At 36.3% G+C, this 144,179-nt stretch overlaps 1 protein-coding gene and 2 pseudogenes across 1 annotated transcript; all 3 read right to left on the bottom strand.

The window, feature by feature from the left end:
• Nucleotides 1–4,853: 4,853 nt before the first annotated feature.
• LOC149575723 (glutamate receptor 3.1-like) lies at nt 4,854–6,566 on the bottom strand (annotated as a pseudogene).
• Nucleotides 6,567–36,021: 29,455 nt separating this feature from the next.
• On the bottom strand, nt 36,022–134,866 carry LOC149575721 (TLR4 regulator/MIR-interacting MSAP protein). Its single transcript, XM_089815497.1, has 9 exons — nt 134,609–134,866; nt 110,152–110,178; nt 103,855–103,934; nt 100,141–100,213; nt 99,724–99,787; nt 97,530–97,581; nt 75,849–75,873; nt 37,435–37,526; nt 36,022–36,320 (listed from the first exon to the last, which is right to left on the bottom strand). The coding sequence occupies exons 1-9, from the start codon at nt 134,798–134,800 to the stop codon at nt 36,257–36,259; spliced, it is 669 nt and encodes a 222-aa protein (XP_089671623.1). The 5' UTR covers nt 134,801–134,866; the 3' UTR covers nt 36,022–36,256.
• On the bottom strand, nt 72,212–73,066 carry LOC149575722 (uncharacterized; annotated as a pseudogene).
• Nucleotides 134,867–144,179: the final 9,313 nt, after the last annotated feature.

The following is a 144,179-nucleotide window of genomic DNA, read 5'->3' as shown; positions in this document are numbered from 1 at the left end:
TAACTAGTCTAGTTGGTTTCTTTATAGTTGGTCATGAGTGGGATGCAATACATTTGTATATTGAAAACAATCTTGACTAGATGACAGTATGGATTTATTAATGTTTGCTAGCTTCTATTGGATAAATTTATGGTTATTCATATAATTATATATGAGATATAATATTATGTGAGATATAAGCTTATAATTTGAGATGTATATATATATATATATATATATATATATATATATATATATATATATATATATATATATATATATAACATAATTAAGTTTTTATTATTAATTATATGGTTATTGAATAGACATGTCTATTCATTTTTACCCATGCTCAATATAAATGAGAGGATGTTGCATATGGAAAACATATACCTAATTACAAGGCAATGCCATTACATTTGCAGCAGATCCTGAAACTTAACATGGTATCAGAGCCATGGTTGAACAGTAAAACCGCACCAGTCCATACAATGTGAAGAATATCAATCTCTGTTCTAATTAACAAGTCAACAAACTCCCTTTCAAAAGATTGTTTCTACCTCGTGTAAGTCTGGAATGCCTGGAAAAAGAATGTGATCTTCCATTCAAGAGTAGAGAACTGACTACCATATTCACCCCCTAAAATAGCCTTTTCATGAATCAGGGTTGGGAAGTACTCATGCCATTATTATTATGAATCATCTAGAGTGTGTAAGGAATTGCTTATAGCCTGCTCAAAAGATGAGACCTGTGTTTCTTAATGCTCTTATATGGCATTGCACAGGGTTGAAGGCTCATCTATTTTTCTTACAAGACCCTAGTCAAATCCGCCTTACACTAGTTTCATTGCCCAATGATAATGTCACCTTTTCCAAAAGCATTGATTTCCAAATTAAAATGTGATGCCAAGCTTTCAAGAATCCTCTTTAGTATTCTATTTATTGGTCAATTCCTGAGTATCCAATAAGGTAATCACTGGAATATTTTCCATGCCCCTAGAGAATGATGAATAATGTGCGATAACAAAATGCCTAGACAAAAATGGGGGAAAGGTCTAATTCTCCCACCAAAACTACAATTGTCGTCCTGCATATTAGATATTTGATAATTGGATCTCGGTGGTCAATATCCCTTTTCACACTATCAACTCCAATGAGATGAACTTGCCTAATGATATTTCATTATTGAACATATTTGCTAGAATGTTAAACTTGCACACCAAATGTATGACAAAGTTTCCAAACTCTATTAAACCAGCATAGTCTTCAATGGTTGTGAAATAAATGTTAGAATTCCTAAATTTGTTCCATGTCCATCAATTTGTGCCATCCTCTAGCAATATGCCCAAATCATATAATGCAATCCCCTGCCCATTTGGTGCTTTTACAACATTTTGACAACATAAAGATGTTTTAAATCTTGATCCCATGTTTCCAAGGCACAACTCATAATACAAAGAGGAGATTTCTGCTCATACAGAGAAGATAGATGTTACAAGGTTGATAATTCCAATGTTGCTAAGAGTGAAGAGTTGGGTTGATATATATATTTTTATCGGCTCATATAAGCTAGCATCTTCAACATAATATTGGGTGGTACTCTACTATAGTTGCAAACAATATGAATGGACACTATGGCATGAGAAATTTTAGAAATTGTGTATTATGATGCCCATTGAGATGATTTGCAAAATCCAACTACCATAATCATTGGCTTGACCATGGAAGGATTATTGAGAGCAGAGTAAGTAATAAATATATTAAGAAAGTATTCATTAAAAGGGTGACATGGAGATAAGTATTTATCTCTTTATTTCTTATGTGAAAATTGACTACTAAATATGGATGGGTTATTGATTAAATGAATAATAACTTCATAATCTTAGTTATTTATTTAAAATGAAATAATATGTTAAAATATAGATAAAAGTATATATATATATATATATATATAGAAGTTTGAATAAATGCATATATATTCAAAATATATTTTTGTCTATGTTTTATTGAAATGATCTTATTATGAAAGATTATTTTTTATTCTTGAGTATAATAGTAGTCTCCTTCTTATGAGCTATATACCTTGATCTTTTCCTCTGAGAATGTTATTTCAGGAAAAGGGAGATTGAAATTTAGAGGGAGAATAACATTTCATTCGAGGAAATCTTGAAAGAGAAGGAGAAAGACTGAGGATGCTATTTGGTTAACCTTCAGTGAACCCGATCTTATTGATTGAGAGGGAGGAAACCATGTTGCGTTGGTTTTTCTAATGTTCAATAAGTGTTCATAGTTATGAGGACTGTGACTATGTATGGGCCTATCCCCTGTGTGCATCATGAGGAAGTGATGACTTCCAAATGATAATCACTTGTATTTGGAGAAGTTGTTGTAAGGTGACGATCTTACAATAACTTGTATTATGAGATAAAAGAAATTGAGTAAATGGTGAATGTCTTGTATCTCAATATTCTGGGAGGCCAATACTTTTGATATCAAATGTGATATCTAAACATTTTGAGTAAGTGGTGAATATCATTGATATTTTGGGAGGCCAATACTCTTGATATCAAATGTGGTATCTAAATGTTTTGAGTAAGTGATGAATATCATTAATATTCTGGGAGGCCAATACTCTTGATATCAAATGTGATATCTAAATGATTTTGAGTACTTGGTGAGTATCGAATGTCAATATTCTACCAATACTCTTGATATCAAATGTGATATCAAACCTTGTTTTTTGAGTACATGATGAATATCAGATGTCGATACTTTGGGAGATCAAGAATCTTGATATCGTATGCAATATTAATGTTGGAAAACTTCTAAGATATTACCAATGGTGTAATATTTGTCTTGTGTTTATCCTCCTTGTCTAAGAGGGAGTGTTAATGTTTGGTAGCTTTTTTCGAATAACTTTATAGTTATTCATATAATTATATATGAGATATAATATTATGTGAGATATAAGCTTATATATAAATATATATATATAACATAATTAAGCTTTTATTATTAATTATATGTTTATTGAATAGACATGTGTATTCATTTTTACCCGTGCTCAATATAAATGAGAGGATATTGCATATAGAAAACATATACTTGATTACAAGGAAATGCCATTACATTTGCAGTAGATCCTGAAACTTAATAGGATTCAATTGTCTCAAGAAAATGGTCGCTCACTAACATGGGACGATGTTGCATCATTGGTTAAAGAAGCTCATCGTAATAGAGGTCCCAATGTTATGCCAATGGTACTTGATCTAGCATATGGCAAAACAAATAGAAAGGTATGTAAAAGATTACTAATCATGAACCATAAGTTTAATATCAACTTATAGATCGATGCAAATAATCTTGACATGTTTGAATAATTGCAGATCAAACACCAAAAAGCTATGTACTACCATGGCCATAAATTTTGCATAAAAAATTTAGATGAAATGAAGAAAACTTGTGATTCTAGGATAAGTGGGTCTTTGAGGTCACCAATATTTCGTCTAGAAATGACATACATCCTCAACAATCTAAAAATTGTTATTATGGCATTTAAGATGATATACTTGAGTGTGACTTTAATTCATTCAGATTAGTTCTATTTGTCATCAAATGGTACAAGCTATGGCTGAATCAAAATGATCCTGATAGGACTATTATTGAAAATGGTAGTGGATTTACAATAATTAATACAAGGTCATTTGAGCCAATTGGAGATGAGCCCTATGTTCTTTCAAGCCAATGTGAGCAAGTGTTTTACTTTGGCGTTCCACATAAATCGGGTTGGTCATTTGTTGTTGGATATGATCCAAGAGGAAGGTCATTAAAGTATAATGTGATGGAAGAAGATATTGAAGAATCAAAAGATGAAGTAAATGATGATCACAAATAACTATTACACAATGATAAATAAGAAGAATATGATGATGATTCTGGTGATATTGACGATGATGACGATCATGATCATGCTGATGAAGATGATGATGATCAAGGCGATGATGGTCATGATAATGGTGATGAAGATGGCGATGAAGATGGTGGTGGTGACAATGATGATCAAAGTGAAAAGTACGATGATGGTGATGATGATGATGACATGGATGAAGATGATGATCAATGACATGATGAATGAAATGTATGTCAACATATGATTAATGTCAAGTATGATGGGGTCATGATTTATTAATTTTTTTTGGCAAGTCTATTACTTTCATTTCACTATTGATTGCTAAGAATTACTAATCTTTTTCACAAGGTGACATGGATACACCATAAGGCACAGGCGAGGATGTACCAGCTCACACACCTTCTTCATCAAAGGTAAACCTTAATCAGTGCAATTGTACAAATTATATAGAAACAAATGTCATATTATTACGTTCTTTTCTTTATGGCTTTGGAGTTATGTTGATGGAATTTTATTGATATTGATGTCACAAATAGATACTTATTGATAGGGAAAAGTGAAAATGATAGTAGATCAAATACAATCTAAAACTTAGGCATCATTTGAAGATGACATTGTGTATAGCACTTACCCCGTATTCATGGCCCATAAACTTATAAAAAAATATATTGATGAAATTCTTAACCTTTTCCTTAACCAAAACATAACCGAGGAGACAGAGGCATTGAAAGAAGAATTGATACTTAGAATCAATTCTTTGAAGGTAAGTAGTAATTAATCTTAAGCAATAATAAAGTTCAATAGATGTTTATATTTTATAGTATCTTATGGATCATGATATATAATATTATGTGTTCTTCTTATAGGATTTTGTGCCACCTGTGAGACCGCATGGTCAATATGGCGAGGGTTGTAGTGCACAACCTTCATGCAAATAACACTTTCTCTTTACAATGTTATAACACTCAAATTTGATCTTTATCCATTGCAAATGAAAACAATGTGGCAAATGTCTTTGCTAACAATGTGGCTTTCTCCTTTGGACATCCTTGAAAATCACGATTTGATTTATGCTCAAAAGTCCATAAAACAAATCCTATGAGAAGAAAGAATGCATCACTTGTACACCATATTCATGCATCAAATTTCTACACTACTATTGTTATACAAAGATAACATAGTATGCATATGCAAATTAACTCTAGTGCACCAAAAAATGCAATGTGAGAGATATATGAGAGCTATAACATGTAGATGATTATCTTAAAGTATAGTAGCAGATATAAGAACAGTTCTACATAGCAACCTTTGAGGCAACCTGTTGCACAAGTTCATCATAATTGGGGTTTGATTTCCCATTTCCAAAAGGTTCAAATTTGTATGGAAGGGCATAAGGTAACAAGGTCACTACATCAACAAACACATCAATAACGAAGCCCTTCATCATCTTGGTGTTACCTTCCACTATATGCTCAAGCTCTTGAAATCAAACCTTTCTGGGCACAACAATCAAAAGATGCTTTCCATTATTAGGTAATATCCACCCACGTAGTATTAGTTTATCTTGACTTGACCATGCTATATCAATCATTTTCTAACCCACAATTTTTTGGATGTGTGACTTGGCAACTATGGTTTCTAGAGGAATGAAAGACAAGCCAGATTGACTTGCCCAATAACTTACCTTGTGAAATCCTATTCTAACTATATTGATGATCTAAACAATAGAACCAAGCAAATTTCTAGTTTTATCAAATTTTACAGGACTAATTAAGCTAATGAAATTTTTTGTAGCAATATATTCTGCAATTGTGATCCTCCTACAAACACCTTTAACTCTACTAATTTTGTTTCATTTCCACTTAAATTGGAGAGTTGAGGATAACCTATAAAATCAAAATTTCCTCATTTCCTCAAGAAATTATCAATTGAATGGGTAAGTGTCCAGGTTGCATCATAAGCATATAGTCCAAATGCATTCAAGTGAAATCAATTATCTTATTTTTGTAAAGATTGTTCCACCTTACTCTAAAAATATGCTCCTGGTCTAAAAATGGAATATGTCTGCACATAGTAAGGACTCCTTGGAGTGAATTCATGGCTTCATAATCAAGTCCATCAGAGTCCAGAAGGGAAGAGAGCCAATCTGTGGCTATCCAAACATAGGTATTGTTCAACATTCCAAGGTACAATACCTTAGAGAATAGATCAATACTTGTGTCTGGATTCATATGCACAAAAAATACCCTTGACTCCATCAAAGCTAACTACACCAACGTACTTCCAATATCATTTTTATTGAATCTAGGAGGAAATGGTATTTTTTTAACAATTTTATCATTGACATCTTCTAGTGCATCATTCAAAGAAGCTACTCCATTTCTCCCATAATCATCATCTGTATATGCAACCATAATATTTTTCCAGCCATAGAAACTAATCATAGCTGCAACTGCCATCATTCCATACATATCATATGTATATGCAACCACAATACGAAGCTATCCATTTCTCCCATAGAAACCAATCATTTTGTACTTATATGATGAGAGAGTTGGATATATTTCTCCAAATGAAAGAATCGGTACATGAAGTTCACTGACTACATGTGAGACAATATGAGCAATAATAGAAGATTGTGGCTACAATAGTGCAACATTGTTTATTTTAATCAACATTATAACACTTATCTTTGATTTTTTGATACTTCTAGCTAGTATCCCATTTGATCTTTATCCATTGCAAGTTTCTTTGTTGACAATGTATTACTCAACTCATGATGAAGTGCAGACACCTCCTTCGATCACTGCTTTGATATTGTCGACTGCATTGTCAGCAACAAAGAGCTTGTACACATCTTCGAGTATACCAAGTACAACTAGTAAAACCTTGTTTTGCTATATTTTGGTATGTGCTAATCATGCATTATTATTTTTGTTCGGTGGATTTTATACTCATGGACCTATTTTGTGCACTAATAGATACACCTATAGTTGATAGAATAATAGAGACCACTTCTAGTGAAGTTGAACCATTTCCTAGAGTAGCCTGTGTGACTAGACCTGGTTCATTTGCAGAGACATTTTTGCTGAACAAGAAAACTATATTTTTGTTAAAATTACCAAAGCTTCCAAGTTCTTTAAAATTGTTATTATTTATAGTGTAATTGTAGTTTACTAATACATAACTCATTTTGGACTAATGATCCCATGATATTTTTGTAGGAAATGATGTTTTTTTATGATCATCTTATTGAAATGGCATTGAAGCTATTTGGATCAACCATATGTAAAAGGTACGTAGTTTCATATCATTGCTACAACATTTTTCTTTACTTCCATTTATTGTACTATATTAAATTTATTGATATAACAATTTTTTTTTAAAGGTGGAATGAACTAGGTCCTGAATTTAAAAATCAGCTCATTACATTTTTTGAGGTTCTCTTTGGAAAATCTATCTTTGATAGTTCTTTACTTCTCAAAAGAGCATCCAAACATATAAAGATTGTGAGGGACCAATATAGAAGGGATCTAAAGGATAACCCAAAGTATGAGCATCATCCTATGATTTCACCAATGGAGTGGAATGAAATAATAGAAGATGCAAAAGAGAAAATGCTACATGGTAAAGGAATTGAACTAGAAAAGGAGAAAATAAGGTATTTAATGATAGTATTAAGTAGAATGTAATTATATACTAATTAGTGATCTTTGTAAATATATGATCTAACATGTTTCAAACTTTTCATAGACTGCAAGACACATCAAAAGCTACAGAAGCGAGACTACAAAAGGTTGGCCGACACAAACTTGGCTCTGGTGGCTATATGAATCTTCACTCTCAATTTCATATTTAAAAAAATTTATATAATGTTACAAAAATAATTGTTTAATCAAATCATACATGTATAACTAACGATATTAAGCAAAAAATATAGGGTGTAGAATTCAATGTAGAGCCCACGGATGAAGATAAAACAATTGCCTTGAAGGAATGCTATAAACGTGGCTACACGCCTACACCAAAAATCTAAAAGTCATACCCAAGAATCTAGTGCACCAAATGAGACATAGGTAAATTGGTCAAAGAAAAAGTAAATCAAATTGAATAGTTGAGAATTTTCTTTTTTGGTGTTAGTTTCCAACATACATTGACTACATAACAATGCACATAACATTTCACTGCAGCCTTCAAATCCTATCACAAAATCTACGCATGATGAAGACCATGATGTGCATCATAATGGTGGAGATATTAATTTTCTATTGGAAATTAGTTTTGCAATTATAAATAGAATTTAAAATCTTCAATTGAAATTTGACTTGTGACCTTTTTTTGAATATTTTAGAGCATTTTAAACATCATGGTGAATGAGTGAAGCATGTTCGAAGTGTGCAACATGTTGAAGTAGCAGCGGATCAAAATGTTATTGTACATGATGTGGAATTTTCAGGTAAGAAAAATATATGTTATGATCTATTGTTTAATGAAATACTTGTAACAGTGAAAAAAAGAAAAAGAGTATGCCAATTTAACCCATTTACTTGTTATTGCAAAGAGCCCCTTTAGTGTAGCAATCTTGTGCTCCTCAAAACAAGAGGAGGCATCATAATTTGACATTACATATGCCACAAGAGGAGGAGAATGAGGAAGATATTGATGCTCTTATCAACCTTTACCTTAAGAAAGCTAAGAAAAGCAAGAAGAAGAAATGATTTTTTTAAATTGCTCTTTGATAAACCTTGTTTGATAAACTTTGTTGGATAATGAAAGGATGTTGTTTTAAGTAATTATCTATGAATGTTGTGTATTAATATTGATTTTTATGTCATGTTAATGAATATTTTTATGTGTTAATGAAGTCTTGATTAATATTGTGTATTAATGAATTTTATATCATATTAATGAATGTTATGTGATTGTATTGATTAAATGTTATAGTTCATAAATGGATGAATGAATGAATGAAGTATATAATTAGATGTTAATGGGGAATTTATATTTATATTAGGTTGGGGGGGTGAGGCCAGATGAGCTTCCACCTTCATGTGTTTGCCCTTGTTAAGTAGAGAATATTAAAGTATTCTCAAAACCAAGTGAAGCTTCAACAACTTTATCACTTGCCTCATTTTGGGTCTTGCAACTGGATCTGAATGAGAGCACCACAACCCTATCCATACCAATTGTTCCATTTTAGCCTTCTCAAAATCCACATTTAACTTTATATCTACAGCATCCAAAAGTTTTCCTTGACCATAGACATCTACTGCTCTCTTTCCAAATTCTTAAGTGGATTAGAATTATATCTATAACTTCCTAGCTTTCCTTCTTTACGATAGTCTAAGTATTTTCCAAAAGAAAACTAGAACTCAAAATGAAACCTATTCCAGTGATCCCATATTTACCTCTTGCAAATTTTGAAATGAAACTTTGCTAAATCTAGAAAACCAATGAATTCTACGATATAACATACCCAGTTTTTCATTTTTATCTTGTAGATATAGTGGAGAATATGTTTCCAAGCTTCCTATTGTGGATGTTATCATCACTACAACAAATCCTTTCAAGGAGCCTGCATTGATAACTCCCAATATAGTTCTTTTTGTTCTTGCACTTGATTATCCAGTAGAGAAAATTGATTGTTAATCTCAGATGATGGTGCATTTCACATCATTTTTTACTCTCTTGTAGAAACTTTGAGCTTTTCCAAAAAATGGGTACCATTCTACAGAAAGTTCAAAATAAAGAACAAGGCACCCTTAATGTATTTGTCCAAAGAAAATGAGTCATTTGATCTTGATTTTTTTTGAGAATATCAAGATATGAAAGTGATGATGATGTGATTAAAATAAAAAACCAATAGTTCTAGTGTTATTAAATTATCATGCCTCCTTAACATTTTTAAATGATATTTTGTAGGATGAGTATGAAGATTTCAAGAAAAGGATAATTAGGACATAGTTTTTAGGTACATGAAAAATATAGTGTCTAGTAGATGTTTGATGCAATTATGATAAGGACTCCTAGTCTGGCTCTTCACAAAATAGTATCCTGGTCTAATTTCATCAGCAATGCAATCATCATCGAGAATTGCATCTCTAATCACCTAGAATACAATTTCACATTGTCTTCTTTGTAGTTTGCATAGTTGTTGTCCCTATGGGTCACACAAATGAAACCACATTACATATCATCCTGCTTTGATTCCCCTACAATAAATCTGTCAAGTTTGTGTAGTGAAATAGCTACATGCAACTCTGTTATCGCATCTTCGTCAGACTGAAATGGAGTCCGCTGAAAAAGGCTTCATTCCATCACCTCCGTCTTGAACTTTAATATTGACAAGCAAGTGCCACTTATAGTCTCCCCCATCACAAGAGACTGCAATTGTAAAGGGGAAGTATAAAATATGGAAAGCCACATAAAAACACACTCAGACATATAGAACTTCATGATCACTGCCTTCCTACCAAGATTGGCTACAACCAAGTCTGTTGATGTTTGTTGCAACATTTGTTTAGCCATTTTCACGGTAATAGTCATTTTATAAGCATTCTTTGAAACTCATGTGTTAATCTATTAAATGCATCTCGTGTCAACCCTCGAAAGATTTTGTCATTGTAACCATTTCCTTATGCTTTTCTCATATATCGTTATAGCTTATAGGGAGAAATCTTCATGAATCGATATACACTATAGCAATGACATCATGGTCATAAGAAAACTTGGGTGTTATATCTCTATGACATGTAGCGATCTCTTTTATCGTTATGCATAGAAAGCATAAAATTGACATAGTGATAAGCGATAAGGAAGATATATCGCTATAACACTTAGCGATTATCGGCAAGCAAAAATGAAAAATAGTCATCTTGGCGATGAGCGATAAAGATATTATATCACTATGTGTCTCAGTGATAAGTATTTTTGATGTTCGAAAAGGGGAGGATTGTGCTATGGCGATCAGCAATAGAAAATACATGATCATGCATCGTGTTTTGAGTAAACTTGACACAGTGATAAGTGATGAAGCCATGTATATCACTGTGTTATGACAACAAAGCAATATAGGTCACTATATATTATAGCGATAGGTCAAAAGGATCGTGCATCACATTTGGTGTAAATATGACATAGTGATAAGCGATGAAGAGATGTATATCGCTATGTGTTATAATGACAAAGCAATATGGCTATAAGGAGGATTGTTATAGATTATAGTGATAAGGCAATTTTATCGATGAGGAAAGTCTATCACTATGACATATAGCGATCCCTTTTATCACTATGCAAAGAAATTGCAAAAATAATATAGCGATGAGCAATAAAGGAGGCTTATCACTATAACATATAACGATCATCAGAAAATGGAAAACAAATATAATCATTACAATGATGAGAGATAGAGATGTTATAACATATAGTGATCTCTTATATCGAAAAGGAGGAGATAGCGCTATAAGATATAGCAATCTCTTCTATTGAAAAGGAGGAGATATTGCTATAAGTCATGGGGATGAGTGTTTTTGGTGATCGAAAAGGAGGAGATATCACTATAAGATATAGTGATCTCTTCTATCGAAAAGGAGGACATGTCTCTATAAGTCATGGCGATGAGTGTTTTCGATGATCAAAAAGAAGTAGATATCAATATAACATATAGCAATCTCTTCTATTGAAAAGGACATATTGCTATAAGTCATAGCGATGAGTGTTTTCAATGACCGAAAAGGAGATATCACTATAACATATAGCAATCTCTTCTATCAAAAAGGAGGACATATTGCTATAAGTCATGGAGATGAGTGTTTTTCGATGATTAAAATAGAGGAGATATCGCTATAACATATATCGAATGAGATCACGCTATAACATATATTGATATCTTCCATCGAAAAGGCGGAGATATCACTATAAGTCATGGTGATGAGTGTTTTTGGTGATTGAAAAGGAGGAGATATTGCTATAACATATAGCAATCTCTTCTATCAAAAAGGAGGACATGTTGCTATAAGTCACGGCAGTGAGTATTTTCGATAATAAAAAAGGAGATAACGCTATGACATATAATGATCTCTTTTATCGAAAATGGAGGACATATCGCTATAAGTCATGCTGATGAGTGTTTTCGATGATCGAAAAGGAGGAGATATCGCTATAACATATAGCAATCTCTTTTATCAAAAAGGATGACATATTGCTATAAGTCATGGCGATGAGTGTTTTCAAGTGACTAAAAAGGAAGATATATCGCTATAACGTTTAGCTATCATCGGTAATTTGGTCAAAATTTTGACCAAAGCATAAATTGATTGAATTTTCGATGATAAAAATAGCGACAAAATATTTTCTCAAAAATTTGACCAACATAAGTGTAAAATTTGACCAATTTTTGTCAAAAAATGAGTCTAAATGTACTAGTTTATAAGACTCCATAACCATTTATCATGCTCCCAATCCATCTCACCCAACCATCACAAAACCAAAACTTCCTTACGACCTCAAAAAAACCTCTATCAACTATGTCGTATGTCTTCCTTATATCCAACTCCAGTATCCTGTACCTTCTATGAGAGTGCACTGAGTGGATAACCTCATGAGAAACTATAATTATGTCCACTATATTTCTGTTGGGGGTAAATCCATCCTGCTCAAGAGAGATGAGTTTATAAAGGATAATTTCTAGCCTGTTGGAAGCTACCTTCAAAATTATCTTGTAGATCGTATTGCACAGAGAGATGGGCGTGAACTCATCCAAAGAAGAAAGTTTCTCTTTTAACAAAACGAGGGCTATCAAAGTATTATTGAAGTCCTTCAAAATAAAACCACACTTCTGAGATTCCTCCACGACTACCAAGATCTCTTGACATAAAATGTCCCAAATAATTTGATAGAAGGAGGCCACAAAGTCGAAAGGCCCGGGTGGCTTATCCCCTCCAAGTCCAAAAACTGCTTTCCTTAATTTCTCCATAGTTACATATTTCATTAGCATATCGTTATCTGCCCTCGACACCAAGTTTTGCATAACATCCATGATTTCTTCTTGTTCTACATTCCTATCTCCTTCCTCCAAACTCCAGATTCTGTTAAAAAAGGATAGTGCTTCTTGGTTAAGTATTGTCAGATCCTCTATTTTTCGTTCCATATCGACAAGTAATGGATAAAATTCTATTAATAGATCTGTGTATTTCAAACGAGCAATAGAAGTATTTACTATTGCGGTTCCCCACTTTAAGATGACTTTCTTTGGATTTTCAGTAGCTTTCTTCTCTTTTCATAATTTACCCATAGCGACCGAGCATGTCCTTTTCTATGGCATAATTCAAACCTTCAACTAGTACTTTACATTTTAAAGCCTCTAGATTGTATTCAAGAGAATGTTTCTCCTTAAAACTATTGCCAAAATGCTCCTTGTTCTAGGCTTTAAGATTTGCTTAATAGATTTCACTTTTTCAAAGAACTTGAAAGCCAAATAACCATTACTGATTGGAGCCAAAGACCACCATCCATACAGTCTTCTTCCCTTAACCACATCTATTTGAATTTGAAAGGGCATCTAGCTGGAATGTCATCCTTTTGAACTAAGAGTGATATCAGGAAGTGGTCGGATCAAGAGATTCCTACAAGCTTTGAACATCAAGAACATATAACTCCAATTGCCTACCAAGAAGAAACGGTCAGGTTTCTCAGAGATATTAGAAAACCCAGACCACCTATTTATCCAAGTGAAGTAACCTCCTCTAGCCTCAACCTCCTGCAAGATATTGAAGGCAAAAAAATCTTGGAAGTCCTTTTGAACCTGACTAATCACCTCACTCCCTCCCCTATTCTCAGCAAAAGACAATGTCACATCAAAATCACCAACCATCACAATTGGCTTTGCAGTGTGATTACAGATGAAGGCGGAAATCTCCTTCCACGCTAATTTTTCCTCCACCATTTTCATAGGCCCACAAATGTTGATAAGTAGGCCTGGAAAGTTGAATACCAAAGCATTGAACTTTGCTACTTGCCAAAACTTTGATTTCATGACAGTTTCGAACTTGATATTTTAATCATTCTTGTCCAAAAAGAACCATGATCTAGATTATGGAATAATTGACTCATGTAAGCATTTAATATTGGACTTGAACAAGTTGATGTAATAAAAGCATTTGACAATGCATTAAAAAACAAAATTTTAATCAAAATGACCCAACCAATCCCTAATAATTTTGAAAACAAAATTAGAATTATCATCTTTTCACTTTTAGATCATATATTACAATCATAAAATTTACATCTTATGATTTGGTTTGATATATTTTAATATAATAGTATACATAAGATTTTAATTTGTTAATTAACAATAAATGTAAATATTACATAATATTATAATTTGTAATATTATTTTTTATGTTTACTATAAAATTATAATATTCAATGTATTTTGAATATGTTTTTAAATTTTTTTTATCAATAATAAAGATGGTTATATTAATATAAAAATGATCTAGTACATATAATGGGTCTCATCATGGACACATTACTATGCCAACCCCAAGTCCAAAGACCACCATCAACTACCCTCCCACAAAAAAAGTGATACAAAATTATCACAATACCTCAAAATATCACATGGAGTTTTTCAAAAATATGACAGCCCCTACAGACGAGACTACCAGTTGCATCGATTTTCTACCCTCTGTAGAGACATCTGCCCTTTCCAAGGGCAATGAGTTCCCAATCAAGGACTTAGGAGGAGATGGCTCAACAGGGAAAGAGATGGCCAATCTTATCCGAATTCTCAGCCATCACATTTGTGGAAGCACCAACTATCATCTGGTTCCCCAATGCTTCCATGCCAACCAACTTGTCTTACAAGGCTCTGTCTTCCTTTCCTTTCCCCTTTTTTGAGGCAATGCAATCTTGATCCGACTGTCCCTAGTCCTTGCAGAGTTTACTTTTTTCCAACACTTCTTCCACTTGACCATATGCCCTCAGGTGAGCTGATCTCCATGGCTTTCAGGGCTTGGCTAGGATTGAACCCACTATCACTTGCGCCAGATCTTTCCTTCCAAAGGTTGAAAACCTTCCTTGGTACTGGTAATGATCCTCAAGTATCCCATTTGGTTCGATCAGGGCTACTAGGTTGGGATGCCTGAATCCTGGCCAAATTTGTTGAGAAACATGTGTCTCAACCTTGCAATCTTTTCTTGGAAAATTCCAGAATTAGTTTGTGGGAGTTTTCCACTTGTTTATGCATTGGAAAGTGGTTAGTGAGTTGTTAAATGAGTCTTGTCCTTAGTAGAATATAGGTAGGCTATTTTTAGAGCCTTGATGACTCATTTTGTGACTTTTATGAGGGTCTAGACTAAGAGACAAAATTGTGGACGGGATTACTATTTTTAACCTGATTTTGGCCTGGTCATGGGTTCAAATCTCCCCGGTGCCTTCCTGACCCACATAAGCACCTGGTATACGTGTCGAGGGGGAGATTGTTGGGTGATGTGATGCACTTCCCTACCCACAGGTGGTTAATTATGTGGTGTTCCATGTTCACTAACAGTCATGCCTTTTGGTGCAATGGTAAATGGGCCTTACAAGTGAGATCAAAGCCTGGCCAGTTTTCGTTCTATTTGTTGGGTACAGGGTTTTTTGAGCTAATCAAGGTTTGAGTGGGAGCTTGTGCAGAGCATTTCATTTCTGTGTTGCAGGATTAAAAGATGGCAAGCATGTCAAGGAGAATTGATGTTGAAAAATTTTCTGGCACAAATTTTGAGATGTGGAAGCTGAAGATGGAAGATCTGTTGATTGATCGAGATCTATGGGATGCGATTGATGAGAACAAGCTGAGGCCCACAGATCCAACATTAGCCGCACAATATGATGTGAATGATAGAAAATTTAAAGGTCTCATTAGATTGTGTCTTGCAGACTCGATTCTGATTAATGTCCATGAAGAAACTATCGCGAAGAAGCTTTGGAAAAAGCTTAGTGAGATCTATCAAGCGAAATCACTTGTGAATAAGATTTTCTTGAGGAAGAAGTTGTATTCTTTGAGAATGGAAGAAGGTGGACAAATTTCTGAGCATCTGGAAAAGTTTAATATGTTGGTGACTCAGTTGACCTCAGTAGGGGTGCCAATGGATGAAGAAGAAAGGTGTCAAATCTTGTTATGTTCATTGCCAAACTCATGGGATAGTCTTGTGATGGCTATAGGGAGCACTTCAGTTGTCTTGAAGATGGAGGACGTTGTTGGTTCTCTACTTTCTGAGGAGATGAGAAGGAAGGTCTCTCTGAATGCCAAAGAGGCTTTGAGTGTTCGCAGAAGACCAAAAGAAAGAGGCAAGAACGAAAAGCAGCATGGCCATTCTAAGTCCAAAAATAAGGGGAGATCGAAATCCCCTAGTAAGCCCAAGGCAATCTGCTGGAATTGCGGCAAACCTGGACACTTCCAAAAGGACTGCAAAGAGGAGAAGAAAAAGAAGAAGAAGCAAGATTCTGATTCTGAGTCTGAGAAGGAAGATGGAGATGCTTTCATTGCAGCCTTGGCCACTCATGCAGGTGAAAATGCATGGTTAATAGATTCAGGTGCATCTTTCCACATGACTCCTAATAGGAATTGGTTTAGTAAGTATGAAAATTTTGATGGTGGTAAGGTGTATCTGGGTGATAATTCAGTACTTGATATTGTTGGTTGTGGAAGTATTCGTGTGAAATTTTCTGATGGTAGAATTAGAAGATTTGATGGTGTCTTGCATATCCCTGGACTAGCAAGAAATTTTTTATTTGTTAGTAAGCTAATAGATGCGGGTGTGCATGTACAATTTTCTGAAATAGGTGTAAAAATGGTGAGAGGCGCTATGGTAATAGCAAGAGGAAGTAGATTGGGTACATTGTACCAACTTGATGCACGCACAGTCAAGTGCAATAGTACTTCTGATAAGATTGTGGAAAAGACTACTCAGTTGGAGAAGGAGAGAGTTTCTCTCTCAACAGATGGTCATGGTTTTTGGGTACCCAAGGGTGCTCTATCTACCGAATCAAAGTTGCCTGCAGAGAAGACTATGTTATGGCACCAGAGACTTGGCCACATAGGTGAGAAGGGCCTACGGACCTTGAAAAATAAGAACCTTGTTGATGGGTTGAATGACTGCAATCTTGAGTTTGATTTTTGTGAGCATTGTATCTATGGTAAACAAAATCGCATTCAGTTTTACTCGAGTTCTCATAAGTCTTCATGTATTTTGGATCTAATTCATTCAGATGTATTTGGTCCAGTTGATGTTCCTTCTATTGGTAGATCAGTTTATTATGTTTCTTTCATTGATGATTTTAGTAGAAGAACATGGGTTTATTTCCTTAGGAGTAAAACTGAAGTTTTCAGTCATTTCAAAGAATTTAAAGCAATGGTTGAATTGCAGACTGGAAAGAAAATAAAATGCTTGAGAACTGATAATGGTGGTGAATTTTGCTCCAATATTTTTGACACATTTTGTAAAGATTGTGGTATTAAAAGAGAGAAGACAACTCCATAATCTCCATAGCATAATGGAGTTGCAGAAAGAATGAACAGGACCTTGATGGAGAAGGCTAGGAGTATGCCGAGTGGTGCTGGACTAGAACAAAAGTTCTGGGCTGAAGCTGTAGCCACTGCCTGCTACCTGATAAACAGGTCTCCTACATCATCTCTTGTTGATAAGATGCCAATGGAAGCGTGGTCAGGCCACAAGCCTTCACTTAGACATCTGAGAGTGTTTGGTTGTGAGGCATATGCTCATGTGCCAAAGGAGAAGCAAACAAAATTGGACAACAAAGCTGTCAAATGTGAAAGGATAGAAGCTTTGGGATCCTGTTACACAAAAGGTATTTTATTCCAAAAGTGTTATTTATAGAGAAACTAAGCCTTCTTCTGTTACAGTGCAGCCAGAACAAATTAAAGAAAAGAAAGATGTGATTCAACTTCCTGCTACACCTGAGAAAGTTGAATCAAGGCCCTTAGAAAGACAAGATGTTGAAGAGAGCTCTACGAGTTCTAAATCATTAGAGGAAGAGGGAGAACCTAATCACGAACCTGAACCTCCTGAACCTGAACTAGATCTTGTTCGAAGATCTACTAGACAAAGGAAACCACCTGAAAGATATGGGTATTCTCCTGATGATTGGAGGTGCATATTTGCATTGAATGCTAACATTGATGAACCGAGATCTATAGAAGAGGCTCTTGGTATGAATGATTCAGAGTCCTGGAAAATAGCCATGGATGAAGAAATGGCAGCTCTTAAGAGGAATCGAACATGGGACCTTGTACCATTGCCTGAAGGACGGAAGCCTGTTGGTTGTAAATGGGTGTTCAAAAAGAAGATGGATTCAGATGGAAGCATTGAGAAGTATAAAGCACGTTTGGTTGCAAAAGGTTACTCTCAGGTTGAGGGAGTAGATTATGGTGAGATTTTTTCTCCAGTAGCCAAAATGACATCCATTAGATTTTTGCTTTCTATTGTAGCAGCTTATGACCTAGAAATCGAGCAAATGGATGTGAAAACTGCTTTCCTTCATGGAGACTTGGAGGAAGAAATTTACATGTCATAGCCAAAGTGCTATGTGGTGAAAGGTAAAACTCATTTGGTCTGTAAATTGAAGAAATCCTTGTATGGTTTAAAACAGAGTCCTAGGATGTGGTACCAGAAGTTTGATACATATGTGTTGAGTTTGGGATTTGTGCGATCTAAATCTGATCATTGTATATATTTCAAATCTGATGGTGATGGTTTTCTAGTTATTGCCTTGTATGTCGATGACATGTTGTTTATTGGCAAAGGAAAAGGTTTGATTGCAGGGTTAAAATCTCAACTCTCAATAAAATTTGAAATGAAAGATCTTGGTGCAGCTAGGGACATTCTGGGAATGGAGATTATAAGAGGTAGACGGAATAGAAAGCTTTGGCTAGGCCAAAGTAAGTATGTTGGTACTATTTTGAAAAGATTCAATATGCAAGATGCAAGACCATTGAGTGTTCCTATTACTATGGGAACAAAGCTTTCTAGCTCACAGTGTCCTACATCCCCATTGGAGATGGAAGAGATAAGTCGAGTACCATATCAGAGTGCTGTTGGAAGTTTGATGTATGTTATGGTTTGTACAAGACCAGACATTGCCCAAGCAGTGGGAGTACTTTCCTGTTATATGTCTAATCCAGGAAGAGCACATTGGGATGCAGTAAAAAGAGTTTTCAGATACTTGCAAGGTACCTCAAAATACTCAATATGTTTTCATGGAACAAGAAGTGAGAATTCCTTGGATATTCGAGGCTATGTGGATTAAGACTGGGCTGGTGATGTTGATAGAAGAAGATCCACCAGTGCATATGTGTTTACATTATTTGGTGGTGCAATCAGTTGGATGAGTAAGCGACAAGTTGTGGTCGCTTTGTCCACTACTGAGGCAGAGTATATGGCAGCTACTCATGCCTGCAAAGAAGCCATCTGGCTAAAGAGACTGTGTTCAGATATAGAGTTCAAACAAGGTGCAGTGACAATTTATAGTGACAGCCAGAGTGCAATTTGCCTAGCGAAGAACCCGACTTTTCATGCGAGGACCAAGCACATTGATGTACAATATCATTTTGTGAGAGATATGGTCGAGGATGGCAAGGTGAAGCTGGAAAAGGTAGAGACTTTGGTGAATGTTGCTAATGCATTAACTAAGCCCATGAGCACAGAGAAATTTAGATGGTGTTCAGAGTCTATGGGCCTCTCGGCCCCTAGCAATTAAGTCCATGATATTTCAGATCCCCTGACTCTTGCAAGGTGTTCGACAAGTGGAAGAATGTTGACAAACATGTGTCTCAACCTTGCAATCTTTTCTTGGAAAATTCCAGAATTAGTTTGTGGGAGTTTTCCACTTGTTTATGCATTGGAAAGTGGTTAGTGATTTGTTAAATGAGTCTTGTCCTTAGTAGAATATAGGTAGGCTATTTTTAGAGCCTTGATGACTCATTTTGTGACTTTTATGGGGGTCTAGACTAAGAGACAAAATTGTGGACGAGATTACTATTTTTAACCTGGTTTTGGCCTGGTCATGGGTTCAAATCACCCCGGTGCCTTCTTGACCCGCATAGAAACCTGGTATGCGCGTCAAGGGGGAGATTGTTTGGTGATGTGATGTGCTTCCCTGCCCACAGGTGGTTAATTATGTGGTGTTCCATGTTCACTAACAGTCATGCCTTTTGGTGCAACGGTAAATGGGCCCTACAAAATTTCCCTAATCTCTGAAACCCTTTCTAATGGGCTGGTTCAATGGGAGATTCTCTACTCAAGGAGTTTTTTTCACAAATCACAAACGCAAGGTTGATGTTGTTGATGTTATGATCGAATGCCTTCAATCCAACATATACAAGATATATGATTGTGATAATATAATTATTAGTAAGATGACATAATAATTATATCATATTGTTATTATATTATATAATAATCTAATTATTATATTATATAATATATAATAATATTATTAGTAGACTGTTGACCTTGGTGAAGGGGTGTCACCCATAAATATAAAGGGAGAAATATTTTCCCTCTCAAATATTCAATAGAAATTAAAAATAAAATATTTAGACTTGCAAAAAAAAAAAAAATCCTAATGTGATATAAATGTTTTAAACTATTCTCTTGCTCAATATAAAGATACTATTAAGCAGTTGATAGCACTACCAATTAAGAAGAAACTTTTAGGTAATTGGAATATCATTTTTAATGAAATTGAACATCTTGCTCTCATTGTTTTTTTTTTTTTTTTTTGACAACAATGAGTTTCAAATAGAAAAGTCTCTTAATCTTCCTAAAAGAAGTCATTAAATAAGTTTGACATTGAAAAATGAATGCTTTTCACGACAAAATTTTGAATTCAAATCTAGAAGAATATGGAACAATTTATAGAGTTAAGCCCTTCCATGAGGAATGTTTATATAATAATATAAATGAGTCTATAAATTTATAATGTTTTTAAAGAACTAACAAAACTGATAAAAGAAATAAGCATGTGATATTATTGAAGAATATTTGGTTTGATCTCTTGATTATTATAAAAGAGAGATCTCCAAGATTAAAACTTGCAAAAATTAGGACTCCAAAATGAAATGTACAATATTGATTAACAAACAAAAATAATAATAGATGCAACAAGAGTTGATGAACAACTCTCCAACATCTCTAAATTTAGGGGTAAAGTGTTAAGTTTGTAGCTTCAACCAAATTGATTCGATCATGAGATACATTGTTGATGGTAAATCATCACACACACACGCATGCACGCGCACACGCACACACACACACGGTTATTTTTATTTTTTATATATTAACTAATGATGATTAACCATAGATACATGTATTCTCTCATATTTATGAATCTTCAAATCTGCATTTGGAACACATCAATAATTATGACAATGTTATTACATTTGTAGAAAACAATCTTTAATACCACAACATGGTATCAAAGCAGGTTGCATGTGTAATAAAATAAATATATAAGAGAAAAGCAATCTATGCAGGAAAAATGTAGAACTTAAGTGCTTCAAGTTTTAACAAGAACTTGAGAAGGGAAGGATAATACCAGTGGAGGTAGAAATGTAGTAGAAATACTAGTGTGGAGAGTACTTTCAAACTTCAGATATCTTGGTCAGAGGAGAGCAATTGCAAACAAATATAGAACAAGAATATATGGAAGTTTAATGATAAACATATACCTTAGACTTTCTTACATTTTTAATCTGAAAGAACCCAAGTTACATTGCATCAGTTGTAAATATGCATCTGCATATTTCACCATATAAACTTATCAAATAGGGAGAATCCAAGGGAGTAAGCGTCTAGGTCTAAAGTTAGTAAAACAAAAACAAATCATTTCAATCGATTAACGAAGACAATGGTTAAATATTAATGTTGACTATCTAAGTGGCATGATTAATATGGAAATGCTCCAACATGGGGGATTTGATCATCGTATTAAAGAGGAGGAGAATCCAATCAAATTCTCTTCCATACACCGACTCCTCCTTTATAGCTGACAAGAAAAGGACTTAAAAAGGAGTAATAGAAGTTACACTAGCATGACAGTTGATTTGCAATATTTGAGACTAGCAATGTAATTGAATATCATTAATTTGATTCAATATTTAGGCAGCCATAAAGAACAAGGTTCAATACTTTAATGGATTAGAATAAAATCAATGAATGGGAATTGATATTAATATCGGTTTCATCAATGGAATATTTCTTGGCTATAAATAATTGTAAGGAAGCAAAGGTGCACGGAATCACTTCCTACACTAATCTTGAGAGGACGATTATGCAAATTCAACTAACTATTGCAGAGATCTCAAGAAATGCATAATAACATAATCAAAATCAAAATGAATGCACAACATAATGATTACCATGGGGAAACCCTTTTGGGAGAAAAATCCCACCCTCCAAAACTCGCACAATGTATTATCAAATCAAGAAGATTACAATACACTTGTAATGCAAGTTCTTACACGACTGCATCACCACAACTCGAACTCAGACTCAGACTCAAAGAGACTCCTTCTAGCACCCAGTCTTGCAAAGAGAACTCGACAATACAAACACCTTCCCAAGCCCTCCTTTTATAGTGATTTACAACTTGGAAACCATTTTTTATTTTAAAAAACCGTGGGCCAAAACTATGGGCAAAATAATCATTCCACATGTTACCCACTTGTCATTTGTAACTCCAAGAATAACATTTTCGTCCATAGTTTTGTCCTCTTGTTTAGACCCCCATAAAATTCATATAATGAGTTGTTTATACTCTAAAAATAGCCTTCCTATATTGTACTAGGGACAAGACTCATTTTAAACAACTCATACACCTTTTTCGAGCTCATAAATATGTGAAAAACTACCACAAACAAATTCTAGAATTTTCCTAAAAAAGCTTGCAAGGTTGAGACACAATTCTCAACATTCTCCTACTTGTCAAATACCTTGCAAGAGTCATGGGATCCAAAGTGTCATGGACTTAATTGCTCGGCACATAGACTCTGAACACCCTCCAAATTTCTCCATGTTCATGGGCTTAGTTAATGCATCAACAACATTCGCCAAAGTCTTCACCTTCTCTAGCTTCACCTTGTTGTCCTTGACCATATCTCTCACAAAATGATATTGCACATTAATGTGCTTGGCCCTAGCATGAAATGTCAGGTTCTTCGCTAGGTAGATTGCACTCTGACTGTCATTGCACCCTATTTGAACTCTATATCTGAACACAGTCTCTTAAGCTAGATAGCTTCCTTGTAGGCATGAGTAGCTGGCATATACTTTGCCTCTATAGTGGACAAAGCAACCACAGCTTGTCGCTTGCTCATCCAATTGATTGCACCACCGAATAATATAAATACATATGCACGAGTGGATCTTCTTCTATCAAGATCACCAGCCTAGTCTGAATCTACGTAACCTTTAATATCCAAAGAATGCTCATTTCATGTTCCATGGAAATATATGGAGTACTCTGAGGTACTCCGCAAGTATCTGAAAACTCTTTTTATTGCATCCCAATGTGCTCTTCCTTGACTCATCTATTCCATCTCCAATGGGAATGAAGGACATTGTGAGCTAGAAAGCTTTGTTCCCATAGTAACAAGAACACTCAATGGTCTGAAATACTGCATATTGAATCTTCTAAGAATATTACCAACATACTTACTCTAGCCTAGCCAAAGATTTATGTTTTCCCTATCTCTTATAATCTCTATTCCTAGAATGTACCTTGTTGCACCAAGATCTTTCATTTCAAGCTTTTTTGAGAGTTGAGATTTCAATTTTGCAATCAAACATTTTCCTTTGCCAATAAACATATAAGGCAATAACTAGGAAATAATCACCATCAGACTTGTAGTATATACAGTGATTAGATTTAGATCGCACAAACCTCAAACTCAATACATATGTATCAAACTTCTGGTACCACATCCTAGGACTTTGTTTTAAACCATACAAGGATTCCTTCAATTTACAGACCAAATGACTTTTACCTTTCACCCCAAAGTTCTCTAGTTGTGTCATATAGATTTCTTCCTCCAAATCTCCATGAAGGAAAGTTGTCTTCACATCCATCTACTCAACTTCTAGATCATAAGTTGCTACAACAAAAAGTAAAACTCGAATGGATGTCATTTTCTCTACAGGAGCAAAAATTTCACCATAATCAATTCCTGCAACCTAGGAGTAACCTTTTGCAACCAATCATGCTTTATACTTCTCAATGCTTCCATTTGAACCCATCTTCCTTTTGAACGCTCATTTACAACCAACAGGTTTCTGTCCTTCAAGCAATGGTACAAGGTCCCATGTATCTTTCCTCTGCAGAGTTGTCACCTCTTCTTCCATGGCTATTTTCTAGGACTTTGAATCATTCATACCAAGAGCCTCTTCTATAGATTTTGGTTCATCAATATTAGCATTCAAAGAAAATATACACCTCCAATAATCAGGAGAATATCCATACCTTTTTGGTGCTTTCCTATGTCTACTAGACCTTTGAACAAGATCTGGTTCAAATTCAACCTCCTCTAATGATTTAGAACTCGTAGAGCTCTCTTCAATATCTCATCTTTCTAAGGGCCTTGATTCAACTTTCTCAGGTGTAGCTAGCAGTTGAATCACATCTTTCTTTTCTTCCATCTGTTCTGGTTTTATTGTAACAGAAGAAGGCTCTGTTTCTCTAAAAATAATGTTTTTGAAATAAAATACCTTTTGTGCAACAGGATCCCAAAGATTGTATCCTTTCATACCATAACTATATCCGATGAAGATACATTTGATAGCTTCGTTGTCCAATTTTGTTTGCTTCTCCTTTGGCACATGAGCATATGCCTCACAACCAAAAACTCTCAGATGTCTAAGTGTAGGCTTGTAGCCGGACCATGCTTCCATTGGTGTCTTATCAACAAGAGTTGATGTGGGAGACTTATTTATCAAGTAGCAGGCAGTGGCTACAGCTTCAGCCCAAAAATTTTGTTCCCGTCCAGCTCCACTCAGCATAGTCCTAGCCTTCTCCATCAAGGTCCTATTCATTCTTTCTGCAACTCCATTTTATTGTGGAGAATACGGAGTTGTCTTCTCTCTCTTAATACCACAATCTTTGCAAAATATGTAGAAATCATCAGAGTAAAATTCACCACCATTATTAGTTTTGAAACACTTTATCTTCTTTCCATTCTGCAACTCAACCATTGCTTTAAATTCTTTGAAATGACTAAAAACTTTAGCTTTACTCCCAAGGAAATAAACTCACGTTCTTCTACTAAAATCATCAATGAAAAAAACATAATAAACTAATCTACCAATAGAAGGAACATCAACTGGACCAAATACATCCGAATGGATTAGATCCAAAATACATGAGGACTTATGAGAACTTGAGTAAAACTGAATGCAATTTTTTTTACCATAGATACAATGCTCACAAAAATCAAACTCAAGATTGCAGTCATTCAACCCATCAACAAGGTTTTTATTTTTTAAGTTTTGTAGACCCTTCTCACCTATGTGGTCTAATGTCTAGAGCCATAACATTTTCTTCTCTACAGGCAACTTTGATTTAGTAGATAGAGCACCCTTGGGTACCCAAAAACCCGCATCATCTGTTGAAAGAGAAAGCCTCTCCTCCAACAAAGTAATCCTCTTCACAATCTTATCAAAAGTACTATTGCACTCAATTGTGCACAATTGTGCATGCATCAAGATGGTACAATGTACCCAGTCTACTTTCTCTTGCTATTACCATAACACCTCTCACCATTTTCACACTTGCTTCAGAAAATTATACATGCACACTAGCATCTATTAGTTTGCTACCAGATAAAAAATTCCTCACTAGTTCCAAGATATGCAAGACACCATCAAATTTTCTAATTCTTCTATTAGAAAATTTCACACGAATACTTCCATGACCAACAATATCAAGAACTAAGTTATCACCCAACACACCTTACCACCATCAAACTTTTCATACTTACCAAACCAATTTCTATTAGGAGTCATGTGGAAAGATGCATCTAAGTCTATCAACCATGTATTGTTACCCGCATGAGTGGCCAAGGCTGTAATGAAGACATCTCCATCTTCCTTCTTAGACTTAGAATTAGAATCTTGCTTCATTTTCTTCTTTTTCTTTTCCTCTTTGCAGTCCTTTTGGAAGTGTCCAGGTTTTCCACAATTCCAAAAGATCGCCTTGGACTTACCAGGAGATTTTGATATCCCCTTATTCTTGCACGTAGAATGGTCATGTTTATTTTCATTCTTGCCTCTTTCTTTTAGTCTTCCTCGAACACTCAAAGCCTCTTTGGCATTTAGAGAGACCTTCCTTCTCACCTCCTCAAAAAGTAGAGAACCAATAACATCCTCCACCTTCAAGACAACTAAAGTGCTCCCTATGGCCATAACAAGGTTGTCCCATGAGTCTGGCAACAAACATAACAGGATTTGGCACCTTTCTTCTTCATCCATCGACACCCCAACTGAGGTCAACTGAGTCACCAAAATATTAAAACTTTCAAGATGCTCAAAAATCCGTCCACCTTCTATTCTCAAGGAATACAAATTCTTCCTCAAGCAAATCTTATTCACAAGTGACTTCGCTTGATAGATCTCACTTAGCTTCTTCCAAAGCTTCTTCGCGATAGATTCTTCATGTAAATTAATCATAATCAAGTTTGCAAGACACAATCTAATGAGACCTTTTGCTTTTATGTCTGTCACATCATACTGTGCAGCTAAAGTCAGATCTGTGGACCTCAACTTATTCTCATCAATCGAAATAGATCCCAATCAATCAATAGATCTTCCATCTTCAGCTTCCACATTTCAAAGTTTGTGCCAGATTACTTCTCTACATCAATCTTCCTTGATATGCTTGCCATCTCTGCAATCCTGCAACACCAAAATGAAAACCTCTATGCAAGCTCCCACTCAAACCTTGATTAGCTCAAAAAACCCTATACTCGACAAGTAGAACCAAAATTGGTCAAGCTCTGATACCACTTGTAAGGAAGCAAAGGTGCGCGAAATCACTTCCTACACTAATCTTGAGAGGATGATTATGCAAATTCAACTAATTATTGCAAAGATTTCAAGAAATGCATAATAACATAATCAAAATAACAATGAATACATAACACAATATTACCATGGGGAAACCCTTTCAAGAGAAAAACCCCACCCTCCAAAACTAGCAAAATGTATTATCAAATCAAGAAGATTACAATACGCTTGCAATGCAAGTTCTTACAAGAGTGCATTGCCACAACTCGAACTTGAACTCAGAATTAGAGAGACTCTTAGCACCCAATCTTGCACACAAAACTCAATAATACAAACACCTCTCCAAGCCCTCCTTTAATAGTGATTTACAACTTGGAAACCATTTTTGGTTTTACAAAACCATGGGCCAAAACCATGGGCAAAATAACCATGCCATATGTTACCCACTTGTCATTTGTAACTCCATGAATAGCATTTTCGTCCATAATTTTCTCCTCTAGTTTAGACCCTCATAAAAGTCATATAATGAGTTGTTTATACTCTAAAAATAGCCCTCCTATATTGTACCAGGGATAAGACTCATTTTTAACAACTCATACACCTTTTTCCAACTCATAAACATGTGGAAAACTACCACAAACAAATTCTAGAATTTTTTGGAAAAAGCTTGCAAGGTTGAGGCACAATTCTCGACAAGAATGGCACTAATTGTCGCTACGAATATACATCTGGGCATCGTGGATTTTATTTAATATTAATCTTGATAGTTCATGGTCATATCATTTTTTTTTCAGTTAAATTATTTATAGATGTCAAGAAAATAAAGAATGTGTCATTACTTGTAGTGGTTGGTGTTTTTACTTGTTATGATTCATATAGCCCAGCAGACATTCTGTATTTTCTGAATCACATATTTTTATATTATATCTCTAGGAGATTATTGTGATTTTATTATTTCATTTGCTCGACTGTTGAAGTCATCAATCTCTAAATGGTGTTATGTAAGTGTTATGAATAAGTATTCTTTCAAATCAGAATGACTATTTATTCAAATGGATATATACTCAAAGAAATTGGAAGAGGAAGATGTCAACATCACTATGTGGTCATGAAGAAGGGATAGTGCTTAGAGCTTAGATGGAGTCACAACTTCAGTAATCTCTGTGAAATTATTTATGGTACAGTGCATCTACGAGAGAAAATTGTAAGAACAACCTTTGCTTTGGACATGTCCTTATATTTAACAACTAACATACATAAGTTATGTTTTATAAATCACCTAAATGCAACATCAATAAAAATCATGATGATTGGAGGCCTGTAGAATCAATTTGAGTTAGTCAAAAGATTAATCATTTGAAGGATCCAATATATGCATACTCATAAATTAAATTGATAGCAAGCATTTGAAAGACATTTAATCAACAATTGGTGATTCATATGAAGAATGTTCACCACATTTTGGTTATTAAGAGAGATAGTGACTGCAAACTCTATATGGAATAAGTGGGAAATTTACATTGTGGGGGGAACAATAGCCAATGCTCCATTCCCATTGTTTCACAAATGCTTATGTGGAGATTTTTTATTTGATGCATATAAGCCTTCATTGGCGGAGATAAGTATTTATAGCTTTGAGTATTATATTTATCTACTTATTGTAGTCTCTCTCTTATTTATAACTCTATACATATTAAACAAATCTATTTGTCTTGATCTTTTCCTTTATGTGTAGTGATGATCTTGTAGGAAAAACAAGCTGGTACTTTACACATGCTACCAAATATTGTGCAGACTCAATCTTATGGTAGTAGCTCAAAATTTGTGATCTAGAATTCATTAGTCATTTGATGATCTGGCTGGTTAAAATGAGGCTCAAGAAGTGAATATCTTTAATGATTGAGATTGTGACTATCCTTTCATATCAAGAGGGAATTCAATATTCATCATAAACAACCTTATACAAGGAGCTCAAAAGATTGATATTAGACGAAGTTTGACATACATGTGTATGACTACATGATTGTGATGAGTCTACTCATGTGTACATGATGAAGGGTGGTCCCCTTTGTTGGCCTGGTTTTTCACCTAGTAAATAAACCTTCAAAATTTGTTGTGAAAAATCCAGTTATCTTTTTTTGATTAGGGTTTGTATGTCTCTTGATTAATCATGCCCTAAAAAACCCATAATTGTTTTGCCCCAATATCAGTTGTGCCCTAGGTTCCTTTTGAAGATTGTTAACATTGATCAAATTCTCGAATTTATGTAGGAGATTTTAAATAGAGCCTTAATACCCTTTAGAAAAAAATTATTATAAGGTCTTCATGCAATCTTTTTAAAAAATTGCAAAATTCTATTTTACCCTAGCGCATAACTCTTTTCTAACCCAAGGTCTCATCGTGGTTAGCCGACGATTTGTTTTTCTTTGTTCAAAACCCATCTGGTAAGTTACTTTTGGAGCCATTGATCAAATGAAGATCAACGATTGTCGCATTCTCACATTTTCAAGATGCAAGGAGTATACCCAAAGTGAGAAAGCGACGACATCACATCTATCCCCATGGGCCCTTTTGGTTTCAAACAACATAAAAATGAGCATTTTCCCAACTGTGGATGCAGATGAAGATCAATGATTGTCACTTTCTCGCAAAATGAAAGTACTCAAACTTTAGCCAAAGCGAGAAAGCAACATGCTAACACATGGAACTTGTGGGACTAGACTAAGTTATGAGCCGCAAAAGAATGTTGTTAGCGTAATTTTCCAGGTGGTGTATTTTGGTTGGTCTTAGGTGCTGACTATGACAAAAAAACTTTGATTTCTCAATACCATCAAATCTTGAGTTGATCAATGGTTGTCGCATTCTCGCATTTTGAAGTTGTGTGAAGTTTAACCAAAGCGAGAATGCAAGAAGTTGCCACGTTTCCATGGGGGCCACACAGTGCATAAGCTGTAAGCAAAGATCTTAACTGTCTATTAGGTGAAGATCAAGAAATGTTGCTTTCTCGAATTTTGAAGATGCATGGATTTTAACTAAAGTGAGAAAATGACATGTTGATACGTGTCTCAGTGGGCCCAAAGTCTTAAACAAAATGTAGTGATAGCTAGGATCTTTCGTGATCATAGGATCTAAAATGATCAACGATTGTTGCTTTCTCGCATTTTGAAAGAAAGCGAACTTTAGCCAAAGTGAGAAAGTGAGGTCTTGACACGTTTCCAACTTGCCAAAAAAGGTAATACAATTTCAACAGCCAAATTTCAAAATTTCAGCGTAACATTCATAATTTGACTGTTGGAGCATTGATGGTGAATCAAGGCAAATTCGTGCAAAATAAATCAGCATAAAACTTATAATTTAATGCATAATCAGTTACAAAGCGAAAGAGAATTCAAGTGCAGAGAACTAGAGCTCGGAGTGTGATTTTCTTGAACAATAATTTGTTGCGAACTGGATTTTCAGTTGAAGGAAGAAATTTGTGGGTAGGTACAAAAAACTTCTAATTAACTAAGAAATTGTAGTATGAATTTTATTAGATTGATAAGATGCCTCCACGTAGATATTTCTCTGGGAAGGTGGACTACCAGCATAGGAATGTGCATGATGATTTTCTGAAACAATTGCCCTTTTCCACAAACAAAATAGCCAAAGGAAAAGAATTATTCCCCAAAAACCCTAGATTGCTAGTTAGTGAGGGTTTCTATGATAAAGCTAATTGGTTAAGAGATGTTGAGACATCTACTAGTGATTTGGAGTTGTTTAGAAAATGGTTTTCAGAAAGGAAACATGACACTCCATTAAGAAATGTTTGGCAATTTGATATTGGGAAGTTGGTTGTCCCAAAAAATATCTTCGATGATGATTTGTTGATGATGATAGCTAAGAGGTATGATCCAGTGCTGACAGTGGTGAAGAATCATGCAAGGAAACACCTCTTTAGGGTCAAACCTGAGGTAATTAGGGAGGTCTTCATGTTAAACCCTAACCACACATTGCATAAGAAGATTGACATGGATGATCTACAGGCATGGTATGATGCTCATTGGGTGTACCTTTGAGAAGGGCCACTGTAAGAACATTTTGTGAAGATAGGGCATCTACCACTGGTGACAACTCACACCCCTTAACCACTATTAAGGAAATATTTCAACCCTAGGGCACAGGCACTTTAATTCTCCCTTTGCAAACTCTTTGGGATGGATGAGCAAGATCACATCTAAGAATCCCTAGCTTTTATTATTGCCCAAACACTGCAATATGGTATGAGTTCCATATTTGATTTTGCCTCATATATTGCAGAAGAAATTCATAATGGGCTAATTGGCACCAGTAAAGACAAGGTTGAAAATCCCTTCTGTTGGTATTCAATGTTGATGTATATATGTCTATATAAAAGGGTTTATGTTTTCTCTAAGGAGATGAAGCTAGAATTGGAGAAGGATGTGGAAAAGCTACATGTTCAGTTATGGAGTGTTGATATGACCTAGGAGGTTACAAATGCCAGCTTTGTTCGGTTTGATAGGTATTTTTCTTCAAGGCTGAGAATTTTGTTGACAAGAAACAACCCCAGAATACCTCAGCCCATACAGGAGCTAATCAGACCTAAAGATCATGCCAAGTGATTGAAAGTGAGCCACAATTGGGGAGATATTATCCCATACTTTGTATTTATTATCTTCATAATGTAGGGTTCCAGGGGCAGCCTCATGTTCTTCCCTATCAAGTGCCTTTGAAGGTTGGGATTGCAAAATTTTCATGGCAGATAGGAGGACTGGAAGAAAAGGAGCTAGTGGGCAGGTCCAAAGGCACAATTTTTTGTTACTTCACAGTCATCCACAATTTTGTGTTTACTAAGGGAGGATGGAGACATCTAGAGAAGCTTTTAGATAGATATCAAATGGCTCATTCCCATCCTCATTTTATTGATCCAAAGGGGTTTTATGAAATGTTTCAAGATAGGACTAAAAAAAATCATATGAGCATATTCTTTACTTTCCTAAGGACAATATTAGAAATGAATTCTCATTACAAGAACAAGAAGTAAAAATGGAAAAATGGAAAGTATATAGTAGAATTTTAGAGTTTATTAATGCATTAGATAAGAAATATGATCCCCTTACTGATATCAAATATTGGGGAGATAAAATTAATAAACTTATGAACAATTTTGTTGGTTCATGCAAACCCTTAATGAGAAAAAAGGAATTTTGATACAAGCCTACCTAGACCAGGCCATAGAAATTGAGAAGAGGTTGGCAAGCAAAGCAATCATAAGCCCAGGTCAGTACACCATGCAGAGGAAGGCAGGATATGTTGTGGCCAAAAACGTAAACATATAGCCTGTGCCTTTATACAAGAGGTAGCTTTCACAAAGCCCTCCCTTAGCACCAATTGCTAAAAGACAGAAGTTAGAATAAGGATCATCATCTAGAGCTAAGGATTATTCCCCCTCACAGACTCCCCTCCATTTTGATAATGAAGAGTCCCTAAGGGAACAATTAAAATAGATGGGAGGTCAAGGTGACATTTTGATAACTGCAATAGTAGTGGAGGAAGGAGCACCTAAAGATCCCCAAATGTCACTCCTAGCCCCCACTATAGAAGACTTCAAAGGGAAGGAGATTGATCATGTTGTGGAGCAAGCAACAAAGAAGTTTTTGGATGATGAGAGATTCGTTAAATCTAGGGCCTTCATCCATTTTTTATGGAGGAGTAATATTGAAAATTTTGAGGCCAAGTGCAAGAGAATAAAAGAAGAGCAACCTACTAGACAAGACTCTGACATTGAGGAGGAGGTTAAGGCTGGCCTAATGCAAGAATTTATCCTAATAACCCCTGCAGGGGGAAGACAATTACTAAAAGATTTGAGAGTCATGATACTGCCAAAATGGGACATTGCTAATGCAATGATCTTTGATGCAGTGAGGGACGAGAATAAAACAAAATTTAAAACTGAGGAAGAGGTAAAGCAAGCCCATAAAGGGGTGAAGTACAGTGATGACCACAAAGCTTTGGTCATGTGGTCCATTCAAAAGAAATATATGTCAAGGACCCAAGAAATTACAAATTCTAAGCATATAGGGAGCCTCATGGTCCTCAGAGTTGAAGAGGTGGATAGTGAAAAAGTAGCCCAAATGAATAAGGAAATGGTTGATTTTGGGGTAGTAGTAACTACCAAAGATTTTTAAAAATAAACTCTAGTGTCTTGTACCAAAAATTTATACCAAAATTCCATAATAGCTTCAATGATACTTATGATATGGCATTGAGCCTCAAATGGCAGGCTTGAGATGAACCTTCACTGTTCAAATTAGGACATTTTGAACTCATATGAAGGACTTACTAAGTAGCAAGCCTCCACAAATAGCAACCCTGCATTAAGACAACCCTTATTCAAACAACTGAAATGAAATATTTTTGGGTGATGCAAGATTGCTCTTACACCCAAGATCCTCATGCATCAGTACATCACAAGGAAGTAATAACTTGTCACCTGAAGGTTGAAATATTAATATCAAATTCACAGGGAATCCAACAAGCATCCTTGGGTGAAGAGAGTCTCTAAGAGAGTAACTTCAGGACTTGACTTCCCAAGATCATTGTTTAGAGGGAGAATTTTTTAGGTGCAATCCTTTGTGAATGATATCTATGAGGGAGAAATTCTAAGTGAAATTCATTATAATGCATTCTTCTTTGTGAGAGAGAAGTTGAGGTGAAAGCCCTTGTTCCACATTCTGACTTGGTTCTTGGTGGTTACTATTTTGCATATGTGAATTATGTCATGAAATGTGACAATCTTTCATTGATATTTTTTCAAATGATTGATATTGTAAAGTGAGGATACTATCAATAGCTTAACCTGTTATCATGACAGACTACATTAAGTTGTTGTATCAGAGTGTCAATAGTCATGATAACACACGTATCATGATCATACTACATTAACTTGTTGTCCCAAAGTGCTCTAAGATCATGATACTTGTCATGATAGATTCATGACATGTTGATTACTAGTTATTTGATCAACTTTATTAAGTTGTTGTCCCAGAGTGCCAAAAATTGAATAACTCATATCCTACTAGAATATAACATATTCTTTTGGTAGGCATCAAGGATTTGATGCCAATCCACATACCAAAAAAATAGAAGTATGATGAATATCATATGATTGATATTTCTTGTTGAAACATACTTTAGATTATATTGAAAGATAACATCTAAGTTGATGGGTATATGTTAATATTCGTAAGTATGTCATTCCAAGAATATCTTACCAAGATCTCTTTATATACTTGAGAGCATAATGTGTTCGATAAAAATCCTCCCTAACTAAGAGGGAGTGTTAAATTTGTAGCTTCAGTCAAATTGACTCAATCATGAGATACAAATCATCATATATATATAAACTAATGATGATTAACCATAGAGACTTGTCTCCTCTCATATTTATGAGTCTTCAAATATGCATTTCGAACACACCAATAACAATGACAGTGTTATTACATTTGCAAAAAATAATCTTTAATACCACAACATAAAGTACCAAATGAACAGCCATACTTTACTATTAAAGCTTACCAAATCTAAAAGGATAGTTAGGGTCTCAATCAAAGTAGTGGGTTTTAATTATTCATTGCTAATGTTAGGTTGGTGAAACAAACATATATAAAGAAATCACCTTCTGTAAAATGTTCATGCAAAAAAGAATAATATATTTGCATTGAAGCTATTAAGTCAAAATATCTAGTCACTACTTAAGAAGACAATTCAAGTCAACTATTGCTGAAATAAGCAGACATATTTTAGGCTTTCAATAATGGTTCATGGCTGGTCTGAGGTCCTCGTACACAAATTGTCAATTCAACAGAACTATTGAATTGATCCACTATCTAAAGGATAATAACCACTAATGTTTTTGAAATAGTTGATAATAATATTTAATAAAAAACATTTCAAATTAAGATCAATATATTATATTAAAACTATCTAGATAAATTGATCTTGCTTTACTTTTTATTTAGTTAATAATAATATTTAACAGCAATAAAGTCTTTTTATATCATTTTTATTTTATTTTGCAAATAAGTCTATAACTAACAATAACATAGTAATAATTATATAAATATAATTGTCTTGTTTTCACTCTGATAGATTAGATATGATCTAATGTTGATTTAAAATCTTTCACATAACTATCATTTTAAAATGTATTCCCTTGTTTCATGGACAATCCAAATTTCACACTTAATAAATACAATGTACATGATAACCATTCTAACAATTATTGCATAACCTTGCTTACAAACATATAAACCATGACTTAAATTCTATCATATTGGTGAGCAGACTATCAACTCTAGCTCTCAAAACAAAACCCTTTCCCACCTTCAGGCACATTTGTATTCCTTTTGATCAGCAACCCTAAATATTGATCTACATAGTGCTTGAAGCAAAGTTGCATATTATTTTCACATCTATAAAACTGTATTTCCAAGTCACCTATGATTCCTAGTAGATTTGTTCATTCACAAGTTCCATTCTTATTCTTGAATTCTAAATCCTTTCTATAAAAAAAATTGTTATCCATGTAACTCTACATCATTGCCATTGCCATTGTTTCCATGTTAAGAGGGCAATGAAAATTATTGTAAGGGAAATAATAGAGAGTTTTATCAAGTTGTTGAGGGATGATGAGCCACGTTATGTACATATAAACTTTGATGTATGGAAGCAGTGTTGAGAAGGATAGTGTGGCAGTCAATCCACGTCTCTAGTAAATTAGATCACTTTCTGTTGAAGAGAAATAAAAACATCCATGGAAAATTCCATTCAAAATGATCAGAAAAAACATTTCAAAACATGTGACTCATCGTCAAGATGCCTAAATAAGGCTCTTAACTTTGTTAAGAGAAACACATTTTTGAAGACAGATCAATGCAAAGGCATTAAAAGATAGTTCCACTAAAGAAATTACCCTATTCCATACAAGTCATTGCTAGGAAAGAAGAAAAATCTATGAAACTTAAAATAGTAGAATCTAATTAGAAAAAGTCACTTCACAAACAGTAAATATCTTCAATTTTCAATTAAGGCAAAAGAACTTTTTATTAGAATATGAGGGATTTTAAATGTATCAATGAAACATGTATCTCTACACAGCTCTGTGTAAATATCTGAAGCCATGCTGTCACTTCATTGTTCAAGCAGTGGACTTTTGAATTGTTGCTCCAGGTTTCTGTGCTTCACATTGGCAATTGACTTTCAAGATCAAAAGATAGTGGAGTAATGCAGATGATGCACTATTTGCATAAACTTTAGAGCTCGTCATCATCAATGCTCAGATCTACTGACACCTTTGGTTTATGCATGTTAGTATACCTACACATAAATTCCAAATGAGATAAGTGGTCCAGCAAATTTCAATGTAAAGTGCAATAGCAGAGAGCAAATCTCCATTTGAAAATTAATTTAAAATGAGCACATATTACATTCCTGAATGAAATTACTGATAAGGTTCTATGGGTTTGCGGTAGTTAGAGAGAAGATTATATTATATAACCTGAAAATCAAGGTTCAAAATCTAATAATAATTCAAAATATGTAACAAACATCATGGTATGTGATGATTTTGTATCTGGAATTTCTATTTCCAAATATATGTATATCATTACACCTAATTATCACTACTTAAATCTTATGCGTCTTTATTATTTAAGTAATTATTTTAATAACATTAGATATATGAAACTTATTATTGTGCTAAATAGAGAAATGAACAACTTTATGGAACTAAGACACTATGAAACAATAGGCACAGACAAAAAAAAAGTGCTAAGAGACATTGTGTACTCCAAGATCCTTGAAAATCGTATTTCAAGAGTAAATTATAATTCTACAAATCAGAAATTACAATTTACAATATTAAATCCGTTCAATTATACACTCGATTGCTAAATCTTAACTGCTAGTATACAAATCCAACTTGAGAAACAGCCTGCAATTTATGAACTGCCATTTAATTCCCCAACAGTCAATGTCACAAAAATAAAAATATCATCAAGTTGTCACCTACCTAAACCCTCATTTTCACTTTAAGCATATTGATGCAACAGCAAAAGCTCATTAAAACCATGTGATGCAAAATCAGGTTACCAGCGTTGAGGATTGTTTGTTCCTAGTTATTGAATCAAGTGCTCTATTCAAGGATAAATGATAAGTGATCACATTGCTTGGAAGTCATATTCTTCTTTAACCATCTTGATAGTCATGATCTAACATTAACTTGCTTATTTTGTGGCCTAACTCAACCAGCTGTAGCTTGGTTAATGCTAACAGAACAATTAGGCATGTTTAGTGATGTATTACATGCAACTGAATGCTTAAATCCCTCTTGGTATCTACAATCTACTCAATGCTTAATTTTTCAAATACAAAACCTGTTTTATAAAAAATATCAGTGAAGCAAGAGATTGCAAGAAAAGTGGAAACATACTTTATAGGATCACAATTCTTGGTAAGATCTCGACATAGTATGTCTTCAACAGCATCCACACTCATAGTTCCACTCCTGATTTTCTCTGCCAGCTGCCCATACAAATCAAGTTAACCGTACATGCCTTCGAAGAAATACTATTTTTGAAGTAATGAACATGAGATCCACCTTGTTTGTGTGTGTGTGTGTGTAACTTAGATCAGCAGTGACAAACATTCCTGATTTTCTCTGTCCAGTGACTTAAGTGAAATCCAGCAGAGTCATTATAATGAGACTCGTGATTTATTTAGTGTCTGAATAAATTGCAGCCACTGCTCCAAATAAAGTAACAACAAAATTCTGGAAACATATGAGAAAATATTAAAATGAAAAAATCAATTCCTTTGCAGAAAATCAAATCAGGTTAGCCTTTTCTGTAAATAATTGCTTTACAATGAGAGAATCGTGCAATTTCAATCTAAATGTTATACTGAATATCTAAAAGAAATCTGCTTGGGGCATGTTATTGTTAATTCTGTAACTTTTTATCATACTGATCATATCGATTTAATCTGATATAGCATGATAAATATAGGACAAAGTCTTTGCCATGTTCCCTTTATAAGATCGGTATCTATCCTTGCACTTTGGTTTAAGACTAATCTAAACTGCATTGTTTATGTTAGTAATTAAACTTAATTATTCTTGGAAAGTCACCAAATTTTAGAGGTTAGGCAAATAACTTTGGAAGAAACATGTCCTTTCCAAGGACATGTCCCTTGATTCCTATACATATAGAGGGTAAGGATGAAGTCTAAGAGCACACAAGAACAAAGACAAGTCTGCTCCTTAGTCATTACTGCCCTCATACGGATTGCAGAATTAAAAAACAGAATTCTGAATTACATTTCTAATTCATTTGAAGGCAATACTTTGAAGTTATTCTCAGCAAATCCAAAGTAGAAGAAGAGGATCGAATCTAGTCTATATTCAGTCATAGAAATTGCAGAGACTTTACATGGTATCAGAGCCTGGTTCCTTTGTGGGAAACTTAACCACTTGAAGGTAGATTCATTCAGATTCATTGGTGACGTTTATGAGGTTCTGAATCTAAATACCGCTGCTGAGGTAAGAAATAAGAGACCCCTCTGTAGATCAAAGAGCAGAAGCAAGGCAGCAGAAGCAGAGAGCAACAGATGTGGCATCCATTTCCAGGATCGGCCTGGCCGGATTGGCAGTCATGGGTCAGAATCTGGCACTCAATATTGCTGAGAAGGGATTCCCAATTTCTGTATACAACAGCACGGGGCCGCTGGATCGACAGCACAAAGTCCTTGGGGTTGTAGAAACCCTTGAGAGGCAACTGTCCTTCCTCCTTTGCATGCTCAACTGCTTGGACTGAGAAGCGTATTTAAATCCAGAGATGAGGTATTGCTGATTTGGGTGCTGAGAATTTTTGTAGTCTTTCAGTGGCCGTATTTATTGTGGTTGGAAGACACTGTGGCTGGTTATTTGTTCATCTGCAAATTGTGAGAAGTTACAATTGGATAAATGTATTGGTGGGCATCTGAAATTTATTGTCAAACGTTGAGGCTCACTGCTCACGAACTGTCCATATTCATTGTTTCTTCCTTGGCGGTTTTTTCCTCTACATATTCGAGCCAACGTGGCTAAGTTTTGGGTGTCACTATTGACCGTTCAACGTGGGATTATAGCCCACCAACTTGCTGCTGTCGGCCCTGTGATTTGGGCGCTATCAAGCCCTGTGTGTGGTTTTTAATGGATGCCAAAAGCAGCATTGGCGGGCATCCTGGTCCTAGCATGAGCATTATCTAATATCGGCGTCAGTATTATTGAGGCACATGGGTGGAGTTCTTTGGAACTGTGGCTGCGTTGGGAATGCAGATCCATCACCAGAAACTGTGTAATGATGATATATTTGAGAATCCTCTTATCTAGTGGGGCGAGGGATTAAAGATTCAATCATTTATTTGAGAAGGTGCATCGACGGAGCTCACATAGAGGGTATTATTGAAGATGATTCATATATATTATATTACTGTCATCTTGAACCGGACAGTTCTCTCTTGAGCATGGGTGATTACAGTTATCGAGTTTATACTGGAAGTTAATTGTATTTGGTTGTGTTTATTTTTATTTTTATAAGCCACTCTCCCATTAAGAGTGATACAACTGAGGTTTAAAGAAGATGTATATGACTGTGGATACGGACAAGAATGATTTGTGGGACAACAGTTCAGACCATTGTTCTGGCTATTACTGTCTGTTGACGTGACTGGGACATGGAGGCTGCCCAAGCCATAATTTGAGTTAGTCAATAACATAGGATATCATGTGTCCTAAACCAAAGCAACATCATGGTTTTATTCAAATAAGTTGAATCAGCATCTCAAAATAATTTTTCGATTAGCTGCCATGGTTTGTTATGGAATTTCTAAATCAAAGTGCACAGAGGGAATCGCCAAATGTCAAAGGGAATTATTTCCAAGAGCATTCGAACATTCCAGGTGCATTCTAAACATTGTAGAATTTTTTAAAGGTTGAATGTCAATAGGGATATTACATTATATTCATTTCTAAGTATGTGTTAAAAAATTAAACCCCTTGAGGAGTTATCTGTAAACTTTGGCTAGATAATGGGAGGGGATCTTACAGTGTACACATTAAGAGGGAGACCTACCAAAAGTAGTTAAACCTAAACTTCAAAGGAAGCAGATAGGAAACTTGTAAACTCTTCACTAAGAGAGTAGATAACATTAAGTGCCATGGACTTCAGTTACTTCAATTTGGTTTAAATACAATCATGGATAAATCGAGAACTTGCATACATGGATTGAATCCACCTTAGAGATGATCGAACCTAAGAGAGAGTTTATATATGGGCCTACTTTCACCTAATTTTTCATTATAAACTCTTCCTTTGGGGATTCATATGTATTAACATTTCTTTTCAAGACTATATTTAGCCTAGGCTACATTATTGGTTGTGTTTGTTATAATTATTAGCTATGTTATAGCAAAGACTAACCTCTTTTATATAGTTGAGTCTATAATTGAGATATTTGGATATTTTGCATGATCATTTCTTTGATATGTGAATATAGCATAGACTATATTATTTGTATGCATATGTGGCTAAATTCATCTATGTGATTATACTTTTATGATTTGTGGATAATCCATGGTTTGAGTCTTCTCAACTCAAGGATTGAGTACTTGGTGTGCTTAATGTCTAGATACTAGTACAAGAAGCACTTGGTGAATATCATGTATTTGATATTCGGATACCAGTACGGGTGACATCATAAACTTGATGTCAATTGAGTCCTTGTGACTCCTGGATCTTGGATCCACAGGTTAAGTACATGATGGACTTGATGTCAGGAAGTCATTACTCGTAGCATTTAGTGAATATCATGGACTTGATATTCGGCCAATGTTTTTGATATCGTGGATTTGATATCTACTGAGTCAATTAGACTCAAGAAACTAATACTTAAGAGCATATGCTGATAACTTTGAGATCTATATGAGTTTTACATCATGAGATGATGTTTGGAAATTGTTCCAAGGCCTAAAGGAAAATCTGTTGTTTCTTCTAAATGGATATTTAAAATCAAGCATGTTGTTGTCGATAGCATTGAAAAGTATAAAGCCAGATTCATAGCCAGAGGATTCTCAGATTCATATGTAAACGGGAGTTATAAGTGCGAAAATAAATTTGGGCAAAAAACTATTCAAGTAAAAAGGAGTTTGGTGAAAACGAGTTACGGTAGTTATGAACTACCTGAAGGGGTTCCCTTTTGAAGGGAAAATGCTGGAGAAAGTTCAGGAGGGACTTTTAATTTACATTATGCATAATTTACATTATGCACAAAGTGTTTTTGAATGTGTATATCTACAAGGAAAAGATCAAGAATGCATTTTTGCTGTATGTCTGAAAAAGTGAAATATTTTCATGAGTTATAATTTCTAGTTTTTCGTATGTTAAATCAGTGATCTCTTCGTGTATTGATGGAATACAATAGTCTCTCTGAACTATGTAATTGATATGACAAAGTGCATTCCTTTTATGGTATCTTGATCTGAATGTATTGGAATAGTATATCTTTTCATATGCCAGGGTTTTCTATTCTTCTCTGCTCATCATTTCATCTATACCGATATCCCTTTGTAATCAGTTATCCATTGTGGAGTCTCATTCGGTATGCATAGGTCTATCAGTGGAGTTTCTGCTATTCCCCTTGTTTAGTTTTATAGTTTATCCTTTTGTACTTAATAGGTGAAAAGTATGCAAAATTTCTAAATACCCACATCATATGAGGGAGATTGCAATCTGATAGTGATCAGATTCAATCTCTCCAACTGTTGAAACATTTGTCACTGCCCATAGGGCAAACAGAGTCATATGCGAAGAAGCATTCGCAATGACAAATCTGTTTACCAACAGGGCATTATTTTCAAAGCTAAGTTAAAATATGTCAGGAAACACAAACGAGAAGATAAAAACGAATCTATGAGTCTAATTCTTCACTATAAGGAAAGGCTTCAAAAATTTATGGTCCAAGATGCAACCAGAAAAGCTAAACCAGAAAAGCTACAACTTCACTTATTGAAATTCCTTAGTTACCCAGCTTTGTTGGTTTCCTCCAGAACCACGTCTGGTTCGGACTAGTTCAAAATACTGGTCCAGTTTGACCCAAATTCGAGTAGGGTTCCATTTGGAAGGGGGTGGTTTGAACCCACTGGTTGGAAATTCGAACCCGGGCATATTTGATGTACCCAAATCAAATTTGCATCGAACTCAGCCAAATTTCCAACTATGAACGGCTTATAAGTCATTTTTTATAACATTTTGATATTGTTTTGAGTTCCGCAATCCTAAAAAGTGAATGTAAATAGGTTATTTTGGCTTCTAACATCATTTGTGGTGTGCAAATAGGTGATTTTGTGAGAAAATAAATGATTGAGTGAACAATGATACTTGAACTTGTTATGATTCATGGATCATGATTTAATTTTAATGTTTTGAATCTTTGATGTTGAACTTGAAAATTGAAATATATGATGGTATGATCTTGATTCATGATGCTATGATTACAACTTACATGTTTTCTTGTTAAAACGATTAAATAATATGGTTTTATAATATTCTAAGCTTCTAGGCTTCATAAATATGTAGACATAATTTTTTTTATAATTTACACATGTTTTTGTATCAACGAACCCAAAAGAACCGAGAACCCTTTCCAAAATTTTGTCATACCGACAAACCAGTTCTTCGAACCTGTATTTTGAATCGAACTCGAACCGATAACTAAGGAAAATTCTATAAATATTCATTATAAAAGGAATCTATCAAGGAGTGAAAGGTGAAAGTAATAAAAGAGGTGAAAGTGAGAGTCGTACATGAAATGGAGGATATTAACATTATAATGCCTTAAAGTGGGACTACATTTTAAAGAATGACTTGATAAGGCTACTGCAACTATATTCTTCCCCCCTTTGATATATACAATGTCAAAATTATATGCCTGCAATCAGTTCACCCACTTTTGTTGCCTAACACTGAGATCCTTTTGGTTCATTAAGTACTTGATGATGTTATGGTCATGATGATAAACTTACCCCCAACTATGCATGGTTTAGATTTGGCCAGGGCATGCATAATGACCATCTCTCTAACATAAACATAGTAGCTTCTCTACACACCTCTTGAATTTCTTCTCTCAAATGCAATTAGGTGCTCCTCTTGCCTCAAAAATGTTCCTATGCCCTCTCTTAAAGCATCACATTACATCTCAAAAAGCTTTAAAATTCTGGTATTGCCAATACCAGACATGTAGATGTTACCTTCTCTAAATGTTCAAAACACTATGCTGAATCAAATAATAATAAAGCTCCCTTTCGTCAAATCTGTAAGTGGAATTACAATTTGTGATAAGGCCTACAAACCTCGTTTGGAATCCACAAAGACCAAAGAATCCCTTAAGCTATGTGTGATTTGTTGGAGAAAGCCATCCAACAATAACCTTGATCTTCTCAAGATCAACTCACATTCCCTTTGCATTAATGATGTGACCAAGATAAAGAAGCTTTGTCACACCAAAGTCACATTTAGACTCCTTATCATATAGACTCACTCGCTAAGAAGCTCAATATCTCCTCAAGATGCTGCTAAGCTCCTCCCATGTCTTACTGAAAATCAAGATTTCATCAAAAAATATCAGAAAAAATCCCTCAATTGTTTCCTGAACACCTAACTCATACAACTATGGACAGTGGTCAAAACATTTTTCAATCCAAAGAATGTCTAAAATAGCATATAAAATCAGTCCACTCAATATCCTCTTTCTTCAAATTTATCTTACAAAACTATCAAGCCGCATACAACTCATCTAGCTTGGGAATAGCACTATTGATTTAATTGTGTTTAAGTTTGGGGCTTTGCAATCAATACACTTCCGCGTCATTCTAGCAATCATTGGTTTGGCTCCCTCCTCTAACTCAATAACGTGCCTATTCCCCTCAATGTAGAAATTCATGGAAAATATTCCTAAACATCTTGGTATGTCTGAATAGAAACCTCTGATCATATATATTGTTTTTATGCTGATCTAAAACTGTAGCTAGCCTTGGCATGATGAAACACTCTGCTGCCCACTCTTTAGCTAATCATGTCTGATCAAGCACTCCATCCTTTTAAGTGATACTATTTTGGGCCCTCCATCTGAAAGTCCTTCAAGTACCACTTTCCTTGGTGTTCAAACCTCATTTCAAGCTTTTGTAGATTCAAAGAGAACTCTACAAGTGATACCATCAACGCCACTTGAATAATACTACGCTCCCCCGAGTTTCCGAAACAGGAACAAGGGAAGGTGTGACAGGTTTCTAGGACGGCAAAAAAATTTGCCGATTTTGAGGACGAGGGGAGGACAAACAGGGACGGCTATATAATTATAGGGAAAATATAAAATATATAGGAAAATTTGCATGTACATTACATTCATATGAAGAAATGGATAAACCATGCCATTTAAACATCATATAACCTTAACATACAACATTTCAATAGTCAAACCCAATGCTTAATATGCTATAATGCATTCATAATTTGGTATTATTGTCAATGTGCATGTAATATTAAAATAATAACATAAAAAATGTAAATATACACAAGAACATATTTAGAAATTCTTTTTCAATAGCAACAAGAACAATAAACCACCTTCCAAATTGAAACACACTACTATCATTTAATTCTAAGACTACACTTCTAGTTCATTGCAAGTGGACTAATATTAATACAAAAAGGTCCTCTATGCAATTTTGATCATGATATAGGTTTGTTACAATAAGAGGGTATCTTGATGCAACTTCCAACATTCACCATATCTTACACAAAGGACCCAAATCAACCCAAGACCAACCAAGCACTGATGTATTGCCAAAAAATGACATAGGGATGCACGTTCTAGGTCAATAATGTACTTTTCAAACTTTCTCAACACCTTGCAAACAGTCTGCTATATAATTCTGAGCTTGTAGCGTCACTATAACAGCTATATTAATTCCAGGATTCTTAATGTAATGTTGTCAAATACTAATCAAAGGGCCTTATATAGTAAGAAATAACTACCAAATAGTAATAAGCATGTTAGGGTGAACTTGTAAGGAGGGGTCCACTTTAAAATTTTAAAGGAAAATGTTTTATGAAAGAAAAATATTTTATAAGTTCTGATGTCTATAAAATTGGGGTTGCCCATCCATCCCAGGGACTTCCAAGGCATCCCCAACCGTCTCCAAGATGTAGGTATCTCCCAAAAAAAAATTCTTTAAGTCCCCAAGTTTCCCAGATGTTTCTTAGGAATTTTCAAAAAAGAGGGACGAGGTGAGAACATCCTCTAGCCGTCCCGAAGTCCCCGAAATGTTTATGGTACGGGGAGGGAATTTTTAGGCCCAGGACGCGTCCCTAGATAACATGGAAAAAATAACATCATTGACAACCATGTCAAACGCATAAAATTCACATTTAAGCTCATAATCACCCAATTGTATATGCAGATTAGAAATCTTACGAGTAAAAGGAAAGCTTATACCTATTACTTACCATCAGCTCAAATCTATTGTGCTCTTTAGTTCACAATCCCTTCATAACTACATATCTCTCATCAATGTAATCATATGTAGCTCCTGTATTAATTAAAACAAGTACTCGTGGGTTTTGTATTAGACCTCTCGCCTTGAACGTGTTCACCTTTCGATCATGATTGATTTGTGCAATGGTCCTATCATCCTTGTACTCCTCTTCAAATGTATTTCAAAATTTAGTCACAACTGCTCTACTAATAAAACTGTTCTGATTTTTTTGATGTTGATTCATCAACAAAAAAATATTCTAGTTCCTTAGCTTTTGCTTCCATACTGCACTTAAGGTTTCATGGCTTATGTTATTCCATTTCAAATTGTTTTTTTTCCTTGTCCTCCTTATGTGGGAATCCCTTAGATTGAAATGTGCTTCTACAAGTAGAAGCCTCCATGCCTCTAGCATTTTTATGGCCTCTTGTAGAGTAGGCGAATTGAGAGCCTTAATCTAACCTCTCAATGGATTTGTTAACTCATCCTTGAAAAGAAACATCAATGCTTCAACTGTGCCAACTCCTTCAAATGTGCCAACTCCTTAAAATGCAGCCTTGGATCTTTCTTATCGAGTCTCTCAATCAACCTCTCCGTAAATCTGCAAATAAATGATCCAATAATGTCCCATGGTGATCATCCCATGATACAACCATTCATGTGCAATGCCATCAAGATGTATACTTGCATACTTAATGACCTCTTTCTCTAGCATAGGATTGGACTTGAAATAGGTATCTACATCTGGACCCAAGCTTAGATGAAGTCTTCCTTGAACCATCGCAATAAGGTAGAGTCGGTTTCTCTACTTTCTTTTGCAAGCCATAATGGATAGGGCCCCAAACAAATTATTCATTAATCCTCAACTTTCACTAGATGCAATAAAATATTTCAATAGGCAGCAACAACATGGATCACTCTTTTCAACTACCTTATCCTTTGATCAAAACATTTAGATAATCACTATTATACTTAGAAGCCAAGCCTTCTGACTTCCACAATGCTATATCCTAGGAAACATCCATATTTTTTCCTGAATAATTCACTAAATTTGTATCCAAAGGAGACTCCACAAAATTGTCTTAGATGTGAACTCCGTCACAAGTCCACCCTTTAGGAAGAGCTAGGTTTCCATCCAACCCTTTTTCCAATCTTATGAAGGTCTTTGTCCTAAAAAATTATGAACCATCAAACAAATTCTTAAGCATGTTTTACTTCACCCAGCCAGTCTCCTTATTAGGAACTCCAAGAAACATCTAGAAGATTAGGTTGACTTTAATATTTCACATAACTGGAAAACTTTGCTTAATAATGTTAATTTTTTTTTTTCACTTTATTTTATGATTAAATTAATTAATTGAAGTCGTCCAAAAGAAATAAAAATTTTTTTTGGGCAACTTAATCAAGTCACTTTATAAAACTTTGGTGACATTACAATCAAAAAGTGTTTTTCACCACTTAAGTGATATAATTCATCACTAATATTGAAAAGCATGTGCAATTTATGACTAACTAATTGTTGGCCAAGCATTTGTATCTGTTGGTAAACAAATTTGTCATTGTAGATTACAAAGTGATTCACACAACGAGAAGTGACAAATATCCCAATAGATAGAGAGATTGAAATGAAATCAGTTGGATACCTTGAATAGTCTCTTGTCCACCTCTTGGGATCTTTCTACTACGTTGGTTGGTTATTAGAGTGACATGTTCGAACTAGAGGGAGAACAATACTGGCTGTGAGCTTTCTTTGAGGAGTTGGGGATTGATCCTACACTATATGAAGATGTGATTTTAGACGATATGTGCATCGGTGCTTTTCCTCTCTTTTGAGGGTCGTTACGAAATGATCACTTCTCATTTTGATCTTGTAACAATAAGAATATCGTAGGACTATGTTTTTTGTAATTACAGTGGTTATTTTCAGAAGGCATAAATATGAACAATTGGAAGCTTGTCACTTCCCCTATCTCTACAAAGGGGAAACCACAACCGATATATATATATAGGAGATAGATATAGATAAAGGAGAGGAGGGAGTATATAAAAAAGATTTATGTAACTGTACCATTCCAAAATGAATATAAATGAGTAGACCCTTTTCAAATGGTGTTATGTGCATATCATTTGCCTTTTACTAAATTTGGTCCTTTGTGATTAGTGAATGTATGAACTCAATTGCTATTTTCAAGACTTTTGTAGAACTGTTGTTTGCCCTACAGTTTCACTTGATCATCAGAACGTCATAACGAAGTTTGTGTCTTATGCTTTTCTATTTAGATGGTTTCCTATGAAGAATTAAATTCAATTCAACTACTGGAATGTAGTACACTTAATGGATTTGCATTGATAGGATTAAATAGTTGATTGTTTGTACCGAAGGCTAAAAACTGTCTCACAGGGTTGCAAATGAGGGTTTGGTAAAAGGGTGACTCGATTAGCCCAATTGGAACAAGGGACTAGTCTTGTATTCTTTTAATTTGGGTTTGAAAACTCATTATATATTTAAAAGAGTTCACTCTTTATTTTCACGCAATGAGGAATTAAGATTCAAAGTAGAATGTGGTTAGCAAGTTGGAAGAATAGCACTCAACTATTTCCGACACATATGCCAAGTTGGAAATAGCATTCAACAACAGTTAGTTAAATAAGCCAAGAGATTATGAAATTTAAGGAAGAACAAGTGCACCCACCTTAATGTAGTTGAGCCAAAAGTGCAAAGGAATTTGATTATCTTAATCATTCATGTTCCTTGGCTAAAACCTTGTAATGTCCCCTACTGGGAATTTAATTTAATTATTTCTCCTTATACTTAACTATTTCATATAATCTCTCTCTCTCTCTCTCTCTCTCTCTCTCTCTCTCTCTCACGTGCGCGCGCTATATATATATCAATTCTAAGAATCATGTCTTTTCATAATAATTATATATTAAATTGATTACATAATTATATTAACAATATAGATTATATAAGTTTAATTATTTATTTTTTTGCAAAAAGAGGGGTAAAAATTTATTAAGATAGAAAGGAATACAACAAGGAGAGCTCAACAAGGAGCTCGATCCTGAGCAACAAGATCATCAAATTCTTGCACCATCTCAAAGGACCGTTGCCTCCTATCCCTAATATTCCAACCCGGATCATGATTAGAAGCCCATTTGGCTAAACAATCAGCAGTTCTATTCCATTCACGAGGAATATACGTGAACCTAATGAACTGAAAAGAGGAAGAGAAGAAAAGAATTTGCTTAACAACAATGGCCAGCTACCAACTAACATCCTCAAGCTCTTGCGAAGAAAGCATGTTCACCACCACCTGGGAATCAGACTCACAAATAATCTTACTCCATCCCCGCAAGCAACACTGTTCCACAACATATAAAATAGCCTAAGCTTCCATGAAATTGTTAGTATAATCACCCTTATGAACTGAGAAGAAAAATTTAACATCCCCAGAGCTACAACGAGCCACTCCGCCAATACCAGCCGGACTAGGATTCCCACGGGAAGAACCATCAGTGTTAATTTTCAGAACTCCACAGGGAGGAGGAGTCCAGTGCCCATCCCGGTTAACCCGACCCTTCCTCTAATGGTGAAGCTGCCTGGACATAGAAGGAAACCTATGAGCTGCAACCCCATCCTGCAGATGAAAATTGAGGCGATTACAGATAGCAAGATCAACCGGATCCATACCCCCATCAAGCTCACACTTCACAAGAATAGTTTCCTAAAGAGAATGTGATATTTTCCACCAAAGATGCAAAACACCAAGCCGAACATTTTGGAATATGAGACGATTCCTCTCCAACCAGATATGCCAAAGCATGAAAAATGGGCCAGCAATCCAAGCAGCATGGAGAGAAGAAGACTTGGAGGGAGCACTACCCAAGCGGGCCCAAAACTCAGGCAAAGAGGAAGCATGCCGACAAGAGCAACCCCAAGCGCTCCACCAAAGGTGCCATATCTGAGTAGAATAGGAGCAATGGAAGAACAGATGGGAGACAGACTCCTCTCCATTACCACACAAAACACAATAAGAGGGGCCCTGAAATCCACGTTTACAAAGATTATCCCAGGTAAGACAACGGTTGTGAGCCACTAGCCACATGAAAAAATTGCACTTGGACCAAGAAACTTTATTCCAAACTTGCTTCCACCAAGGAACCTCAGCATCCCCAAATAATTGTCTAGTTATCTCCTGACACCCAGCAGAGACATGATATTTACCAGACAAGGTATCGCCCCAAGCCAAAACATCTGGACCAAGCAAAGAAGAACACTCTCTAGAGGCCAGAATTTGAGAAAGCTCCTGACGATCCATGTCTGTACCTCCAGGAGGCCAATCAGAAGAATGCTTCCATCTGTAACCAACAACAGGTCCCAATTGATAAGAAGTCTTGTAATGAGCCACTTTATCCCATCCAGTGGCAAGAAAAGAGTCACAAAGAGGCTGAAGATGAGGGTATATGGATAAAATGGAAGGGAATCCATCCCAAGCATCAGACCAAAACAAAGCCTGAGAACCTCCTTTACATATCCAGAACAGACCCCTCTTCACCAACATCGCACCTGTCTTCAAAGTATGCCAAACCATTGAGCCACAACCTTCAAGAGGAAGTGCAGAAACAGAGCAAGATCAGCACCATGAAAATATTTATGAGTGATAATACGAGCCCAAAGTTGATGTTGTCCAGAGCACCATCGCCAATAAAGTTTAGCAGCCAAAGCTTGACTACTCAATAAAGCAGATCGAAGACCAAGATCACCCTCCTTTTTAGGCCTACAAACAGTTGCCCAATTAACCAAGCTCCATTTAGTACTACACAAATTACCACTCCAAAGGAATTGTCGAGAAAGAGCATCAAACTCCTTGAGAAAGTAAATAGGTGCAGCGTGAACCATGCTTCTATAAGTAGGAAGAGCTTGGATAACAGCTTGAAGAAGAGTAACCCGAGCAGCAGTAGAAAGCCATCTATGAGTCCAATGATTCACTTTATCCTGAAGCTTGGTAATCAAATTTTGCCAGAAGAGACGTGGCTGCCTGGAAACAGCAATAAGAATGCCAAGATAAGTCAAAGGAAGTGAACCCATCTGAAACTGTAGGATACCAACAATCCTGTGCTGAATAGAATCAGGAGTGTTAAAAAAGTAAATAAAAGATTTGTGCTCATTAACTTTCTGGCCTGAAGCTGCCAAATAAACGTCCAAAGCATGTCGAAAGGCTTCAGCTTCCTTGATCCTAGAAAGACCGGCAAGAGCAGAATCATCAACAAATTGAAGATGGGAAAGAGAAGGTAAGCCATTACCCCACCGCCAGCCTTGAATAGAATTCTGGGACACCTGATGCTTAATGAATCTACCCAAGCCTTCAGCCATGATGATGAATAGATATGGGGAGAGAGGGTCACCCTGGCGGAGGCCTCTAGAAGCACCAAATAGTTGAGAAGGTTGACCATTAATAAGAACAATAAAGAGGCAGAAGTAACACAACTCATAATCCAACTCACCCAGTCAGAGCTAAATCCAAAAGAAAGAAGAATACTCCTTAGGAAGCTCCATTTAACTCTATCATAGGCCTTAGCCATATCCAGCTTAACAAACATGGCTCTCTCCCTTGTAGTAGCCATAGAGTGAATAGCCTCAGTAGCAATAACCACCCCATCCAAAATTTGTCTGCCGGCAACAAAACCACCTTGTTCTTCTGAGATAATAATGGGAAGCCATCTTTTCAGTCTCTCAGCAATCAACTTAGTAATAACTTTGTAAACCACATTACATAAGGCAATTGGTCTAAAAAACTCCAATTGATTAGCACCCTCTCTCTTAGGAATAAGAGTCAAGAATGTAGAGTTCAAAGCTCGAAGCATCTGCTTGCTAGCATAGGATTCTTTAACCACCTCCAAAAAATCATGATTAATGATGTCCCAAAATTCCTGAAAGAATTCAACTGGAAAGCCATTAGGACCAGGAGCCTTCCCCTTAGGCATGCCAAAGACCACCTGCTCCAGCTCTTCCAAAGAGATAGGACGCATGAGATAATCATTCATTTCCTGAGTGATAAGGGAAGGAATACAGGACAAAATAATATTTTCTTCATTATCAGTAGGAGGAGAGTCCTCAGAGAAGAGGGTAGAGAAGTACGAAATAGCCTCCTGGAACAAAGCTGGCAAGGAATTCAGTTGGATACCTTGAGAATTAACCAAAAAAGAGATAGTGCTCTGATTCCGACGAGATTGCACTGTTTTATGGAAAAAAGCAGTGTTTCGATCACCTTCCTGGAGCCAATCAACTCTAGCCTTTTGCTTCCAAAAAATTTCCTCTCGAAGTTCCCATTCTTTTAGAGCTCTAGAAGCAAGGGATTCAGCCTTGCCAAGATCCTCTGAGAAACCTCGATCTCTAATCTCCCTTGTGATGACATCAAGATCTTCTTGAGCAAGCCTCTTCATAAAGTGAAGGTTCCCAAAGCATTCCCTATTCCATATCTTGAGCTTCCTTTTAACATATTGAAGCCTTTTAGAAAATGAGAACATTGCAGTAACCATATGCAGGAGCGCCATCTTTCCACCAACAAAAAACAAAATCATGAAGAGAGGAGTCACGAAGCCACATCAACTGGAACTTAAAAGGAGGATGCTTCGGAACATAAGCCCCTATAGCGGAAAATTTGATTGGCCAATGATCTGAACCCCTCCAATCGAGGATTTCTGAAGAGATAGTAAGGGTGCCACTAACCCAGAAGCAAGAAACAAGAAATCTATCCAGACGTTCTGAGATAGCAGCAACACCAGTCCTGCGATTATTCCAGATATAGAGACCATTAGAAGGCTTAACATCAGAGAGATGCAAAAGAGATATGTGTTGCCAAAGAAGAGCAAAAGAAGGCCCCAATCTAGCCAAACCACCATGCTTCTCCTCCAGACTTAAAACTGAATTGAAGTCCCCTGCTAACACCCAAGGATGATAAGGATGACAATTTCTAACATATTGAATATGTTCCCAAAGTTCCTCCTTTCCCACAAGATCAACAGGTGCATACACATTAGTAACCATGATTACCTCTCCTGAGTCTAGAGCAAAAGCTACCATAGAGAGAGCTGAGCAAGAAGACATCCAGCCAAGAGGAGAAATTTTTTGAGGATCCCAAAATATAGCTAAACCACCAGCACTGCCTGTTGCCCCAACACACTGGCATTGGCCACGAGACCAAATACTAGAGGCATGTTGGACCATAGACTCCACAGAGAGCTTAGTCTCTTGGATACAAAAAACATCAGGACTATGATCAACCACCAAGTTATGAATAGCCTTTTGTCTAGGGATGCTATTCAACCCCCTTACATTCCATGAGAGAATAATCATCATTGGGTAGAATTGGGAAAATGAGAATCCAAAGGTTTCATTGAACCAGACTCAATCAATATATCTCCTGTGAGTTTAATCTTCTCTTGGTCTGTTTTGCGCCCACTCCTGAGAGGGGGAGTAGAAGAAGCTCGCTTAAAGGGTCGAGGCAGCAACCCCAAGGGGAGAGGAGATCCCTTGCCCTTACTTGATGGTAGCACATCCTTAACCAAGTCAGCCAAAACAACATCATTATCTTCCACCACTGCAGGAGTCACCAGAGCCTCTGTCACAGGAGCTACAGGAACCTCACAGTTCTGATATACTACAACTTGAGATGCCCCACAAGCATCATTAGGAACTGATCTCTCATCTGGGCAAACTGGATCAGAAGAGATAGGAGGAGGAATACCCTCCTCTAGAACCATACTATCCAGCACCTCAAAGCGGTTAAAACCTAAATCAGATAATCTTTCTTTCAAAGGCCTCTTTTGACCACGTCCCTTAGCTCAAGGGCGAACAAGGATAAATCCATCCTTATCCTGCATTTGAGCCTTACCCTTACCTGTAGCATCTTGCGGATTCATCCCCTTGGTAGTATTAACCATTTGAGATTGTCCTTTCCCTGTAGTATCTGCCAAACCACCAGCATTGCCAGCTGTAGAACCATCCACTCCTTTGAAACTCGAGTTACGGGGGCACTGACGCTGTAAATGACCATACTCATGACAAATCCGGCAACGGAAAGGGAGGGATTCATAATCTAACTGCTGCACCCAAGAAGAATCCCCCAAACAAATTTCCAAAGAATCTGGTAATGGGTTATTCAAATTAATTTCAACACAAATTCTAGCATAAGAAATAACCTTTTTATCGAGGGATTGATGTGCGATCGCAGCCGGCTTCCCCAAAAAAGCAGCAATTTGTCGAAGGATGTCTTCACGCCAAAATTCCAAGGGAAGACGAGGCAAGCGAACCCAAACTGGCACTGTTGAAGGGAGATCCTCAGCAGAATTAAAACCTAAATGCCAAGGTTTGACAAATAACCCCACATGGTTGTAGAAATAAGGGCCTCCTTCAAAAACACGATCACGATCAGACATGCAAGAGAATACAACCAAAAAATAACTATTCCCTGCCAACATAATCTCCATATCGCCTTCCACCTGCCAAGAGCGGCGGATCCATGCCTCAAGAGCGGATAGGGAAATCCGGATTCCAAGAAATTTGCATATCAAAGCATGCTTAGTCCAATAATCAATGTCCTCCATTACAGCCGTTGGAGGAATAACCAAAACAGGGCGATCATGGCTATGCGGAAAACAACCATTAACTTTTTTCAGCTTGGAGCTCTCCCCTGAATAAAACGATTCAGATCGCATTGCATGCATAGTTGGAGAAGAACCATCTGTTCTCACCAACGGAGAAGAAATCCCAGGCCCTGCCATGCAAACAATAAAACCCCAATCCAAAATTGACTGCAGAAGATTTCCAAAAACACCGATGCAAATTATGTCCAGTAGCTAGCAATCCAAACAGAACAGAAAAATAGTAAAGATCAAACACCAAGAACAGGCTAGGGGAAAAACCCTAGCCCAACCGGCAGCCAACGCTTCTCCCAACAAAGTGTTGTTTTGGTATTAAGTTTAATTATATATATCATTAAAAATGATATATTTAATAATAATAATAATATATATTAATAAGAAATATAATTTACTATTAATATATAATTAATATAAGTTTAATTATATTAATTATATATTAATAGTAAATTATATTTCTTATTAATATATATTATTATTATTAAATATATCATTTTTAATACTATTGCATAATATATTTACTCTATATAATATTTAATTCTCATATTTCAATATTAATATATTATGCAATAATTATAGTAAATTAAACTATAGCATTTTAATATTTTATTTATTTATTTTGAAAGGGATATCACAGTTCTCTCTCAAATTTTGCTTGTCCTCAAGCAAAAATCATTTATACATGACTTTTGTAGAACCATCATACAAAGCATATAATTGGATGCAAAAAGATTTTAGTAATCATCACTTATATAAATGCATGAAAACATTAAGCAAACATGATGTAGACATATAATACATGCATTCTTGATTAATGCCTTACAATTCACTACATTCAAGAAGATGATTTACAAATTTTACTTCTTCAATAGAATACTACAACCACAAGTGATCATTAGTATGCATGTGTATGTATAAGTTTCAAGAAAATGTGAGTCAAGATAATTTATTCCTAGCGAATCATACTTCCACGCAAGGTGGCTTACTCAAGGGAATGCTTGTTTTGTTTCACACTTATTATCATTCTTTAGTCGACAAGAACACTAGGGATGTAAAAAATTGCTTAGGCACCAACCCAATGGTCTTCCTCATGGTTTCTATCGATCCAAGCACACAATCCCATCTTGGAAGGACCTCAAGGCAACTATAAAGTAATAAACTATATCTGAGTTAAAAAGGTCGTGTTATTTTGATTATAACTCTAATCTAGAAGGAATGCTAAGATGCAATAGATTGCATTGACACCAATCTTAACAATCTTCCTCAAGGTTTTTGTGGATCCTGTTGGGTGGATATTTTGCAACCGACAGTTTTCGGTAAAAATCCAGTCGCAAAATAGGATGACCAGCCACAGCATGTGAGAAAGAATCTCTCCTACCTTAAGGGGAAGGCTCCCCCTTCTCATCATTCCTTAGATCAACTCAAGGTAAGCAAGAAGTTGAGAGATTTTGTAAGGGGTGTTACCAATATTCTTTCCTCTTAGCTTCAAGAAAAAATTCACTTACCCACAGAGCGAGCAATGGGCAGGAAGAAACCTCAAACTATACTTCTATCTGAAGTTGTAAATGGTCACATCGATAAACTAACACTAACTCAAAGGCTAGCTGAAAGCATACCAATTTGGTTCTAAGTCCTGTTTAACCTATTCTATAACAATAAACTCTACCATTGGAGCACAAAGACTTCCAGAAGTAGGGAATTCTAACTATTTTTCGTGAATTTGAGATGGTAATACAAGCTAAAGTCAAAGCTCCTAGTCTATGTATTGCCACAACCGCACCGAGTCAACGCTTCGACTCTGATTGCTTCTTAAATCACTATGCTCTATTATTGAACACACAATAATAACATAAATCAAAGACAATAGGCACAAATTACAGTCAAAGCTTCTAATTTGCTCTATCACAATTGCTTCCATTCAAAGCTTCGAATCCAATTGCTTCTTTTATTCACTTTTCTCCCAAATTCATATTACACAATTAAAGTTATGCTTGCACAAAATGTGGCAAAGCTTTCTTGCATACAATAAAGATGTTTTTTACAATGAGGGGGCACTCCTTTATATAGGCACAAGAGTTGAGAAAAAGATGGAGGAAAAAGTGGGAGTAACTCAACCAACTTTGACCTAGTCTAACTAAAAGAGAAATTATAGGGTTACATGCAACTGCACGTGCAAGTAGCATTACATGTTTTACATACACATGTAACTTGCAATACATGTAATTACATTTTTTCGTGCCATGCATCCTTTCCAACTACAAATATGAAAGAAAGAAGATGAAAAAGAAGGAAACAATCCTAGGGATTGTCCTGAAAGGCCTTGTACTTGGCGACGTTATCCCAAATAATAACAGGATTGGGAGTTCTTGTATTTTGTGCCACTGCATTCACCTTGATAAACACGGTGTTGCATCTTTTGACAACCTCTGACTTTGATGAATTGTCCATTGTCATTTGAAAACTTGATGTGATCCAATTTTTCTCGCTCAAGTTGTTGTGAATTCTCTTTTGTAGATCAACACAAATTGGAGTCTCTAAACACTTTGAAAACCTTCTCAATGGTGTCCAGATGTAAATTCGGAACAACTTTCCATCAACACCTTTACCTCTTTTTTTTTTTTAAATAAAGTGCTTGGCGCATGGGAATGCATGCAAATGATAACTTTTGACTTTTAAAAAGTGACTTGGGCTTTCAAGATGTAATTGCATGAAAAATGACTACATGTAAGTGCAACATGTAACAAGGAATGAAGGATGAGATGGAATGGGAAGGCGGATGGCGGATGAGCTTTTACATGTAAGCGTGAATGGAAGATGAGGTGCAAAGCATGGAAAGATGAAAAAAATGGAAAAGTATGTATTCAGTCATGGAGGTGTGAAGGCATATGGGGAGATGGAAAATGAAAAATGGAAGAGGAATAATGAACTTTATAGTCATCTTTGGTGAAAAGGTGAAGTCAAAGTACATGGAAGATGAAAATGACATCTTTTTGACTTTTTAAAAAGTGACTTTTAGTCAAAATTGGACCTTTTGGATGCAACTACACGTAAGGCTTTTCGTGTAATCGTGTCGTGCAAGTGGATGCGAAAAGTGAGATGAGTGAAAATAGAAATGGAAAATGGAATTACATACATGTGCAAATGGTGAATGAGATGAAAAACATGTAATCGCATTTGTCAGATGAGATGCAAAGTGTTGTGACATGGAAGATGCAAGTGGAATGTGACGATGCTCTTGCATGAAATGGAAAGTGGAGTGAAGTGAAACGTGCTCAAGTTCTTGGGAAAGAACTTGCAGTTTCTTCCAAAAGAAGAAAAATGAAAAAGCGAGCAAGCAAACAACAAAAAACAAGCACAAAACAAACACATGCCTTTGGTCTTAAACTCGAACATGTCAATATACAAATTGCTTTGAAGTGCAAATTCGAATTTGGAATTTGGGAAAATTCCAAAAGTGTGAAAATGAGAGTTTTCATCATTTTTAAAGGCAAAATGCACTTTTCATGGCATATATATGGACAAGTGTGCAATAACAAGTCATAATATGCATGAAAATAGCAAGATAAGCATGAATCAATGAGCAAGTTCGGAAATGTCCACTTACTTGGAGGTTAAAGAGTCAAAATACCAAGTTTTATAGACTTGAAGACCAATCCTCCCTCAAATCTGGATTTTCAAACTTCTTTTTGACTTTTTCCATACTTGCATGTAATGGACATTCAATGGTTGAATTTGACATGAGAAGGCCAAAAACGTGGTCTCCAAAGACGAGCACACATTAAAACTCAAAAATGACCTCTCTTGATCCAATTGTATGGATTGAAATGCCATTTTTTGAGTTTTTTGAACAAAAGCGTGACTTTTAAATGCAAAAATCTGGGCTGTTTTTCCAAAAACGTGGCCAAACAATGCATGTTTTTGAGTCATTTTTAAATTGTGAATGCATATACATGGATCCAAATGTAAAAAAGTTGCTTGAAAACGCATAAAAGTGGATTAAAACCCCAATTTTCTAGGCATTTTAAGCAAAAACGTGAATCATAAAAGGCATGAAACAAAAATGTTTTGGCTTTTAAACACCAAAACATGAGTCACAATGTAATGTAAAACAATTAAAAAGCCAAATTGATTTCTCTTTGGGCCAAAAATGATGTTTTTTGAAGATTTTTCCAGAAACATGCCCTTGGAAGGAGATTGAAAAAACCTTTTTTTAGCAAGATAAATCCATTCTTGATGCTAGAAAATCCATTGCCAAACAAGACCGACCTTATCCACCAAGTAAATCTCTCACAATGAGCAAAATCGGGTTCTTTGAGAGCAAATGCATGTGTTCTTCCAAAATCGGACCTTTTGCGGTGATATGCATATTTTAAAATATTTTAAAAACTTTCACCAAAGAAAATCAAACCTTTTGGAGTGCAATGCATATTTTAAGTTGTATCTCATTTTTTTTATGCAATGACATAAAAATTCACCTTTTTAGGTTTTGATGTAATGACATCAAAAAGGTCCACTTATGTTTTCAAGTTGAACTTTATATGGAATGACATGTAACATGTCCACTTTTGATGGATTTTACATGTAATTGCATATAAAATGTCCACTTTTGATGACTTAAAAGTCATTTAACAAACATTTATCCATTTAATCTCATTAAAATGTTACTTTAATGGGACATAAACAATATTTATATATCATATTAAAAATATAACACATAAATATCATTTAAAAAGTAACATTTAAATGAGCATTTGATTTAAATATCAAAAAAAAAACTGAAACTATATAGTTTATACAATGACTTTAAGTGAAAAATCAAAAAGTAACTCAACTTAAAATTATAACATAAAGTGCACTATAGTTGCTTTAAGTGAAAAATTTAATGATAAAGTAATTTAAAAACATAACATAAAATGAATTTAAATTATATTTTTCAAAAAGTGAATGTCAAATTGAAAATATAACATGATATTTTTAATTCATGTTGCTGCACCAAAAAGGTCCACTTTTGAGACACTAAAACCGCCATCTCTCTTGACTGACAACTACGATTAAGCTCTAGGTTAGACAAAATCGAAGGGAAAACTGAAAGCCATGACATGAGCGAAACCAAAGGACTAAAAACCAACAAACGAAAACTCCAAAGCAAAAAAAAGGATGATGAAGGGCTCAAAAATCAAACAAACGCTCGATACAAAGAAAAACGAAAAAAGACTTGACAAAAGTCTTCAATAAAACAATTTGATAAACGAATTGAAGTAGATTGATTGATCAGCATTAAGCAATTGAATATCAAATTCAACTTAGAGAGACGCGAAACTAGCTTGATAAAGTTTCGTGTTATTACCTGCATTTTGTGGTGACAAAGTACAGGACAACGGATCCAAGCCCTTAATCCCATCTTGGTTAATCCTCAAGGCATCTTACAAGGACATTGATCCTTACCCATCTCGATGTAACCAATTGGTTGGATTAAAAAGGTCTACACTATATTGTATCTCTACCTATCCCTTCTAGCCCTTAGCAATAATAACTGGTTTAAACATGGATGTTAATTTAAGTGAACGATCTGATATCCACTTATTAGACTATGTAGAATATACCTAAAATAGATGATAATGATTATGTGATTGATCTAACTGTATCTGATATATTTGCAGATCCTATGTAAATACTTTATCTCTCTATATTCCCTCCTACTGTAGAGTTATTTTCTGATGATACCACTGTTGTGAGTTCTAACTCTGCCACTAAACTTTACCTTCCCCACAAAGTGTTTCTAAAGTTACCAAATCTATGCATTGACCTTTTCTAATTCTGCTACAAGACATTCTGTCAAGCACTTTCCCAAGTGCAATTCACATGGTTTTTAGATCTGAGAATGCATTAATTTGATTTTAAAAATGTTTATTTGCAGAGTTTGTAACTGTGAGATCCTCTGATAATTCTGGTCATGAATCTTCTCTATTTTGACTCTGTTGAAAAATCTTGTGTCTGCGAGGTGTCTCAGGACGACAATAGGCCTGCTGCAACTGGCTCCTTATTACTTTTTTTAATACTCTGCTCACATCAGTGGTGAGTTCCACCATTTTCATGTGGTGTACAAATGACTTCTGAGAGTTATTTGTTTTCTCTTACAACTCCTATGTATGCATCTTATTCTTTATTCGTCCTTCACATGGCGTTTGGCAGGTCCCAATTGGAGTATAATAATGGGTCGGTCAATGGGAAGTTTTCCTTATAAAATTATAAATTTAAACATACACTTTCGAAACCCATGTTAGGGTCGGTTCTCCTTACTCCCGTGGCACATGAGATGGCTCACTGGAAAATGTTCACTTAAACTTCCTTTGCAATGTCCACGTCTGGTATTCTGAAGATATCATCTGCTGACATCATCATATGTTAAATATTCCATTTCGACTCTGAAATATGATGATGCTAATTGATAATCTTGCAGGCTAATGTGCCCACCTCCTCTTATCATACTTCTCTGTTTCTTTCGCGCATTATCCCTCCCCTGATGAATACAAGTGTAAGTCCCTGCAGTTCATGCCTGACAGTCCTTATATTCATTAACTTCTTTTTTTCCTAGTAAATGATTATTTGTCTCTTTTGGTTACTGATTTCATTAAATTTGTTTCTGGTTGCTGACGGTATTAAGCAGCTGACTGTGTATGTTTACAAGGTGCTGATTAGATTTAGATTACTCGATGTGCAGTGTTTCTTTCCTTTTTCTTTGTCACAAGTCTTATAGATCATCCACATCAAAAGTCTTGGCCTTTCCTGAAGGTTGTCGAGCCTATTAGCTTGAGACACAAAACTTTCATATTATGCAAGACCTACAATATTCTATATCTTTTTTTAATTCCTTGCTGATTATGCTTGCCAATTACAGATTTGTGAAAGAGGAAGCCAGCCTTTATACATACTTGTCTTTTTATGATGCTGTGCAATTTATTTTTTCAATGATCGAATAAGAGAGTAAGTATATCGATCGATGTTTAATTACTTCATTTGTCTTCCATCTATTCCCTGTCTCATAACTGATAATCGGGGTTGCTGTCTCTATGTGGATGAACATAAATTCATATACCAGCTACTCGGAATTTTGTAATAAGTTTTCTGATATTTCAATTGTATCCTTATGATTATACTCATTATGGTCGATGTTCATTTCTCTATCCATTTTCTGTTCGATGATCTTCTATTGATCACTATAAATGCCTTTTGATACTATTTATCATGGGATGGCAGGAAAATTGCTCTGAGCTTTAATTTAATTATTTCTCCTTATGCTTTTTGCAGAACAATTTCATGTATTCTTTGTATTTCTCCTTCTCTGGATCATGTTTTCTCAAAGTCTTTGATCTATATTCTATTTAACAAGAATATCACAAACCCTTGCTTGGCTTGTCATCAGAATTGGCAATTTTTTAGTGTTTACACTATTTGTGGTTTTGGGAACCAACATATTAGTACCTCTGTCAGGGAGTGTATCAGTATTACCATAAGGAAAGAGTAAAAAGGAAAAGGATTTTGCTGGGGAGACATTACCCTGGTTTCTTTATTTTTCTTCCCACAATAGAGGTGTCAACTTTGTAACTTCAATCTTTTGCAACATGTATTGTCATACTAGCAATATCCGAACAAGCACCTATGTCATCTAACAATACTATTTCATTTTGGTAGAATGTACATCCCAAAATATATGGGTATAACGCAACAAGGAATTTTTTAATTCCCAAATGCTATTCCACTGATCTCAGAAAAAGGCTTCCTAAATTTACTGGCATGGAGAAAAGGTCAGCAGAAAAACATATTATGGGTTTTGAACATCTAATGGATGATTACGAGGGAAGTCATGAAGATGTAATAATGAGGTTATCTGTGCAGTCCCTAGTAGGCTATGCAAGGGAGTGGTTATCAAATTTAGCTCCACATTCTATAAGTTCATAGGAAGATTTGAAGTCAGTTTTCTTGGACCAATTCAGAGAAAAGGTGAGTAAATCTTATCTTGCTCAAGGAATTCGCACAAGTTCAGATTCAAAAAAATGTAACAGTTCCCCTGTTTAATATTAGGTCTCTTAAAATAATTCAAAGATGACCAGATAATATGAAACCTAATGATGCATGGCCATTATTTGTATATCTTAACACTTTTGATGAGGATATGAATTTTAAAATAAGGATGGAGAACCCTGAACATTTATGTGAGGTATTCCAAACAGCAAATAATATTTGAGAAAGTTGAGAAATATGGTAAGAGTGGGGAAATTTAAGCCAAAGACAGAATTGTTTGGTCAACAGCTTATTCATTTCGGAGACCCTGAGAGTTGTGATTTCTCATATAATAGATATCAGGATAAAAGCAAATTTCAAAAACTTCCAGCCATGTGCAATGATGGTTTTAATTATTTTGGTTATTTTCCTAAATAACAGAATAAAACAAGACATAATCCACCTATGTGTGATTGGAATATGAATAGAACGACTAAAGAAATGAAGAAAATCAATAGGTTAGTTCTTTATATGCTGATGATACAATTTGTAGATAAGAAAGGATTGAAGATGTTGATTTTTTTACGACTAACCCTCTATTTGATTAAGAGGAATAAAATGATGAGACCAATTGTGGAATGAAAGAAGTTTGCATGGGAATACAATGGGGTGATACTCAGGTGTACTCAAACCCATTATATGAAGAAAGAGACTAAGAAATTGCAAATGTGGAAGAGAATGAACAGACTGATGATAGTTTCTCATCTGAGAAAAGGATAACACAACACAGATTAACTTTCCCCCATCAAAGACTGTGTCTCGAAAGCTATAGTTTCTTACTAACATGCCAATCTATATAGATGTTGGTGGTGAGGGAAAGAGTGAGGGAAAGATATGACAATTGCGCAGGAATTTGTGATGCTATGGTTTCAGGAGAAGATAAAATGGAATTGGGTTTTTGGGAGAGATAGAGCATTGATGTTGGCCAGTTGTTTCATCGTTTTTCCATATTTCAGCCTAAAGGATTCCACAAGACAATGAATTATATGGATATAAAGATGGGTATTTTTCAGATAATATTAAACAGGATATGGGTCAACATTCTTTTAAATGCTTTCGAGACAGAGTCTTTGACGAGGGGAAGTTGTTAATCTGTGTTGCGGTAACCACTGGCTGTGATGCATGGTAGGGGTAAATTGGACCCCCCTGTCAAATAGATTAAGCACAGGTACATGGTCTGCATCTTCCAGAGATCACTGGATTCTTTTCATATCCACAGGGGATATCGCCAAAAAGAGCAACTGTTGGGACTATTTTCATTCAAAAACTTTTTGAGAAATGCTACGAAGGAAAATAAAGCTAGAAATACCTCTAATCACTATTTCACAAGAGGTAAGGATCGGGCAGTGTACTGGGTGATTTACGAAGCTGTGAAGAGGTGTCTCGCAAAGGTGAACTTCTGACACTGCAATATTACAACAGATTTCAAACTATGAATTTCTTGCTATGACATGGCAAATTGTTTTCATGTTAATATGATTTGATGGCGCCGCTTAAGATATCGCAAGGATATTAACCCTGTGATTAATGAATCTGTGTGAAAAACTTACCAAAGAATGGGATGAGATAACCAGGGGGTTAAGTGTTGCGTCAGTGAGCTTTAATTCATTATTGTTTGTATTTCCAAGGCACAGCCACCTTATGTGAAATATTCCTTCTGAATTAAATGCAATAACCGAGTGGGTGACTGGATTGCTCTATAAAGTAATTTTAACAGTAAATACATGTCATAGAAAAAGTTTTCCTTGCTTGTAAGTTGACTGTCTAATGGGTATCCCTATGGTTGAAGGATTGTCCCATGTCCACCTCTTGGGATCTTTCTAATACTTTCACTGGTTATCAAAATGACATGTTTGAACTGGAGGGAGAACAGGACAAGTTGGAGCTGTGAGCTTTCTTTGAGGTGTTGGGGATTGATCTTGCATTGTATGCAGATGTGATATTAGACAATATGCGCATCGGTGCTTTTCCTCTCTTTTGAGGGTCGTTATGCAACAGTCACTTCTCGTTTTGGTTTTGTAATAGTTGGAATATCATAGGATTATGTTTTTGGTAATTACATGGTTATTTGGTTAAAGCATGAAAATGAACGGTTGGAAGCTTATCGCTTCCCCTAGCCTTACAAAGGGGAAACCAAAACCGATATATATATATAGCAGATAAATACAAATAAAGGAGATGAGGGAGGAGTATATACAAAATATATGTGATTTGATGAAGGAGCATCTTGGGTTCATTGGCAATCTTGCATCATCCAAAAAGATTTGCTTCGTTTTGTATTTCTAATATGTTGATTGTGTGAACGGTCTTGTTGTTCTTGTATTTCTAATCGTGGATCTTATGCCTTTGATCATGGTTCTTAATGTTTCATCCCTGGCCTGTTCTCATTCATTCTTGCTCATGACATGTTCTTCACTAGCACCTCACATAGCATTTGGGAATTTGCTTATGTGAAGTTCTTCCACGCATGCGATCTTGTGTGGCTTTACATGTGAATTCTTGGATCTCTTGTGGACCTATCTCTAAGCTCGCATACCTTCATTTTCTTAAGTGTGTGGTCGCTGATTTCCCTTATGGGATAGAACCTAGCTGTTGTAATATGTTTCTTTATTTTAGGAAATTGTAACCTCTCAATTGACCTGTGTGTTATGTTGGCTATATTATTTAATGTAGTTGATGTCTGGAGGTGGCAATCTGAGAAGACAAGATCTAGAGGTTAAGCTCTTGAGCAATGAAGCTCGCATGTTGAAAGTTTGTTGCAAGTACAAGGCTGCAACCAGGTAGGCCTATGCCTAGCATATTGTAATCAAATTCTACTAGATCTGCATTGTATCAATTGAATCCTGTTATTTCCACTCTATTTTGTTGTGCTTCTCTGTGTATAGTCTTGCTACTTGGTTTGGGGCATTTCCTTTGTGATATCTCCTACCTATCCTGTGTCATAATTGTACCATTCTAAAATAAATACAAAGGGCATTGAATCTTGCCTCGAAGCAAAAAAAAGGTTATAACCTTTGGAATTTCAATTCGCTAATATTGCCCTTTATATTTTTTCAATTTTAATAAACATTTGTTTTTTGTGATTTCATTTTGTCGCTCTAAGAAGGTGGATAAGACAACAACACATTGAGATATTGATTTGGAAATTCTAATTTTAACTTAATAGTCTCACTTTACTTTATGTTATTGCTTTATTTCATTGAGTTTGGGCTCCATTTGGTATATGGTGGTGAGGAAAGTGCACGGGTATAAAGCCCATGGATTGCCAAGCTACTACAACTATGCACTTTCTCTATTTTGTATTTTCACCTTGTACTATGAGCACATGTCTCCTAGATGCATGGAATGGCAGGAGGAGACCTTTCAAGATTTTTCAATTTTGGTTTTCGTCCCCAACTTTATGCCTCAGGCACATCATTTCTTGGCACCTTTATTTGCATTCATTCAAGCTCATTAGGCCTTGGTGCAAGAAGTAGCAAGACACTTCTAAGGAATTTCCATTTTATGTTCTCCCTGAGTCAATGGTTGATGTGCTTCCCTTCATAACTTCTTTAGAGTGCAACTTATATTTTCTTATGCTCACTCTAGATTAAGCTTTTCCCATCTTGACTTGACCTCCATGCGATGATGTTGGCCAAAGTATCAATTCCAAATCTATCAAACTCCTATACTCATTCTAAATTTGTTGATCAATTCCTAATGAGCTTTTCTTACTATTAAATGGGTGGACTCTCCTATTCAAACTTGATGCTAGGGACTTCAAAAGAGTTCTTATCTTCCCTATCCAGCTTCGTTGAAGACCTTGGTGTGATTCTGAATCAATCTTGGCTTAATTTGTACAACTCAGATGGAAAGACAGAACGCAGATCTACGCAAAAATACTCCAAATGTGAAATTACAAACAAAAAGCAAACCTTAAACTAATCTAAGAACCTACAAAGAGACAACATTAAGGATTCATGTCCATGACGAGGACATGTGTGCAAGGCACAACCTGAAAAAATGTGAACAATGTGATTGACATTTGTAATGTCCCCATTTCTAGTAGGTTCTTGCAGTTGACCAGGTCAGTTCACCAATGCAACCCTCGTGAGTTGACATTGGGATTTGAAGATCTCAATTGTGGGGTTATAGGTTTTTCAATAGCCTATGGTGTGCTTTTGCTCCATTTGAGGGACTTGCTATTTATAGTAAGTCAATCTGTTGGTTGTGATGAGCTCAGTTGAGTTAGAAGAGTTGAGTGATGCTTTCAGTTTTTATTTCAGGCTTCTAGCTTCAACTCCAAGAATCTTGGAGGGAGAGTTTATTTATAGCAAGTCACCTTGTCAAGTTCATTTATCGTCTTTCACTTTGGTGTTGTCAGATTTCGATTTTGATGCTTCTTTAGCTATTTGTTCAAGACGGGAAAATTATTATTATTATTCATCTAAATACGCTGAGGTGGTTATTTTTGTTGGTGTTGTTTGTTTCTCACCTTAGTCTCATAGCTCGTTGGAACTAGGACGAAAAGTTTTAAATCCTGGGAACAAGAAACAACAGTCTTGCGTGCTAGAATATTAAGTTATGGTGGAAAAGATCATTTTGGAGCCAAAAACAAATAATAAATTATATTAATGGCACTTTATTATATTTTAATGTTGTGTGTGGGAAGATTCTTAAGTGAAGTTCTTTTGGGAAACTTGTACCATTTTGAGATTATAAATATGAGGCCATTTGATGGGAAAGGCATCCAATTATTTGATTAGCTTATCTTTCTTTGTTGTCTTTGTGACACTTATGAAGTTCTGATTTTTGTTCCCTTGCTAAAGTATAAGAGTTTGGGATCTACAGCTGAAGTATTGCAGATTCAATTCTGAGAATTATTCTGAGATTGGTTGGCAAATTGTGCTGAGGTATACGATTTGTCATTCCTACTAACTGTTGCTACTGTTTCTAAGGAGAGGGTTTTAGCTAGCTGAATTTGTGAAGGAAATTCGACGTATTATTGATAATTTCATCTGCCATATAGAGGCAACTTTTGGGCATTTCACATCTACGTTTTCTCGTGCCAATTTTTGCTGCATATTGGCATTGGGTTTTTGAATTGCTGGTGATATATATTGGGCAACATTGGATAGTATTTGTGTCCAATTTATCCCCATGCGGCTGTAGCTTTCAGACGTCATTATAGGTACTTTCCCAAGCTGCTGCAATCACAAACCTGGGCATCTCGAAACTGATTGGAAATCTAGTTTTAATGTCATTATCTGGAGCCATTGTTGGCTTTGTAGGTGACTACTGAAGGATGTGGACATTTCTTATACAGGCTGTGATTGGTGTCATTTAAAGCTCAAGGTGGAATGTGTTTAGTCTGCTGCAAATTGGAATTATATCAAACATTTCAAGTTCCCCTTATATACAATTGTAATTTTCAGTTTGTGAAGCAATAAATTTGCAAGTCATTAATTGCAAGATTGTTTAGAATTTGATATTTGGCATTATTAGTTGTGAGATATTTACTTGCATGTTCCAATATTTGATATACACCAAAACATTCATATATTCTGAAAAAAACACAAGATTGCAAGACATTTTAAAACAAAAACAATCTTATCCAACACTACAGCAATGTTAGCCAGTCGGATTATTACAGTGGTATCAAAGTGGTTTCCTGCCATCCTATGGGGTAGGAAATTTTTATTTTATTTTATTTCAGATCTACTGTTATATTTGGAGTGACCAGCACTCTAGCATTTTCTAGCCATGGACAAAAATAGGAGGACTGACAGTTCTAGAAGTTGGTGGAGTAATGAGTAAGTTAGCACCTAAATGAATGCTTTGCAGGAGAGTATGGAGAAACTTAAGCTTCATCAACAAACAATGGCAGAGAGCTTGTCGAAGCCAGAGACAGTTGAGAGGGCAGCAAGGCACATGGTTTCCACCTTTAGAAGGTCGGCGAGAAGGAGGCTTGAATTTTCCTCAACAAGTGTCCATAATGCAGATATAGCTATATTTAGTACGGCACCTACTAGTCCTATCTGCAATATTGATGATGGACTTATTTCGCAGGGACATGTGGTTGTGTCAATGGCAACGGAAGATAGCGGCACTAAGCTTCAGCAAGTTGAGACTCCCAAAGCTATTGTTGTAGTTAGTGTAGAGAGAGTTGATGCAATTGTTACTACTAATACTTCACACTCTCTCAAGGAGGGGATTATTATTGGAGACTTGTATGTGAGTTGTCATAGTGTTGCTCCAATGTAGGAGACAATTGTTCCTCAGGTGGGACCGATGCATGTATGGAGTCACCCAGCTGTGATGTTGATGATTTGGGTGATACAACGAAGTCAGTAGATGTGGGTTCATGCATAGCATTATTGATGCACAAGTTGACGTTGAGTCATGTGTGCAGACTCAAGTGTCAGCTATTGAGGCTTTATTAGGAGATGTGGATGTAGATAGTATGCAAACATCTGATGATACATTTGATGATGGTATGAGTTGCACCGGGTATGATATCCCTTGCCAAGTATCAATTGATGACTCTGAGGAGGTTTTGGATAGGTCCCAGGATCAATGTTTACAAGATCTATCTTTTGAAGTGGAAGTTGAGACATGCCAGGATATTGATATTGTGAGGGCTTCAATTTCTTCAGATGAGGAGTTGATTGAGGTACATGGTAGTTGTATCTCAAATGTAGAGTTGTGGAGGTCAATAGCACACATATAATGAGTGATCTTGTGGTGGGTAGTTATAATTCACTTTCCTATCACAATGCAATTAGTGAGATAGAGAGCTTGCATAGGAGGCAAGGGTTACAGAGGCATCATGTGACTAGTCAGTTGAAGGTGAGTGAGAGTGACATCTCTTCAGCTTTCGAGCATTGTGATGTGATCTGTCAGATGTTGGCTACATCTGGTCGGGGTGCTCTGTTTGATGAGCATGGTGATAGCACTCTTTTTCTAGCAGAGATTCATGCGCTTCGAAAGGCTGTCAGGATCTTGAAGCTTAACTATTTGCAGCTAGTTGCTGACAAGGATTACCTTTTGGAGTTGGGTAGCACCTGTTATGAGACATTGTCAGAGAAAGAGGAGGAGGTGCTTGAGCTCACCCAAGAGCTTGAGGTGGTTGTGGACTCTCTTCAATGTATTCAGTTGGCTTTTCAGGAGTCGCAGTCACGATTGGATGAGGTGATTGTGGAGTTGGAGCATGTTCAGACCACACTAGCCCCATATCTAGTTCAACTACATATTGTGCTTGGTGGTGAGTTTACTTCTACGCTTAAGGATGATGGACATGATAATTTGGCCGACACATTCGTCCAGCATATGGGTGCAATAGGTACAGAGGAGGTGAAAGCATCAATGGAGACGAGCTCTCGTGGTGATTTGCTTCCTTCTGTCGAAAGCGAATCTATTTCTTTATTTCATACAGTTGGTACCATTGGACAATTGGCAATGCCACATTTGCAAAGGGATCACCTATGGGTTGCAAGGGAGTAGGTCAATGCTTCCACATAATTTCTACTACACAAAGTCCTTTATAGAGTATCTATTGGAGAGTTCGGATGTGAGGGAGGATTCACACAAAGTCTCGAAAGGTACTCTCATCTAAGGCTCTCATGCTATTCAAAGGTTGGTGGGAAAGATTGTAGAGATTCTATCTACTATGCTTCCCCACAGGAATTTTGAGGTTGCGTTTGCTGTGAGGATTGCTCAAGATCCTGCCCAACCGATAGTTCGAAGTCAATGATTGGAGCCATCTCTTAATTCCTAGTTTGGTACTAGTGAGTCCTTGATAGAGATAGGGAGTTTTTATCGGCATTACACTATGAGAACCCCTCATCACTTTTCTTTTGACCCACAAGTAGAGGATTTGGTTTCATGTCGATGTGGGTTGGTTCCAGTTTCATACCATCTATTATGGGATGGCAGTTTCATACCACCTATTCTGGGATGGGTTAGCACCATCTTTTGGAGATGGGATTGATAGTTGCAAGTTTGACCCTTTGCAATATTTACACACCCAGGACAATTTGGCAGAGGTTGGAGTTGGTGCTAGTGTTTCAAGAACCTATGGTTGTTACCATCTCCACAGTGCAAGTGGGTGTGAGTGTCAATTTGATGGGGACTCAAGTGTGGACAGAGTTGGTATTTCAATTGGGTTGAGTTCCGATGAGTTGTTGCCTTCATCAGGACCTAGGGTCAGTTCTCAAATGATTAAGATGTTAATATATGTTATTTGGGTGTTGGTGCCACAGGAGTTGCTTGTACACAACAAGAATAGTACACAATTCTACCTATGGGATCCAGGTGGACTGTGATGTTCATTTTTCTCAGGGACAAGCAATCTTGAGGGGGAAGGATTGTAATGTCCCCATTTTTAGCAGGTTCCTACAATTAACCAGGTCAATTCACCATTGCGACCCTCGTGAGCTGACATTGGGATTTGAGGGTCTCAATTGTGGAGTTATAGGCTTTTCAATAGCCTATGGTGTGTTTTTGCTCCATTTGAGGGACTTGCTATTTATGATAAGTCAATCTGTTGGTTCTAATGAGCTCAGTTGAGTTAGAAGAGTTGAGTGATGCTTTCAGTTTTTATTTCGGGCTTCTAATTTCAGCTCCAAGAATCTTGGAGGGAGAATCTATTTATAATAAGTCACCCTATCAAGTTCATTCATTGTCTTTCATCATCAAGATCACTTTGGTGTTGTCAGATTTCGATTTTGATGCTTCTTCAGCGATTTTCGCAAGATGGGTGAAATATTATTATTCATCTAAATATGCTAAGGTTATTTTTGTTGGTGTTGTTTGTTGGTCACCTCAATATCATAGCTCGTTGGAACCGGGACGAAAAGTTTTAAATCCTGGGAACATGAAACAGTGGCCTTGCTTGCCAGAATATCAAGTTATGGTGAAAAAGGTCATTTTGGAGCCAAAAACTAATAATGAATTAGATTAATGGCACTTTATTATATTTTAATGTTGTGTGTGGAAAGTTTCTTAAGTGAAGTTCTTTTGGGAAACTTGTGCCATTTTGAGATTATAAATATGAGGCCATTTGATGGGAAAGGCATCCAATTATTTGATTATCTCATCTTTTTTTGTTGTCTTTGTGACGCTTATGAAGTTCTGATTTTTGTACCCTTGCTGAAGTATAAGGGTTTGGGATCTACAGCTAAAGTATTGTAGATTCAACTCTATGAATTATTCCAAGTTTGGTTGGCAAATTATACTGAGGTATGCAATTTGTCATTCCTCCTGACTGTTTCTAAGGAGAGGGTTTTAGCAGGCTGAATTTGTGAAGGGAATTCGAGGTATTATTGATAATTTCATCTGCTATATAGAGGCACCTTTTGGGCATTTCACATCTCTATTTTTTAGAGCCAATTTTTGCTGCATATTGGCATTGGGTTTTTTAATTGCTGTTGATATATATTGGGCAACATTGGATAGCATTTGTGTCCTATCTATTCTCATGCAGCTGTAGCTTTCAGACGTCATTATTCGTGCTCTCCCAAGCTGCTGCAATCATAAATCTGGGCGTCTAGAAACTGATCAGAAGTCTGGTTTTAATGTCATTATCTAGGCAATTTAAAGGGCTGCAGTATTGGAGCCAGTGTTGCCTTTGTTGGTGACTACTGAAGGATGTGGGCCTTTCTTATACAGGCTGTGATTGGTGTCATTTAAAGCTCAAGGTGGAATGTGTTCAGTCTGCTGCAAATTGGAATTATATCAAACATTTCAGGTTCCCCTTTTATTCAATTGTAATTTTCAATTTGCAAGTCATTAATTGCAAGATTGTTTAGAATTTGAGATTTGGCATTATTAGTTGTGAGGTATTTACTTGCATATTCCAGTATTTGATATAGACCAAAACATTCATATATTCTGAAAAAAACACAAGATTGCAAGACATTTTAAAACAAAAACTATCTTATCCAACATTACAGCAGAGTAAGCCAGTTGAATTATTGTCAATTTGCAATTCATTAATTGCAAGATTGTTTAGAATTTGAGATTTGGCATTATTAGTTGTGAGGTATTTACTTGCATATTCCGGTATTTGATATACAGCAAAACGTTCATATATTCTGAAAAAAACACAAGATTGCAAGACATTTTAAAACAAAAACTATCTTATCCAACATTACAGCAGTGTAAGCCAGTCGAGTTACAACATTAACATGTGTCGCATCCCCAAATATATGTTGAGCAATAATAATATTCAACACATGCATTGAAATGTGCATGTCTTCAACAACCCTCTGAATGTCCACAACACCAAAAACTCAACATCGTTCACCATCAGTTAGCGCACACCGACATCTTTTACAATAGTCTCAAGATCATTTTCTAATCCATGTATGTGTATATTGTCCTTATGATGATCACTTACACCATGTGATCATGAAATGTATGCCCCTTTCCTACAAGGTCAAATGTGTATTTAAATCCAATCATGTGTCCATATTTGTGTATACACTATTTTAAGTTTCTGTATATTTGTATCCAAATCTAATCCGTGCTTGCCAGATCTATCAATTGGTCAACACTCAAAATTTCACAAGGGATTGAAGGAAAAGTGATAGTACTATGTCTCTATAGTTTACATCTACAAAGATCTCATGTATAGGGCATGTTGCGTGATAATATTATATTTCATGTACAAACAATATTTTCAAAACGATAAGCCCAATGATGTAGAGAATTACTACAGATGATGTCTTTTGAAGCTAGTGATTCTTAGCTCGGGGAAAAGGTTCTTCAAGACTTGTACCAAGAAACCCATTTTGACCTTGTCTCGCTCCATGTTCTTGCATGCAAATCTATGAGGGCATTCGCATCTGCAATCTATGCACATTCGAAGGTTCAAAAAAAATTAGAGCAATTGCATTTTGTGCATATCTTGCACTCATCACATGTCATACAACCACATTTCTTCTAGGCATATCGTTGAATAGTTCATGTCCTTTATCTAAGGTACCATGTTATGCATACATTTCGATCGAGGTACTTACAGTAACGATGTATGCTCATATTCCTTATTTCTTTTATGTTTTTACTAATGCCCACACATTAATCTGACATTTCTATTTCCATTATGATTGCATTTGTTTATAGTTTCTAAAGCCTAATCAATAATTATTTTGTGAATAATACTCCACATATTCCATCAGATGCCATCTTTGCGAGGCATTCTATCAAACAATTTAGGTGCTTAGTCTATAAATTCAAATGTTGCATGTGTATCAACCAGCATACTTGTAACTTGGCAGCTAACAAAGATTTATGATCTATTATGTTTTGCTAGATATTTGTTTAATGCAAAGCTCCATTTTGGGACAAACAAAGGTGATGGCAATTAAATACTTATTTTTCCTTCTCTTCCAAAACACTAAGTAATTGTCTTGAATCTAGAAAATATCTGCTATATTTGTTTGCATGCCAATTTCTCCAACTTTGCATTACATTGATCTCATATGTCTATGGACATGATCTACGAATCATTTTGTTGCCTTTAATCCAACTACACAAAGAAGAGATTGTAATTGGAAATAAACAATCCATATCCATATATGATCTACAGGTACCAAAAGAACACATTCACCCAGTGATACTTCTGTCTCCATTTCATCATATGCATGTCTCTTAAGACATGCTACAACTGTTAATTACATTTGCATGAAATTTTCAAAGCCATTCTAAGAAATCCATTCTATTCCCATCTTGTGATCATTGCATTCCATACAAGGACATCATTTTGAGGCCATCAACCCATGAGATGAAATCCCTTTGAGTGCTTGAACAAACACATAGATGCCTACCCTATCCTTTCATATTTCTACACAGGTCTACCAATGTGGCCACAACTGCAAAATTCCTATATCATTCATACTTTGATGTAACAAAAGGAAGGGTGCTGATAAAGGTTGTGAAGTTAGGATTTCCATGAGATAACCTCTCTTTGAAGCGCTCTGTAGAACAGACCAACTGCTTTGTGTATGCTTCTGTAGAGGACTCCCAAATACAATTCCATGCAAAAGCTACGTTTTATGCTTTGACGGTTATCCATACACCAATCCAAAAAATGCATAAGGCAAGAAAGTTCTGGCAAGAATTATGACATTGGTACCATTTCAAAGCATTTGCAAATCTTCTCAGAAGTGGTTATTGGAGCTAGCTTCCTTTTTAAATGTTCACAAATCAAAAGAGGTTAGAAAGTTAAAATTTGGGAGCAACTCAGGTACTAAAGAGAAGTACACAGCTAAGGCAAAATCCTAATCTAGCATGGCTACAAACTCATTAACTTATTTGGAAAAACACTCATTTGACTGAAATCTGTGCTTTCAAATAGAATTTAAATTATTTTACATGTCCATTAACAAACTTCCAAGGAAACCTTTGAAGCAACAAGAGAGAAAATATGCATATATTTTGATTGGTTAAACATTTCATCACAAAATTTGGCAAGGTTTACAAAGATGCCATTATGACAAAAACCAAAAAAGATACCTCCATTTCAAGTAAATAAATCCCTAAATTTAATAGTTTCAGCAACTTTGATGATAAAAACTGAAACTTTAAAATCTCTATATCTGGGAAGTGGGTAGATGGGAAAACAAGTTTCATTTCTTGAAATACCATCAGGATCATACTCATAAACCCAATTCACCACAAAAAAATCGACATTTAATTATTTTTACATTTTTCATCAATACATAATCGATGTCAAGTACAAATGCAACGATACACAAAGCATTTCTGTGTCACCTAGCATGGTATTTGACATCACCAATCTGTTCTAAACAATTGGACTTGCATGTTTTAGGGAAAATCTGATAAATTAGGATGCTGAGGCCCAACTCAACCAACTAGTGACAAGGTTTCTAGATGATGAATTTGACTGTGCACATGTGTTCGTCAATCCTAAAGACATTTGAAAAAATGCATTATTGATCAGTAAAAAAAATAATTTGATGTAGAAATTTGAAATCGGACTATTTAAACATGGGTGCAATAGGGTGTCATTTTTTCACTTGTGATTTTGACTTCCGATTACAACATATTTCTCCTTTGACATGCTCCAAATTAGTCACTCTTTTCTTCTATTTGGAGATCTCCCTTAGGAACCTTTCCTTCATCAAGAAAGGCTCCAACATCTTTGACTTTCATTTCTCTACTTTGGCACTTCATTGCTTTTCCTTTTATTTGAATTTGTTATATTGGCCTTGTTTGACGCACTTGAAATACTCCTTTCTTACAGGCCACAAAGGTGTTTGACAGGGTACAATTAGGGAACAAGACACGAATTTGAGTAATGAACAAGTAATGACTTAATTATAACTTTAAATTTGACTCGGCATGTGAAATTCTGCATGTTTACAACAGTTCCCATACCTTGATATTCTTTGACTCTATCTTGGAGAGTTAGAAATTTTAAAACTGAATTGGCTTGCACTCTTACGTTTTCATTAGATATTACTAATTTCTACAGTTTTAAAAAAAAATTAATGCCTCTATATATAAAGCATAAACAGTACAAAGTCATTTACGGTAAAAATTGTCAGTACCTCTTCCTCAGTTTTCTCCAACAACCTATACATAATAAACAAAATGGCACTGTTAAATTTCATTACCTAGTACAAGACATTGCAGAGTGATAAGAAAAATGAAGATTCAGTACTATATTCACCAAAAATCGCAAAAAATTATATCTGAGCATTTAAAAATAACCAAATCCCTTAGAAAAGGTCAAAAAATCAAAACAAAAAACAATTATTTAAGAAAGATTATTCTCATCACTGGGACCATTTTAAAGTAGCATAATTCACAATCTTCTTGTATCCAAATCAACAAAACCAACAATTTATTTTGATATATGTTATTCTAGATTGACCTTACACTAAAGTTTGTAATAAGGAGCCAAAGCAGAGAGTTTATATTAAAAGAAGTAAATTTACTAAATTATGAGTATGGAGAAATAAAAATTGTCTAAAAACGTTAAGTTTAACCATGTCGAGCAGTATCTAATAAAACTACTAATAACCAGGCTAAAACTACCAAAACAACATTACCAGTAAGGGTAAAACTAAAATATCAAACAAAACCACAAAAAACCCACATAGGGACTACAAACGTTTTGAAACTGTCTGCCACAGGATATCTATGCAAGAATAAAAACTATCCAAGGAACTAAGAGAAACAGCAGTATTCATATCTATCTAAGGAAAACCAAGAGTAACATCCACTCTGCTTTTGATGATGGATCTTCACCCCAAGCATGTTGTGGAAGTTGCCGTGTCCTCTGGCCTTTCTGCTCTTGCTGCTCCATCTCCATCGCTGAAGAAGATCCTTTTTCAAACCGAGAGCTGGATTCTCCAAGAAGAGCCACAAATTCCATTCACCTATTTTGTTCTTCTCCCTCCACATTACCCTGTTCTTCCTCCACTTCCCTTTCTTCCTCCTCTGCCCCTAAAGAACTCTCACTTCCTATTCCATTAAGATATTCATCATGCCTATACTTGTAAACCCATTCTCATTGATTTCATCTCCAATTGATTTACCCAGAATGTATGTGACCCTCAACAGCATTTTTAGAAACTTTAAACTTCTTTGTACAACAATTACCCTCAAAACCTTATCTTCCCATTCCCACCCAATGAGATATTTTTAAAAACCTTCTTGTTGGACCACCATAGTTACTTGTTCGAAACTTGCAGAAAAATCAGGAAGCCTTCCACTGGCCTTTGTAACCAAGGCATAATCCATTGGATATGAAATAGTTAAATTGCCACTAATGTTTATGATAGCTTCATGCAAACCCACCAGGTATTTCTTGTCAAAGGACCTAATGCATATCTCCTTCACTAGTACCTTTTTCTCCCCCACCACAAGAATGTTGGCTAGAAACCCTAAGGAGACGTTTGAATCTATTCTATGTTTATGATTACTATATTAAAATATATACCCTAAACCTCTCCTCATGGCATGGATGATCAGCCTATGCTTATACTTTATTACCTCTTTGATCTTGTAGTCCATTATCGGCCATTCAATGTTGTTTGACAATTATGAGATGGCAGCTTAATTGGAGTATTTGTCCTTTCTACTGCTGGGTTTTGTGAAAAAAAAAGTTGAAAACCAGTTGCAGAATAAGATGAAATTAACAATGTCTACATCAAGAATTCCTCAAGTAAAAAGGACGAGACATGGTCTTTATTCAGCACCAATTTTCATTTATGCACTTTTTGCTTATGTAGGAAGCCACCCTCATGCAATTAATACCTTTATCTTTTATTATGTGAGCCTCTTCAATTAAATCAAAGAAATAAAAGACTTGGGCACCGCCATTATACCATCCCATACTCTGAATTTGTTAAAATATTCTCAACAATTAAATGCACTGCCTTATCCATTCCCTATTCTTAAGACTTTATATGTAATGGCAAAACATATCACTCTTTACCAACTTTAGAATGGTTAGTGTTAATGTAGTTTTTTATTTCCTAGTAGGTTATTTATTTTTCCCTATATTGCTAGATTTTTCCTACACTTTTAATAATCTCGCTTAAGTTAATAAAGCATGTCTTATTAGGTGAATGGTTGCGAGGTGTCACCTTCCTACATGTGAGCATCCATTAGCTATCTTGGAAAGATACTTTGCTATCTTTAGTCTGACAGATGGTTGCTCCTCATTGGTCAGTGTTGCTACCTCCTCCCTCTTCCTAGCCTATATAAGCATGCTACTTGGCTTGTACTTGTATCTCTTGTTTTTGCATCCTCTTAATGCTATTTTGCTTCTAGCATTTGCATTACTCTCTTGGAGACTAACTCTATATTGCTATTTTGATTTTGTATCATTTACATTCATAGTTTAGATATGTATTCTTTGCACTAGTTTTCTGGGTTATTAATCTTTTCAGATTCTAACATGGTATCAGAGCTTTTCTATGTGCAAAAGTAGATTTTAGTTTCCTTATTTGAGAGATTTAGGGAGGGCTAATAAATCTTATTGTAAGTTTTTGAAAAACCCAATATGCTCTTCTCTCGCATCCTCAGATGATCTTGAGAATCAGAAAAGTTTGACAAAAACGTTTTTAATCTCTAAGTGATTGCAGCATTTTTGGTTATACTGACAACATTTATGGTTGTTCCAACGTGTCCAGCAGGCTTGAGAAAGTCAAATTTGGCTTTCATTTCACCGAGATCAGAGATCGTCATACAAGTTGCAAAACTGGGGTTTCAATCTCAAATCTGACAACCAACTTGCATATTTGGTGTTTTCAGTCAATATTGCAGGTTCCAGCATGCCATTTATTGACTTAGGTAGCTGATTCAATCTTTTCATGACGTCTTTTGGTTGCTGGGGTCATTTTTTGGTTGTTGGGGCCGTTTTTCGTTGTTAAAGGCATCTGATTTACACTACAGCTACATCTTCTGTACATCAGCAAGAAAAACGCTTCATGGGTTTTGTTCGCAGCCTCGAAAAACCATCTGGGTATCTTTTAGTTTGTGCATGCAATCTATATATTTTGCAGAATCGAGCATGGAAAGCTACACCCGTACCCCTCTCCGTTGGCAGTCGCAGATTTGAATGCAGTTTTCAAATGCCTCGTTCTTGCTCATACGGACTCCGATTTCAACGATTCTTGTTATGACCTTGGCTATTTTTTTGTGCTCTATCCACTAGTGGAGTTGGTTTTTGATTTTCATGCATAAATTTTTTTAAAATTGCAGATTCTCAGCCATGACTCTGCACAGTTCTCGTTTTGGAAACTTTGGAGGATCATAACTTTCTCATACGACCTCATATCGAGGTGATTCTTTTTTTGAAAGTGCATGATTTTTCGAGTAGATCGCAGTGGTGCTATTTTTTTCTTGAGTATTGTGCCCAAGTTTCACTTTCAGCATATGCTCTTCGTGAGGGTTTTTGTAATGCATTGAAATCAAGACCACTTAATATTTCTTGCTAGTGGTAGTTGTATATGCACTAAAATAAAGTGTCAAATCATATTTCTTTAGGGGAGTTCTTTAATTGAGTAAAAAAGAGGGGCATTGTCATGGCTCGGTTCTCTTCTTTTTAGCATTTCTTTTCTAAATTTCTTCATCATGGATCAAACAAATATGCCCATCCTAACTCCATACAATTACTTTGAGTGGAAATCACGCATGACAATTCACTTAAGGAAAGTTGGATTAAATAGGATAACTATGGGACTTGAAACTGAACTTGATAAAGATGAACATATGCCTAAGTGGTTTAACAAATGTGATGAGGCATATGGAACATTGTGTTTGTCTGTTTCTCCTAACTTTCTATTTCACATTGAGTCTTTGGATACACCAAATGAAATATGGACAAAGCTAGAAACACTATTTGACACACAAGATTCAATGAGGGGTCATATGTTCGAAAATGAACTAATTAGTTTAAGTCCAAGCAATTTCAACACAATCCAAGATTTCTTCACCAAATTGAAATCACAAAGGCTGCAGTTAAAACAATGTGGAATTGAAAAGAAAGATGAACAACTGATTCTTAGTATTCTCTCTAAACTAAGTTCAAAATATTATGTGTTTGTCTCTACCTTTTATGCTACTAAGGGTGCACTTGGTACTCAATTCACCATGCAATCTCACTCGAGAACAGGATAAGCTAATCCAGATGAGCACTCTTAAGTCCTCTAAGTCACATGCCTTGGCTGCCAACCAAGGCACAAAAGAACAAAAAAGACAAAGTAAAAAGGACAAAGTAGTAAGGATGAGAAACAAAATAATAATGAGAAAAAGAAGGATCAAATGCCGGTTGCTTCAAAAGCAACTATTGATACCCCATCTTCCAAGGACGATAAGCCTAAGAAAGAAAAGGTCAAATGTGCCTATTGTAAAAGACCCAATCATGATGAACATAAATGTTTGAAGAAACAAGTTGATCACTTGACATACATTCTTGAGAAGAATAATATTAGTGTTCATGAATCTATCAAACAAAGTTCTAATGAAGGGCCTAACAAGGCAAAAGAAAACAAGGGGAAAGGAAAGGACAAGGCTCTTGTTGCAATTGCTTCCTCACCATCCACTTGGATTCTTGATTCAGGTGCTTTGCACCACATGGCTTCATCTAAGGAAGAACTTGCATCCTTGGAGCCATGTACTATGCCTTCTATTTTGATGGGTGATGACACTCCTGTTGAGGTGTGTGGGAGAGGGTCTATTGATGTGGGGGATGGCACATTCCAGGATGTTCTTTGTGTACCCTCATTATCAACTAATCTCCTATCAATATACCAAATCACTCACACAAGTTCAAGCAAGCGAGTTGAGTTCACTCCTGATCCAGTGGAGATACGTGAGTTGCACAGTGATTCTATAGTTACAGTTGGGAGAGCAGATCATTAGTCAAGACTCTTTCTCTTTTCTCACTTTGTTCCTGATCCTCCTTCATCTGTTTTGCTCACTCACTCCAATGATGTAAGTTATGGCATGAGCGGTTTGGCCATCTTAACTTCAGCTATTTGCATCAGCTCAACCAGCGGAGCATGGTCACAAGGTTGCCTTTGGTTCAATTCTCAAGCGATGTTTGCCAAGGTTGCATTCTTGGTAAGCATCCTAAGGAAAAGTTTGACAAAAGTAAGGCATGGAGACCTTCACAAATACTAGAGTTAGTTCACAGTGATTTGGCTGGTCCATTTCCACATCCTTCTTTCAGCAGAGCCCAATATGTCCTCACATTCATTGATGACCTTTCTCAATGTACTTGGGTATACTTTTTCAAACAGAAGTTAGAGGTATTTGATCATTTTCAGGACTTCAAAAATTTTGTAGAAAAGCAATCCGGGAAAGCCATCAAAGTGGTGAGTATGTCAATCATCGGTTTGAAAGATTTTGCACTTCAGAGGGGATTGATTTACAGCATTCAATTCCATACAATCCTCAACAAAACGGTGTTGCAGAATGGAAGAATAGATCCTTGAAGGAAATGGCAAACTGTATGATTTACTCTAGATCTCTTGCACCACAATATTGGGCAGAGGCTATTAATTGTGCTTGTTATATCCAAAACCATGTTCCTCACCGAGCCTTGAAGGGAGTTACTCCTTTTGAAGCTTGGAGCAGTCAAAAACCATCAATTAAGCACTTTCAAGTCTTTAGCTGTCTTGCATGGGCCCACATTCTTGCAAAGAAACGTAAGGCCTTGGATCCGCAAAGCAGACCTTGCATATTTGTAGGTTATCCTGATGTTGTGAAGCGTTATCGGTTGCTCCACCCTACTAGACATGAGTTATTCATTGAGAGGAGTGTTCAATTTGAGGAGGGATCTTCAAGCTCACTTTCTATCACTTCTCCAACTCCTCCTACTTTGACATTGGAGTCACTTGGAATACATGACAGATCTTCTGATGAGTCAGATTCACCTGAACAGTATTCTACCTCCACTTCCGATGCAAAGAGTGATTCAAAGAACTCACCTCCTTCCTCTCCTAGTCATCATTCAAAGGTTAATGATTACCCTCCAGATTCTCCATCTTCCAATCCACTTTGGGCTAGACAGACCTTGCAGTCCGCAGGTGATTGTGTTGGGGATCCATCAAACACTAGGCGGACTCATTCACAATTCCAGGATGCTCCACATGTCTCCATTGCTACTGCCTCAGATCCACAGTCCTTTCATGAGGCTTCTAGTATTATTGAGTGGGATACAACTATGCAGGAAGAGTATAGTTCCTTGATGAGGAACCACACTTGGGATCCTGTCCCTCTTCCTAAGGGAAGAAAACTTGTTCGATGTAAGTGGATCTATCGGACAAAATTTGCAGCAGATGGGTCAGTTGACAAACACAAGGCTCGCTTGGTTGCCAAAGGATTCTCCCAAGTTCTTGGGATTGACTACTCTGAGACTTTTGCGACAATTGCCCGAATGAATTCCATTTGACTTGTTCTTGCCATTGCTGCAGCTAATCATTGGGAAGTACATCAGATGGATGTGAAGAGTGTTTTTCTTCACAGTGACCTTCATTAGGAGATCTACATGGAGCAGCCATAGGGCTTCCTTCAAGATTCTTCACTTGTGTGCCGTCTTCAGAAGTCTCTCTATGGCCTCAAACAGGCTCCTCGGGCCTAGTATGCCAAGATGGACTCCTTCCTTCTATCAGTTGGGTTCACTCGGTGCCATTCTGATCCTAATGTCTACATTTTGCAACAAGGTGATTCACTTCTATGTTTTGTTTTGTATGTTGATGACTTGCTAATCACAGGAAGTTCTTCACCCACCATTAAGGCTGTCAATGTGGCCCTTCAGGACAGTTTTTCGATGACTGACTTGGGCTTGTTGCATTACTTTCTCGAGATTGAGATCTTTCAATCTCCTTCCAGGATCACCATCACACAGTCCAAGTATGCTCTAGATTTACTCTTGAGGTTTCATATGGCTGACTGTAAGCCTGCTCTAACTCCCTTCCTTTCTGGAGTCAAACTTGAGGCTCAATGTTCCCCACTTGTTGATGGCACTTTATACCGCCAACTTGTTGGGAGTCTCATTTATTTGACTCATACGAGACCTGACATCTCATATGTTGTAGGCATGGTCTCTCGATTCATGTAGGAGCCCCATGAGCTGCACTGGAAAGCAGCCAAGTAGATCCTTCACTACATTCAGGTTTCTCACAATTGTGGGATTCACTACGCAACAGGTATTGAGCTTGATTTGGTGGGTTATGCAAATTCAGATTGGGTAGGTGATTCTCAGGATCGTAAGTCTACTTTAGGGTACAGCTTCTCACTTGGTTCAGGTCCTGTTTGTTGGTTGAGCAAAAAGCAGTCTACTATTGCTCTATCTTCTACTGAGGCTGAGTATCGAAGGGCTGTAAATGTCGCCACTGAGGCCATTTGGCTTCAACATCTTCTCACTGAGTTTGGTATCCAGATTAGACGACCTTCAGTCATATTTTTTGACAACCAGAGTGCCATTCAAATCTCACGGAATTCGGTTCATCATCAACAGACCAAACACATAGAGGTCCACATGCACTACATCCGGGAGATCATCCATGGTCACATCATTGACCTTCACTATTGTCCGACTTCCAAGCAAGTTGTTGATATCTTCACCAAACCCTTCATTGAGAGCAAGTTCCTTCACTTGCGAGCTTTGTTGGGGGTGCAGGATGCTTCATCTTTTGGGGGGCCTCTTCCTCTCACTCGGAGTCCTAACTTTTTTTGGGGGGGTCTCTTTTCTCTCTCTTTTGGGGGAATCTTATGTAAATGGGTACCTCATCAGGCTTGACTTGCTGGGACCCATTTCTACATCCACCTAAGCTTCACTTATGGTGGGGTGTTAGTGTAGTTTTTTATTTCCTAGTAGGTTATTTATTTTTCCCTATATTGCTAGGTTTTTCCTACACTTAATAATCTCACTTAGGTTAATAAAGCATGTTTTATTAGGTGAATGGTTGCAAGGTGTCACCTTCCTACATGTGAGCATCCATTAGCTACCTTAGGAAGATACTTTGCTATCTTTAGTCTGATAGATAGTTGCTCCTCATTGGTCGGTGTTGCCACCTCCTCCCTCTTCCTAGCCTATATAAGCATGCTACCTGGCTTGTACTTGTATCTCTTGTTTTTGCATCCTCTTAATGCTATTTTGCTTCTAGCATTTGCATTACTCTCTTGGAGACTAACTCTATGTTGCTATTTTGATTTTGTATCATTTGCATTCATAGTTTAGATATTTATTCTTTGCACTAGTTTTCTGGGTTATTAATCTTTTCAAATTCTAACAGTTAGGGGTCAACCATCTATTTACTCTACCAGACAGTACTCTTGTCCCTCTCTAGACCATCTTCATTCTTCACTTGCCACATCCTTGAAAAATTGTCCCGTAAATATTTTTTCATAAATGAATGGCTTTCTTTACTCATTATTTATTTTAAGTATTCTTCCACCAATGTTTTATCCTAGGTGGCTTACTTCACTCCAAAAGCCTTAATTTATGCACTTCAAGATTTAAAGTACTTATACCTAATTATTCCACCAAGTGAGGCATCCGATACTCTTAATAATGCTATCTACCTCCATTCACTCTTTACTTGCCTCCTTAGCCAGTCAAACTAGAAATGGTCAGCATTTTCAAATCTGAGTTTCATTCAAAGTATATTTCAAAATAGTAAAGCATTGTCATAACGGATAACATCTTACATAAGTCATTTCAATATACCACAACGAATACTAATCTTACTTCATTCACTTCAATAAGACCTGCCCAATAACCATAATTATAAATGACTTATTCTGAATCAATTCTTTGTTCAATTTGGAGCAATTTGCAGCTGAAACATAATTACGTTGATATGATACCCATCTCTTACAATTCCATTTCTCTTTATTCTAAATTTCCATGCATGATATAGAGAGAATCCTATCCTATTTGGTGATAACAAGTTACAAATCTTCCAATCTTTGCATTCCATGTACTGCAGATCTAAGTCGCAAGTTTCAAGTTCGAGTTTGACAACTATGAAGTTCGGATGAATTTCGACCAATCAAGAAAATCCAAAAAAAAATTGACGTTAAATTCGACTTAAGTAATTTTCAAAAGAATACATGTATATGTTAATTATTATATGTTTGAGTTTCATTATAACAAAACAAATTCTAATATTTTAATATTGATAAGAAATAGGTTATTAATATTTTAACAAAACAAATTGTAATATTTTAATATTAACAAAGAAATAAGTTATTAATATTTTAACAAACTAAATTGTAATAGTTTAATATTTTTAAACAAATAAGTCATTAATATTTTAATTGTAAATTTAAGTTAATAACAGTAGCAAACATAAATTATTATAAATAATAACAAAAATGTAAATATTCTAAGTCTATTAAATTTTAATAAATGTAATTTAAAATAAATTATATTCAACTAAACTCAACCCTAAGAACATAGAATAAAAATCTTAATAAGTTTATAACTATTTGTTTATGCGAGTTTTGTATCACTTACATAACATATTAGGATTTGAATATTCGATATTGGATATCAAACATGCAACTCCTCTCTTGAAAAGTTATTGCTCACGGGATATGAGAATAACTCCAATGTTTCTTACTCTTGTGGATACTCGTTCAGTTTATCGATGTGATTTGCTAGTAATCACGTAGGCGGCCTTACGCTATTCATTCAAGGATGACTTGGACTTTGGTGGAATAAAGATGATGGTGGTTGGTTTGTGAAATATGCGAGTGGCAGATAATGTTGATGGTGGTAATGATGGAGGATGTGTCTGCCAATGATGATGTCGATGGAAAAGCGATGGTGGTGGAAGGTGAATGGATGTGTTCTAATACTTGACTTACTTTTCTAACTTCGACTATCCAACTGCTCACTATTCTACTCCTACTCCTACGCACGGAAGGTTAGCAAATGGATGGGGATCGAACCTAATGAGAGCTGACCAGTGGCCTCACTTCCACAAGTGCAATGATTCGAAGGAATAATGCACTAGTTTGCCACACAAAGCTTCCCAACCAGCTGCTAGGATGCTAGTGGTCTAGTATTGACCCCTATCAAACATTTACCAATGCTACCATACAGCTATCCATCTACTTTAACCTCACTTAAACAACTTGAAATGCAACCAACTTTAACAACTTGAAAAGAAATCTAACTATATGGAAGTAGAAAACATGCAATAATACCCAATGTTCTTAATCACCATGCAAGTCACAACAATGAAAAAGAGAGCGATTTTGGTATTATCTTAGCAACAATTTCTCCAACCCTTTACAAATGAGAGCAAATGGCCTTATATAGAGGCCAAAAATACAACGAATGGTGGAGATCAAAACAAGATCAACGATCTAGATTGGATCCTCAAAACCTTAATTAGGGTTGCCACCCCATCGGCCAACGAGAAGATGCCACCTCATCAATGGACCAATGAAAAAAGGTGCAAAAAGTGGCAACCAATGAGAAGGCACCAAAACGGTGGCCAATCAGAAATAGACACTTGTCCTATTTTAGAAGAAAGAGATATTGCAACTTGGGCTTACATCAAATGATCTTTTAATATAAATCTTCCCTTTTCTTTCATTTTCTTAGCTAAGGCAATGAACTTAGCTAGCCTTTCATTAACTTCTTCCACAGGAGGACAAAGTGTGTGTTTTGCCCTAAGTTTTGCTAACTTCGCCGCGCTACTTGCTACTTGTAGTATCCTTTCATGGTCCTTCTCATATTCCTTTGCAAATCCAATTTAAGCATCAAGAGAGGAAAGGGTGCCCAAATGCTTCTTCTTGATAACAACCTTTCCTAACTCATCCAACCTCGATCCAAAATCTGTCTCATTAACATCCTCTTCTCTGATATCCTCAAAATCAAGTGCCACCCCAACATCACTCATCATGGTTGAAATAGAAGTGCCGACGCTTGGGCTGTGCCATGCAATCTCATTATGTATTTCTTCAAGTGTTCTAAATCTGGTAGTTAATGCAACAAACCAAAATTCAGCCATACTCAATCCTCTCTCATCAACCAACCTGGCCCTTTGCAAATATGTCTCTGGTAGCCCAATGAACGTCTGTAGCCTAGGAATAGCCAAATCTTTAATGGGAAGGAAATCTTTCCACTCTTCTTCGAATAATCTGAAACTGTCTCTAACAACCACCAATGACTGGAATGTCGAGATGAAGGCAAGAAATCCTGACTTTGTGTAGCTAAGCTGATATCTCTTCTGAATTGCTCCTGCTGTCTTGAGGAAGGGTTGCTTGGTGCAGCTGCTGGATGGGCTGGCAATCTCTCCAATATTTGTTCTCGGCCTCCAACTTTACTATTCTTCCATTTGCCTTCCTCAACCTTTCTCTGATTGATGCTATACCTTCCTGGACCTCCTCACACTCCATATCATCCGTATTCCTTCCCAAGTTATGTTCCACTATCTCATATTCCTGGGCCGTGATTTCATCCACTGCCTTGTTGACTGTTGGAATAGCAATTTGAACCTTTCGGTGACCATCATTGCCGCTCTTGATTACCCTTGCCACCGTTTTTGTCATTTGTTTTTGGTTCTCGCTATCACCCTTTTCCATTAACCCTTGGATGTCTTGAACTGTGTGGACAGTTACCACCTTGCCTCTCGGCATAAGCATTTGCCTTAACCATAGTGGTGCAGTGCATCTCCCTAAATTTGGATTCGGTTCGACTAACAAAGCATCACCAATGGCCTCGGGTGCCTGACTTGTTGCCTCAATGTCAATTGGCCCATCTTCTTCTCTATTAGTTTTTGCCATATCATTTCCTTGTTGGTTCTCTGAGAGAGGGGAGTACTCGGTGCTCTCACTATAGCCACTTGATTCCGAATCAGAGCTCACCTCTATCACGACCCCTTTATCACTTGAATTGACCTCTTGGCTTTTAGCCTCAATTATACTCTCTCTTGATGGCGCTACATGCTGTCTCTTTACTGGAGGTTCCAGATTTTCTTTGCCCTTCTCTACCTCCAAAACTTTCTTCTTGTCATTTCTAACCATTTCCTATTGCCGACTACTTCCTTCATTCCTCTATCCGACTGATTCTGCTTGTCTCTCTTTTGGCATCATCATCTCATAGGTAAGGGGAATCCTTTGCCTTTGCAACTTTCTTAGTCTTTCATTATACCACGACTCAGTATGTAAATCTACTACCCTTGTGACTGCCTCCAAGGAAGGGTCCTAATGGTCATCCCAATCCACTGGATTCAATTTTGTTCCTTCTACTGTGCCATAATCTTCTCTCAGCACATTTCCATCATCCTCCAGTTGATCCGGAATATCAAGGCCTCTCCATTTGATAGCCCTCACCGTGTTCACCGAAAGCCTTGAGAAAGCTAGCTTTCTCACATGAAAGTCATCATTAGCGTTGGCCCAAAAGTCTTTTATGGTGGGAACATGCTTCAATTTATTTCCATGAGATACCTTGATAAGGCCATTAGGATCAAATCCTTGCCTTGCTCTATACCATTCCAATTCCTTCTCCACAACTTCAAAGGAGGCCCGATTTGGGCAACTATCATTGCCAATTATGATTGAGAATGTAATGCCTGTTTTTCCTTCGTTTCTCATTATTCTATCATAGTGCTCAAGTTGCCTAGCCAACTCCATTAAAACTAACTTGTCGGGTGGGTACCTTAAAAAGCCTCCTGGGACAAACTGTACTTCTTGCCACTCTAATGTATGTAAATTGCAGAAATTGGATGAACCAACTCCCATACTTCCTAATTCTTGCTTCTACTTCCAATGAAAGTCTCTTAGTAGGTGTCCCTTGTAATACCTTTACTGTCTTTATGGCAAAGGCATCACAAAATATCTTATAATCCTTGTTGTTGTGCAAATGGAGCTGCGGATAGCATTCATGTACCAAATATTGCCCCAGCCCACTACCAACTTCTCCTAAGGCATTAAGTCCTGGACTCTTGTACAATCTAGCAATTAAGTAGAACAGATAGGAACTCGTGTAGAATTGCCTTTGGTTTTGTACGGTTCTGAGTTGCAATTCTAAGTTCTCGCTTATGATCTTAGCTCAATCAAATCTTCTTTTCCCCTTTTCAATCTCATCAATGAAGAAGTACATCCAATGCATCCCTTGAGCTAGGCCCATGATCCAGCTAAGAAGAACAATTAGATCACCATATTTTGGTTTGAAATCTGCCATTGTGAACCTTGATGATCTGCTAACACCTTTCTTTCCCTTGTGAATCCAATTCTGCTTTAGATGCGTGAAATAGGCCTCCTGGTTATCTTGAAATGATTTGGTCACCTAATCCATCATCACAACCGTCATGCCTTTGTACTGGGGAATGTTGAATGTTTCTTCGATTGCTTGTTTGCTGATGTTGGCCAACACCCTCTTCCCTTCATCAAAAATGATGGATTTACTATTTAGATCAAATCTGGATGCACATTCCATAATCAATTCTGGATTCAGCAATGTAGGAGGAAAAGTTGCCGCATGTACAATTCTGTTGCTGTATATCCACTTTGCCAAGGGGGATTGTCCTTCTTTTAGTCTTTCCTTCATCCGTATCATGTCCACTGTACCAATATTGATGTTGGTTATTCTCTTCATTTTCAAGAAGAAGGGTGTTTTGGGCATCATATCCTCTTTGTCTTTCTTAGTGTTTGTTCGCTTGGGATTCTTACTTGCACTAACATCCTCCATACTCATCGCCCTATTACGGGATGGTAGAGTGGTGGACCAAAAGGCAAGTAGAACCAAGGGAAGCAATCCTTACACTAGAACGAAAGAAGGATGTTAGCTTAAGGACCCCTTTCAACTCTAAATGATTAAAATTCACCTTAACCAATAATCGTACAGCAACTTTTCGGAATTAGGACTAGACCCCAAAAACTTCAAATCCTTTGCAAATCAGAAATTTAAACATCTAAAGCTATTCACCACTTGTCCAAAAAGAAAAAATCAGACCTTTTTCATGTATCCTCTCTCCCAACAAAAATCGCCTAAGTCTGATATGAAAAGTGCAGCCCTAAATGGAGAAAATCAGACCTTCACACAAATTGCCCATGGCACACAAATCAGATCTGCCCTAGCAGAAATCGCCAAACAATGGAGGAAATCTGCCCTTTGCAAAATCTTCTAACAATGAGAATCTGTCCCAAGAGGAAAATCGCCAAGGAATGGAGGAAATCTGCCTTAAAACAAATTCGCCAAACACCCAAAATCTGCTCCTCAATGAAATTCGCCAAAGCATGGAGAGGAAAAATGAAAAGTGAGGAAGAAATGGGAGAGAGGCCTCCTCTTATACCCAACCTCTCACTCCCTCTAAGCCAGCCGACGTGGTCCTGAAGGAGAGAAAAACCAAAATTAAATTAAAATTAAGGCCCACAATTAAATACTTAGCTTAAAATCTATTTTCGCCAAAAGGAAAATTGCCCTTTTAAATTGCCAATTAGCTCCAAATTGCAAAAAGAAATTAAATAGTGCCTTGGAGATGTTAAATATTTCCATTTAATGAGGATTTAGTAATTAATACATCATTAAAATTGGATTTTGGCTAACCAAAAGCCATTTTTCAATATTAAATTACCAATTTCATTAAGGGCAAAAAGTTTTCAAGGCAATTTTAATCTATTAAAGCCAATTTTTTGCAATTTTTCCTCCAAATTGATTTTGCAATGCCAATTAAAAAAAAAATTTACAAAATAAAATAAAATTGCTTCTAGAGCCAAAAATCGATTTTTTGCAATTTAGCATCATTTCTACAAAATTAAAATTTTCACCAAAGCAAAATTTGAGATTTTCCAAAACTCAAGTCTAACAAAATTTTCCTTTTGAAAAATTATTCAAATTTTCACCGTTATATCCGGATTTTCAAAAGAAAACCTCTAAGTACAAATTTACAATTTTATCCTGCCAAATATTGCTCTTTAAAATTGTTCAGCCCAAGGATGAAATTGGTGGCTCTGGAAAATCAAGCAGAACCAGGTGAAAGTAAGCTAGTCTCTCCCACTAGCCTAAAGGTGTCCAAAGCTCAAAAATCTCGAAAAATCGGAAAAATTGTTGGACAATCAAAAAATTCGCCAAGGCAACTAAAAAAAGGGGGTCCCCAAAAATTTTGGGGCGATGGTGTGAGAACCTCGCAACACTATTAAAAGTCGCATGGAAGATATCTAAATAGGGTCAACAGGGAGTTGCAGAGTGACGGACAAGAGTCCAGGAGTTGCAGACACAAGAAATGGCAGACAAGACTATAAATAGAAAATTTTGGACAAGAGTCACAAGTTGCAAACACACAAAAGAAGTTGCAAAAGTCATAAAATGACAGACGAGAGTTGGGAATGCAGAGCACAAAGGAGTTGCTGACAACCTCCGTCCACGATTTATAGAAGTCTACGATTTGCAGAAGGCCAAATACGTTGAAGAGTTGCAGACAAATTTTGGGTGAACATTTACCAAAAAAAATCAACTTTTTATGGGTTCACCGAATTTTGAACCTCAAACCGAAAATTCAGCGAACCCTATGACTTAGCTGCAAATTTTTAGCTTCTCTCTCAAGATCAATGATTGTAAATCTTTGACTTACTAAACTTACCAAAGTTCTGGCCATCTGTGCCTAGATTGGCTAATTCGTTCGCTATTCAATTTCCTTCACTATAAATATGATTAATTGTCACATCGTCAAATTGTATAACCAATTTCATGGCTTTTTCCAAAAAAGATTTTAGCCTTCAATTTGGAGTATTCCCAGTTCTAAGAGCATTGATGGTGATGACTAAATCTGCTCCAATCTCTATATTTCTTAAATCTAATTCTAAGCAGAGGGCCAATCCTTTTATTAAAGATTTGAGATCTGCAATATTATTAGTGTCAATTTCTAAAGGCCTAGCCATTTTTGCAATGAGATTACCATTTCATAAATAAATAACACAACCTGCTCCTGAAATTCTTTGATTACCTCTTGAAGATCCATCAAAATTTAGATTAAACCACCCATATTTAGGACGAGACCACTTACATTGTCTACTATCCTTTCTAGTACCCTCTCCTTTACCGAAAAATGGATTATAAAGGCCATACTAGTTCTCCTTCATGTTGTCATGCCAACTAGTATATTTCATCTCTTTCTTACCAAAGGATAACATTCTTGAATTGACAGCTTCCATAACAGCAGCATCTATCTTGTTGATCAACATTTTCCAATCTAATTTCTTCCCTTAAAATAACCTACGATCTCTCTTCTTCCAAATCTCAAAATAAGGAAAAAAGACCCAAAGACACACAAACAAACTGTTATAATATACCTTTGTCCATGCTTGGAATGATGCAATAATATCATTTGATGTGGGCATAGACCATCCTAATTGTAAAAAGCCATGTTGGCTCTCAAACAATATATGCTGAAGAATTGATTTCTCTTTTTCGTTTTTTGAGGTCTTGCAATTTTTGATACAACAATATAGCAGCAAAATAGAAGACATTGCAATAATAATTTCAACTCAAATATTTGGATATTACATAGTGAATATACAGCTAAAAATTTCCATATTTTAATATCAACTTAAATACTGAGTATTTTCACAAAATACCAAAAACCCAATTGATAAAATATCCTCCATTATCTAAATCAACAATACCCAAAAAAATTAGAAGTTACAATCCATGAAATTATAGGTAAAACATGTCTTGAAACCCTCTGCAATGAAGACTATCAACAGAAAAAGAAGTCTTCAACAAACAAATGCGGTTGCAGATATGGAAAACGTTGCTCCCAAAGTGTAGATAGAAAATAACAACTAGGAGCAGATATAAATGAGCACTCAACCAACTCCAAATTAACCAACACACAATTTGATATAATAATTCTAGTGAATCCCTTCACAAATTCTAGAACAACCTCCAGCAGAAAGAAAAAATAAACTCTTCTTTAGCAATAGTTAATACAATAGGAGAAATGAAAAATTGTATACCTCAACACAATTTGCCAAGTAATCTCAAAATAATTCTCATAATTGAATCTACTACACTTCAATTGTAGATCCCAAACCCTTATACTTCAACAAGGGCAGAAAATCAGAGTTTCAAAAGTGTCACTAAGACAGCAAAAGAAAATTAGATAATCATATAATCGGAAGCTTTTCTCATCAAATGGGCTCATATTTATAATCTTCAAATAGCACAAGTTTTCCAAATAAACTCTACAACATTAAAACATAATGAAGTGTCATTATAATATAATTTATTGATTGACTTCAACTCCCAAAAATGGTATTTTCCACATTAACATAATATTCTGACACACAAGGCCACTATTTCATGTGCCCACTATTTAAAACATTTTGATCCGGTACCAATGAGCTATGATACTAAGGTGACCAAAATACAACACCAACAACATAACAACCTCTTAGATGAATAATAAAAATAATTCAGCTGTCTTGCAAAAATAATTGTAGAAGCATCAGAATCAAAATTTAACAACACCAGAGTGATCCTAATGAAGAAAGATGATGTATAAACTTGACAGGGTGACTTAAAATAAATAGACACTCCCTCCAAATTTCTTGGAGCCCAAAATAAAAAATTGAGAGCATCACTTAACTCCTCTAACTTAATTGAGCTCATCAAAACCCACAGTTGCCTTACTATAAATAGCAAGTCCCTCAAGAAAGCCAAAACACACCATAGGTTGCTGGAAAGCCTATAACCCCCCAACTGAGACCCTCAAATCCCACTGTCAACTCACAAGGGTTGCGATGGGAACTGACCAAGCCAACTACACGAACCTGCTAAAAATGGGGACATTACACTAATTTAGCACATAACCATTGCCAACATTTTTGCACAAGGAGCAATTGAGAACAATATGATTGATGGTTTCTTCATTATTTTCGCAAGGGAAGCATATAGGACTATGAAAACCATTTTTTGTAAACTGCTGTTATGATTTTACCTTGAAGAGCTGCCCATGAAAATATACTTGCTTTTGGAAGAAATAGCTTACTCCAACAAAGGTGACTTGTAATCTTTGTTTTGTTAAGATCTTGTTTATTATGGTGAAATAATGAATGTGTTATTAAACATAGATCATAAATGATCTATATATACATGTATACACAAGAATGTTTCTATAACACACACACACACAGATTTTGAAGAGAAAAACTAAAAGTTTCCATATTGAATAGAGAAAATATGGAAAAATAGAAGAGTGACCATTAGAAATAGAACTAAATCTATGAGAGAGAGAGAGAGAGATTTTACTCTAATACCCTCCCTTAATGGTCAATCTAACTTCACAACAAAAAAAAATTGCAAGAGAATCCTCAAAAGGCGTAAAAGGTAGACTCGGGCTGATTAGTGACCTTTGCATGTTGAGCAATATTGACCAATGGCTAAGACCCTCCTTGCTTCTTGGTCAGAAGCAATGTTGTCCTGCATTCTTGGATCACATGACCAAATTTGTGGCAATAGTTGCACTAGATTTGCTTCTTCTTGGAGCTATTCTGAGACTGAGAAAATGACTGAGATAGGCCTTTATCCTTGTGAAAGGATTGGGCTAAAAATGCTTGTTGAGAGGAGGATGAAGGAGCACTATTGCCAAACTGTTGTTTCAAACAGTCCTATTGTAGAAGTTTGGTGCATAAATCTGAAAATTTGAGGTCAACATTAGTTGTAGTAATGTTGAGTGTCTCAATAAAGTGCTCATAGGATGGTGGTAGACTTTTCTGAGCAATGACCACCATATCCTCTTCCTCCATTGTACAACCAATGGCTTCAAGCTGATCTCCGATGTCCTTAATCTTTAGAAAATGCTCCTGTAAGGACATGTGGTCATCCATAATAATAGAGAATAGTTGATTCTTCATTAAGAAGGTTATGTTTTTATCTAATGTCTCAAAGAGATCCTTCATTGTTTTCCAGATCTCTGCAGTTGTCTTGCTAGACGGCACTTGAGGCAATTGATCATCAGTAACTGAAAGCTTAATAAGCATAACCGCTTCACGATTACACTCATCAAACTTCTCTTGAGTAGCATTGACTGTGGTAGGACAAGTCTCGGTACCCAAAACAAGTGCCTCGAGGCGATGGTACTCAAAGATCATCATCATTCTCTACTTCCAGGTGTTGTAGTTCTTTTAGTTGAAGTATTGACTACCTTCTACAACAAGATTGGTGAGCAATACCATGACATATTTTTAATGCAAAAAATGTGAATATATGAAAAGAAACAAACTTCGAGGCAGGTTGACAAAAGACACCCAAAAAAATGAAAGGACATCCAGAAGAGAGCTCAAAAAACTAGAAAGAATCTGAGATTAGATTTTGAATCTGCTCACACTATAGCACCCTCAAAGATCATCATCATTCTCTACTTCCAGGTGTTGTAGTTCTTTTAGTTGAAGTATTGACTACCTTCTACAACAAGATTGGTGAGCAATACCATGACACATTTTTAATGCAAAAAACGTGAATATATGAAAAGAAACAAACTTCGAGGCAGGTTGACAGAAGACACCCAAAAAAATGAAAGGGCATCCAGAAGAGAGCTCAAAAAATAGAAAGAATCTGAGATTAGATTTTGAATCTGCTCACACTATAGCACCCTGTTCTAGACCTATTCCATATTATTTCGTCTTGTCCTTGTTTAAATGAGATTGATCTATTCTCCAATATTGCTTTAAACTGAATCAAATCTTCTAATGGCAGATCAAGATCTTGAAATACCTTCCATTGTCATTTAATGGAGTTATTTGGATCCATTATTACATAGTCTCTAATATAAAATATTAAAAACCCCATGATTGTTCACAAACTTCTCTGCTTCTTCTTGTATCCATCCGGTTGTCAATGATTGGCTATCAACCCCCACGCCCCCCTGCCTCCCTCCCCACTCCACCACCCACCACCACAAGAATCCTTTCAAAATAATGCTTAACTGCCATCCACTATATTCCATGAAATTTGATTTAATATGATGTCACTGCATCCAATCATCATGGAGACCAAGGAAAGGATAAATAATGTGAATACTTTGCTGCCTTTCTTTGAAGAGCAAATAACAATTAAAAAAATGTAAAATCCAATCATTTTTTAGCTTGTACCATCCCCTTATTCCTCATATATTGGATAAGCGAAAAATTTTGAAAAGTTCAGATGAGTGGATTGACGAATGTGACATAGTTTGGAATGAAGCTAATAACTAACTCAAAGATGGCAGGCTATGCTCAATGCCCTATGTCCTCTACCTGCCTTTCTTTGTTGTTTTGCCTATAGCCTGCATGAGATACATCACCAGTTGTTACAACAACCTTCCGCAGCAATTTGAAGGATCAGACATTCTATTCCTTCAAGAACGCCAAAATTGGAGAATCTCGCAAGCTTTCTTGCTTTGTTGAGATCAGTTTGGACTAGAATATTTTGTTGTAATTGATCTGAAGCTAGTTGCAGACCTCATGTAATAAAAGGAATACCAGGATCATTTTGAAAGTCTTCTTTGATGTTATCTGAGTGAGCACAATAGACAGTGTTCTAACTTTCTATGAATTTATATGATACAGTAAAAATGATGGGTTCACGGGATGTATTATATCATGCAGTTGTCTCAATTTTGTATCGAAACAACTCATATGAGAGGAGCATAAAGCATAATTATGTTTTGTCTATTGATTTTCTGCGTCATGGATATGTGTTAATCATTTTTATGCATTCTTTCAAGGAAAGAATTAAATATCTTAAAATGATTTACAATGAAATATTGAGATATAGTGTGCATTTGTTATAGTAACTCATGTCATACTGATCTAATTCAATTCATATATCTAATGGAATAGGCACTGGTCTGGCGTGTGAAGGGATAGTGTGGTTTCATTCTCAGTGATACTTGAAGTCCTAAACGGTATTATACATTGAAAGGGAGTAACAAGAACATCCATTACATTAAAGTCCAAGAATCATCCACTTATGAGACCCATGGTAATTTGTCGTTTAGAATGTATGTTATCTTGTATACAGATCTGAGAAATAAGAAAACCCTCCTAAGTTAGTGGAGCTCAAAGTGAAGAAGGCTTTAAGTCTTTAAGCCTTGTTAATTTAACATTTCCTTGTCTTCAATCAGTGAATAGAGTTGGATATGCTATTAATGGTTTCAATCATATATACCAAATCTTGTAGGTTTCATTTACGATTGAAGGTAGCAAGAATCGCTAACAGGGCAAGTTCACTGTAGTTCCTCTCTAAGAAACCACAGTGATTGCTTGCACTGAATTCTGCATGTGCACTAGCTGAAACTATTTGTTCACAATAACAGTGACGAGGATCTATGTTCCCTAAACTAAAGGCAAACGTAAACCTGCCACCTTCACCTCAGAACTAAGATGAGCACAAACTTATGTCACTGCTTCAGTATGGCTGATGGTGAACTCTGTCAATGACCATTAAATGGGGGATTCTTACATAATTGCAACTATTAATTCTTTAGACTTCTTCAATGATATGATGTGGAGTAAAACACTAGCTCAATGACAGGTATACCCTAGGTCCAAATCAGCCTGAAGTACATGCTAACCCATTGTATTTCAAACCTAGAACTAAGCCCTTTAATACTAATAGCAGTTGAACTTTCTTAGTTGGCAAAGAATTGCCAAGGCCATAATTGAAGGTATGTTAGAACTTAATTTACACGCACAATGATCAATTAAAAAATTACTTCAGAAACATTTTTACTTGAATTAGGAGATCATTATGCTATTTTCTTTTGTACCTGCCACAAAAAATTGACATATCTTTTGAATGTGCCTTTGCTTCCTGTTTTTCTGTCAGTCAAATCATGGTAGAGGAGTTCAGTTATTGAGGAAAAAAATTACAAATTCGAAACTTTAGGACCTGAAAGTAGACATACAAACTAATTTGGTAAACTCCAAAAGAAATCAAATAAAGTCAACAGAAATTAATTTCTAAATAAATTTAGTATTGTTTTCCCCATAGAGGAAAAAGTCTTGCCAGTTTGTATATTAATAACTAGATATGACCAAAACATACAAGGAGCAAGATTTCACAGTATATAAAAAAGAGTAACAAAAGGATGGAGTATGCACATAACAACAAATAAAGTGATGAGAAACTGACAAAGATCTAGATTTAAAATTTATTATTTTTAATTGAGCTTGCTAATTGCTAAAGCTCATGTGCAGCACCTTGTTATGGAATAATAAAAGATGATGGTCTAAAATACAAAATGAAATATGGCCCACATATCAAGTCTTTGTAGCAGAATGTATAATGTCCAGTGAGGACAAGGCTGTACACACTTCCCAGTTGGCACTCAAAGCAACTGCACAAAAGATGCCAACTGACTACAAATCCAATAGGAACATATGGTAGCCAACCAATTTGTCCTAACTAATACATCTCACTATTGGTGCTGAATAATCACACAGACAAAAGGATGGAGTATGCACATTACAACAAATAAAGTGATGAGAAACTGACAAAGATCTAGATTTAAAATTTATTATTTTTAATTGAGCTTGCTAATTGCTAAAGCTCATGTGCAGCACCTTGTTATGGAATAATAAAAGATGATGGTCTAAAATACAAAATGAAATATGGCCCACATATCAAGTCTTTGTAGCAGAATGTATAATGTCCAGTGAGGACAAGGCTGTACACACTTCCCAGTTGGCACTCAAAGCAACTGCACAAAAGATGCCAACTGACTACAAATCCAATAGGAACATATGGTAGCCAACCAATTTGTCCTAACTAATACATCTCACTATTGGTGCTGAATAATCACACAGACATCTGACAACTTGTAAAATAAATTAAAAAGCCAAACCATCATTTACGGATTATAAGAAGCTAAAGAAAAAATTTCAAACACCAAACATCAACCCTAACAAAAAAATTTACTTGTGGCTTTATTTACTTAAGCGGTATCAACAGGTCCGTCATGCTTTGATTAAAAAACAATAAGCCTTATCTGGTTGAGTAGCAAAATTTTTGTAGGGTAAACTGCCATATTGCACACTCAATTGGTGGTTTTCAAAAGTGACAAATGTCTGTAATTCGCACTTGCTAAATTTTCTGCAAGACAAGTACTGAAGACAGACCTTCCAAAACTATTGTGAACCCAAAATATGGCATAGTTTTAATATTTGACAGATAACTGCAAATAACAAATTGCAATTAGAAATAAGTCCTTAGGTATTCGTCCATAATTGTCTATTAACAATGTATGTTGGTTGCTTGTCATGAACAATATCAAACTAGCAACAAAAGAACTAGCAAAAGATTTTTTTTAAAGATCAACTATAACAGTCACGAATCAGTATTTAGGAAAGCAGGATTGAATAATGGATAAGATATGGCAAGAGCAGCCACATAAGAGTAACTTTAAGGTACCTAGAAAACAAAAACATGATACTAAGGAACAAGATGTTCCTTAGAGGTACACAAGTATACCTTGACAAAGATCTAACCATAATGCAACAAGATGAAAGGTGGAGAGAGTGGGAAAATAGGAGACTTATTATTTCAGTAGTGTAACAAGGCAACAGACTTTTAGCCTTTGCAGAATTGAAAAATAGAAGACCCAAACAACTGTTGGTTCGCACTGAACATCTCATCCAAATTTCAGTGAATAATGGTTACACAGAAATATTGCAACAAGACGTTAAATAAGTACACAACGTGGAGGACACAAGTTTCAAAAGTTGTGGGAGAGGACAAGCAAGTCCATAGCATATCAGGTTAACCAGATTTTGAGCTTTGTGCTTATCAAAGTTCTTCCATGATAGCTAAAACATTTCCAGTATGATAATAAATATTGAGCCTTAGTATTTGCATTCGCTTCCTTTGGCTTTACCAAAAACCCATGCAAGCAAAAATATTCAAGATCAAAATGTTTACTTTTGACAAGTTAGTGCATAGAAGAATTTAGAAAACAAGACTACCTATACTTAGTATGGCACTTTCCCAATCTTCAATTCTGATCCAACTTCCCTTGCTTGAAGTTGCCTGTAAAGATTATAAGCATTTAGCTTTACGAAACTAAAACAGAAACAGAGATAAAAAGTGATTTGCGAGTAAAAGACAACAAATTAAGATCATGAATAATGTTTACAATCAGACATCCCCGTCTTGACTTCATTAAGCTCATCTGTTTGAATTTTTATTATTGATTAAGAATTAAAAGTTAAATAATAATGTAATGTCCCAAGATGAAGTCACAACAAAGTAATAGTTAACACATACTATTAATTACTGAAATGAGCATTTTCTTGAGTGTTGAAAAGCACATAAAACATCCACAACTGTTGTAAAAATGTTTAACAATTTTGAGCAATTCTGAATATTTCCATAGAAGATACCTTATCAAGAGTATAATCCTTCATTCTCTCGCACAATCCATCCAAGAGTTCCACTACCCTAAGTTCGCTCACTCTGAAATTTGAATGAACATCAATTAATGCTTAGTTGACAGAATATAAGCAGTACATCATTCACAAAGCACATATATAGTCAGCTTAGCATATGCAGTACCTCCCTCAAATAGCTTGTACATTAAACTGCATGCATATACACATACACAAAGTTATAAATACACATTCACACCCATGTGATACATACAGAGAAGTGCACTTGCATGGAGGTTTTATTTATATCAAAGAATCACATAGGAATGCATGGAGGAAAAAGAATCAGGCATTGACTATTTATCCACAGATATTTTCTGAAAACATTTAAGGAGATTTTTGGATCAAAACTAATAGCAACTATAGAAATCTTAAAATGTGGCAACGTTATACTGCATAAGGCATTAAAAGAAAGAAGTAAAATGATAATATATGAGAATTATTTTGAAGTGTTTACTCTCCCCATTAGTGGCTCAGGGTTGCTAGATTGGATTTACTACAGTACTCTGAGGTTTGATCAAAGACCTGTCTGAGGCAGAACCCTTCACAGTTGCTTTCTGTATGTGTGGCCTACACTGTCAGATATGAAGGAAAATCGGCCTTCTCTTGGACTATTTCACCAATCCTCCTCCTTGCATTATCAGAAAGCTGTATAGTATAAATTGACTGCAGAGTTTGTTTACGTTAATCAATCCGCACACCCCAATACCATCAATCCTTTCATGTTGTTTGGACACCACATGTTAAGTACTTGTCAAAGCATTTTCTATATGTAAATTATGGACCCCTTTCTCAGCAACACCTTTGTTAATAATCTCAATGGCTGAAGTCATTTCAAGGATGGTAACTAGCAGGACAGGAACAGTTCTGATGTTTTCAGCATGACTGTTAGAGGAATTCCAATTCCCTTAGGACTCTGTGTAACTCATTTACAATTCTATGTTATAGAAGAAGCATCCCTTAAAATAAAGTGGAACTCCTTGGAATATTTGGAGAAGCAAAGTGGGAATTCCTAGGAATATTTAAGGTCAAGAAACCTGCTGAAATAATTACAATCACGGACAAATACAGGAAGGACTCTGGTGTTCATTTGATACATCACAGCACAAAATAAACTAGACAATAGACTGCAGCACAGAGAAAGTAGGAAGCAATAAAATCCACGCCGTATTCTCCATTATGGAATCACTGGCCATTATCTGAGTAAGATTGAGTTCTTCATGAGCATTAAGACCTTGTTTTTGGGGCAGATTCAAATGCAGCTCACCACTAGCAGTGTACATATATTCCTCAAACCTGGGTAGGCTGCCGGCTTTCAGTATTTTATTCCATCTTCATGTTTGTACGTAATTCAAACACAGATTTCTTCATTTTGCATCATTTTGTTGAAGCTCTCCTCTAAAAATCCTTTAGATCTTGTTTTGTGGCCACCCCTTGTGCATTTTACCCTCCCTAATCTCTATTTTTGCTCAATGCTTCAAATCCAGGTAGGATGGTACTTTTCCAGCATTTTGCTCCATCTTTGTTTTTGTAACTAGTACAAATGCAGAATTCTTCTTCTCTCTTTGTTTTGTCAAAGCTCTACTCTAATACACCTATAGATTCTGATCTTTGTACCTGCCCCTTGTGCAATTTACCCACCCAATTCTATATTTTGGCCCAATCCTTCAAACCTGGCATCCCTAAATATTATAGCAGCAAAAAAGTCAATGTGAACTCAAGTGCCCTAACTTGGAGTTGAATAACAGTTCTGCAATCTATCACAGATTAATAAGATGGATTGGTGGAAGTAAAATTGTTGCTGTCATAATATTTTTGTACAAAGAACAATTAGCATGTTTACTAACATTATGAAGAGGAAACAGTTCCAAAAAGCACAGCATTACATTTATCCTACCATGGAGTATACTTATAAACCAAGGTTGCACGGGGACGGGGGTACTTGGGGATGTCAAACTTTCTCTCCAATTATACTTTAATATTTATAGAAGATCTGAAATTATGAGTCATGACAATGGTTTTTCAGAAACAAACTTAGTTACTGATTCGTGAAACGAATCTGATTCGCACATGTGAATCGGATCCATGGATTCGTAATTATTTTTTTCCCAATTATGATTCATGGAGGATTCGTGTATGTGTGCGCGCACATTATGTATACTAAAAAATAAGAGAAATATACATAATTTTAAAATTAAATCATTTCGAAGTATGAGTCTATGATTCTAAATCATTTCATAGTATGAATCTATGGATCAAATCCATGATTATAAAAAAATAATCGAAAAAAAAAAATCTGGAAGAATCCAGAAGAATCCAACCACGGATCCAGATCTGGATCCAGCCTCTAGGGCATGAATCCAGTAACTAAGGAAACAAGAACAGTGATAAAGTTTGCAAATGTAATGTATTCTTTTCAGTTTCAGATTTTCCATATGTTTGTAATAATAATATATAATAAATGTTTACATGCATAACAGAGGCAGTAGACTTCAAACATGAACAAGAAGACCATAAATCATATGACAATGGCATATTGCAAATGATAAACTTCTGACTTGAACAGTGATAAAGTTTATTGTTAATCAATGTGTATCAAAGTTTCAAACTGATTAGGTATTGAATTAAGCTTGATAGACAACAAGCTGATACGCAAACAAAAAACCGAAATCAAGGTCCTTAGCTATGATGCTCTCCACTGAGTACCCAGTACTTGGGATACGTGTACCCGGTACTTGGGTATATGGGTACGAGTACCAAGGGTGTGGGTATGAGTACCCATGCAACCTTGTTATAAACATTTCAATCATTAGCGTAGAACTGTGTCAAACAAAATGTATGTGGCAATAATGTAGTTGATAACCAATTGGAGCCTGTAAAAAGCAAAAGCTAATTTGGTGATTTTAATAAGCCCTTTAAATCTGAAATATAGACAGGCGAGACAAACTATGAAGAATAATGCTAACAAGAATTGAGATAAACTGAGACATATGAATGGTGTGAGTTGAAAAAGAAAGCAAAAGAGGTCAAGTGGTGAATAAAGACAATGTCAAAGGATCCATGATGATGTTATATAGAGTTCTAATGTAAAGAGCAGACAATAAAAATTAAAATATGAGTGAACATGAGAAATGTGATATATATAGGGCAGAGAGTGAAAAAAAACAACGTAAAGGGTGAATAAGTTAAATCACTTGAGAAGTTAAAATCATACAGAAAAATCTATTGTTGTCAGATGTACAGGTCAACTTTCAAACATCTAGCTACATAATACCGCCAATGAGGAAATTACGATTAGATGGATAAATAAAGCACTTCACCATGTAAGCTAAAACCTTACGAGCATGTAATCTTATTCTTTTGAAATTGAACCTTTGTGAAATATCTCATGCAAAGCAAGCTTCTCATGAAGCATTCCATTATATGACTTTATTCCTATTTTATTGAGATTGAATATTGTGTCTAGTTCATCAAGAAGCACAAATGAACCATGCATTGGGAAATAATTTCTGAAAATATTGACATCTTCGATTGCAAGAGAAAATCAAAGAGAAGTAAGATTCATAGTTCACACAGTTCCACACACCAAAAAACCCACAACTTAACAAAAATGATGCCTCTCATCAATATCTATTGTAAAATAAGGCCCTTCCAAGCTTGAAAAGATACTTGTAATCAATCAATTTCCCTTCTCGTTGACCTCTCGAATCCAAGCGATGTCGCATATCCAAGTGATTTTTCGGCCTTTCCTGGTAGAGTATCATATTATATATAAGACAATTAAAATCACATTAAACAGCAGATGATGGTACAAAACAAGTACTGTCAAAATTAAAAAATAAGCAGTTCAATTTATGTGACACATTTTGAGTATTGTGATCGTATTCATAATACAATTATTCAATTTAACTCAATACTATATACACTACCTCTTCCCAATCCACGGAAATTAAATAGAAATCTAATGATGTGCAAACCTCTTTTCTGAAATAAAAAGTCACAAAACAAAAGACTAATTTTGTCTTGAAGAGCTCATCTTTTTCTAAGTAAATCAAAAACTTCATGCTCATGAAACATCATTACATGATACGGCAAAGAAACTGCCATTACGACAAATGGTGTAGGGCGTAACAATACTTTAATACTTTGATTTAAATAAAGATAATTAGTATTGGCGTTGGGTAGTTAGTTAGCAAGAGGATGTGTAGGCTGGTCTTCCTAACCAACTGTCTTCTATTTAAGAACATCAGAACATGAATGATGTACTTGTTGTTTTGTTAATCAATAAAATATATGGGTCTCCCTTGCCAACTTCGGTACGTGTGTTATTGTTATTAAATGCTTTATTGTTCTGTTTGGTAACCATCCTACACTTTTGGTATCGTTGCCTAAGTTCGAGCTTGGTGATCATATGACTAAAGGGATGGAATGATAGGTATACCATTCCTTCCACAAGTACAAGTCACAAACAATGACGGGTAAGAGGAAGAAATAACAAGGGGAGATCAAGTGACATGAGACCTAGTGGTAGCCCGAGAAGTTTTCGTCGACCAATACGTGCAAAGGGAAGCCCAAGAGAGAGCGGTTCCAGAGAACATGGTATGGGACAAACTTTGGGTGCCACCAACACCTTAGACAAATACTAGCAGGAGGAAGCACTGACCCGACACAAGGAAACATTGTCCCAGCAGGAGGAAAAATTGTCTCGTCAGAAGGAGAAATTGTCCGGTCAGGACGACAAATTGTCCCAATAGGAGGGAAAACTGTCCCGACAAGAGGAAACATTGTCTCTACAAGATGGAAAATTGTCCCATCATGAGGGAAAATTGTCCCAACAGGAGAGGAAACTATCCTGACAGGAGGCAAAATTGTCCTATGTCATGGTCGGAGGAAACATTGCCCCGTCAAGAGGGAAATGTGTCCCTTTAGGGAGGGAAAATTGTCCCTCAGGAGGGAAAACTGTCCCGTCAAGAGGGAAAATTGTCACAACAAGAGAGAAAACTATCACAACAAGAGGGAAAACTGTCGCAACAGGAGTGGAAACTATCACGCTAGGAGGCAAAACTTCCCGGCATGAACCAGTACTCAACGAATAATCTCGTCAAGAGGAAACATGGGCCCGACAAGAGCAAACAACCAAGGGAAGAGTGGGAGAACCAAAATGGCCCTGGACAAGCAAAGACTTCCTAGATTCACAGGAGAAGGATCGGAGTATCCAACACAACATTGTAAAATGTGCATAATCATACGGAAGGCAAATGGAGAGAACAATGCAGCTGAATGGTTAAAGGCATTTCGTGCCACCCTAAGGGTAATGCCATTGGTTGGTATACAGATCTAGAGACCAGAAGAAAGAGACATGAAAGGATCTTCATACAGCCTTTGAGGAAGAAATCAAATTCTTACGCAACGATGATCAGATAGTAACAGAAATCTACAATAAAAGACAAGGAAAAAATGAATCTTTAAGAGCGTATAGTAGGAAGATGAAGGAATTGATCAGGAAACTAGACAATAAGCCAGTGGACGGGTTAAAGAAAAGATGATTTATTGAAGGGTTAACCCCATTCCTGCGAAGAAAAATGAAAATAGTACCACCATCATCATTTGTCGACGCCTGCACTTAAGCGATGGATATAGAAAGTGAAAACAAAACCTCTAAAGCAAGGAGGCATGAAAGTGGAAACAAAACTTCGGAAGATAGTGGAGACGAGTCTAAAACGATCCAAGCATTGAGAAAAGACATGATGAGGATGATGAAAGAAATGGCAGGGAGCAAGGAGGAGAAAAGAGAAGGAAAAGACTTACGGTGCACGAATTGTTAAAAGGAAGGACACAAAAAACGCATGCCCCAAGACGAAATTTTGCGACATTTATCAAGTATTGAGGCATTCAAGTAAAGATTGGCACTATAATTTGAAGGCACGAAAAGCTCAAGTATTTTTTGCACAAGGTGAACAATCCACACCACCTTCTACTCCACAAAATACAAACAGGGAAGCATCACCTAGGGGGTATCGAAATAGAATGGGGGGAAGCAATAACAACAGCAATAATAACACACACAACACACCCAAGAGCCGAATCTAGTACGACTCCAGGGGACAACCCATGATACAATGTAGGTGATGTAATGAATGGGGACACTTTTCCTGTGGCTGTGAGAGTGGAGGATAGAGTGAAGGAATGCTATGCAAATGGTGCGGACCAAGTAATCATGAGGATGCCAACTGCCCCAAACAGAAAAGTGTGGACATATAGGAGCTGGTAGAACCATGGGAGGAAGTATTGGCCATCACTTGAATGCAGGCTAGAAAACCCACATATCCAAATGTAGGTATGGGAAAGGAGAGGTTGGATGACGCCAGGAGGGAGATCTAAAATCTCATGAATAAGGAAAGGTAATTCCTAAATCTTCCTCCACCAAGTCCATCTTGGAAACTAATATCATGAAGTAAGTTCTAGAGACCACTGTACCAATAAAGATTGGAGACCTAGTGGAGACTCTACCAAGGCAGAACCGTTGAAGGAGGAAGTAAAAGTAGGGAAGGACGATGACTCTATATTTATCATAGGGATGGAAAAGACATCGGCAATGGTAGAGATGGAGATTATGGTGTGCAAATTGACCAAAGCTATTGTGGATGGAGGCTCAGATGTTAATGTCCTCCCTGAAGAAACTTGGAAGACTCTCGGGAAACCAACCCTTTGGCCACCCACTTTCCAATTGGTAGGAGCATATCAACATGGGATCAAGCCCATTGGGACCTTAATGGGACAAAAAGTGGTGATTGGGACACAACAATTGTTCCTAGATTTTGTAGTGATTGCCCTGGAGAAGAATGGTTACGACACGCTACTGGGGAGAGGATGGTTAATCTCAGCAAAGGCAAATAACAATTGGAAGAAAAATACCCTTTCTATTGAAGTAGACAATCGGAAATACACAATTGACATAAGGAGCTAGTCTGTAAATCAGGAGCTTGCATCCAATTCAAAAGCCAAGGGAGTGAATGGCAATGGAATTGAGCCAGATGAAGAAGGCATTCTATGGTTGTGAGAATGTTCAGAAGATGAAACAAGTTCCCTCAACGGCCTGTTTCACTGTCAAATGGGGGATTATGAAGTGTTGCAACCAGAATGCAATATGTTGCAGATTCAAGAAATGGAACTTGATGAAGGTTATCCAGGGTGTTACAAGGAGCAAATAGAAGGCAAGGCCTCAATTGATGATACCCAAACACATACATTCCACAAGGATAAAAGAATAGAGTATGAGGAGGCTAAGCTAGAGGAATTGGAAAGGGAGGAGCCTTTTACTATTTATTCCACAGACATAAAAGAAAAAAGCCAAATGAAGGAAATAAAAGAGAATATAATAGAGAAGGTAAAGGAGGGGAAGATAAAAGGGATTAAAGAGAATAATAAAACCAAAATGCAACACTAACCTTGGTCCCCTATATAGAAGATGTAAGAATAAAACACTGGTACGGGCAAACAAAAATCGCGTACCAAGAAACACCATATGCAGCTTGGAATACGAGTACAAAGATTGGGAGTACGCAAGGGAATTGTAGTACGAAGGAGATTCTTCGTACATGAGATTGAAGTACGGAGGGACACTAAAGTACAAAAGACTATCATACAACCAACAATAGGAGGGAAACTCAGTGTACGAGTATCAAAGGGAAGACAGGGCAAAGGCATTGACTTCGTGCAACAGTTCGCGTACGTAGACGGACAATAGGGAAGCCGCGTACAGTTGGTCGTACTAGAGAAGTTCGTAGGAAAGATGTTGGAATGGAGAATGTTGGAATGGAGGATGTTGGTACGAGGTATTATGGACACTGCAGATGGAATCCATACAAACAAGGTGTTGTTGAAGGACAAAGAGGAGGGGATGTAAGGAGCAAGTAGAGAAGAACCAAGTGGACAGCTACTCCCTCAATGGGGCACGAAACAAAATTCCATTCCGGCAAACTTTGTCGCTCCGGATCAGTTGCCTCACACTAAGATGATAGATCTTTGATGCCAAAGGAAGGTTGCACATAGCATTAGACTAGAGACACCAGAAGGCATAGAGGCGGCTTAGCCAACTGCCCTGTTGGTTCAATCTACAAGCAAGAGGGAAGAGCATGGTGGGAAGCCCATGGAGGGAACGAATATAGGAGTGAAAGTAGCACAAGATGAGGACACAGTGTTGTGTTGGGAAATTTTGAAATGATACCTCACCCTTCAGCAACTCCCTTCGAGATGAAGATACAACATCAAATAGAAACTCGAGAGGAGTACTTGGACAAATTAGGAATAGGAATGATAACATTTACATTTAAGCTAAGCAAATGGCTGCAGAGCACAATATACGACATATTCGCATCTAGAAGACTACTTTTTTGTGGGGGATAAATGTAGGGAGTAATAATACTTAAATACTTTGATGTAATTAAGATAATTAGTATTGGAGTTGGGTAGTTAGGTAGCAAGGGGATGTGTCAGTTGGTCTTCCTAACCGTCTTCTATTTAAGAACATCAAAACATGAATGATGTACTTGTTGTTTTGGTAATCAATGAAATATATGGTTTCCCTCGCCAACTTTGGTACATGTGCTATTAGTATTAAATGCTTTGTTGATACATGCTTTATTGTTCTGTTTGGTAACCAATTCTACAACTGGGTTTCAATATCCTGTGGATGTGCACCCTGTCCTAAACTACAGCAGCCATGCAGACCCACAAAGACAAAGCTCAGTGCAAGTCTTGCATGAATTTTAATAGAATTTGTAGCTGTCTAGCATAGCTTCTGACAATAAAATTTCTAGGCTTGATAGGGCTTTCTCTGTGTACATTGAAGAATATGGTGAGTACGACTATTACCAAAGAAAAAGAAAGTGAAAGAACATTTTACTTAAAATGACCTGACTCTATTTAGCCCTCAAGGGCCTAGCTTTCTGCCCATTACAATAGTTGATGGCCTATTTTTGTTAGTCTACAAGTCTATAACATCTTCACCCCATGGCTCTTTCTGAGCATAGTACAAATTATGAATGGCTTTCTGCTGCAAATAGACAGATCTGGTTTTGACATATTCTGTATATCTGTTAAGCATTACCTAATCTATAAAACTTACATTTTACTACAGAGTAAACATTTTTAAGAAAGCTACTGGCTATTCCTTTGGAAAATATCACTCCTGGTGAGCAGTGAATTGGTATTCAAACCACCCTAGTTAACAGTGGCAAATTACCTAGAGAGAGCATTATATATTGCGAAAATATATTGCTCAACAAAAATAAGACATTTGCAATCACCAAGCAGCATAATTTTATTATCTTAGATTCTTACATATGATGTGCTAGTAGACTAGAAAATATAACATCATTACAAGAGAAAAACCTACTCCTAGTTTTAAAAGATATTGAAACCTTTCTAAGCTAAGCTTCCGGCACAAGGAACTTCTAAAAATAGCCAATGCTGTACAAAATTTTGCAAGCTTTCTGAGATTCCAGTACAAGAAAAGTTTATTATACCAAGTTCCAACTAATGTTGGAAAGAGATTGAAAGCTTTCTAAGCTTTTGGCATAGTTTTGTTGACACAATCCCTTGTAATAAGTTTGCATTCAACAATCTCATAGATATGTTCTACTTCTTTTTTAAATTGTATTAAAACTCAATAAACAACACAAAACATGATATAAATGTAAATCGCTACCCCTGATGATGTTTCTACCAGAAAAATATGCAGACAACATATTACAAACAATTTAAGATCATGTAGTATGTGCAGCATAAACAATAACAATAACAAGCAGCATAAAAAATTCAAAGCACTTTAAGTATAACATTCAACAAGAAACAACCTGCATAGGGAAGAATCATAACCAAAAAGTTTCAAACAATTTGCCTCATTCTAATGAACTTAAAATTAAATGTAAATGGCATTCAAAGAGGAATTATAATAGAACTTACATTGGCAAGTGCATACTCCAACTCAGCCTGCATTAGAAATGACCTTTCTTGGTTAGCTTATTGTTTCAAATATGCCAACATTTGTATATATAATTCAAACAAAATCAAGCTTCACTATACATGGTATTATATAGCGTGGCACACATTGAAAATGGAATACTTGAGAGGGAAAAAATTCTCATTAAATAACCTTATTGCTTCTCAGAGTTCACAATGGTAACTAACAAGGTAATAATATCAAACAACCATTCTATGCTTTTGCTAAAGACAAACAATAAGTTTTTTGTCTTATTTTAATAAAAACATTAGCACCAAAAAGAAAAGAGAGAGCACATACACAAAAGAGAATCAAATCAAAAGAAGCAGGATGTATGGAGTCCAATTACATTTGGACAAGATTTATTGCATCTCATTCACAGTCATATTTCGAACTGAACTACCTAGATCAAGTTAAAGGCAAGGGCTATTATTTTTTACAGTGATGTTATGATGGGAGCCATAATTTACTCAGACACTTTTAAATGATACACATCTGAAAATTCACATTTCATTAAGAGATATTCAATTTCACATACTAAAATAGATTTATTTGAAAGTGGAAACCAAACTAAACTGTAAACATACTAAAAAGACAAATTACCCTTGTCAATCATTTTCTTATCATGATAGGAAGTTAGTTCAAGTTAATAGTAAAGGATAAATTATAAGATAAGGCCAGGCATCTGCAAAGTCAAAAATCAAAATTCGAGAAGCCTGAAAAGGCTACATTGAACAGCTTATTGCACTCTATCTGCATAGCATTGGTTGTCCTAGTGGTTTGTGTGCTAAGAGATCAAGTTCAACAATTTGCCAACTTTTCCCCAGGTTTCATATGGTTGGGTTTGGCCATACAAAAAAAAGGTTTATATCGGTGTAACTGCACATGGAAACTCAAGTCACTGCTCTTCATCAAGAGCATCAATGTCATCAGCTGGTTCGTCAGAACCACAAGCAATGCCAATGCCAATGCCACTACCACTAACCACTTCTAATTTGTCCAATTTTAGTGACTTTCAAATCATTTTTTTTAAACTCAGTTAGGATTACTTAGGATTTTTTTTAATTTCTTGCTTGGTTATTTAAGGTCTTTTTAAATTTCTTGTTTGGTTAGTTGGGGTTCTTTTTGGGTTATTATTTATTTGAATTTTTCATTAAAAATTTGACTTTTAAATGTTCTGTTGGGCCAATTCTCTCTGTGCTTGCCCACATTGGACCTCGATTTTGCCATGGGGCAAACTCGAGGCCAGGATACAATGCTGACAGACAGCATTACCCTGTCCAAACTGTTCCAAGTTTGGCCATTGTTTTGGCTGAGCCTGTGAGCAGATAAATCAAGGAAACTTGGGATAAGTATGATCATTGAATTTATTAAAAAACAAGGCAAATTACTGGCCAGAGTTCCTAGACTCGCCTGAGCTCACCCAGACGCAGCAAGTTATGGGGAAGTGATCCTGTGCAAGTCCCAGGGGCCCAAACTCAGACTTAGCCAACTCCTGTTAAGTTTTTGTCATTGATGTCTTTGGTTGATCACCCATGTCCCTTTGTATCCGTCATTATTTGTTTTAAAAGTGTTGTCCAATCGCCTTTGGATTACATCTGTAATAAGGATGCTTGTATGAGCACGTTCATGTCATGGAAGTTCTGGAATTTGTCTGCAGTCGGATATCAAATCTTTGGGACTGTCAGTTGTTTATATGCTTGCCAGGTGTTCAGTTGGAAGCTGGAAATGCATCCTGCCACTTTTCTGTCTGTTGTGCTCAGGCCTCTGCATAGTACAGCTTCTTCAATAGCTCTACAGACGGCAATAAAGTGGTCTGGCAACAGGTGTTTGAAACAGTCCAAGTTAATGCAGCTTAAGTGATGATAATCTGATGTGCACGTTACATTGACAGCTGCCTTAAATGGATAAGTGTCTGCACATTAGGTGGAGCTCTTTGGTGGAGTATCAAATGGTTCTGGAAAACGATGTATGTAAAAGGCATGTTTTTTTTGGTCAGTGCTGGAGTTGCCATCTCTACCTGACTAGGCCATTACAATTTATCCTCAACGTCCATGTTTGGTGTGTGTAACATTTTCTGCATAAATATGAGGGGCTTCAATATATGCATCAGCTATGTATGTGTTTTGTAAGCAGATAATAATCAATCTGGACATGTCATCTACAGACCTACATGGAACATACAATGAGTGACAGATGGCGTAGGTCTTTGGTAATAATGGCATGCGTTCAACAAGGAATGTTACCTGCAAAAAGAGCACATGTGTGTGAAAATGAAAGGTATAGTCAGTTCCTCACGGGGGTAGTAGGCCATTCTCATCACTGACGTGTAAAAAATGGAAGTTAAAAAGAATGTTTGTTTTTTTAATGGCACAAATTAGACTTGCAGCCACAGAACTATCAGACGGGTTGAGCTTGATATTGGAGCATCGAGCTAAATATTTTTGAATGTGGAATTAAAACAATTTTCAACCGGAGCAAGCAGTTTAATAGTTCATGTTAAGATACATATATTATTGTTGTTGGAGAAGCAATTGAAGCATGTGCATGTGATATTCTCAGCTTGTGAATGTGCGTTGAGATGACTGTGTGTGTAAGGCCTTGTTGGAAGCCCTGTCATGAGAACTGGACTAAGGTGAATAGTTGAAGAAGGAAAACGACCTGAAAGCATTCATACAGTAGAACATAACGTGGGAATGAGTACTATATTGGCTGTTGTGTGTTTTGAAGATAATGCAGAAGGTTGTCTTGAAAAATTCTTGCATAGTGTGCTCTGTTAGAACTGTGACTGTTAGTATGTGTAGTACCTTATGAAGGTATTTGAAACATTGAATTTGGATACTACGTGTTTTGCCAACTTCTGGTAATACTTGAGCTGGTTCTGTTTGTGACTTCTTGTTTCTACATCTATTTGTAACGGTTTGGAGCCCACAGGAGGCTGTTGCCTCTGATAACGAAGATCGATGCCAGCATTGTTCAGGAGGGTGAAAAAGAGTTCCTGCTCTTCATTGTACTGGGTAGTTGCCCATTTCTGATAGAGTTTAGTGATACCGTGGTTTTTATCCAAAAGGGTTACAACAAGACAAAATATGTGTGCCTGTCAGCTATGTTGTTTCTTATTTTGTTTACTCTTTTAAAGCTTTAAAATGTTGATTCACCCCCTCCCCCTCTCAGAATTTGTGTGTTTTTCAAGTCTGGGGCCTAACTCACCATGACTCACCAACTTGCAAGTCTGCAGACGACATGAATCCCAATGACAAGAATTGGCCAACAATGCAAAGTTTGCAAAGGCAATTTGAAAAAAAAAAAGCCTAAAATCAGACAGTTGTAAGTTAAGAATTTTTGTTCTATTTGGTCTTTACAACCCTAAAAGAGACCTCATTTCATTCTATTGGCAAGAAAAGAGTGAATTGAGAAGAAAAACAAGAATTCATAGAGGCGCAACCAGTCAAGGAGGAAGTGCAAAAAAATCTTCAACAACACATATTAGGACAGCGTAATACTTGCATTTGGTACATTAAAGAGTCCATACCAACAAATCCAAAAAAGCATGTCTTCTCGACAGAATGTCTCTATTCTTTGCTGAAAATCTGACCTATCAACATGACCAATCTCTGTATATCTAATTCCTATTACGAGGTAATTGGTAAATACTTGCTTATTAATAACAGAGACCGAAAGGTCAATTTATACAAAAGGAAGAGACGATGTTTCCTTAGGAAACGATCGTAAAGAATAGAAACATTCTATTCTAGAGAAAGCAAAAAACGAAAGCAAACTAAAGCTAAAGATATTTACAAGATAACCATTAACTAATAATAGGCGTCTTATCTATTATTGTAATACCCTCCCTTAATGGTTAATCTATCGAACACACCAAGCTGTCCTCTGAATTTGACAAACTTATCAGAACCAAGAGGCTTGGTGAGAATGTCTGCAGTCTGATCTGAGGTAGGAACATACTGCAGATCTATAGTCCCATCTTCAACCAGTTGTCGTATGTAATGACAATGAACATCCACATGCTTGGTTCGTTCATGGAAGACTGGATTCCGTGCTAACTTGATAACGCCTTCGTTATCAACAAACAGAGTAGTCGGTCCTGCTGGTGACATCTGCATATCCCCAAGCATTCGACGAAGCCAGACAGCTTCACATCCTGCCTTAACAGTCCCTCTATATTCAGCCTCTGTAGAAGAGAGAGAAACTGCCTGCTGCTTCTTGCTGGTCCATGTGACTGCACCGGATCCCAAACTAAACACATATCCAGATGTTGACTTTTTATCATCAACCTTAGGAGCTGTCATAAAGCGTGAAATATAGCTGACTGCGAAGCTGATATCAAGCCTAGTAGCAGATAGGTAGATGAGGCTGCCTACTAGTTGCCTATACGTAGTATCATCAACGGAAGGAGAATCAGACTTGGCTGATAACTTGAGACCTTTCTCCATAGGTGTAGATGCAGGTTTGCAATCCTGCATTCGGAATTTGTCTAACAAGGCTCTGGCATATTTGGACTGAGAGATGAATATACCGGAAGATTGTTGCCAAACTTCAACACCTAAGCAATAATGCATGAGCCCAAGGTCAGTCATATCAAAAGACTGGCATAAGTGTTGTTTGATTCCCTGAATCAAAGATGCCGAACTGCCAGTGATGATCAGATCATCCACATAGATAACTAGAAGGATGATGTCACTGTCAGTAGTCTTGATGTACAGATTTGAGTCTGAAGAACTCCTCTTGAAGCCTTGATCACTGAGGTACGTATCAATCTTGATGTACCATGCCCGAGGGGCCTGCTTCAAACCATAGAGAGCTTTTACCAATCTGAGAACCTGATGGTCTTTACCAGCAACCTTGAAACCAGGAGGCTGCGTCATGTAGACCTCTTCATGGAGATCACCATTCAGGAAAGCACTCTTTACGTCCATCTGATGGACCTTCCAGCCAAACTGTGCTGCCATGGCTAGGACTAATCTGATGGTGCTCATCTTTGCAGTAGGAGCAAAGGTCTCCTCATAATCAATGCCCTGACGCTGAGAAAAGCCCTTTGCCACTAAACGAGCTTTGTACTTATCCAAAGTACCATCTGATTTGTATTTGATTTTGTAGACCCATTTGCAGCTAATGGGTTTCTTCCCTGGGGGAAGATCAGAAAGTACCCAAGTGTTGTTCTTTAGCAAGCTCTGGTGTTCAGATTGCATGGCCTGTTCCCACTCTGGAATTCCTTTAGCCTCGGAATATGTTTGAGGTTCAAACACACTGTGAATGTTGGCCATAAGAGCAAAGTTAACAGAATCTATAGTTTTGCTCTTTTTCCGAGTAGTTCTCCCATCAATGAGCTCATCATCATGAAGATCAGCAAGTGTCTTAGCCCACCACTTAGGCCGGAGAGGAGAATGACCAACAGTAGTACTAGGAGATGCTTGATCAGCAGGATCCTGATCAGAAGAATCTGGATCAAACTCAGGTGAAGCATCTTCAAAACGAGGTGATCCTGCAGGAGAAGCCGGAGGTGGCTGTACAGGTATCACTGGCAGGACTGGAGCTGTAGGAGCTACTGGAGCCCTCCCATCAGGTGGACCTAATAAAAGCCGAACTCCCAAATCATGAACCTGCATAGGCTGGTCTGTTGGATCAGGAACAGGAGAAACAGGCATGAATGGTCCTCGCTGCTCATCAAAGACTACATCGCGGCTGTATATGAGACGAGATGTCTCAACATCAATAAGGCGGTAGGCTTTGTGAAGACTGCTATATCCAGCAAGCATCAGTTTTTGACTCTTGGCATCCAACTTGGTGCGTGAAGCATCAGGGATGCAAACAAAAGCAAGAGAGCCAAAAACCTTCAGGTGACTGATTCTGGGCTTGCGACCTGACGAGGCCTCTTCCGGAGTTTTACCTTTGACCGCCACTATGGGTGACCGGTTCAACAGATAAACTGCAGTGTTAACTGCTTCTGCCCAAAAACACTTCGGAACATGTCTGTGTTCGAGCATGGAACGAGCCATCTCGGTGATTGTCTTGTTCCGACGTTCAACTACACTGTTCTGTTGTGGCGTGTGGGGTGTGGTGAACTGGCGTTGGATGCCATGTGTATCCAAGAAGCTGGAGAAAACATTAGAACAAAATTCCCCCCCATTGTCTGATCTAAGAGTAATAATAGATTTCCCAGACTCTTTTTCAACTAAGGGTTTAAACTTCTGAAATACAATAAATGCATCGGATTTCTTTTTAAGGAAATACACCCACATTTTTCTACTGAAATCATCTACAAACAACAGAAAATACCTGTACCCAAGAACAGAAGGAGTGGCCATAGGGCCGCAGATATCAGCATGAACAAGCTGAAGTACTTGAGAAGCTCGCCAAGAATCGCCACTGGGGAAAGGTGTGCGATGTTGCTTCCCAGCCTCACATGCATCACAAGCTCCAAGGTGTTGGGTTTGAATCTCTGGCAAACCAAGAACAAGCTCATCCCGAGCAAGTTGTGAGAGATAATGCACATTTAAGTGCCCATATCGCTGATGCCAAAGTGTGCTGATGGAAGATCGCCGAGCAGCCATAGCTAAGTCCTGAGAATCACCAGAATCAGTAAGTCTGAAAAGACCATGATCCTCAAGACCAACTGCAATAGTAGACTTAGTCGCCCGATCAGTGATGGTGCACTGATGTGAACTGAAGGTGACTGCCAAGTGTGGAGAATGTCGCAGCAACTGTCTGACCGAGAGTAGATTTAGTTCCATCCCTGGAACATAGTACACATCAAGGAATATGAGCTTCCTCCCAACAGACTGAATTTGAATGTTGCCTTTACCAACAACCGTGTACTCTTCTCCACCACCAAAGATAACAGAATCTGAATAAGGCTAGTAGTCAGTAAACCAGTCTCTGCGGTGAGTGAAATGTCGAGAGGCACCTGAATCAATGTACCAGGTAGATGACTGTACATGATCTGCAGGTCTTTTAGCCATGAAGGCATAAAAGGCAGATTCCACCTGCTCAGTGTGCTCTGCACTGTTCGCTTTGGGTTGCGAACCTGATTGCTTAGACTGGGCAGCTAAGCGTTTCCGACATGCAACCTTCATGTGACCATACTTGTGGCAATAGTTGCATTGAATGTTCTTCTTTTTGGTACCATCGGATGTTGGAGCAGAAGACTTCTGCTGAGATGGTTGCTGAAACTTGCCCTTATCCTTCTGAAAGGATTTCGCAGCAAAGGCTTGCTCAGTGGAGATGGAACTAGAGCTGCTACCGAACTGTTGTTTCCACCGATCTTGCTGAAGTAGCAAGGTGCAGAGATCAGTGAACTTTAGATCAACACCAGTAGATGTGATGTTGAGAGTCTCGATAAAATGCTCATAGGAATTTGGTAAACTCCGAAGAGTGATTACCACAATATCCTCTTCCTCCATCTTGCGTCCGATGGCAAGTAACTAATCACAGATTTCCTGAATCCGGTTCAGGTGTGCCTGGAGCGAGGTGCGCTCATCCATGACAATAGAAAACAGAGTGTTTTTCAGAAAGAAGGCTCTGCTCTTGTCGGAAGTCTCATGAAGACTTTTTAGATGTGTCCAGATTTCGGCCGCTGTCTTGCCGGATGGAATCTGAGAAAGCTGGTCATCAACTACGGATAGTTTGAGAAGCATTACTGCCTCTCGATTGTTCAGATCCCATGTATCTTGATCAGGACCCGGAGAAGTCGGACGCTGCTTAACACCTAGAACAAGTTGATCGGTGTTTCGATATTCGAAGATTGCGATGATGCGCTACTTCCAGGTTCCATAATTGCGACCATTGAATTTGGAATTATGCTCGAGCAGAATATTTGTCAGAGATGCCATGGCACGTTTTTCAATGAAAAACTGTGAAAATCTGTGAAGGCACGTTCTTTGAGGCAAAAATACGGAAGACCCAGAAGAATCAGAGAATGACCCAAAAGAGAGCTCGAAAAACCTAGAAGGAATCTGCTGTCGTTTTCTGAATCTGCTGGCTCGAAAATCGAGGCACCCAGAAAAAACGGACGACAACCCAGTTGAGCTCTCGAAAAACCCACCAAGAATCTGCAAACAAAATTTTTTTCGACCCCAAAAATTAGGGTTTCGAAAAAAACGGCCCTAGCTGAAAAAACTTGAAAAAACTTCAGATTTCTTGATGAAAAATGGTCGAATCTGCTTCCCAGAGCACGATGACAGACTGAGATCGCTAAGAGCATGAAGATTTGATACAGAAACATGCAGATTTTCACCCCAAAAACGCGAGTCTTCAAAAAATGGCCACGATTTCCACGTGATTTGCTGACTCGTAATTCGGAAATTTCTCCAAGCAGAAAAACCCTAGGTGGGTTTTGGAGAAATTAGCTGAAATAATTTTGGAAAAATTTAAACAAATAATTTCAAGAAGAAATTATAATTTTTTCCGAAAAAATTTAAGTATTTAGCTCTGATACCATATTACGAGGTAATTGGTAAATACTTGCTTATTAATAACAAAGACCGAAAGGTCAATTTATACAAAAGGAAGAGACAATGTTTCCTTAGGAAACGATCGTAAAGAATAGAAACATTCTATTCTAGAGAAAGCAAAGAACGAAAGCAAACTAAAGCTAAAGATATTTACAAGATAACCATTAACTAATAATAGACGTCTTATCTATTATTGTAATAATTCCGTCGTATGAGGACAAAACTTGAGATGGAGTGGTATGAACCAATTCTTTGTCATATTGATACTTCATTTTACCTTTACCTTTGGAAGGTGATTATTCCTAGGACATATCTTGATTTGGATAGTTTGCTGCAACATGAAAGTTCAAAAGGGTGAAAACATCTTCTTAAGGAATTAAATCCATGAAAGCTTCGAGATTTGGACAACAGTAGTAGATCTATGGATGATAAGTGTTCTAGGTATGGTTTAGATACTTTTGAACACTTCAATAGGCTGAAAAAGACATGGACAACTTCTTTTTTGGGCAAAAATGATCAAAATCAAGTTTTCCCAGGTGGATTGCATATGGGCAAAATGTGGATGTTGGCTTGAATGGCTATAAATGCAAGTAGATGTAGCTTGGGAGCATGTGGATGGTGAAATTCTTGTTTAAACATGAGAGTTTTTCCCAAAATCAAAATTTGAAAGGGCCCTTGGTCTACTAGTGAAGTTGAAAGGCTCACAAAGAGTCCACCAGGGATCAAGTCTTGCTGAGTACAAGACCCCCGACATCTAAAAGGGATGTGGCCAAGATCATGCCCAAGACAAGTTTGGCGGAATGGATACCCCTCAATCCTTGGTTCTTAACCAAAGAGTAGGCGAAAAAAAATGAACCTCCATCAAAAAAAATTCAGAATTTAGAAATGCATTTACATGTTAATAACTCATAATTTTTAACTTGTGTAAATGTGTAATCAAGGTTTATAGACTGATTACATATTTGGGAAATATGGAGTTGGCCAAATTTGGAGATGGAATGAACATGAGGCTGAAAATGTAAATGGAAACTGCTGATGTCAATTTTATACCACTACATAACATATAGCAATTAAATACTTGATATAGAATACCAAACACTCAACCCTCTCTTGAAAAGTAAATACTCATGAAGAACATGAGAAAACACCAAGGTTCCTTACACATGTGGATACTAACTCAGTTATATTAATGTGATTTGTTGGTTAATCACATAGGCGGGCTTACGTTGGTCTTTCAAGGATGTCGAACTTTTGTTGTGATGGTTGTGAAATCTAGCTTTGCAACGTATATTGACTTGACTTTCTCAATTTAATTTTCCAATTTATCTCACTTTCAACTTTGCTCTTTAAAACTCCAACTACTAAGCTACTTGCTACTTCACTTCTACTCTTATGAATGGAAAGATTAGTAGATGGAGAGGGATCAAATCTAATGAAAGCTTGCCAACGGCGCTACCTCCATAGATGCAATGGTTCAAGGGGAAAAAGACTAGGTTACCACGCAAGGCTTCCTAACAAGCCACTAGGATGCTAGTGGCCTAAGTTATGGATCCCTATCTAACATCCACTAATATCACCATACAACTATCGATCTATTCTTACTCTTGCTTAACAACTTTCTTGAAATAAAATCTACTTTAACAACTTCAATGGAATTTAACTTTAACTATTGGAAGTGGAAACCATGCAATAACACCAAGTGTTCTTAATCACCATGCAAGACACAACAATGATAAGAGAAGCAATTTTGGTATTATATAAGCAACAATTTTCTTCAACCCTTTACAAATGAGGGCAAATGGCCTTATATAGGGGCCAAAAATACAACCAACTGTAGAGATTAAGAGGCAAAATCAACGATCCAGATCAAATCACAAAAACCCTAACTAGGGTTGCCACCCCATCGGTAAATGAGAAAACGCCACCTCATCAATGGACCAATGAAAAAAAAAGAAAAAGTGACAACCAATGAGAAGGCACCAAAATGGTAGCCAATCAAAATCAGACACCCTTCCTACCCAAGAAGAAAGGAGAATTTGCCACTTGGGCTTACATCAAATGATCCTCTAATATAATTCTACCCTTTTCTTTCATCTTCTTAGCCAAGGCAATGAACTTGGCTAGCCTGTCATTGACGTCCTTCATGGGAGGGCAAGGCGTGTGCTTCATCTTGAGCTCAGTTGAACTCATCATGTTGCTTGTTGCTTGCAGAGTCTTCTCATGATCCTTCTCATATTCTTTCGCATATCCAATAAAGGCATTGAGGGAGGCAAGGGTGCCAAATGCTTCTTCCTAATGGCAACCTTCCCCAACTCATCCAATCTCAATCCAAATTATGTCTCATTGACGTTCTCCTCTTTGATATCTTCAAAATCAAGTGCAACCCGAACATCACTCATCATGGTTGAAATGGAAGTGTCAACGTCTGGGCTATGTTGTGCAATCTCATTCTGTATCTCTTCAAGTATCCTCAATCTGATGGTCAAGGCAACATACCAAGACTCCACCATACTCCTTCCTCCATCCGCCAACTTGGTTCTCTCCAAATATCTCTCTAGTAGTCCAATAACTACCCATAGCCAAGGAATGGCTAAGTCTTTTACTAGAAGGAAATCCTTCCACTCCCCTTCAAATGTTTTGAATTTGTTTCTAATAGCCACCAATGACATGAATATCGAGATAAAGAAAGGCAAGCAATTTCGCCCAGCTTGAATTATATCATTGATCCAATCTTTGATTTCGTGCAGTTGAGCCGATATCTCTTCTATGTTGCTCGTGCTATCTTGTGAAAGGGCTGTCTGATGCAACTGTTGGATAGTCTGGCAATCTCTCCAATACTTTTCTTCAGCCTCCAACTTTACAATCCTCTCGTTTGCCTTCCTCAACCTTTCTCTAATTAAAACCATGCCTTTCTGGATCTCCTCACACTCCATGTCATCTGTGATTCTTCCCACGTCATGCTCTACTATCTCATACGCCTGGGCTACAATCTCATCCATTGCCTTGCTAACCTTTGGTATAGCAATCTGAACTTTTCGATGACCCTCAATATCACTCTTGATTGCCTTTGCCACCATTTCTGCAATTTGTTTATGTTTCCGATGAGAGCCTCCTAACAAGTGGCCCTTGTAATATTCTTACCGTCTTCATGGCAAAGGCGTCATAAAACATCTTATAATCTTTGGTGTTGTGCAAATGAATCTGTGGATAGCACTCATGCACCAAACATTGCCCCGTCCCATTACCAATCACTCCTAAGGCCTTAAGTTCAAGATGTTCATATAGTCTCGCAATCAAATAGAAAAGGTAGGACCCCATGTAGAATTGTTTTTGAATTTGTATTGTCCTTAGTTGCGACTCTAAATTTTCACTTATAATTCTAGCCCATCATCTCTCTTTCCATTTTCAATTTCATCAATAAAATAGTACATCTAGTTCTCAAATTGCATACCTTGAGCCACACCCATGATTCAGTTGAGAAGCACAATAAGGTCACCATACTTTGATTTGAAATCTAACTTGGTGAGCTTTGACAACTTGGTAACTCCCTTCTTGCCTTCGTGTAAACCAATTTTGCTTTGGATGAATGAAGTAGGCATCTTGATTATCCTGAAAGAACTTTTTTTTGTTTGATCCATCATTACCACTTTGTTGCCTTTATGTTGGGGGAATATCGAATACTTCTTTGACTACTTATCCGCCGATGTTAGCCAACACTCTCTTCCCTTCATCAAAAACGATGGACTTGGTCACAATATCAAACCGGGATGCACACTAAATTACCAATTCTAGATAAGGCAAGATACGAGGGAAAGCCATTGAATGTACAATTTCGTTCCTGTAGATCTTCTTTGCCATGGGGGATTGTCCTTCCTTCAATTTCGTTCCTGTAGATCTTCTTTGCCATGGGGGATTGTCCTTCCTTCAATCTATCCTTCAATTGTACCATGTTCACCATGCCGATATTAGTGTCACTTATTCGCCTCATTTTCGAGAAGGTGGTCTTAGGTATCATGTCTTCCTTGTCTGTTTTGATATTTGTTCCCTTTGGGTTCTTGCTTGTACTAACATCCACCTTCCTAAACACTTATCTCTACCTCTTCACTCTAAATGATATGGACTACACTTATAAATCTCCCAACTTCTTTCTATCGATAGAATCTAACTAATTTTTGCCTGTCCAAATCCTATCTCTACACTTGTAATTGCCTCTCCAGCCTAGGGGTGGGACTACCATTTATTTTTGCCTCTTTGTTACCTTAGGATGGATTACACTTATATCTCCCAATTTCAATCCTAGGGTGGTATAGCTTATTTTTGCCTCTCCAAATGTCCTATCATGAAATCTACACTTATATCTCCCAACTTCAGCCTATCAATGGAGATGATGAAGTGGTGGATGAAAAGTGCAAGAAGAAGATAAGGGAAAGGAATCAAGCAAGAACAAAGAATATAATCCACCTTTAAAACCAATCTTCACCTCTAAAGATGAACAAAAATCTTACCTTAAATCTGCCTTCTACCAACAATCGGGCCTCTTCAAATTCAGATCTGATCTCAAAAATTTTAGTCCTCTACCAAAATGTGATGCCTTCGCAAATGGATTACTTGCAAAAATCTGCTCCTTTCACCAAATTTCGACCTCCTTGCTAAAATCGCCCAACTAGGAGGAAAATCGCTACCCTAGGGCAGAAAAGTTTGCTCCAAATCAGAATTTTGTCCATCTAAATTCGCCCACACTTGCAAAAAAAATCAGACCTCAAAGCACCTTGTCTCTCCACCAAACAAAATCACCCCAGCCAATGGAAAAAATTTGCTGCCCTCGGAGGAAAATCAGACCTCCAAAATCATCCAATCTTGCCTAAAATCAGATCTTCACCCACAAATTTGCCTTAGGGAAGAAATCGCCCAACCCCTAGAAAGAAATTCACTACCCAAAAATGGAAATCCTCAAGCCAAAATTGCTGCTAAAGGGGAAATTCACCCAGCTAAAAAAATCACTCAACACCAAGCAAGAGGAGCGGAAATGGAATGAGGAAATAAGAGGGGGGAAGCCCCTTCTTATATACTCCTTTTGACCTCCAAAGTGGGCCAATCTACCTAGAGGGAAACAAAAACTTAAGTTAAACCCCCCAAAATGGCCCAGTTTTAAATAAAACATGAAAATAACTAAGCCCTATAGCGAAATTGACCCATTTAATTGCCAGTTTTACCCAGAATTGCAAAATAGAAACAAGGTAAGTCTAGGAGATGTCAAAATTTTCATTTAACAACATTTTAGCAATTAAAATATCATTAAAATCGAATCTAGCGAGCCAAAAATTAATTTTCAGTTCCAAATTACCAATTTCCTTTAACATTTCTAAAATCCTCTAGGCAAAATTTCAACCAAATTAATGAGATTTTGCAATTTAATCCAATTCCAATTTGCAATACAATTTCAATTTTCTAACAACAGAAATCCTTTTCCTGGCAATCGAAATTGAAATTCTAAATTCAATTTCACTATCAAAATTTCTTTTCACCGAAAAATTTCAAGATTTTCCAAAATGACTAAATCTAAAATTCATTTTGAAAATGTTCAAGCTTGTTCAATTAAATCAAATTTTCAAAATCCATCTTAGTCCAAAATTTGCAATTTTATCTTGCCAGGTATCGTTTTAACCATCAAAAAAATGTTGTTGTTGAAACTTGCTAGGCCTAAGGACAAAATTACATGTTCTGAAAAATCTAATTTCACACCAGGTGAAAACAAACCAAATCCATTCTTGGCCCAAAGGCGTCCAAGTGCAAAATCACCGATTCAAAAACCTCTAGACAACTCCAAATTTTGCTAAGGCAACAGAAAAACTCCCAACACCCACGGAAATTGCCAAGGCTTGCCCAAAAAAGGGGGTCCCCAAAAATTTTGGGGCGATGGTGTGAAAACCTCACAATATAAACTTTCATTTCTTGAGACAATTTTCATTTTCCTCACAAACTGACTCTTTAAAAGCACCAAAATCAAGCAAAAAAAAAACAAACATATTTACAAAACATGGAAAAGAGAAAAGAAATATACCTCTTGCTTTGACACAAAATGGAGACTTTCAAACACCTCAAGCTTGCAAGCAATTTCGTTTTTGAGAGGAAGAACCTTTTTGCATTACAAGGAATGAGAATTTGAATTTATTTGTGTTTAAGAACAAATATCTAGGGCTGCCAATGAACAAATGGAAAAGAAAACAAAGAACAAAAGAATGCATCAAATATGCAACGAGATCTAGCAATGCAAACAAAAACGAAGTTTTACACTTACTTGGAGAGCAAGGATCAAAACTCAGAGCAAAGATGAAGTTGGAATGAAACTCTCTTCTCCAAATCAGGTTTTTCAAATGCATCTGCATATTGCATTCGAAACTTTTAAATGTCTTTCATTCCCAGCCCTGAATCAGGTTTCTCAAAACAGTTTACAAATTTAAATGATATGCAAGTGATGTGTCTAAGTGCAGATCGCACTATTTGAGACTCATTGCACATTGAAATAAAACATGTAGGTGCAGATCACACTTTTTGAGACTCTTTGCATATTTTATTTGGTGGTCATGTGCAATCACAGTTTTGGGAGCGATTTACATGTTGCAAGGAAAGCACCCAAGTGCAGATCACACTTTTGGAGGCTATTTACACATTGTCTACTGCATCACATGTGCAAGTAAAAGACCAATCGCACTTTTTGGCTTGAACTACACATTGCATATTGTATAGAAGTGAGCAGCCAAGAGGCAAATTGTGGTTTTCAAATGAAATGCATAGTGCATAAAAGTGGAGTTGCCTTTGTGTCTTTTAAATACATATGCAATTGCACTTTAGAAGTGTGATTACATGTGCTTTCTTTAAAAATAATATAATACCCAGCCAAGTTATTTTGCATTCAAATAAGCCAAATCATGGTTTTGGAGATCACTTGCATATTGTATATGAAGGGAAAAGTGATGTAATATGCAATGCACTTCAAGAAGTGTGATTTGGCATTTGAAATGAGACATCTGAAGCCAAATCACACTTTTTAATTTCATTTGCATACTTAAATGATAGAAAATTGCACTTTTCATATGCTTTTGAATATTTAGATGCATCCATATGTAAAGGACTTGTTTTAACTTGCTCTTTTCACTTGGTTTCTATTTTGCACATGTGCAATTGTTACGCTTAAGTAAAATTGTGTTTTTTAGAGCCTATTACACAGTGCATATAAAAGTTCATGTGTAATGTGTAAATGGTTTGGAAAAGTGCACTCGCCACTTAAGTGATTTAAGTTATAACTTAGAGTGCATGTGTAATGTGTAATATTACAATAATAGATAGTTTCTATATTTATTTAATAGTTATTTATTGTAAATATTAGAATCTTTCTAATATTTAGTTAGTTGTTAGTTATCTCTTCACTAGAATAGAATGATTTTATTCTTGATGACTATTTCCTAAGGAAACAATCTTTTATTCATTTGTATTTATTGAGCACTTGATCTCTGTTAATATTAACCACTGAAATTATCACAGCTAGTTTTTTGAAATTATTTTTTGCAAATCAATCTAGAAGATTTATCTGTAAATCCGCCAATTTTCCTTTAGAGTTTTTTTTAGAGCTACTTAGGGTTTTTCGAAAACCCTAATTTTTTATATTGGTTCCGAAATTTTTTTGCTAGATTCTTGGTTTTTCGACAGCTCAACTAAGTTGTCATCCGTTTTTTGGGTGCCTCAATTTTTCAGCCAATGATCTAGAATTTGACAGTAAATTCCTTCTAGGTACCTCTTCATTTTTCTGGGTCTTCCGACATTTTGCCTTGAAGTATGTGCCTTCACAAATTTTCACGTAGCATGGCATCACTAACAAATATTCTACTAGAGGGAACCAGAAATTCAATGGTCGAAGTTACAGCACTTGGAAGCAAGGTATGCTAATCATCTTCCAATATCACGACAATGATCAAGTGGTTTCAAGTACTACAACTCAAACTACTCAAGCTTGTCCTAATTAGACTGCCTATGATCAATATAATCAAAAGGCAATGATGCTTCTCAAATTATCAGTAGTTGATGAACTGCTCCCTCAAATTCAATCCGACAAAACAACTGTCAAGTTGTGGGAGCACCTAAAGAAACTACATGAGACTTTCGATAAAAACAGAGCTTTCTTTCTCAAGAATGCTTTGTTTCCATTGTCAAGGATGTGCAGAAATCGCTCCAACAACACATGAATAGGATTCAGGAAAACCATGATCAGTTGCTTGTCATTAGACGCAAGTTGGAGGAAGAGGACATTGTGGTAATCACTCTCAAAAGTTTACCCAAGCCCCACAAGCATTTTATCGAGACTCTCAACATCACTTCTACTGGTGTTGACCTCAAGTTTACAAATCTTTGCACGCTTCTGCTTTGGCAAGATTGGTGGAAACAACAATTGGGTAGCAATTCCAACTCCACCTCCACAGAGCAAGCCTTTGTTCCTAAATCCTTTCAAAGGGATAAGGAGAGTCTCATTCACAACAATCTTCTCAACAGAAGTCCTCTACTCCAACATCAAAAGGCTCCAAGAAAAAGAACATCCAATGCAACTACTGCCACAAGTATGGTCATGTGGAGGTTGAATGTTGGAAAACGCTTAGCTGCCTCTTCTAAGCAATCTAGTTTGCAACCCAAAGTGAACAGTGTAGAGCACACTGAGTAGACAAAATTTGTCTTTTACACCTTCATGGCTAAAAGACCTGCAGATATGTCAAGTCATCTACCTGTTACATTTATTCAGGTGCCTCTCATCATTTCACCCACCGCAAAGACTGGTTCACTGACTACTATCCTTATTCAGATTCGGTCATTTTTGGTGGAGGCAAAGAGTACGCTGTTGTCAGCAAAGGCAATATTCAGACTCAGTCTGCTAGGAGGAATCTCATTTTCCTCGATGTGCACTACATTCCATGGATGGAACTGAATCTACTCTCAATCAATCAATTGTTGCAACACTCTCCATAGTTAGATGTCACCTTCAATTCACATCATCACTGAGAGGGAGACTTGGTCTATTGTTGCAGTTGGCGTTAGGGATCATGATCTTTTCCGACTTGTTGATTCTCAGGACTTAGCTATGGTTACTCGGTGGTCTTCTGTCAGTTCACTTTGGCATCAATGGTATGGGTACTTAAATGTGTGTTATCTCTCTCAGCTTGCTTGGGAAGAGCTTGTCCTTGGATTGTCAAAGATTCAAACTCAATAGCTTGGAGTTTGTGATGCATGCCAAACTAGGAAGCAACATTGCACACCTTTCAAAAGTGGTGATAGATGGCGGGCTTCTTAGGTACTTCAACTTGTTCATGTTGATATCTACAGCCCTAAGGTCACTCCTTTTGTTCTTAGGTCCAAGTATTTGCAAGTATTAGTTGATGATTTCAGTAGAAAGATGTGGGTTTCTTTTCTTAAAAAGAGATTACAAGTGTTTACTATATTTCTGAAGTTTAAACCTCTTATTGATAGAGATTCTGGGAAATATATTATTGCTCTTAGGTCATCTAATGGTGGAGGGAATTTTATTCTAAAGAATTCTCTAGCTTTTGTGATATTCATGGCATCAATATCCAACTACTCACACCCCACACACCACAACAAAACAATGTAGTTGAACGTTGAAACAGAACAATCACCAAGATGGCTAGATTCATGCTTGACCATAGACATGTTCTGAAGAAGTTTTGTGCAGGACCAATTCACACTATAGCCTACCTTTTGTCACCCACTGTGGCGGTTAAAGGCAAGACTCTGGAAGAAGCCTGTTCAGGTCCCAAGCCCAAAATCAGTCACCTGAAGGTTTTTGGCTCTCTTGCCTATATTTGGATCCCTGATGCATCACGCATCAAATTGGATGCCAAGAGTCAAAAACTCATGCTTTGTTGGATACAGTAGTCTTCACAAAGCCTACCGCTTGATCGACACTGAGACATTTCGTCTCTTGTACAATCATGATGTAGCATTTGATGAGCAACAAGGGCCATTCATGTATGTTTCTCTTATTCCTTATCCAACAAATCAGCCTATGCAGGCTCATGATTTGGGAGTTCAAATTCCATTAGGCCCCCCCAATGGGAGGGCTCCAATAGCGCCAATAGCTCCAGTAATACTAGTGATTCCTGTACAGACACCTCTGGCTTCTCCTGCAAGATCACCTAAATATGCAAATGCTTCGCCTAATTTTGATCTAGATTCTTCTAATGAGGAACCTGATCATAGAGCACCTCCTAATACTAATGTTGGTTCTTCTCCTCTCCAGCCTAAGTGGTGGGCTAAGAAACTTGTTGACCTTTGCGTTGATGAGTTCATCAATGGGACAAATACTCAAAAAAAGAGCAAACCTATAGAGAGTCAATTTTTTCTCTCAAGACCAACATTCATAGTGTGTTTGAACCTTAGACATAATCCAAAGTTAAAGGAATTTCAGAGTGGGAACAAGAAATGAAATTTGAACACCAAAACTTGTTGAAGAATCACATCTAAGTCCTTTCTGATCTTCCACCAGGGAAGAAACCCATTGGTTGCAAATGGGTCTACAAAATAAAATAGAAGTGTGATGGTACTTCGGATAAGTACAAAGCTCATTTAGTTGCAAAGGGCTATTCTCGATGTCAGAGTATAGATTACGAGGAGAACTTTGCTCCTACAATAAAGATGAGCACAATTAGATTAGTCCTAGCCATGGCAGGATAGTTTGGCTGGAAGGTCCATCAGATGGATGTCAAGATTGTTTTCCTGAATAGTGACCTACAAGAAGAAGTCTACATGACGTAACCTCATGGTTTCAAGGTTGTTGGCAAAGAACACTAGGTTATTAGACTGGTGAAAGCTCTCTATGGTTTGAAGCAGGCCCTTGGGGCATAGTACATGAAAATTGATAAGTACCTCAATGATCAATGCTTCCAAAAGAGTTCTTCAAACTCAAATTTGTAGATCAAGACTATTGACAGTGACATCATCCTTCTGATCATTTATGTGGATGATTTGATCATCATTGGCACTTCAACATCTTTGATTCAAGGAATCAAATAGAGTTTATGCCATTTGATATGATTGACCTAGGGCTCATGCATTATTGCCTAAGAGTTGAGGATTGGCAGCAACCTTCTGGTATCTTCATTTCTCAGTCCAAATATGTCAGTGCTCTATTAGACAAGTTTCGTATGCAAGATTGCAGGCTTGCATCTACACCCATTGAGAAAGGTCTAAAGTTATCAACCAAGTTATCAAATAGAGTTTATGCCAGTCTTTTGATATGATTGACCTGGGGCTCATGCATTATTGCCTAGGTGTTGAGGTTTGGCAACAACCTTCTAGAATCTTCATTTCTCAGTCCAAATATGTCAGCGCTCTATTAGACAAGTTTCGTATGCAGGATTGCAAGCTTGCATCTACACCCATTGAGAAAGGTCTAAAATCATCAGCCAAGTTTTGATTCTCCTCCAGTTGATGAAACTCCATACAGGCAACTAGTACACAACCTCATCTACCTCTCTGCTACTAGACTTGATATTAACTTTGCAGACAGCTACATCTCACGCCTTATGACAACTCCCAAGGCTGATCGTTGGATGGCAGCAAAGTGTGTACTTCATTAAGTGAAGGGCACTACTAATTATAGACTTCTTTAGTCTCAGAGACGTGATCCTAGACTTAGTGGGTTCACAGATTCAGATTTGATGGGTTTTGTTGCCAATAAAAAGTAAACTTTTTGATATGTGTTCAATTTGGATGGCAGCAAAGTGTGTACTTCATTAAGTGAAGGGCACTACTAATTATAGACTTCTTTAGTCTCAAAGACCTAATCCTAGACTTGGTGGGTTCACAGATTCAGATTAGACAAATTTTGTTGCCGATAAAAAGTAAACTTTTGGATATGTGTTCAATTTGGATGGCAGCAAAGTGTGTACTTCGTTAAGTGAAGGGCACTACTAATTATAGACTTCTTTAGTCTCAAAGACCTAATCCTAGACTCAGTGGGTTCGCAAATTCAGATTGGACGGGTTTTGTTGCCGATAAAAAGTAAAATTTTGGATATGTGTTCAATTTGGGATCTGGTGTCATCACATGGACCAATAAGAAGCAACAAGCAATCTATCTCTCCTCTACAAAAGCTGAATATAGAGGGATAGTTAAGGCAGGTTGTAAAGTTGTTTGGCTTCGTCAGATGCTTGGGGATATGCAAATGTCACCAGCAGGCCCAACAACTTTGTTTATTGATACCAAAGGCATTATCAAGTTAGCATGAAATCTAGTCTTCCATGAGAGAACCAAGCATGTGAATGTTCACTGTCACTACATTCGACAGTTAGTTGAAGACGGGACAATAGAATTGCAGCATGTTCCTATATCAGATTGCAGACTTTCTCACCAAGCCACTTGGTCCAACTAAGTTTGTCGAATTCAAAGGATAGCTTGGTGTAGTGGATAGATTAACCATTAAGAGAAGGTATTACAATAACAAATAGTTTCTATATCTATTTAATGGTTATTTATTGTAATCTATTCTGAATATTAGAATCTTTCTAATATTTAGTTAGTTGTTAGTTATCTGTTAGCTAGAATAGAATGTTTCTATTCTTGACGACTATTTCCTAAGGAAACATCCTTTATTCATTTGTATATATTGATCATTTGATCTCCATTAATATCAATCAAGTTTTTAACCAATTACTTGCCCTAATAGTTAATGTGTTAAAAAAGTGCACTTTATAACTGAAGTGATTTAAGTTATAACTTAAAAGATCAAAAAGTGCAACTTTATAACTTATTAACACATTTAAAAGAGAAATTTAAGTTAAAAAGATCAAAAAGTGCAACATAACAATAAAATAAAAGATTTTAAAGTTTTAAATATGCAATCAAAGTTCTAAAGTCTGATTACACATCCACTTAAAAGTTAATATCTTTTGATTGACAACCTCGATTAAGTCTAAGATAGCTCAAAACGAGCATGTGACCAAAAGCAAGAGATTGAAGGAAACAAAAGTACAAAACAATCAAAACAAACACACCAAATGCAAAAAGACTTTGAAGGCCTCAAAAATCAAGTATATGCTACTAAATTTGATTATTCTAATCAAGCTTTTAAAAACAAAGGTAACTTGACAAGAACCTTTAGTAAAAAGATTCATAATATGGGTTAGGAAAGGTTAGTTGACCAACTTTCACAAATCATAGAGTGAATCAACTTAGAGCAATTGGAAACTTTAATGACAAAGTTAAGGACAACAATGGTCGCTTTGTGACTACCCAAATCTGTCAGTCCACCTCTTTTTTGAATGCTCTTTTGCTGCTAGAGCCCAGTCCCTGTTCCTTGGTCAGCCAGTTGTGTGGAACTCTTTTCCTGGGTCGTCTTGGGTTAAAGTCTTGGCTGAATTTGTGGACTTCTTTAATGATAATCTCAGTGCTTTTTGGTCAGTTTAATTTTGTGAAATTCTGTGGTTTTTACAGTCCAAGCAAAATGGGATGATTTTTAAAAACAAACGAAGAAGGCTTACTGAGTTTAATGATAGACTCGCTTGTCTTTCCATTATGTTTTAGGTATCTGCTGTCATTGAAATACCCAAGGCCAGATTTATGATTCTGGCACCGAAGGGTCTTATGCCAATATACAAGTTCAATGTTAGATCTGCACATTTCTTCAATGCATATAAGGATATGTTAGACCTAGGTAAGCTTAAAGCTTTGGAACAGCTACTGAAGGATGGAAACATCACTAAAGCTGATATAGATGCCAAAAATAGAGAACCAAAACAAAAGGATGCTCCAATTTGGGAAAATGCAGCTGAACCAGATAGTGTACCCCTTTTGGATACATTTGATACTGATCAAACTGAAGGAAGCAATAATATTGTAGGGTCATGGGACTAATGATGACCAAAGCTCTCTCGTCTTATAGTATATTGGGTATGTTATATTTAAGTATCATTTCATAATTAGCATTTTCAGTCATACATACATACATACATATATATATATATATATATATATATATATATATATATATATATATATATATATGCAACACCCCCCACCTCCCCCGCTGCCACACCCCCGCCGTCCCCAGATTGAGGCCCTTTTTCTTCTCACACCCGAAACTCGTCCCGATGTCCCTCGCACCGCCGCACCCCGCGCCGGTGTAACAATGAATAATATTGTAGGGTCATGGGACTGTTGGTGACCAGAGCTCTGTTGTCTTGTAGTATGCTTTAATAATTGATCGTCATTTTTTTTTGAAGTGATGTAATATGTCTATGATAGCATAGCCTTAGAAACTCTGATGATACTGCCCATAGATTAGGTTTTTAGGATTAGTGTTTTGAGCAGGTAAACTGTTGAATATCTTGATGTAATTCGTAAACTGTCTCTAATAGAAAAACAAATGGTATTAAGTCTGGTGGCTCCTCTCTTGCCTGGAGTCTGCTCTGTACTCTGTTTTTTGGGAGAATGAGTGCAAATGAAATATTTCATTCTTCACGAAATTGCATGATTAAATAACTTTTTTGATAATTAGTACATATATTGTGTGGGCTTCATTTAAGTTAAATCCTTGCAAAATGAACAAAAACATTTCCGTTGAATCTTCCGACATGTTAAAAAAATTAAATTTTCCTCGTTTTTCCTACCGTTGCCAGGATTTGACTGGCTAATATGGATGATATTTGATTGCTCAAGCAATATTTGTAATAAATCTATAAATCAATTTTCAGCAATACCCAATGACATAAAGATTAAAAAGCATTGTCGAGACCCCTGGGTAGTCGAGCACCTAGTAAAATTACCTAACTGTAACCCCGCTAGTATATACGCATTCACATGTCCAAGCAGTTCTAATGTATTGATGAAGTAGTGGTGCATTCTTCAATAGACCGACTTAGATTCCAATACCCACATTGTAACAAGACTAACCACAAATTGGAGAAAGTGAGTGCGTGGGCTGGTTCATCCCAATAACCGATCCGGACCTGGAAATACTTAGTCAATGAAATAGAGGAACTGTGGGAAAAGTTTTGCTAAAATTTTATTCATCTTATGGTCTTTACATTTACCTCGTCCTGCTGAGACCTGCCCCTGGCCACTATGTTTGAAAATTCAGCACTGAAGTGGAGGACGGTGAATGCAACTAAGAAGTCTGGATTGCAATTTTTAGAGGCACGTAATAATAGAAAGATCAAATAACACGGTCCTAAGCATTATGGCACCTAAAAAAATATTTAAGAACGTAACCAATTCACAATGCCCACTAACATGCCCAAGGGATTGTGGATTGATGGTGAAGTAGTACATAAAGACAGCGGCCCAGGTTTAAAACCCCACATTACAATAACGCGATCCACCTCATCACTAAAACCGATGTGGACCCTGTGACTTTCCGGATTACCCGAATCAAAGGAAAAAACAATACCCATTAATACTATCTGCTTGATCTTGAACTTAGCAATAATTCACTGGCGTTTCGTATAAATCCGAACCAAAAAATTATGCTAAACCCGTGAATATTATCCAATTGATCTTGACTTTAGCAATATCCTACCAAAATCCTGTCGACCTCCAAAAATATAAAATGGTTTTCAAAACCTACAAAAGATCTCCGATGATGTTCCCAATTATTCATAACCCACGAGCAAACAAACAAAGAAGAAAACCTCGTGCATACAACCGATTTCCTGTTAAATTTAGCATGTATTTACAGATTACAATTGTATCTGACACCGTTCATGTGGAAATGCAAAGTAAAATGATCATCTACAAAATACCGAATAGCTTCAGTTATATGAAAGCACGCATTCGGGTATGTAGAACAATTAATCGACAAATCACCTCTAACTACAGCCTACATCGTATCATTTTTTTACGAAAATTTTAAATGTTCAAGACTTAAAAAGAATGCAGATGGCATGAAACTTACAGCAACAGCTCTACAAGCTCCACATTTGTCTTCTATAGAAACAACAGGGCGCAGTACATAAAGAATCAAAATCATCATCTGCAAGATCGATCTCCCCATTGCTTTGAACTCTTGAGGAGTCGTCGATACCTTGCAAAATTTCACACGCGCTCCAATCCTCGCCTGGCGCACATTCAAACATCTACTAGACATTTTTGGCTTCCAACGGGAGAAATATAAATATGACGGATCCCGCGATCTTCCTAAATTTACATTCTATAAGTCCGTTTGGTCCCTCGAAGATGACACAGGAATTGGCTTTTTAAAAATCTGGATTTGAAAATTTTTGCGTATGTTTCTGGGAAAATGGAATTAGCGTACGGGACTTCCAATTTTGCCTCAAAATCAGATTTTCCAACTTCTTCTTAGTAGCAAGTAGGAATTAAAAATCAAAACTTGATTATGTTTTTTAAGAAGTGTAAAAACAATAGATTAAACTACTTTTGAAATTTGCCTTCAACTCCAAGCTTATGCATAAAAATGTGTCTTCACACACATCTTCTGAGTGAAACAAACGGTTGAAGTAAAATTTCAAAAATTGGAATGAAGATTTGCAAAACCTTGATTTGGCTAAACTAAAGTTTGTAGAAGCCTTGATTTTTTAAATTTCACGAACCAAACACACTCTAAGCGCAGCTTGACTGGATAGTAAATTTAATGATCAATAGTCATTGTCTACACCAAGGCAATTTCATAAAAAATTTAAAGCAACTTTTTAGAATTTCGTTAAATTTGATTGTTTATGATAGAAGTTATCAATTTATTTGTTGAAATAGTATTCAATATTTTTAACAGGACTATATCAATAGTTAAGACTTTGAAGTTATTTTTGCTAATGATGATTATTCATAATTGAATGAATTTTGTTCCTTTTCTCAAAAAATAATCAGTAGTGTGATTTCAGACAGTTGTACAAGTAAGGGGATCTCTAATGAAGTATAATTGGTCTCACTTTTTTGTAGAGTTATTTTGAACATCTTAACAAGAATACATACTAATGTGGCATCGTATTTGATGATGTAGCTCTGAAAAACCTTAGTTGTAAGTAGGGGACTTGCCAAGTAAACTAGTGTAAGAATTGGGATGATTTGAAATTTTCACATAAAATTCTGAGAAGTGCAAAGTTAAGGTGTTCAACTAATGGGTCCTCTTCCTTAGATATATTCTAGAAATAGAAGGCTTTTAAATTTCTCAAGGCTAAAGATCCTTTAAGGAATGATCACTTAGTCTATTATTATTAGTAATCCTCTAATGTTTTGCATTAGGCTATTAATTTGGATGATAGGGATCAAATTTTATATCTCTACAAGAAACATTTGTGATTGTCTTGTATTTGTACTGTATCATCATATATGAATGACCAAAAAGTATTTTTACCATTTGTAAAAATATGAGATCATTTATACTAAAGATGTTTTCCAATTTATCATGAGGAATTTTTGCTCCAAAAGGCAAGTTTCTCTTTATTGGTGTGCAATGAGAAATTGGCTTTCATTTCTACTATTTACTTCACCCAGCTCCCAAACTTGGCTAAAATAGGTGACTTCTTACTCACATCAATAAATAATCAAATTAGTTATTCCACGTTCTACTGCAAAGTTGGGCATAACATGGGTGATACCTCAATTTCATCACCTTCATTTTGCTTTTACCACCACTTCTAAAACAATCGAATGATGAACTTCACAATGTCATTGTTTGTCAAAAATTTTAAGTGGTTTGCATTCATTGTCCTCAATTTCACTATCTTAGAACCCTCAATTATACAACTAAACATCCACATTTAGTCCTCAAAAATCCTCCCACATAGTTCTATAATTATTTTGACTTGATGACACGACCCATTTGAAATGTTATCTACTGCAATATTGCTTAAGCACTACACATACAAGATTTTTTTAACTCCTTCAAAGATGAAAGTTTTTAAATTAGTTTAATGAGCTTATTAGTCTTCCATAGTTGCATTTCTTATTAATTATTTCAATTTTTATTATTTGGAGTCTCCTTCAATTACAATTTTCGTATTTCCATTTTTTTTCCAAGTTTGTAACAAGAAATGTTGATTTAATTTTTGCTTTATTTTTTGTCCCCTACATTTTTTTAAGCTCTCAGCACCACAATATTTCATTTCAATCTTTAACTACACATTATGCATTCAATGAGCCCAAATCGCCTTCTCAAGCCCCATCAAAATTTGTTTTAATCCAACTTCCTTCTAAATTTGTCCACTTCACTTCATTGTCTTTATTTGAGATTAGATTAGTCCAAGAAATCCCATTAACAAGACACTCATGCATGCTAAAACATTAACATTTTGATTAAATATATTTATAATCTTTTTATAAATATAATGTAAACTTATCAATATAATTTGAATTCCAAGCAAGAATTCCATCATTTCTGGAGTGGACATCTCACTGCTTCGCAACAGTCGGCTAGAGTCCAATGAAGACTATGAGTGGAATTGTGAAGCTCAAACCAATTCACACAATGGTATTCATGGATCTCAATAGAGGATTGTTTCTACGACTGTGGCAAGCAATGTCATTATGAATTTCTCCATGGAAGAATTTACACATTGGTTTAAGTGAAATATTTTGTATGTTATTTATGATCTCTGGTCTTTTGCCTCTTGTATATCCAGTCGAAGGTGGCCTTTGGCCAATGAATAATGTAAGTTGTATGGCATAGTTTTGATAACTCTTATGTTTCTTTGTGATCCTTTAGTTTCTAGGTTGGTATTGGGTATGTTGGTGTAATGGCATGGTATAGCCTTCCATGGAAGTCAAGATGTAAACTATGCACTTTCATCTTTTTGATATTAATATAAACTACTTTGTTAACGATCAAAATAAATAAATTATGGAAGATTACTAAAAAAATTAATCATTTTCTCAAAAATATGGATAATATCAAAGTATCTTAAAATTAAATTATAATTAAATAAGTTTATTAGTTTATAATATAGACATTTTAATACAATGTATTATTATAATGTATTACTATTTAATATAAAATCAACATTCAAGACATTAATTTACAAGAACAAAGAGGTTACATTTGTATTTCTCTTGTATTGAAAAGTACTTTTACCATTTGTAAAAAATATGAGGTTTATGAATTAAAGATAATTTTCAACATGACATCAGTGAGTTATTTTTCAATTTTTCATGAGTAATTTTTCCCTAAAAGGCAAGTTGTGTTGGAAGCCTATTTGGAAAGTTGGATACTGAGAGGTGGGGAGTGAATCAGGATCTATAAAAATTAACTCACTTCAAAACACTTAATACATCTGATATCTTTCACCTTAAACCCTCATCTCAACGATATCATAAATCACATAAACATTTACTACAACGATGTATCAAATCTAACAATTAATCACATCAATGAAATATGTAATCAAATGATTAACACATAACACAAAGATTTTGGATACCCATAAACCCTCCAAGGTGAAGGTAAAATTAGGGTGGGGATGACACCCACAAATCTTTACTACTGTAGCAATAAAGTTTGTTTGTTTAGGCTATAATTTTGATCACTTATGATGACCTACCCTATGAGAGGTTTGCTCTGTTAAGAGCTTACAAGACTTATTCAATCTACCTTGATTAAAGGATTTAAAACTTACAACTAAGTAAGCACTATGTTGGGAGATTTACAAAGGTCTATCAGGAACACTCTATTAAGATATTTACCCTAAAACACTTGCGAGAATATATAAGTACTTGATCCTTTAGTTTGCACTTAATATGTTGATAACGGATCTCCTCTTTACACTCTTTGATATGATCTCAAATCTGATATATCTATATTTTTCCCTTCACTGCTCTATTTGATCGCTATATCCAGTTTATCTTCACACTTCACCTCTAGCATCCAAACTCATAACCTTTATTGTACACATTTAAAAATATGGTTTGGATCCACCTCTTATAACCATTAGATGAAGGTTCTAGATTGAGATCAATGATCCAAATCTCTCTCTTTTGCTACTTAGGTTTGGTTGATCACCTTGCGCAGGGCGTAATGATTCATAACAATGTGTGATCACCTTCATAATTGACTCCTTGGACAAAAACATGAATCTCCAGATCGCCAAAAATGGTTTGCCTCAATGTTTGTGACATTCCAAATAACTATATCAAAACTAGTTTACTCGGCACTTGAACATTCTGACACTCGATCATAACTATTCTACAATGTCGTCACTTGACATGTATTGACTCAGCTTATATTGTGTGACTCAACATATATATGCTCAGCATGAACTATATTCTAGATGACTCAGCATGTATTAGAGTACTCGATAACCATAGACATGCTTAGCAATCACTACTGCTTGGTTCATACATGAAATATATACAAATCTAGTTATAATTATTGGCCTATATGGGATGGCTCGGTTGCAATGGTAACCAACCAACGCTGCCAAATATATGACTAAGTATTTGACACAAATAGACAACATAACTTAGGGATCAACAATCTCCCCCTTTTACATTTGTGGCAAAAATACTTTGTCATGATCAAAACATTATATATCAAGACAAAAATTACTCCCCCTTAGATTATAATCCATAAATCTTATGACTCCAAAACTAATATATACATCCAAATTTACAAACATGATCAAATGAGTATACAAATGTGTACACCAACATACCTTTGATCTCTTGTTTTTGTCATGAATTATCTGATATATAGTTTGGGTCCATAAATTACGTTGTATTTCTCCAAAACTGATCTATGGGAGTTTAGAATCATATTCATTTTCTTCTCCTAGTTTTCCTTTAATTCATCAATAATGTGACTTTGAATCTCTAATATAGCAACAAGTATTAGCCATATTGTCACCAATAGAGAGTTATTTTAGATTACGGTAAAAACAGGTTTTGAAGGGACCCCAAAACCTTTTAACAAAAAAGAAAAGATAAAACATGAAGCACAACCAGGTTTTACAAGGACCTAAAACCCACAGTTTAAACAATAGCAAAATCAAGTTTTATAGGGACTCACAACAAAGATCCAAAAATCGAACCCAGGTTTTACAAGCACCTGGAACCTAGTTTTAACAACAGACAATTACCAGATGAAAAAACCAAAAACAGAGACCATTTACCAGGACCGATAAATATAACCAGGAGTAGAATAAAAACCAGAGACCGAAAACCAACGATAGTAAAGGCTGCCATTGCAGCTCTTTAATCATTTTGACCACCTCTTAGAGTTATTGATTGCTCTAGATTAAATATTTAGCAATATTAAATTTTTTTGCATGACTATCAAATGTGGAGTCAGCAAAGCTTGAAGTCTAAGTAACTTGGCTCTTATCTTTCCTTATCCATGCAAAAGTTCAAACTACTTGGTTTGCAAAAATTGTAACTTTGAAAAATGAAAGAATTAGTACTAGCATTTGAGGTCAATGTATGTGCATTGTTTTGCATGTCTGCATCAATCTTATCCATCTTTTCTCTGACCTCTTTCGTGAATGCTAGAACATAACATACCTTGCCAAATAAAGAATTGATGTTAATGATAGTCTTCTTGGCATTAGTGGCTTTGGTAGATAGATCAACCATTTTTACTACAATCTCAATGGTTACCTTCTCCATGACCTTATTATCATATTGCCTCTATGCTCTTTCCATCAGCTTTTGTTGAACATCAATATCTTGCACATTCATTTTGTCTACAATATGTACCAATTGGTCAAGAATGGGTATATTCTCATCTATATTATTAATAACAGTAGTATCTAAAAGAATATTCTTAATCTCAAACAAAACTTGTTTCTTTTGGTGCTCTCTTCTTAGCTCACATCGCTTAGCCTTCTTTGCATACAACTCACTCAAAATTATGATTTTCTCCTTTGTCAAGTTTGACTTATGATAGTCTGATATAATAATATCTTCATCTAAGGTAATAGACTTACCCTTTTATTGACTGGGGTGAGTGTCTTACCTTCTTCTTCAATCATTTACCTTTTGAAACTGGGGTGTTAGAGCTTGACAATGGCAATTGCAAACCTTTGGTGTGAACTACCAAATTCAATACTCATGATCCTCGAAATACATCACTCTAATTCACTTCTCCCTATGTCTATCGTGCTCTTGGTTGTGGTATTGTTGCACCTAATTGACCTGCGGTCACAACATTTTGGAGTTTTCCTATTGAACTCGGTCTCCCTATATCCTTTTCTTTCTCTGTTGGAGTTCTTGAGTCATGAGGCATTTATGTGCCTATAATAGATTGATCTACTTGATTGTTATGGCTCTTTTATTTCTCTTTATCTTCTTCATCGGTACTCTTTGTTGGTTGATCTACCTTAGCAGGCTCTTCAGTAGGTGGCACACTCTATTGCTCAACATCTATATAACAATTGTCTATTGAAGTAATAGTGCACTATAATCAACAATAATTGAAGGTGCTCATGTGATAGTAACTATTACCTATTGAGTCTAGCCTTTGTCTCCATTTGTAGGATATTCTTTTATTTACACAATTATAGGAATTGCCTCAGTCAATATATCCTTGATGAATTTTGAAGCATGTTCTTTCTCTCGCTCGATCTTCCTTATCTTTTCCAACTCCTCTTCAAAAGTAGTCACATCTTTCATTGTATCTTTTTCTTACTTGTCTTTAATTATGACAGTTTTAGTTGGCATCACAAATTCTTGAGCTATTTGATGCACAATTTCTACAAGTTGCTCGACATCAGAATAGATATCTTTAGTGTTATCCAATTTAGCTCTGTTAGCTTCCTTTTCTTCTTCTCCTTCCCTTGAAGCCACGAATCCATAAAATTTCTTCCAATTTAACTTTCTCTCTTGTACAACATCCTCAAATTTATTTCTTAAAACTTTATATGCCGTTGTCTTTGGCACAAATTTCTTCGTGTAATCTCTCAAAGCTATTTTCATATAAGTTCTCCCTAAGTCAAGCATAGTTTGGGCCAATGTAGTTTCCCCTATTTGCCTCTCAATGTTTATAGCCCATTTCCACTTCACATCAATTTTATTATACAACTCTTCAGGTAATTCTTTCCATAACTCTATTGGTGTGTACTTAAAATTCACCATCATATCAACTACTATCTGCTCCACTTTTTCTTTACCAACTTTGTCTAAAGTTTCATATTTTACACATTTGAAATTAGTTAAGCCAACAAAAGTTCTTATATTTTCACATACCTTTTCAATGTCTTGTGGCAACCTTCTTGGTACTATTTGGAACTAACTCAAGTCATCTAACTTGGTCCTCTCTACCTCATCATCATCTTCATCATCTAGCTTAACCATCAATTTTCTCCTTGGTCTCTTCTTCTCCTAACTTTTCTCAGTCTCAACATCCTCTAATGTCCTCTTCTTAGGACTCTTACCTTTGACTAGCTTTGTGATCCTCACTAATCCCTTTCTTATAGGCTCAACAATTGTAGGGGTTATTACTTTAGATTTTTTTCTTGTGACCCTTTGTAGTGTAGATATGGGTGGGGTTGTCACTTTGTTTAGACAATTTTTCACCTTAGGATCTACCACCACAATCTTCTTAGCTCTTGTTGCCTTAGGCTTGGTAGCTACAAGTTCTTTGCCTTTACCTTCTTGATCTTCTTCATTTTCATTTTCATCACTACTTCTATCCTCTCCCATACTTTTAGTGATTTGAAGGGGTGCTTCCATTTCATCTTCTTTGCCCAATTTTTCTTTGAAATCCTCAATAATCTTCTTTCTCCTCTTGTTCATATGAGCCATCTTCACTTCCAATGTGATCTTGGCCTTTGTAATCTCATACTTTCCAAATGGCTCAACCTTTGAATCAAATTTTTTTGCCAACAATGCAGTGATGACGATAGTTACTTTGTCTATATTAGTCTCATAGGGCAATGACCTCAACCATGCTACTCTAGGAACTAATGCCTTAATATATGTGTTATCAGTACCAACTAAGAAGCATACATCATCATAATATTTGTCAATGAGTGACTTAGGGATCTTTGTCCTCTTTTCAATGTTCTATTTGAAATCTTCAAAATAACTATCCATTACACTCTCAGAGTTCTTATCAATTTGTTGAATGAAATCACCAATCTATCTTATCACAGGTTTGCCTTGTTCCCATACCATGTCACCAATTGTAGGGAAATAACATGAACATAAAAGAATACACATACAATAAGTGATCCAAACTTACACATATAATTCTTTACTTTGTGAAATGAGACTAAATTAATCATGCGCTTCTGGATTTTGATTGTGTGTGTCTCTTTTGAGCCAATGTTTCAGGTCACACTCTGTGAACCATCATTAGGGCAGAAGAGCAATAATGATGGTTCACAGAGTGTGACCCGAAATGTTAGCTCAAAAAAGACACACACAATCAAAATCCATAAGCACGTGATTAGTACTATGAATTGTGGAAATGCATTTACAATTATGAGACTAAATTCTTAGTCAATTGTGTCCATTGTAGCTTGACAAGGTCGTATTCATGATACTTCGTTACAATTTTCCAGATTTTGTTAACTGTTATGCAAGGCACATTGTTAGGTTGGCTCGACTGACAAAACTTTTGTGCAATCACTCAAATGAGAAACTTAATAAGAGGGTTTTCAATGGTTGTGATCATTAATCCTATTTCATTCCATACTGCTTTTGTATTCTCCTCAATTACCTATCTACTTTTTTATTGCATTGTCTTCATTTGATCACATACAAGGTATTCAATTACGACATGAATGATTTCCTTTTTAATCTTGATTGGTCTGATTTCCAACCACAACTACATGTCGTGAATTTGGATGAACACAACTTTAATCCATTCAAATTTGAAGTTCTTCAGGAAATGTAGGGCAAAGGTTACCCATTTCTCAACAATAATTTTGAATTCATCCTATAAGATTCCTTCTTTGCACAACTTCTTATAAGACATTCTTATCTCATAATCTCTTGCTTTACTAATTTTGCATGTATAACATGATCTTACATTATGTATCATTATAACCTTTGGTGGAATCAATGATAGGGCACCTATAGAATCTCCCTTCTTCGCAATTTTAGGTACAACCTTATACTTTGGAGGTGGAGAAGCATCATTCTTAACTAATTGCATATTACTAACCTCAATTTGTTACTTCTTTGTGCTTGCAGATGAATTGGTTTCCATTTCATCATTTTAGGGTTTTATCATAAGCTTCTATGTAACTCGACAACTACAAATTTATACACTTTAATTCACTTTGACCGTAGCATGCACTTAAATCTTTGCAAACTTCAAACAAATCACTTTATAATCGCATTGGTATTGCTCTGAAAGTTCTTAATCGCTTGGTGAATGAAAAATGAACTACAAAATCTACTAAATAGATTCAAATGGTAAAATTAAGTCTTCCATTAATGCTTCATAATTAGGTAGGTGTAATATAATTGTCTCAATGATCACTAGACAACTCGGTCACCATTATTCATTGCACTCACTCGATCAACACCTTGACTCAGTCACAACTGCATTGTTATGCTAAACCTCAACTTCG

The sequence above is a fragment of the Cupressus sempervirens genome, chromosome 2 (genome assembly GCF_028749045.1).
Source record: "Cupressus sempervirens isolate cs-2001-9-10 chromosome 2, ASM2874904v1, whole genome shotgun sequence".
NCBI classification, from domain to species: Eukaryota; Viridiplantae; Streptophyta; class Pinopsida; order Cupressales; family Cupressaceae; genus Cupressus; species Cupressus sempervirens.
Note: the sequence above shows the minus strand (reverse complement) of the source record. Positions and strands in the feature narration are given on the sequence as shown.

Coding starts and splice junctions, on each gene's coding strand:
- LOC149575721 (XM_089815497.1), bottom strand. CDS start 134,800: ATGTCTAGTAGATGTTTGAATGTGCGCCAGGCGAGGATTGGAGCGCGT. Junction 75,874..97,529: donor ATGTCAATTTTTTGTGGCAG/GTACAAAAGAAA, acceptor TATTATGTATAG/GTTGTTGGAGAAAACTGAGG. Junction 37,527..75,848: donor TGGAGAAAACTGAGGAAGAG/GTACTGACAATT, acceptor TTGTATGGGCAG/CTGGCAGAGAAAATCAGGAG.